Below are 143,501 nucleotides of genomic sequence, written 5' to 3'. Positions count from 1 at the left end.
CAGGGTAGATGCACCCTAGCATTTGATAACCTCGGATTGAGCCAGGTCTTCGCGTTTATTAAAATACAACCTTCCCGAATGCAGCGGTTTCCCAAAAGTTGTAGCTTCAGGTCATTCATTTCTTGGGCGTCAGTGAAATGCAGGCTTGGCAGGGGTAGTTTGTGAATGTTGTCACGTAGCCTATCCATGGCAGAGCTGGACCTGCAGCACAGCCATTACCTCTCCTGACACCGTCTGTCGCTTCCCAAACAAGATAAAAATCCACGGAGCACCCGCTGGTGATCACCATTTCTTTGAAATCTTCTGACTTTCCTTTCTTAGTCTAATTTAATTAATTTTCTGTCTAAAAGCTAGCTGTCGCCATGCTTCGCAGTTTGTTTTGGTGGCCACATTGACTTGTGCTCACACCCTGCCGTTTGACTGACGCCATACATCAGCCTATCAGAGTTGCGCACACAGGCATTCACGCCCACCCAACACACACAAACAACCTGACCCCGTTGATAGCATTTACTGTCTGCTGTCTGCAGCAAAACACAATACCCTGATATCAATGACAATAAAGACAATTCAATATCCACAAAGCAGTGAAGCAGCGATAACCATAGCGCGAAGTAGCGAGGGATTACTTTACATTTTTTGCTTATAAGCAACAAGAGGAAAGTGTTCAAATTTTCAAATATTGGTATAACCGCACTGTTGTTTTCACGCTAATATTGTGTGTGCTTGTTTTATGTATGCTCGACATGGCAAATTTTCGTGTACTTTTTCCTCAACAGGGCGGTGTTGCTCATTGTTTTTGGTCTAAGACACTTTGTTAATTATTCTTTTCTGCAGATGCCCAACTAAGCACGGAAAAATATAGCAGCGCTACCCAAAACGAACACACTAGCTCCTCTGGCTCACAACCCATCTCCTCGTTTGCTCAGAGTCCTGCTGCCATGCCAGCCACGACCTCCTTGGAACAGGTAAAGAGCTCTGCCCTATGGCAGTCATTGTTGATTGCACAACTGCTTTCCCAATGTGGCCTGAATTCTGGAAACTGATGCTCGGTCACTCTTTGCAGCTGGAGGAGGAAGAAGACCACGATACGTTTGACGTGGATGTTGCAGTCACCAATCCTGAGAAAGTTGGTTAGTTTCTTTCGTTTTTTCACTGCGAAAAAATATATATCACCCCTTTGCCGAAATGATTGCCTATCGTAAATGTACAGTAATCTTTTGTTTTTCGGTGTTTGCGTTCCAAAAAGGACCTGTGATAGTCAAAACCTGCGAAGTAAAAATATCCATCCATCCATTTTCTGCACCGCTTATCCTCAGTAGGGTCGCGGGAGTGCTGGAGCCCATCGACGGGCAGGGGACACCCTGAACTGGTTGCCAGCCAGTCGCAGGGCACATAGAGACGACAAATCACTCGCTCATTCACACCTAGGGACAATTTAGACCGGCCAATCAACCTGACATGCATGTTTTTGGAATTTGGGAGGAAACCGGAGTGCTCAGAGGAAACCCACACAAGCACGGGGAGAGCATGCAAACTCCACACAGGAGGTTCAATCTCATTCAAAACTGCCGCACACGCGCTAACCACTGTCCCGCCGTGATGTCCAGTAGAAACATTTATTGTTCAATTTATTAAATACTCCTGCTATATTGCGCTTCTGAGTCCGGAAAGGAGTGAAAAAAAATTTGGGGCACTACTTTTTACTTCAGATTATATTTTGTCACCATCATTTGGACGTTATTGGGAAAACGAAAATGTGTCGTAAAGATAAACCTGTTTTACATATGTTAATAACTTGGGACCACAGCGTCATTGACGCACAGGCAGACTCAGGCAGAAAATGGGTGGTGCTACTGTTTAGCCCATTAGAATGCGGAACACAATGCATGATGAAAATCTCTAAAGTACAGGATAGGCTCCAAAATATTTGTACAGACACACAATTTTCACAAATTAGCTCTACATGAGTCAAATGTCCAATTACTTTTAGTCCCTTGAACAGGGGGTATAAAGAGTGTAGAGGGCTATAAATCCTGAACCCTTATTCCGATTTGGATATGGAGAATCTCAGATTGCATTTTAGATTGTACACTTTAATCCCATACTAATTATATTATCGTTATTTCGGAATCTGTTTTTCTGAACAGCTAAAATAGCAAAACTTTTATGACTGTGCAAATATTTTCTGGTGTATTTTCCTAGTTTTAAGACTTTTTGCTTGTTAATATTGTGAAATAAAGTAATTTACGGTATATTTTAAATGATCTATCTGTTGGTAGATCATTTTGCTGATTTTGAGTATCCAATCAGCAAAATAATCTATCACGTTGCCTTTTAAGGATGATTATTCTTATTCTAGAAACAAGATAACACGTCTGAAAATAAGAAATGATATCTTTAAATTGAATTAAAAACTCATTGCAATGTTTAATTGATGAATGATGTAAATCTCCACCCAATATTCTCTTCTAAATCTTTGTTTATTTCCTGTCGTCCCAGGTGATGGCATGAATGCATATGTGGCCTACAAAGTCTCCACCAGGGTTTGTAACCGTATCCTCACTCAGTCGATTCCCGATTGAAGGTCTGTGTTTATTATTTTGATTGAAGTTTGCTCATGTGGCCTCCCGCCAGACCTCCATGCCCATGTTTCGAAATAAAACCTTCTCGGTGAGGAGGCGCTTCAGTGACTTCCTGGGACTCTATGAGAGGCTTTCCGTCAAACAGTCACTCAACGGATGTATCATCCCGCTACCGCCAGAGAAGAGTGTTGTAGGTGGGTCTTGTCAATATTATTATTATTGACGCTGTGAGGAATTATGTTGAAATCCAGCGAGATCAGTAATGTAACTGTTTTTAACTTGCGCCTTTTTAACCCAAGAATCTTTTACAGTGGTAATAGGATTTAGTAAACCTCCAATTTGGAAATGACAATAGAGGCCTTTAATCATCAGGTGCCCCAGATCAAGGGAGATTATGAGTCGGGAGTAATACGGGTGCTTGAAATCTTTGAAAATGCTTGAATTTTGATGTTGTGTTTTCAAGGTTTGAAAGGTGATTGGATTTTGGGTGAAGGGCTTGTATATCATCATCATCATCATGTTTATTTGTATAGCCCTTGGTGTGCGGTCCCTTCTCATGGGTTCTTCATTTTTCTCATGTGGAGGTTTTTGAGTTATTCCTTGCCCACATTTAGGTTTTAGATCAAGGGATGGTGTAATAATAGGCTGTGGTTTGCCAATATCTGTGGTCTGATAAGCTGCAAAATATGCAGGTATTGCGTAATCAATCCAGTAAGTTCTCGCAAATTTAATTTTAAGTCAAAATTCCCAACATGTATTTGTATAATGTGCGTTTTGTCGGCACATACGTTGTATAGTTGTGTGAATTTGTGTCTCTGGTTTTCATTAGTGGCTAAGGGTAAACCTTTGAGCTTGATGCAGCCAGGAGTCAGTGCGGGAATCACCTGCCTGCTTGTCCTCTGTCTTTCTCAGCTAACACAGCGAGCACAGTTTATTATTGATTATTTGACAAAACACAAGTTCAAACCTTTTGAACCTTTTATAGCAGCAATCTTGGTCGAATGAATATACATTTGTTGTGCAATAATGATACAAGGGAATGCATTGATGGATTGGATGACAGCTAGCCTAGCAATTTTATGTCCTTCGCCCCTCTGAGAACTGCTTTTGATTGGAGACTATTTGGACAAATCATTTAAAAGGAGTATATCGAAATATAAGACTAAAATGTCTGCCTCACGCTTATGCCTGAAAACATTGCCATGTCTCAATGTCTGATTATAAATGACGCCAACACTCCGCTCTGGTGGCTTCGCTTTGCCATTGCAATTCTTTTTCCCTCGTGATTACCTGCAGCTGGCATTAGTTTGTACGGCATTGCCCTATGAAGCATCATCGCCCCCTACGGGCCACGCTCAATAGGACAGGTGCATGCTACACTTAAACAGGGTGAAATGTGTGTTGGTGCGAGGATTACACATCAATTATAAACATTTTTAATGGGCCATGCAAAAAATTAAGGTCGCGTTTTCCAGTGGTAAATTCTAATGGGAAACATTTCCTGCTACTGAAAAAATGTAAGCTACATATTATTGTCATTTTACCTAATACCTTTATGGGGAGAGATTTGTCTCGAAAACCAAAATATTCACCATTTACTCAAAAATATAAAAATCACGTGTCTTGATAAATGCACACATATAATTAATAATCTCATATGTAAATTGCAGATATATTTGTGGCTCTGCAAAATGCAAGAATCACACCTTCTTCTCATGGTACTGGAAAATTGGGGAAAATTGGCTTGAGAAGTCCTTAAGAAGTGCTTGAATTTGGCCATAGAAAAAGATTTATGATGAGTGGTCTTGTATCTCATCCATTTTCTAAGAATTGCTCAGATGATTTCTAAACACCGGATTCAGCTTCCCTGTCCAATGCAAGTCTACATTTTATGTAGTGAGCTATGAGTTTTGGTGAGGTTGTGGACAGTTATGTTGTATACTGCTAATGAGTTCCAAAAGATGTCATTAAAATAGTAAAAAAATGGAGAACGGAGGAGCTTCTTAAAAAAAGTAACAGCTCTCTGAAAGCAGAAATCTTTTTTTTTTTATACAGTCGTATGAAGAAAGTTTGCCCATTTTCAAGATTTTCCTTGATAAATCATTAGTGGTTTTATCTATCATACAACATACCAATAGTAATATTTGAGTACCAAAATGGAATTTAGAGGATTTTCGGAAAGTGTGCAATAATCACCAAAACAAAAGTAGGCAAGTGCATTAATATTTAGTAGATCCTCCATTTGCAGAAATCACAGCCTCCAAACTATAGCTTTAAATGAGGGTCTGTATTCTGGTTGTGGTTATTTTTAAAAATGTCTCAGTTTCTGTCAGGTTTGATGGTGTGAGATCATGGGCAGCCTGCTCTAAATAACTACACCGATTTTCAACGATATTCAGGTCTTAGGACTGTTGTACTTGTTGCTCTGCATGAATACCTTAGTAGAATTTGAGCAATGCTTAGCTTCTTTGTCTTGTTGAAGTATGCAGCCTCGGCACAACTTGAACATTGTTCATAAGTATTTGCTGATACTGAATGGAATCCATGAAACCTTCAACATTAGCACGATTGCCAGTACCTGCACTGGCCACACAACCCCTTAGCATGATAGTTTTCCAGCTGGTAGGAAGTGTTTGTCTCTGAATGTGTTCTTCTCCCACCATGCATACAGGCCCCTTTTATGTCCAAATATCATTATTTTAGTTTAATCAGGCCACACCACCCTATTCGAAAATGAAGCTGGTTTGTCCAAATGTGCTTCAGGTCACCTCAAGTGACAAAGTTTGTGGCATTTGCTCAGAGAAGGCTTCAGTCGCAAACAGAGACCCCTACTCTGCGCTTCAGTTATTGATGGTTTACTTCTTCGCAGGGAAAAAAAATAATTAAAATAACAGACCGGGGGTGGTGGCGGAGGCAGTCGAGATTCACACAGATAGGCCTGCACCTTTTGACTTGAGATATCCGATGCCGACTGGCCAATTCATATCATATAGGGTCTTTCATACTGTATTGTGACTGGACACCTGCTGTGCGTTGGGCTGCATCTCACTGAGAATAGTTTGTGTCCTGTTCCTTCGTCATTCCGAAACCTTTATTCGCTCTTTCGCCCTCTTAGTCGGCATGGCTTTTATCGAAGCGCTTTGACTTGTTGATTTCCACCCCTTTTATACCCCATGTTACCAAAAATAGAAAATGTACTTTTTTTATATTTACACTAATAAGTGATTTGCTTTTTAACAACCGATTTTAGCTTTGTGAAAATTCCTGGTGTAACTAGTGACTACTTTTCGGTTCCATTCGATGAATTAAATGAAAATTCCATTAATAGGGATGACCAAAGTGAAAGTGGGGATGGACGATCCTTCATCGGTGGAATTTGTGGAAAGAAGAAGAGCCGCTCTGGAAAGGCAAGTCAAGGCCATACGTTTATGTTGTATCTAGCAGGCTTTATTCATTGTGTGTGCTCTCAAGATCATAGTTTTCACACACCCGTGTGTGCTATTTTTGCAGGTATCTGCAGAGAGTTGTGTCTCACCCTATGCTGATACAAGATCCAGATGTACGAGAATTCTTAGAAAAAGAAGATGTGAGAACTCTTTAACAGTACTTTTTTTTCTTCTGATATAATGGACTTTGAATCACAATGGTGAATCCACATGCCCTTCCTTTCAGTTACCTCGAGCGTCAAACACGCAAGCGCTGAGTGGAGCCGGCTTCCTTAAAATGATCAATAAAGCATCGGAAGCTGTCAACAAGATGACCATCAAGATGAATGAATCCGACACTGTAAGCAGATTTTGGCTTCTAGATCTGAAAAGCTTTATTTAGAAGGGGAGTTGAACACTACTTGATATGCAAACTTGGAGCAGGTTTGAGTCCAAAAGTAAGGCATTGCCAAAATGAATATACAGTAATCCCTCGGTTATCACGTTTAATGGGGAATCAAAAACACAAGATTCACAAATACATTTGCGATTTAATCAGAATCTAAAAATTTTGTCTTGATAGATGCTTAAACAAGATTAAAAATGGCATATGTAAATCACAGATCTATCTGTGGACCTGAAAAACCTGTAAAGATTGGGGACATATTTGAGGACTCGAAAAACAAATGTAAATATTTTTTTGTCAAATTTCTCCCTATTGTGCCTACACATGCACACACTGCACCAAATGACTATACACAGGCAGCGCCTCAGTGACCTCAAACAACAGGGCTATGGATTGCCTCACACCTGATTTCTTCTTTTAATTGTACTGGAGAAATTGTAATATTAGCTTTTTTTTAGTCTTTAAAAGGTGCTTGAATTTGGCCATGAGAAAGGTGTACTAACCCTTTGGTATCAATACTTGTTGGTATCATGCAATAGGGTGCAATGTCCTTCACTTGTCTGGAGTCAACCAAGCCTGGGGTTTTGCAGAAGCACGAATTTAAGTGAAGTTTATGTTCTCTTCTAGTGGTTTGAGGATAAGCTGCAGGAGGTGGAGAATGAGGAGCAGCAGCTAAGGAAACTACATGCTGTTGTAGACTCGTTGGTCAATCACAGGAAGGGTGAGACACACTTTTTTTATGGGGACTTGATCAAAAGTGTCAGCAGATTTGAGCGGTAGAAGTGTGCAAATGTCGCACGAGTCTTGTGAAAATGACACAATGTCGTTACTCGCCAAAACCAGAGCTATGTGGGAACACGGCTGTCTTTGCCAAAAGTATGGCCATGCTGGGGAACTCTGAAGACAACACTGCTCTTTCCCGGGCCCTCTCGCAGCTGGCGGAGGTGGAGGACAAGATGGAGCAGCTGCATCAGGAACAAGCTTCCAGTGACTTTTTTATTTTGGCTGAGGTGCTTGCAGACTACATCCGCTTGCTGGGTGCTGTGCGGGTAAGGCCATTGTGCAGTCTTCGAGGCTTTAGGTGATACAGTGCGTTTTTTTTCCCTCAATCACGTGCGCGGGATTTCTGCAGGGATGCTTTGCCCAGCGCATGAGGGCGTGGCAGCGATGGCAGGAGGCGTCGAGCGCGCTCCAGAAGAAGAGAGAGCTGGAGGCCAAGCTGCTGTGGGCCAACAAGCCGGACAAACTGCAGCAGGCCAAGGAGGAGATTACTGAGGTACCTGAAGTACAGTGATACCTCTTTATACGAGATGTATTTCGGGCAAGATATTTGACATACGAGGGATAATCCAAGTTACAGGTAAAATCGGGCCTAAAAAGATCCAGCCAGACCTGACCCGAGGATTTAGAGGCTGAACTAGCCCTAAGCCGACTGATTTACTTGATTTGAGGGACTGGGCCCACAGTAAACGCGAAGCTGCACTTCTGCGCCGTTTGTACTTAGCTGCTTAAGTGTGCATTTCGGCTGAAGTACAGGTTTACCTCGGGCTTGGTCCCCCAAATCAAGTGTGCACTTCGGCGCCAAAGTACGTGCTAGCGCCCATGCGCAGACTTGGGGCCCGAAGCCCACACCTCGGCCTTGAAGCGCACGCTTTGGCGCCAAAGTTCACACAGCGCCGAGGTGTTTTACTCAAGTAAATTACTGTTACTTGAGAACAATATCACTCAAGTAGAAGTAAAAAGTAGTCAGCCTAATAATCACTTGAGTAAAAGTAAGTGCATGGAGTGCAGATCCTCCACAAAGAAAAAAAAACGGCGAGAGAAAAGCTCGGCCTGACTTAAAAATGACATTTTATGCCTAAATTATTCCCAAAATTCTGGCTTTGCCCGAGCCAAAGATCTTACCTCTAATCCAAGTTGCGAGTATTTACAGACGTTACCACACTAGTGAACGCTTTCCGCCAGTACCAGCGAATCCCAAATAACAAACCTCCTTGGAAAGGTTTTTTTTTCAAAGGTATTCCCAAATTCTGAATTGTGCAAAATGTGAGTAAATAAAGAGATCCCTCGGTTTTCGAGCTTAACGGGGACCAGATCTACCAGCGAAAAGTGAAAATCCTCGAAATTGTGTCTCACTTTAAATTTATTTGTTGTTGTTTTGTATTTTTTGGGTTTTTTGGCCGCCTTCGTTAGAGTAGATTTGACTACTTATCGAAACTAAAAGCGAGCGATAAAAGGAGTAAAGGAGAGAAAGAGAGCAAGTAGAAAATATTTTATGCTCTACACAATTTTGATAGATTTTATGAAGAATGCTTAAGCATTGTGTCGCATGCAGTTGCAGCTAAAAAGGGCTAACTGGCAAAAAGCACGCAACTCTGACAAAACAGTCACAAGGTCGTAAGCAAGTTCACATTTTTACAAGCAGAAATGAGCTGTATGCTATCGCTGTTCACTCCAATCCACGTCTGTTTAGAAACGGCTTCACATGTTGTGTTAACGGGATTCGGCATATTGAAAATGTTGTGTTCCTTCAATGACGTCACAGCTCTAGAGGAAGACGAGCCAGATTGGTCAACTTTGACACTACATTTCTCGAGTCCCCTGGTGTGTGGAATATTTTGCAACAGTGTGGAGGGGACCTTTTAAAGACCTTCAGAAATTGAAATTTTTGCGAATGCTCACCTAAAAGGGCAAAAGAAAGTAACACTAGAAACACTACAAAGACAATTTAAAAATTGCGCTGAAAGATCATTTGAAGTCCCAGTAACTCTAGTTTTAAGTGTATCAATACTCTGGTACTTCATTACTTCTCGTGCACCACATATGCACCTCCATCACGTTAGCAATTGCTGACTTCTTCCATCTTGAAATTTTGTTTTGTTTGCGTAATCCTATTGATCTTATGACTGTACTTATATGTTCAAGCTGTGTTTTACAGATATTTATGGGTAACTTAGATGCTCTTATAAAGCTGGGAACCGATGTATTGATTTTCAATAATTCCTTTGGGAAAAATTCACTCGAGATACGAGAAATTTTAGATATGAACCTATTTTGGGAATGAATAAATCTCATGTAGAGGTATTGTACGTGCAAAGAGGACATTTTCTCCTCCGTGCATATCATGCTTGATTATTGTCGTCATATTCAGTAAGTTCATGCTTGGCTGTTGTGTCTGCAGTGGGAGGCTAAAGTTACTCAGTACGAGAGAGATTTTGATAGAATTGGCATGACTGTGCGCAAGGAGGTTCTCAGGTTTGAGGTAAGTGTCCGTTTCTTTGAGCTTGTTATATTGTGTGGTAAATGCTCCAAATCAAATTGAATATGCTTTGGATTTTAGAAAGAAAAGGCCAAGGACTTGAAGACCCAAATTTACAAATATTTGGAAGCAATGCTTCAGTCCCAGCAAAGGGTAATACGCCAGTTATTGTTGTAGACCAGGGGTCGGGAACCTTGTTGACTCGAAGAGCCATAAAAGCGAAAAAATGATAAGTATTTGAACACCCTTCTATTTTGCTATTTTTCCCACTTGGAAATCATGGAGGGGTCTGAAATTTGAATCGTAGGTGCATGTCCACTGAGAGAGGGATAAACTAAAAAGAAAAATCTAGAAATTTTGAATGGCTCGCAAGCCATAGGTTCCTGACCTCTGTTGTAGACATTAGATGACTACATTTCGCTTTCGGTTAGCCAATTGTGCTTACAGTGCCTTGAAAAAGGATTAGACACCCAAGGACTTTTTTGGCATAATGCCATATTTCAGGCTTCAAACTTATTGTTAAAAAACTAAATATTTTCCAAGAATCGACAACTTGTGAGACACAATCATGAAAAAAAATCACATTTATTCAACATTTTATATTGTGTAAACAAATAAAAACATTAAAAAGTAGACATTCCAAAAAGAATAGGCTCCCTTTGAATTAGTATGTTCTACAATCTCACAGCCACAATTCTGTTGGAGTATGACAATGATCGTTTGTGCACGGCATATTTCATATCAGATCAGATTGAGGTCTGGACTTTAGCTTGGTCATTCTAACACCTTCACACTGTTTGTTTTAAACCATTCCATTTTAGATTTTAATTTATATTTAGGGTTGATGTCCTGTTGAAAGGTGAACCTGTGCCCTATTTTCTGGTCCCCTGCATACATTTCTACCAATATCACCCGTATTTGGCTCCATCCATCTTCCCATCAACTGTAACAATCTTCCCAGTCTGTCTTAAGAAAAGCAACTTCAGAGCAGGATGCTGCCACGACCATGTTTGACAATGGGAATGGTGTTTTAGGGTGATGTGCACTTCTACTCTTAGGCCAAACGTAACACTTTGCATACAACCCGAAAAGTTTGATTCTGGTCTCATTTGACCAGAGCAACTTGTTCCACATGTTATTTGTGTCTTTATCCCAGACCTGCCTGCTGTGTTATTTGGTCCCCATAATGCTGTCTGTTCTCAAGTGTCTCCTTTCACAGACCTCTGAGCCCATCACAAAGCAGATGCATTTAAACTGAGAATCAATGACTCAAATGTGCACTCTTATCATTTGAAGTCATTAGGGTTGACATTGGATCATTCATGATCAGGGAAATTCTGGAGTCAGTTGGCAGAACTGTGAGAAAGGGGGCCATTATTTATGCAGCATCTGCTATTCATTTTTTTTCCATTGTAACTTTAATATGAAATAATTGGGTAATTGTATATCACATGTTGATTCTTAGAAAATATTTTCTTGTTCTTAGAAATTTAAAGCCTGAAAGCTTTCGGGGATGGGCTCAAAATACTTTCGCTAGGCACTGTATATGTATTGCGTATCATCTTATCCTGTTTCTCTTCCTAATTATTTTGCAGCTTATCAAGTTTTGGGAGGCTTTCCTTCCAGAAGCCAAGGCAATAGCTTAACAAAAGAGGATGGACGCTTTTTACAACCCATCTGCCTTCTTTGGACACTTTACCTCGACCATAAACTGAGAGGACCATTTCGAACCACAAAAAAAAAAATACTTCCATCCATTTTCTCTTCTATATTCTCAAATCTTGTACAGGTATTTGATAATATTGTGCTGCTTCAGTCGTTCTTTGTATTCACTAATTTAAAATGCAATGGATGACATTTCAGGAAAGGTTAGCCAGGCCAAATTATTAAAAGAAAGAAAAAACGTACTTCACAAAGGAGAGGAATTTACAAGGTATGGTATTTGTTGATTTCAATGTTTACACTGAGGTATCAACCTAGGGTAACACTGTCCATAGTGTGCATTTAAGGTCAGACATTCCAGCATCTTCATGGGCAAATGTTGAGGGCTTTTTTGTTATTCAATAATTGCATTGCATTGTTTAAATTACTATGCCACTTTTATTGACGGGGATCATGGAAAAGACATCAGTACAAACTAAATCCGTATTACATTTGAAGACTATTAAATGTTACAATAACTGAGTGACTAGCTTGTTACACTAACGTTGAGAGTATTTGCAAATTTCTGAATTGCACAACTATGTTGGGATTCATGAGAAATCCCGAGTCAGGATCTTGAGATTTAACCTCACTTTAGCAACATGTGCAATCTATACCATGAATCAGCCAAACACCGTTGATGAGTTTTAGTCGAAATACATTAATCGGACTAAATGTAGTATCATGGCACTGAAGTTAGGGCTCGTTCTGCAATTTTCAGTTTTCTCTGTCATATTCGCAAAAGAATGTGCTTGACTTTTATAACCACTTTGCATTTGATCTTGAAAATGTTCTAAATGTGGTTGTTGAAAAATAAATATTTGGTTACACTTTGTACGTTCTTGGAATTTCCCTAGTTTCTAACATCCATTCTCTGCACCGCTTATCCACAGTAGGGTTGTGGGCAATGTTTCCTCTAAGCTGCGCGCGTGCGCAATCGCGCACTGCCTGCACATTCTCAGCGCCCAAGAAAATCTATCCAGCGCAATGTTCCCTCTAAGCTGCGTGTGTGCGCAATTGCGCACTACCCAGACCTTTTCCGCGCACAAGAAAATCTAGCCAGCTCACAAAAATCAGGGCTCGAAATTGCAAATTAGGAAGCGAATTAAGTCAAAGTTACAGTGCATGAAGGTAAAAATACAAGGGTTCCCCTGATGTTGTGTTCTAAATGCGGTATTTTGAAGTCAAGGTTGAAGTAGAATGAAGTTGAGTGAAGTCAGTAGAGTTTTTCAAAAACCGGCTTCTTTGGCTCGGCTCACTAAAAGGAACTAGCTCTTTCGGGTCCTAAACGGCTCTTCAGGTTGTTTTTGCGTCTTTAATCCCTACACGACCAAATATTATGTAAAATTGTGCACAAAATGACTTAAAGGAAGGGGGAATAGAACAAAAAAAGACCAAAAATAAAAAAGTAGTGAAAAGCTGAGAAAAAAAAGAAAACAAAAGGAAGAGAAAAAAGATTCAGAAAAGAAGAAAATAAAGAAACAAATGAAAAAAGTAAATACAGAACAAAAAGAAAAAAGTAACAGCTAGGAAAAAATAAACACAATGAGATTTTTTAAAGGCATTAAAAAAAATAGAAAAAAAATGGGGAAAAAGAAGAAAAAGTTTGTCTCATCTCATTAGCTGCACCGCTTATCCTCAGTAGGGTCGCGGGGGTGCTGGAGCCCACCCCAGCCGTCTTCGTGCAGTGGGCAGGGGACACCCTGAACTGGTTGCCAGCCAGTCGCAGCGCACACAGTGACAGACAACTCACTCACTCATTCACACCTAGGGACAATTTGGACCGGCCAATTCACCTGAAATGCATGTTTTTGGAATGTGGGAGGAAAGCATGGGGAGAACATGTAAACTCCACACAGGAAGGTTCGATCTCATGACCTCAAAACTGTGTTGTATACCCGCTAACCACTGCGCTGCCGTGTTGCCCAGTTTCTAACCATTGATTTTGAATTGGGCAGCTCAATTGCTGGTTTGAGTTTCTGCATATTTAGGTTTTTAGCATGGAGTTTGCATGTTTTCCCCCAGAGCTTTTAAGCATTTGCTGGCTTTCAATTTTAAGAACCATACGTAGGCTGAATTGCTGTAAATTTTATCAAGCAATCGTGATGAACTCTGCAGAAAAACCTCACTGCCCACCCAAACGATGAGTGGAGCACGGATGTTTAAATGTAGGGTAAAGTTAAATCAGGAATGAAAATCTCATTACTAGGAGAAATTCACCATTTTGTTATAAAAAGGGTGACTTGCGTGATCCGAGGAAAAACATTTTATAAGGGGGTTTGTGGGATTTCTCTGGGTGAATGTGGTATTGGAGGTGGCGCATTTGAATTCATATCAGTGTCATTAGCACGGGCAGGAGTACTGTGTGTAACGGGCATTCGATTTGATCTCAGTATCACAATTTGCTTATTCACAGTACCAGAGAGAAATGTTTGAGGATAGAGAAAACAAAGTCGTCCTGAAAAATCACAAGGGCAACAACTCTTTGGTGTATGTGATAACTAATCTGACTTTGTAGGACATAACATAAATAAATACATTTTGATTGTTTTCTTATCTAGTCATACAACGGGCTAGCTAATCAACTAGTTTAACCATCTGTGTCATTTCAAGACCCACAAAATATTTGCTGAATAGGAAAGCAATGTAGAAAATCAATTATATCCCCCTACTGTAAAGCCTCAGTGTGTAATATTTGACTACAAGATGGCACTGTTTTCTAATATGAACGAAAACCAGTGCCACAGAGCACAGCGTAGCCAGACAAACATGGCGGCGACCAGTAGGTCAGGATTCCACGATGTAAAAGAAATGCAAATTTCGAAACCCGAAACTTAGGATTTTTGTGTAAAAATGAACGTTGGTATGATAGTTCATGAATTTTTTACTTGTATTTAAATCAATGTTTTTTTACGGTCTTAAACTTTTTGGGGTTCCACAAAGGGGCAGCAAAAAAATCACACTACCCCTTTAAGTTATTGTATATAATGATTATTTTTAACAATCCCTTCTAGGTATTCATTATATTTTACGAACATCAACAAATAATGGAACGATTTTCAAAAAGCCTAGAAACACAAAAAAATAAGACCAAATAATTTTTAAAAATGTGCTGTAAATAGCAGAACAATAGCAACTATATTAGGGTTCGTACAGGTGCTTGACATCCTTGAAAATGCTTGAATTTAAATGTTGTTTTCAGGGATTGAAAAGTGTTTAGATTTTGGGTGAAGTGCTTGCAAATACTTGAAATTGTTTCCTATGTTCCTCAAGTCTGCCTAAAAACGAGGCCCACACTGCTCTTAGGTGGCTTTGCTTTGCTATTGCATTACTTTTTCCCTTGTATTAACTGCAGCTGGCATAAGTTTGTACTGTATTGTTTTATATATTACAAGCCGAGCACTGTGAATTGTGTATTAATGCAAGGATTATGGTATCATTTATGGAAATATCTTACGAGCCATGCAAAAAAATTGTGTTTCCTAGTAGTAAATTTTAATGGGAAGAACTTACTGCAACTGAAATCGTAATTATACCCAACACCTATATGGGGAGAGATTGGTCCAGAAAACAAATGTATTTATTATTTACTCAAGATCTAAAAAAAAAATATGTCTTAATGCAGCATTTTTCAACCTTTTTAGAGCCGAGGCACACTTTTTTTAGTCGAAAAAAGTCTTGAGGCTCACTCTGTCAAAAATGTTAAGGTATTAATTAATTTTTTTCTAAGTTTAAAGCTAAATGATAATTTTGCCTAAATTGTCAGTGTAACATTTTTATCATTGTTTCTGGTCACTGTGGATCTTAATGTAATACAGGTAATTTTTCGGGTTCATAATTTTACAGTAATTTGGGATTTTACTATATCACTTTTATAAGTTTTACTACATATTTATTTTCTTTTTCTAAAAAATACTTAAAATGAGCAAAAATATCTGCCAGCACGACTTTTAATTTTACTACATTATCTTTTTCTGTTTGTTTTTTTTCTTAAACAAGAAATTATCAATCCAAATGAGCACAATTAAAAGCAATCATTTTACAATGATTAATTTTATTATTTCTATTGGAATACAATGTTGAAGAGTTTCATCAAACAAAATAATTTATTAATAATATTTCCCTGTCTACCTCATAATTAATATACAAAGGGTAAAAGAATAGGGAACTGCAGCTGGGTAGATGAATGTTAAATGTTTTTGGCCAACCACTGAAATCAAATGAAATATACTCAACAATGGCATGCTTTATTTATGGAACGATAATATCAGGAAATTTCCTGCGGCACACTAGACAAGGTCTCCCGGCACACTAGTTTGCCCCGGCGCACTGGTTGCAAAACACTGCCTCAATGATACACTTGCATAATTCTAAATCACATATGTAAATTGCAGCTATATAATACAGTATTCACACCAATTTTTTTGTCCTTTGATGGAAATGGAGAAATTGGAAAATTGGCTATGAAAGTCCTTGAAAAGTGCTTAAATTTGGCCGTGAAAAAGGTAAACAAAGTACGAACAGGGTTGGGTAGGGTTACTTTAACTGGATTACTTTCAATTACTTTTGGATGACTAAAATACCAAATATGCTCATAAAAGACAAAAGAAACTAAATCTGAATAAAATGATGACTCACAATACGTGGTAAGCTTTCTCTCCTGGCTTTGATTTCCGGCAAAACTAACATCAAATGCCACAGAAACAAAATGAAAATAAATCCATACAGCTTGCCAACATCATTTTTGCCGTTCCATGTATTCTGTTACTCCCCAAGCCTGCACAAAATTTAGTCATTTTATTCATATTTAGTTTATTTTGTCTTTTATTAGCATATTTGGTATTGGAGTAATCCAAAAGTCATTGAAAGTAATCCAGTTAAAGTAACCCTACCCAACCCTGATTTTATGTTAGTTTTGCCGGAGATCAAAGCTGGGAGAGAAAGCTTACCACGTGTTGTGAGTCATCATTTTATTCCTATTTAGTTTCTTTTGTCTTTTATTAGCGTATTTGGTATTGGAGTAATCCAAAAGTAATTGAAAGTAATCAAGTTAAAGTAACCCTACCCAACCCCGATGATATAGCCTGAAAACAAACCAGATTAGTGAATGGGTCTTTGAATGCTTCGTGACAACCTTTAGTAAATAGTGTCTGTTTACACAGTACAGTACAGTGCAGTACTGTTTAAGGCTGACCTGTATGTTTCTGGGATTTGAGATACAAACATGAGCAACAACACAAGTCACATAATCTACATTGAAGGTCTCGTGCAAAAATGTGTAGCTTCAAAGTTTTATTTTTAGTCTGATAATAATCCTTGCATTTTATCATTGGGACGACAGAACATGTCATGCCTCTGTTTTGCATTTCGAAAACTAAACATCTTCTCATCAACTTGTTTTCAATTCTGTTAAACCTTTTAATATTTATTTTTTAAACGACACTGCAAATCCTGATTTGCTTGTGTTTGTGTGTTCGTATGTGGCTTATAGGTTCTGTAACGGCTGAACAGATTTTCCTAAAAATGTACACAGTTGTAGTTTAGGCCTTCATGTGTGTCTTTAGCTAGGTTTTGTGTCAAGGCACCCTCAATAAATACCAACAGAATCCATAAAGCATACGACCAGCCTGCAATAGGGGTGGGCAGATCGATCCAAATATCAATAATATCCATTCTAAGCAAGTATATGTATCGGATCGATACTATTGTTCTCAAAGTGCTGCTTCTCTATGTAGATAGCCCAGACCTTCTCTCTCTCGCTCTCTCTCTGTCTCTGTGTCTCTGTCTCTCTGTGTCTGTCTCTCTGTGTCTGTCTCTCTGTGTCTGTCTCTGTCTCTCTGTGTCTGTCTCTCTGTGTCTGTCTCTCTGTGTCTGTCTCTCTGTGTCTGTGTCTCTGTGTCTGTGTCTCTGTCTCTCTCTCTGCGGGTCAGACATATCAACATTTCGTTCTGTATATATGTGTACAAGAAAGATCTACTTTATCAATCTGTCTATCTATATCTAGGATAGATAGCCCGCGCTCTCTCTTTTTCTGTGTGTGTGTGTGTGTGTGTCAGCCTGATCTATCTAGACATCTATCCATCTATCGAGACATCTATTGTACATCTATCTTTCTAGACATCTATATCTAGAAATCTATAACTAGGATATATAGCCAACTATCTATCCATCTATAATATGGATGGATAGACAGTTGGCTATATATGGCGCTAGATAGATACTATATAAACATCTTGACATTTTCTTTGTCTAGATAGACATTTATCTATCTAGACATCTATCTATCTATTGTTAGAACATTGAAATAGGTCACTGAGTATGTTGAGTTTTCCAGCGATATTAAGTGTATTATTTAATCATCACAGTATTCCTTTGACAATGACACAACTCATTTAGTTGTTATAAATGCACTTATGTTCAGCCACATATTTGAATGAGGTGTTTAATTGCTGTAAGGTCTTGATGTGTCAGCTGTGTGCAGTTTTAATAAAAGTATCGTTTATTGAGATTGTTTTTTTATCTTGTAATATGAGTTCCCATAAGAGCGTGTTAGAGGTTCGTGTTTACGTTTGGTATAATTCACGCCTTTCTCCTATAAGAGAGGGGATAGAAACATTATTGTTGTCCCTTTTTGGTAGATTGATTGGTTTGGAGTGCACTCTGATTTTGTCTTTATTTGACATTTTGACAAAACGTTCTATTGACGCCCGTGTTTATTAGTATCGCTAATATCGATATTTGAATCGATCCGCCCATCCTTATACCCCGCATCCGTATGACCCGGAAGTATGCTTGTGGAAGCGGGCGGTGCCGTTTTTCTACTTCCGGTGTGCTCGGGAACCTCTCAGCAGCCAAGCGGAGCGAAGAATAATGGACAAGGCTGCCTGCCACTAGCTCGCCAACATGAAACATCAGTACCAACAAGTCACACCGAGTCCAGACTGGCGCTAACACCGCGAACGGAGCGAGTGTCCTTTTCCTCGGGAGAATAGCGTCACCAAGGTGAGCCTGTTGTGTGTATCCGCGCTGGAGCGAAGCCTTAATATACAAGGAGGAGGGGGGGGGGTTCATTTTGTGTATCTTTCTGCTCCTTGGCGAAGATTTCCATCGCTAACGGCGGCTTCCTTGTTTCGCACGGTCCCGCTGTCACCTGCGTGTTAGCGAAGGCGTTTACCGCAAGCGGCGACCGAGGTGGATTCGATTACTCGTCCGCGACAACGAGACTCATTCGGAGCTTGCCAAAATAAAATGTCTACTTTGCGAAAGGGGTCCAGACGGTGTGGCTGGCTAACGTGGCTAACGCTAGCCTGGGTGGTAGGTCCGTCGGCTGGCGGGCTAACTTGGCTAGCGATGTGAAGACCGTCGCCGGAGGTTGCAGCCCGATGGCGACTGGCTTTGTCTCTTGAACGTTGCCCTGTTGCCTTGTTTTTGTGGTCGACTCTTTAGCGTCTTCAATTTACATCGGGGGGAGCAAAGTCGTTTGAGCTGGGGGCCACAGTCTACACATAAACATATTACGGGGAGCGGACTAAGAACAAAGGGAGAAAGAAACAAGAAATTGGAGGAAAGAGTTAAAAAGAGAGCGGGGAGACGGTGAGAGAGAGAAAGAAACAGCACAATACATGGAGAAAAAGGCGAAAGAAAGATAAGAGTGAGCGTGAGAGAGGAAGACAAAGAGAAAAATGAGAGATTTGGACAGAGAAACAGCTCATTACAGGGAGAAAGAAAAAAAGAGTGAGCACGAGAGAAGGACAAAGAGAAATGGAGAGATCAGGAGAAAAGAGTGAAACAGAGAGAGCAGGGGAGACGGCGAGAGAGAAAAGAAACAGCACAATACAGGGAGAAAAAGGCGAAAGAAACATAAAAGAGTGAGCGCAAGAGAGAAAGACAAAGAAAAAAAAATGAGAGATTGGGAGAAAAGAGTGAAGGAGAGAGAAACAAAGCACAATACAGGGAGAAAGAAAAAAGAGTAGGTGCGAAAGAGAAGGACAAAGTGAAATAGAGATACCGGTAGAAAATAGAGACGTAAAGAGTGAGACAAATCAGGGGAGACAGAGAGAGAAAGAAATTGAGAGAGCACTATACAGGGAGAAAAAGGACGAGAGAAAGATAAAGAGTGAGTATGAGAGAAATATGGAGAACAGGAGAGAGAGGGAGAAACAGAGAGCTCATTACAGAAAGAAAGAAAAAAGAGTGAGCGTGAGAGAAGGACAAAGAGAAATAGAGAGTTCAGGAGAAAAGAGTGAAAGAGAGAGAGCAGGGGAGACGGCGAGAGAGAGAAAGAAACCGCACAACACAGGGAGAAAAAGGCGAAAGAAAGATAAAAGTGAGCGTGAGAGAGAAAGACAAAGAGAAAAAAATGAGAGATTTGGAGAAAAGAGTGAAGGGGAGAGAAACAGCACAATACGGGAGAAAGAAAAAAGAGTAGGTGCGAAAGAGAAGGACAAAGAGAAATCGAGAGACTGGTAGAAAAGAGAGCGAATACAGGGGAGACAGAGAGAGAAAGAAATGGAAAGAGCACAATACAGCGAGAAATAAGGCAAGAAAAAGCTAAAGAGTGAGTGTAAGAGAGAAGGACAAAGAGAAGAAAAGAGAAATAGAGAGAACAAGAGGGAGAGAGAGAAACGGACAACTCATTACAGGGAGAAAGATAAGAGTTAGCGCAAGAGAAGGACAAAGAAAAATAGAGAGATCTTAAGAAAAGAGTGAAGGAAAGAGAGAGAGAAACTGAGAGAGTGCAATGCAGGGAGAAAGAAAAATGACTGGATGCGAGAGAGGACACAGAGAAATAGAGAGATTTGGAGAAAACCGAAGGAGAACAAGGGAGACTTAGAAAGGGAAGGAAAGAAAGAGAAAAAGGGTGATAGAGAGCATGCAAAAGAAGGGGAGAAGACGGGAGAGAGAGAAAATGAATAAGAGGAGAGGGGCAAAAAAAGAGATATTGAGCGTGAGAAAAAAATAAGGGAGCGAGTGATAAAGAGAGATTTTGAGTAAGAAAAGAGATGGCGAGAACAATAAAAAAATGGAAAAAGAAGGTAAGAGGGATGAAAAGGGAAACAGAAAACAGTGGAAAAAGGAAGAAGTGTATTCATGGTTGAATTGCACAAGAGTGCAATAAAGAAAACCAGGTTAACTTAGTTAGCTTAAAATAGTCTGGCTGGCACATTTTCTTCTGGTTTTATTCTATGGATCCTCATAAAGAACACATTCACTGAGGATGGAACGGAGAATGGGAAGTTGACCTCTATATTAGGGTTGCACGATTAACCGAAACCTAATCGATAGCGCGATGTGACCTAATGCGATTCTGTAATCATATGACACTGCAGTTTTTTCAAGGATTTATAATTTGTATATTGATTGAAAGTAGTGATTGGCCAACTAGAACGGCGCAAACCTTGATTGGTGTTCTCGCTTGCTGGCTTGTTTTTTTGTTCCCGTCTTTTCACTCGCTGTTTGGATTCATTGGTTTATTGGTTAATTAATATGATTTTGATTTTGCCGTGCTGGCTCATGTGTTCACTAGGTGGGGGGATTTGTAGTGCTAGAGTTGGATCATGAATGTTCGCTGCTTTTTGGCCTTTATGGTTTCTTGGTTGATCGGGTGATAAACATGGTTTTGTCTCGCTGTTGCGCTCCTACGTTCCCCATTTTTAAGACTTTCTTTTCCTTAATAAAGGGCAGGATAGGCTCAAATATGCACTCTTTGCACTACTGTAAAATACTATACATATCCATAATTATTTAGTATATTATTAGTACTCAATACTCCAACTCAATACAACATTTTATTTATATTTATATCTGTACATTCAAGGAAACTGCGGGTCAGATGTATCGACATTTCGTTCTGTATACACGTGTACTAGAATGACAATAAAGTAGATCTGAATCCCTATGCCCTATGCCCGACCCATTTTCATACCTGCATCCTGAACACTGGAAGTTTTCTACCTTTTGACCAAGACCATTTTCACGTGCTATGGTTCATAGGTTATCCTAGTTTCCCCGCAGTTAAAACGCAACTCTGACCCAATTCTCAAGGAACCACCCCAGTGTGTCATATTTGTCTGAATGGTATTAACATTTTGCAGAGCCCAAACATGCCTCAACATGTTTGAACGTAGCTGTTGGGCAATGTGGATGGTAACACCAAATGGTTTTTTTCCCCTTTTGAATCCATTAAATACAGAACAGACAGTCCCTACTATGTTTTACATAAATACAACTAGATTGGGCTGCAGTATTTCTTTTTACACTCATTGCAATTTAACACTTATTCAAAGGCCATCGATTTCAAATTCAATTGCCTGTTTTTTATTAAAGGGAGTCAAATCCCATTTTTTTCGTATAACCCAGAGGTGTCACTCATTTAAACTAAGGGGCCACACGATAGAACAAACATTCTGTCGGGGGCCGGACTAGTAGATTAAAGAGAAAGAAAAAGAGATAAAGAAATAAGAGGGAGGGGAAAGGAGAGAGGGCGGGACAGAGAGAGGGAGAGATCGTGAGAAACAAAATAGATAAAAAGTCGTGAGAGAGGGGGGAAAAGAAAGGGAGAGGAAGAAATAAATCCAAAGAGAACTAGAAAGACAGAAGGAGAGAAAAGAGAGTGCAAAGGGTAGGAAGAGAAAAGAGTAAAGGACAAAAGGAAGTTAGAGCAAAAGAAGTTAAAAAGACACAGAGAGAGAAAGAGACAAAGAGCAACAAAAGAAGAGAAAGAGAAACACAGAGAGTGAAAGAGACAGTGGGAGAAAAGGGGTGGAAAAGCAAGAGAGAGAAAGAAATACAAGTACAATGTCTTTGTGCGAAGCACCTGGCTTTGGCAACATCAAATTGACATATTTCAACCTGCAGCTTGTTTTTCTCTTGCGCTTCTCTGAGTATTGTCTCGTGGGCCGGATTCAATCCCTTAGCGGGCCTGATCTGGCCCGCGGGCCGCCTATTTGACACCTGTGGTATAGCCCTTAACCGCAAAATGTCTCAAAGGACTGCGCAGATTACAATGACACATCCCCTGATCTGAAACCAACATGTTGGCAAGGAAAAACTCAAAAACCTCAGCGTGAGGAAAATAAGAAACCTTGGGAAGGGCTCTCACAAATTGTAATCCCCCTTCCAGGGTACAATAGATTTAGCATTGGGTAATTGTACTCAAAACTTGGTGAACATCAATAAAAAACCCAGTTAATATGTAGATTTTTTTTTTCTCCAGAAAGTCCCCTGAGAGCAAAGATGCCTCTGGCCTGTAAAATTGTCCAAAACGGACCTATCATACAAAAGTAATTGTGTTCTTGCAAGGATATTTAACTTTTAGATCCGCCCTTGACACCTCTGGATGGCCTTTCATCAATCTTTTTTGGCTTTTATCCCAATTAGGATTACGGGCGGGAATCTTTGGAATTTAACAAATTAAAAATCCATTACTGAAGCATTTTTTTCAACATTCCATCCCTTCACTATGACTTAAACACTTTTCTAAATTGATCTATCTAAACTACAGTAATCCCTTGTTTTGAGTTTTTTCTTTCGAAACTGTGAAAATATAAAAATTGGGATTTATTTCGGTCTCTTTGGTGCTGCCAAATGTTATTGCGCTTATTTTCATTGAACCATTGTTATGATGCGCTATTTTCTATTGGATTATTACAATGTTGCCCAGTTCCTAACACTATGTTGTAAATATTTCTTTTCTATTCATCCTGACAGTCTATCTTTTTTAATGTTTAAAGTCTTTATTGCATGTTTACCCTGGAGTGCCATGTCTAATCTCCTTGCATAAAATGTTTCATAATGTTGATATCAACGACAATTCAAAATAAAAAGTCCCGCCCGCGATAGTCAAAATTCGCAAATTAGAAACATTTATTCATTGGATATCTGGAGTATATATACGACTGTAACAAAAAACAAACTACACATCTACAAATGAATACACAAAACAGAGAGTTCCAGTTGAATTAATTGTATTTTATTGCCATTATACAATAGCACAACAAAATTAGAGGGCTTCTCATTTCAGTGTAAAAAAGCAATGTAGAGAGTGGCTGGCTAGCTGCACGCTTGCATTGGAGATCCCGGGAATGAGCCAGGTCTCTGTGATGATTACAAGAGATACAAGCAGCACGAATGTAGCGGTTTCCCACGAGTTGTAGCTCCAGGTTATCCGTGTTATGGGTAATGGATCTGCCGTTAGTGAGATACAGGATCGGCAGGGATTTTGTCATAGATAGCATGGCTTGTTACATAGCCGGAGCAGTGGCCCCCACTATTGCTTTCTCTCTCGACACAACCTCAGTCTCATTCCGGAGCTGATAACAATCCTCGGAGCACCTGGTGGGGATCAGCAAGTCTTTGCGGTCTTCTGACTTTCCTCAGAGTACCCCCCCAATTTTTTTTTTTTTATGTAACGAGCTGCTAAAATTCTAGCTGTTGCCGTGCTGCATGGTGTGATTGTGTGTGTGTGGATGGGTAAATGTGAAGCACATTGTAAAGCCCTTTGGGAGGTCTGCATTGACTTGAAAAGCGCTATATAAATGCAGACCATTTACCATTTGACTGACAGCATACACCAGCCTATCACAGTCACGCCCACCCAATCGGCGACCTGCCCCCGTGATACCATTTGCTGTGTGTTGTCTGTTGCAGAACACAATGCACGATGAAAATCCACTAAGTTTCAAAACCGCAAAAAGTGAACCGTAATGCATCTAAGGGTTATTCTTATAAATGCCACTGCAAGCATTCAGTTTTCAATGACCAGTGATGAAACTCACAATTTTGATGACAAATGATTTTGTTAATAGAGGCATCCATTACTCCTATTTCACGTAACTTCTGGTAGTTTGTCCCAGCCGCATGCGGACGCCTCTGTGGGGTTTATATTTTAGCGCTATAAAGCTAGCATATAATGTAGCTTTTTATCTAGTTGTGTTCTTCAGTCAACATTGCAAAAGGTAAAATGCTTTGAAATATTTGCTTTTAACGAAAAGCTGTGTGTTTGCATTAGCCTGCCCAAGTCTGCCTGGTTAAAGTGTATGAGCAGAAACAGACACTTGCTTTTTAGGCCCTCTCAATATTTAATGTTATTTTAAATATTGCAGTCATCGAAATGTGGCTTTTTTTGAATCGGCTCTGATGACTCATATTATTGTGGTGTTGTACTACAACGTAAATAGGTATTTTCAATTATCATATAACTGCTTATTATTTTTATGATTATTGTGTGTTATTATTACCTGTTATTCAGTCAATTTACATGACAATTTAGTCACACCAGCCTAAAGTGTTAACCTTTTTTCCGAACACTAGCTTGTTAATAACTTTCTTTACTTCATTTTTTTAAAGGATTTCATCAGATTTGGACGAATAAACTAAAGGTTTCAAAATGAGGAAAAAAGACTTGTGACAGGTTGATTTCTTCATGTATGTGTTTAAATGCACTGCAGGAAAGAGGTCTAAATATAATGGAAGCTAGAGCTCTTGTTGGTGATAGAAAGGAGTGGAGAGGTGTTGTGAAAGGATAGTGGGATTGTGGACGCGTTCTTAAGGATGGGCTGGGCACCCGTATGATGCGGCAGGGGTAAACCAGTGAAATCTGTCGGGCCCTGCTGTTGAACAAAAGAGTGTGTTGTGTCACCCTGACCCGAGTGACATTGCCGCTTTCTGGTGTCCCATTTCATCTGGAGGGACGAAAGCATGACCAACTTGGGTGCCGAGGTGCCTAACTTGTTTGGGTGTTTGGGCAATTGGGTTGGCCATGGTCCAAAAATTCTTGTGTGTTTTTTTTTTTTTTTTTGCTATTTTTTCCCTTTTATTTTCTTTGTTACTGTATGTTTGTGTCTTGCTGTCGGTCACCCCTCTTGAGGGATATGACCAAGGTAGATAGATAGAAAGATAGATAGATAGATGTGTTTAAATTAACAGATTTGACTAACTAAAGGGACAGTTGGTTACTTGACCTCTAGATATCCCTTAATGGTTTAGTGCTACTCAAAACGATTGCTAAAAAAAAGCACAACAAGGAATACACACTACAGAGATTCATTGACCAAAACACACCAATTTATTTTTATTTTTTTTAAATTCACCCTCCGCCAAAGGATTGCATTGCATGGTGATCGTCTTTGCAACCTCAGAGCTCCCCTTTGTAGCATTTTCATTTGACTTGCAGGGTCTCTTGAAAAAGTGCTGCTGTGATGTTAAAACGGCTTCCTGTTGCTTTGCAGTTATGATTCTTAGGTTAGCATGATTCGACTGGCAGTGCCTCTTGAGATTATAATCTTTGAAAACAGCCACAGTCTCTTGGTAAATTAAGCAGACACAGTTGTTTTGGTTTAAAAAAAATCCTCCAATTTCCATTTGCCCTGGACGCAGCGGCTCTCACGATCACCTTTCCTTTTTTTATTTACAGTCGCCATGTTGGAAATGGGGTGGGCTAAACTTCTCCCAGAAAGCTACGGGCAAGGTGGCCAAAGGGCTCCTGCCATCATCTGGTGAAATGGAAAAAAAATATTTGGTACAAATTTATTTTAATAATTTGGTCAAAATTACAGGCATTCCACATATTATTAATTTTATGACCGCAGACGCAGGCCAGTAAAAATTTGATCAGAGGCCGTATCTGGCCCCCAGGCCAGACTTTGGACATGCAAGTTGGATTATCTTAATCTCAAATGGGTTCTCGGTGCATTTTTTTCAGATTTTATTTTTGGGATGTTTTTTAGATCATCATGGTGCCTCTGCAATCTCGGTGTACCCTAATTCCATGTATACCAAGACAGTAGAGTCCATTTTTAAACAAAGGGTTTGTACGGGTGCTTGAAATCTTTCAAAATACTTGCATTTTAATGTTGTTTTCAAGGTTTAAAAGTGCTTGAATTTTGGGTGAAGTGCTTGTAAATGATTGAAATGTTTGCCATTTTTCTCAACAAGTCTGCTTAAAAATAAGGCTGACACCGCTCTCTGTCGGCTTTGCTTTGCCTTTGCATTTCTTCTTGCCTCGTGATTTACGGCAGCTGTTATTAGTTTGTATGCCATTGTCGTATGAAGCGTCATTGCCCCGTGCGGGTCGCGCCCAATAGGACGGATGAATGCTGCATCTAAACAAGGCACTATGAAACTGGTATTAATGCAAGGAATATACGCAAATTATGGACCTTTATTGTGGGTCATGAAAAAAATGAATGTAGCGGTTCCCAGTGGTAAATTGTAATTGATAGAACTTCCTGCAAGTGAGCTAAATAAATTTTTACCCCACACCTACTGTATATGGGGAGAGATATATCTCAAACATATTTACACAGATCCAGTGTCTGAAACTCGTGACAAAAAGTTACCGGACACCAGGGCATTTGCCTGCCCAACCATAGAGTTGCCTGCCCCATTTTTCACAACTTGAAACACAATAAGACGACTCATCGCAAAAAAAAAAAACATGGTTGCAAAGTATTAAGGATTGATAATCAGAATATATAACAGAATAACACTTTAAAATTACGTTTATAAAAAATCTTCTTATAACATTCATTGCATGTATATGACATCGTTGTTTTCCATCTGCCATCAGTATGTACCTGTATTTACTCATCTTCATTCAATGTTTGTGTTGCGTCGTCAGCTACAAGCGACATGAACTCCTCTTTCCATGATTCTTTTTAATATACGTTTTTGTAGCGTCATATATTTTGTTCGCTTCTTTTGAATCTTCAGGGACCGAGGTTTTTGCTTGATTCCTAACCACTTACCATTTTTTTCTTGCTTTCTCTGTGCGTCTACTTTGGAAAATGATAAGCAAATGCACGACTTTATAGGGCTAGGGAAAGTCCGGAAGCAGGAAGTTATTCGATGCAGGCTTCTGATTGGCTGCCGAGTATGCAAATTGCTAAACAAACCGAAATTTCCAAACCGAACGAAGACTTCAAAATCAGAATAAAGCAAACGTTTGATATGAAAAAAATCTTATGCTTTTTTTTTTTCTTGAAAAAGTTGTACGCCCGACGTAAAAGATGCATGCCCCAGGCGTCCGGGCAGACGTTATTTTAGACACTAACAGATCCCTGAAAAATATTAGTGATTCAACTAAGATCCCAAAAACATGACTTGATAAATGCACAGGCAAGAGTAAAAAATTGCATATGTTAATTGCGGATTTATTTGTGTCTCTGCAAAAAACATGATTCACAACAGGATTTCTTCTTTTAATGGTACTGGAAAATTGGAGAATTGTCTGTGAAAGTCCTTAGAAAGTGCTTGAATTTGGCTATGAAAAGGTGCACCAACCCTGCAAACAAAATCGCTGCATACAGTATTCAGACATGGCAATTCAGTAATCTGTGATGAATCCGACTTTGTACTGCATTGTAACAATACATTGTACTAAGACTGTCTATGTGTGGGTTGGCCATTGTTGCCAGTCCAGCTGCAATCCTCTTTTTGGATTAAGGTATTTAGTAATGCTTGTTTACACAACAAGAAGAGTCCCGTCTTGCCAAAGGTCTTTACTGTAAACCCGTTTCAGAGCCACGCAGTTGGCTTCCTGGTTTTTATGTAATAGTAATAGTCCATTGGATGCCCTTGAGAGATACTGAGCTGTATTTGATGCTGAGAACTGTGCAGGCAATACTAAGCGTGAGTCATCCGGAAGCCCACACACATACACGCGTGCACACAAACGCGTGGTACTTATCTGCAGCGGCCGCTCTGTGGCAAACACAGGAATTGCAACACCGTTATCAACCTTTTAGTGTGATTGAACGTTGGCTGGTTTTGGTAGAACAATTAATCCATACTATAACTGATAAACAAGTAAAAAATACAACATGCTGTGCTGCAAGCAAACTCATGAGGTTTTCTGAATTGCATGCAGGTGACACTATGTTTTAACGATTGCTTGCTCTTTATTTGATGACGAAACGGCATTATTTATTAATGCGCATGTGTTCTGTTCACAGCGCTTATCCGCGCACTTGATAGAAACACTCCAGCCTCCATCAATGTCTCTTGGCGTCGACAGCTTTTATGTAATTGTTTACATAATATTCCCCACAAACATGGCCCTTTTGACCAAGGTTGTGGGTGGGAGATAATCTTGATAGTCACAGTTGGCTAGGATTCTCGCACTCCTATCGCATCAGTTCCCTGTCTGTGAACTGCGCTGTCTTTATCAGGCGTTGGACTCCATCGATTATTGCGAATAATGACAATTTCTAAAGTTTTTAGACACAATGTGAGCCAAACCAGTACCTAAATTATCATGCATTTTTTTAATCTTCAATGGTATTTTGAATTATTTTTCTGTTTTAGAACACCTGGATCAAAACAGTTATTCAATTTACAGATTGATCACTTGATTAATAGATCATTTTTGGTTAATTCAATTGTCTGTTAAAAAAACATTTTTGCCCAATATTCCCATTACTTTATATTGATACATTTAGCGGTAATCTGGGGCAACGGGGGCCCAAACTCCAGACTATCTCATAGGTAATAGCGATAAATTTTGAACTTCTCCCAACATACATGCAGTCTCCTACACTCATAATAATGGGCAATTCTCCTCATAGAGTGGAAAAAAACAGGGTTGAACATTGAAGTACAAGATGCAAACCTTTAATTTCAGGACTGTGAGGCAGACATGACAAGCACTTCCAGACACACAATTTAGCAATGAAAACTCTTATGCAGCTCTAGTTTAGAGCAGCAATGGAGGGACTGTTTAATGCCTGTATAAAAACATGTTGGGCCAAGCTGGTTGCTCCTGTTGTCTCATTCTGGCAACTAAAACACATTAATCACGAAATGACAGACGTGACAAGTCATGCTTGTTATACAAACTCCTATGCAGGTAAGTAGAATTGCTGTATTTTTAGCATTTGCTTTGCAATCTGGATATAATGTTGCATACCAGTGTTGGGATTTAACTATTATAATGTACCATTTACCAAATTGTTTGAATTAGTTATCTGACTCCATTAACCAAACACGACCTACAATCATCCAACAATTATGCGTGCTCGAGAGAAATGACCAGGAAGGACCACACAGGGGCAGATTTTTATCATTCCCAACGGCAGATCTAAGTGTAAACAGGAGATGGCCCCCGTTCAAGCTGCCTGGGATCATTTTTACATTTTAACAAACAAAGCAAAGACATCCTACCATTATCCTATTGGCTATGTGTCATCTGCATCTAACTTTAGCTTTCTCTTATTGGCTATCTTCTCCCCGCATGATAGCGTGTCGGCTCCTCCCATGGGCGTGCCATGGTAGTTGTTTTGTGCCCAACAATCTCTGGTCGTCCTGCGTCAGCACACCCAGGCGTCCTGTTATCAGAAATGTCATAGACAAAACATCTTCCACACGCCCTGCCCTGACCTTTTATTGTACATTGAACTAAAGCACAGTCGGTGAATATCTTTATTGCATTAAACTGAATACATTTAACCTGTAGTGAATCGTATAAAATCCTTTACCAGGTCCAACTGAACATTTAAAAAATAACTGTTTGGAAAATCTTTTTCATAAATATGTTTTTATCACTTTGAATGGGGTGTGAGAATATCTCACCTGCAACAATTTTAGGTTGCAAGAGGAGGTACCACTAAAATATGCAATAAAAGGCATTGAAAAACATTAAATATTAAATCTTTTCCTTTTCATTTTCCATTTCAGAGTTCGGACATTCTTCCGTGTGGTGACCGATGTGGAGACCAGAGTGAGGACAGAAGCACGTGTGCCATCGAGGCACTGCCGGTGACCCGGGCTGTGGCTGCAGTCGGCCCGGCCCAGGGGGCCATTGTGCAAGTCACCCCGGGCCCTCGTTGAAGCGTGCTGCTCACACCATGGATCCGCAGAGGGACAAATATGGCGAGCGGCCTGTCAGGAGCACCAAAGTTTCCCAAGGAAGTCGCAGTGCCCACTCGTCGCGGCCTTCGGGCTCCTCCAGCTCCTCTGGGGTTCTTATGGTGGGCCCAAATTTTCGTGTTGGCAAGAAGATAGGCTGTGGAAACTTTGGGGAGTTGAAGCTTGGTAAGTTGTTACATGCATAAAAACATAAATGCCTTTTCAAAATAAGGGTTACCCTTAAATGCAAATGTGACTTAATGTAAAGCGGATCCATTGTTCTCTTCTCAGGTAAAAATCTCTACACCAATGAGTATGTAGCTATTAAACTGGTACGTTGATTTTTCTTCTTTTTTGCTTGGTTTTATCAAAATGCAACCCATTGTTGTTGTCTTTCAAACTTAAGCTATTTTATGAGTAACAAAAGTACTGCGCGAGGTCATTTCAGCCGACAAAGCTAAGTGCGATCATTCCTTACGCTCCACCTTTTTCGCTTGATCACTGAAATAGTGCTGCTAATATTAGCCCCTGCCATTGTTGTAAGACAGGAAACATGCAACATCATTGGACAAAGGGATAGGTTAATGTATACACAGATGTTGGCAGACTACATGTTGAGTCACCATCTTGATACTCGACTAATGCAGTTGCCCTGGTTCAGAGTCTGCATCAAATTTTCCGCATAAAAAGAAAGTACTGAAAAGTAAAAGAGCGGGTAATCCAAATGACTCAATGTTGTTTTAAACCCTGTGCTCAACAACATACAATAGATGTTTGTTTTACCTGAAGTTGGCTTTTTGTTTTGTTTTGAAACAAATATACTGGATCTTGGTGGCAAAATATGTTTTCCACTAGGTAATAAATAAATAAATAAATAAACAAAAGAGAAAGCCACCACTCGCTTCAAACAGAAGACTGGACATCAACACGAGTACAAAAATAAAACTTCACGGGTCAAAAATTGCCCCTAGTTTGTGAATTAAAGTTCCTTGCTGTGACATAGAGGTGGGATTGTAGGAATCTTTCACAAAGCCTCTGTGCTAGCTTTGTGACTCACGTCTATGGTCTTCCACATTGGCGAAAGAAACAAAAATCGGCTCATATTTAGCAGTGTGTTTGATAGTTTGTCTAATTTAGGGACACAAAAGCTGCCACTTTCCTCTTAATTATCACCGAAATATTTTTTTCAAATAAAACGTTTGCTCTATTCCGATTTCTAAATCTTTGTTCGGTTTGAAAATTTCAGAATTTCGGTTCGTTTGGCAATTTACATACTTGGCAGCCGATCAGAAGCCTGCATCGAATAACTTTGTGCTTCTGGACTTTCCGGAGTGTTATAAGGTCGCTCATTTGCATATCATTTCGACGCCAGAGAACACGAGAAAAATGGATAAGTGGTTAGGAAACAGGCCAAAACCTCAGCCCCAGGAGAAATATTCAAAAGAAGCTAACAAATTTATGACGCTACAAAAGGCAAACGTACATTAAAAGCATCGTGGAAAGAGGAGTTCACGTGACTTGTAGCAGACGACGCAACGCAAACATTGCACGAATGAAGATGAGTAAATACAGGTACATACTGATGGCAGATGAAAAACAGCGATGTCATCTACATGCAATGAATGTTAGAAGTAGATTTATAATAAACTTAATTTTAAAGTGTTGTTCTGCTATATATTCTGATCATCTATCCTTAATACTTTGCAACACTGGGGCTTTTTTGCGATGAGTCGTCTCATTGTGTTTCAAGTTGTGAAAAATGGGGCAGGCAACTTTATGGCTGGGCAGGCAACTTTTCAGAGTTGTCTGCCCTGGTGTCCGCTAACTTTTTGTCACGAGTTTCAGACACTGTTATAATGGGAACAAATACATTTGCCTCACAGTGTTAATGCAATGATTTGCATTATTTTATAAACTAATTTCGTGCCATATCATTTTGTAGATGTCAGAGCATATCTGCATTGGGCTGGTTTTCTTTGAAGTCACCTTGTCAATTCAAATGTTTATGTTTTATTTTTATACTTCAAAATATACTTATCGAAGCAATTCTGCCCTCGGGCTGAGTCAATTTAAGCAAAATCCTGACGTTGTGTCTGACTTTTTTGCCCTTCTGTTTTTGCACAGGAACCAGTAAAGTCAAGGGCACCGCAGTTGCATTTAGAATACCGGTTTTACAAAACACTGGGAACAACAGGTGGGTGACGGTGACACGCTTGGCTGGTGTTTTGGTGTCACTGCTTTATTTGTTGTCATTTGTTGAGCTATTTGTATCTTGAACCAGGTGATTCCGCACAACTCTGCTGGGATACATTAAACATGTTTAGCAACCCTTATCTTTAGGAAAATGTTCATATGTTTGTGGGCCTGAATAATCACCTCGGAGGGCAAGATAGGATGAGGGAGCCCCAAAAGAAGAGAAAAAGGGGCAAAACCCACAGAACACCGAATTGCGTTTGAATGGTCTTTGTTGTCATTATTCATAAGTGCAACAAATTCGAAAGGACTTCTCCTTTTAATGTGAGAAAACGATTTAGAGAGTGTCTGGCTAGCATCAGGTATCCCCGGATTGCGCCAGGTCTCCGTGGTGATTAAAATACAACGATCCCAAACGTAGCGGTTTCCCACAAGTTGTAGCTCCAGGTCATACGTTTCTGGCGTTGGTAAAAATCGTAATTATGAGCAAGGTAAATGATTCACTAAATATTTTATAGCCATATGAATCAAGAGATGATGACGAAATACATCGGCAATATTTAAAAGGGGTATAATATCCTGTATTAAAAGTCAAAATATTGTTAGCTATTTAATAGATCTCATTGAGGGGAAACATGCTTACTTGCATGCCAATAATGACAATGACAAGGGGCAGAACGGATCAGAAAACTTACGGTTGGGATTGGATATGCAGATAAGTCAAGGATCGTATCATTTTCCGATAAGCTAAAATATAAATAAAAGACAGGAAATGTCAACATTACTCTTCTGTTTATTATGTAAAACACGTTTTCAATGTAAACATATAAAATCAATCTTAACTGGGAACATGTGAAATAAGACCAGTTTCATGTTTGCTAATAATGGTGACATAGGTAGACCAGTAAACGCATATTGACCGTTCCTAATCACGTGACTACATCCGGCGAACCCAAGTAGTGGCAACCATAGTGGTTGGGTGTCGACGGGTATGTTTACTTCAATATTATTGTGATTGACATCCGAGATATGACGATCAAGGCTCTAGTTTGGCTGTCGTCAAACTTTACGGGCTAAGTTAGGGCTACAAATGCTTACTGATGTACAAACAAGATCCATGCGCATTAGAAAAGGGCGGGGTGTAGGGGATATAGTACAAGAAATGCAATCTTTGGGACTCGTTTCATCTGCAGGGTGTTATAGATAGATAGATAGATACTTTATTCATCCCCGTAGGGTAATTCACACTTCCAGCAGTATCTTTTGTTGTTTATTAACAGATTACAGGATGCCCTCGGGGTGCTTTGTTGTAGTTTTAGTGTAGCCCATCCCAGCCATCTCTGGGCCGTGGGCAGGGGACACTCTGAACTGGTTGCCAGCCAATCGCCGGGCACACGGGGACAGACAACTTACTCGCTCAGTCATACCTAGGGACAATTTGGACCGGCCAATTCACCTGAAATGCATGTCTTTGGAATGTGGGAGGAAACCGGAGTGAAACCCACGCAAGCACGGGGAGAACATACAAACTCCGCACAGTAAGGCCGGTAGCTGGATTTGAACCCACGCAGGAGGTTCCCACGACCTCAGAACTGTGCCGCACACGCGCTAACCACTGCGCCGCCGTGCTTGGGAATAAACTATTGTCACAAAAAAAACAACACCTTGAACATTCTTCTTTCATTTGGACATCAAAACGAGTCTGTGGGACCCATCCAGTAGAGCCGACTGTGTACTTCCAGGTATATTATTACAGACTATTATGACATCATCCCCTTATCTAAAACCTACATGAGGGCAAATAATACACATATTATCAACATAAAATATAGGTTATTCATATGCTATAGAGTAGAAGTGTGTTTTAAGCTTAGATTTAAACATTTCCACTGAGGATGCAGATCGAATCTCGGGGGGGAAGAGCATTCCACAGCACCGGGGCCCAAATGGAGAACGCTCTCGAACCTGAGGATTTCTTCTTGGCTCTTGGGATCACTAGTAGACCAGCATTTTCAGAGCGAAGGCTCTTGACCGGAACATAGGGTGAAATTAAATCTGAAATATATGAGGGAGCAAGTCCATGCATGATTTTGTGTAGTACCAACAGAACCTTAAATTCCCATCTTGGGCTAACAGGGAGCCAATGCAGGTTAGCTAAAATCGGGGTAATGTGATCAAACTTTCTTGTCTTAGTTAAAAGCCTCACTGCAGCATTTTGTACCAGCTGAAGGCTCTTCATTTTGGACTTTGGGTGACCGGGGAGTAGTGCATTACAGTAATCTAGACGGGAAGTAACAAACGCGTGAATTATAATCTCAGCATCTGACAGCATAGGACGAATTTTAGCAATGTTGCGAAGACGGAAGAAAGCTGTGGAGTAAGCACGCCGTAGAAAAGCATTCTGACCACAGTCGGCACCTCGTCAGCACAGTATTTTTCTGTTTGCTACCACAAGCGAGAAAAAGCCAGGTGGCTCGCTTCCGCGCCTTGGGTGCACCCTCGAGAATGACGTCTTGTGAAACTTGCTGTGGTTGATAGACTAATTCTGGCCCCGCCAAAAAACCCTCTGGAGTGTCCAAGTCAAAGTTTGGATTTAAATCCAATTGAGATGCCGTGGTGTGACCCTAAAACGGGTAGTTCATACTAGAAAACCCCCCAACATGTCAGATTTGAAACAATTTTGCTAAGAAGAGTGGGACAAAATGTCTCCGCAACGTTGTGAAAGACGCATTACCAATTATCGTAAATGTTTCATTTCTGTCTTTGCTGCCAAAGGTGGCCCAACTTGATATTACGTTCAGGGGGCGGCTAGCTTTTCATTTTATCGTGCCTTAATAAATGGAATCAACATTTCAATACTGCCTTTTGTATTTCTTTGGGTTGTCTCTGTGTGATATTAAAACTGCTTTGAGGATCTGAGTGATAAATGTGCAAAAAACACAGAAATCAGGAAAGGGGCAAATACGTTTTCGCTATACTTGTACTCTGTGTTTTATGTGAGGCAGGTTCTTAATATTTCGAAGCGCTTACATTCTCATTGTTTTGCAATGACGATGGATAGAAAAGGGCAACAGTGGAAGTTCATTAAATATTTAGCGAGTGGGTCTGCCATTCTTTGTACTAATCTCGCATCTCTCCTCTAGATGGGATAATGTGACATCATTGCAGCTCCTCATTCCACACAGCCAATACTGTTTACATAGTTGCCCGTGCATCTTCTAGAATGAAAGTGCATTGACTCGTGTCCAGTCAGATTTTTGTGGTGATCCTGACCAACTGTCACAGGATTCTAATTAGGATTTTTATCATTTGTGAGGTTTTTACATTCTCATTTTGTAGATATTTTGAAAAACAGTAATGTTGCAACCACGTCTCGACAAAACTAAAAGTTTGTGTTGAAGGTTTTGCTGAGGTCAACACGAAAAGATATTGTTAGGCATGAAACATTATATCATCTAATTTTATACTGCAAGCACACTTGAAAACATTCCTGCACTTTCAGTTCATATTGATCACGTTAAATGTAATACTTAAAGGGACAGTGTATTAATTAGCGCCTCCTAGTGGTAAAATAAATTATACATTAAAAAACAAAGAATATTTGTTTGAAAAATTTGCAAAATTTACATGAACTATCATATAAACTTGCTTTTAAAATAAATTCAGGTTTAAAAATGTGAATTTGTCCCCGAGTGCCAAAACGTAAAAACGTGTTCTTTGTTTTTTTGTTTCATTTTAAACTATAATAAAGGGTTTGTTGGCCGGTCCAAATTGTCCCTAGGTATGAATGAGCGAGCGAGTTTTCTGTCCCTGTGTGCCCTGCGATTGCCTGGCAACCAGTTCAGGGTGTCTCCTGCCGGATAATTGCTGGGATGGGCTCCAGCACCCCCGCGACCCTACTTGAGGATAAGCGGTGCAGCTAATGAGATGAGATGAGATTAAGGGTTTTCCGCAGCTCATCCATAGGTATCAAGCCTCTGGGAATGACTTCAGTACGATGAATCACCGTTAGATGGCAGGAGTGGCTTTGATCAGATCTTTGTCCACACATCAGGAAAGCCTAACCTCCTAGTGTTGCTTCTGTGTCCAACGATTGAGAGTGCGTCTGCGGCCTACATGCAGAGAAGGCGTAGTGAGTCAGTGTGTGGGATCGCAAAGATATGGATACGTAGCTAACACTACAACACAGCTTTCAGTATTCCTAAAAAAAGATGTCCACTTTGTCATCATCAGTGCAGTGAGGGATGTTGTTTCGTGCACGTTTGCAGGAATCCAATTGCCATAGTGACCGAAATTGTGTGATCACGTCACCGAAAATAGGGAGCTGAAAGGTTTTTGCCAAGTTCATACATCGATTCAGTATTGTTGCAATTAAACTTTATTTTGCAAACAAACTGCCTATGTTTTCATGAAAAATATTGTTTATATATTTCACGTATCACAAAAAAAAGCACCGAAGCGAGAGTTCTGCTTGAAATGCATCCTTTGACGAAAAGTTTATCCTCTCAGTTTTCTTGGAAACGCGTAATTTCACAAAACTTAGCAATGCTCTACTGTTGTTTTCCAAAAAATGGTAAAGGCTACAAGCTTTCAAGCTTTCTTTTGATATGTCTTATGCCTATATAGCTATATAACTACCTTTAGGCCTTTAAAAACGGGTCAAAAAGTCCAATGTTTTCTATTTAACAATTGTCCACCTATTTTACACCATTTCCAAAAGGACACATTTCGGACCTCATATAATCACAAGTAACCTGTAGCAGCCCAATGAACTGGATATTAATGCCCAGAAACACAGGATGCAGCCTGACATGACTCTTACTTGTCTATCTGCTACCATAAGCACATACCAATGTAGCGGGAATTCATTTTTATCAATCAATGCTATTGGCCAAAGACCCTTTTTTTTCTTCATGTGATCAATTATCTATCTGTTTATTTGAATACATTGAAAGAGAACATAAATCAATAATTTGTTGCGTTTGGACTCATCCAGTTTGTTTTAATGTGTTTTAGCTGAAGGTGTGCCCCAAGTGTTTTACTTTGGACCCTGTGGGAAATACAATGCCATGGTTCTGGAGCTCTTGGGCCCAAGTCTGGAGGACTTATTTGACCTCTGTGATCGGACCTTTTCGTTGAAGACGGTTCTTATGATTGCAATCCAGTTGGTGAGTTGTTTGGAGTTCTGCGACCTCATTGGCCTGTCGAGTTGGACAGTATTAGATTTTTTTCACTGTTTTGCTGCCCATTGCTTTACAGTGATCAGCATAATGCCATGACTAAATTCACAATAATTTTGTATTTCGTGTCCAAAAGATAGTTTAAATTAAAAGTTGCTCTGTCTGAGGTATGGTCGTTTTCAAAATATATATAATTGGTATTTTTAAATAATTAACAGGGTTTTTACAGTTGCTTGAAATCCTTGAAAATGCTAGAATTTTAATGTTGTATTTTCAAGGATTGAAATGTGCCTGAATTTTGGGCGAAGTGCTTTTAAATTCTTGACATTGTTGCCATCTTTCTCAATAAGTCTGGCTAATAATTAGTCATTAGACATTAGTTTGTACGCCATTGTCCTATGAAGCATCAGAGCCCCCTATGCGCCCAAGAGGGCAGGTACATGATGCACCTAAACAGATCACTATGAAACGTATAGTAGTGCAATTATGGACATTTATTATGGTCCATGCCAAAAAAGAAGGTAGCGTTTCCCAGAGGTAAATTGGAATGAGAAGAACGTCTAGCAACTGAATATGTAAGCTACATATTACTGTCCTTTTTACCCAACCCCTATATAGAGAGAGATTTGCAATTTGCTCAAGATCTAAAAATCCTGTATCATGACACATGTAAGATTAAAAATTGCATATATAAATTGTAGATGTATTTGATGCTCTGCAAAATACACGATTGCAGCTTGGATTTGAAAGTCCTTAAAGAGTGCTTAAATTTGGCCATGAAAACCGTATACGAACCCTGAATTGATATACTGTGAGATATTCTATATTTTGAATTATAGGACTTTTGGCACATTCTGGCTTTTCTAAATCATTGACCCTGATTCACTTTATTTCTCCTCTCTCAACAGATATCGCGAATGGAGTATGTGCATTCCAAAAACCTCATTTATAGAGATGTAAAACCTGAAAATTTCCTTATTGGACGGCAAGGGAATAAAAAAGAGCACATCATCCACATTATTGACTTCGGCTTGGCCAAAGAATACATCGACCCAGAGACCAAAAAACACATTCCATACCGAGAGCATAAGAGCTTGACTGGCACTGCCCGCTACATGTCCATCAACACGCATTTAGGCAAAGGTATGGAAAACTTACGGGTTTACTCTGATGTTCTGTAGAGCGGTGTTTCTCAACCTGTTAGAAACTGGGGCACAGTCTTTTTGCTGAACAGCAAGGGAAATATTTAATATTCCCTGGTCCATTTCTTTTTTTTTTTCAAGTTTCTTTTGTCAAGATAGTTTGTAATGTATATCATTAGAAATACTTGGACAGAAGTCGGCAACGTATTGCTTTTTTCATGTATACATTCGTCTTAGAGATAAAGTTAGGGCCAATGTAATCTTCTCTGAATGTCCTACTTTAGTGGATACAAAGCTGAAGCAACACAGTAGACTTGTTGTTCAGTCCAAAATGTATAGGGCAAAGCGATGTTTCCTTAGTGGTCTTCAATTTAACATTTAAATGAAATCACTTTTTGTGACATACTGTTATTACGAATGATAATTATCCAAATTCTTTGAAGTATTATCCAGCACAAAGAACAAGTAGATGGCTATCATATACAACTAATCTTAACCCTTTATTCTTACGAGGAGCAAATTATTCTAGTAGGGGAGAAATGCATGTAAATTGAGACTCTCCCGGAAAAAAATTGTTGCAAATCTCACAAATATAGTTCTACTTGTACTTCCATTTTTTAAGATGTCTAGTAGTTTGAAAATGTTGTTTGACATAATTATTATGCATTTAAAAAAAAAACATAATTGTGTCCCCTATATCTTTTTGCTCCCTACCAACTAGTTGATAGTTTTAGTTATTCTAGTTCAGGGGTCTCCAAACCTTTTTGAAGCTCAGAGGTACTTTTTGTCACTGTTTTGTGTAAAACGGAATTTTAAAATACCTTTGTATGGTATTACTATGTTGTTAATTTGTTATTACCAGGTTGTAAAATAGACTCCAGTTAGAGTTCAAATTTTCCTAGAAAAACACAATGACTGATCACTGGTTAGCTATTTTCAGAACCAGTCCACGGGCTGCTCAGGAGGTTTTAGACCTGCTCTGGTCAGTGGCATTTCATTAACAGTAAAACCGATTGCATGTTTTGATGCAGAGCAAAGTCGACGAGATGACCTTGAAGCCTTAGGACACATGTTCATGTATTTCCTTCGTGGGAGTTTGCCATGGCAAGGGCTCAAGGTAACGTATAATATCAGTTCCATTTTCTTGTCATGTTTTGTTGAATGGAATTTGTTTACATTTAAAAATTTACTTTGCAGCAATTTTCTGAGAGTGTTCATGGCTAGTCACTAACACGGCATTGGTCATTTAAAACATTTTCATGTCATGCTGTATGTTTCTTGAACCTCCTGCAGGCGGACACCCTGAAAGAACGATACCAAAAGATTGGGGACACGAAACGAAACACTCCCGTTGAGGCCCTGTGTGAGAACTTTCCAGGTATTTCACTCATGCCTCCGCACATCAGTGGCTTTTTTACTAAAGTGATTTAAACACATCATATACAAATGCCTAGCCTTTGTCATATTGCCACATTTCAGGCCACAAACTGAAACTATTTTCCTGGAATCAACAACATGTGAGACACAATCATGAAGTGGAACGTAATCATGTCAACTTGTTATGTTATACTCTATATACAACTAAGAAACTGAAAAGTAGATGTTCCAAAAATATTGCCCCCCCTGTTCTCCCAGTTCAGACAACTGACTTCAGAAGTTTCCTAATGAATTCTGAATGATAGAATAGAATATACCTTTATTGTCATTGTTACAAAATGGGTTGAACATATTGTGACAACGAAATTGGACGTGGCACTCCAGTTCACATTTTACAGTGAGGATAGAAGAGAATTAAGAAGATAAAGGAACAAAGAAGATGTTTCTATTGTCCTTGTTGCAGGCTTTGTTTTCTCCGGAGGGGGGTGTATGAGAGCGTGAGGGACAGACAGAGATGGTCGGATCCACCTAGGTGGGGGGAGGGATCCAATGCCAACCTAAATGACTAACAATAACAAATAGAGAGCACCTGTTTCGTCATTAGGTCTTAAGATCGAAACGGAGAGAGCATAAAACCATTGCAAACCTACAAAGACCCTGCTGTCCCCTTTAAACTTTTGGCCCAGTACAAGGAGAAAACTGATCAGAGATGCAAAGAGGCATATGCAAGAGGCATATGATCACATTGGATGACCTACAGGTATAAACAACTGAGGTGGCACATTCTGTGCATAAGACACTCTGCATACATCTGCACTTTATAATACCACAAAAAGGCCTGTTTGGCAATTGCAAGAAGCCTGAATGGGAGACACAAATCACAGGTGGAACAACATGCTTTGGTCAGATGAGACCAAAATTGAACTTTTTGGGCACAATGCACATCACCCTGAAAACGCCATCCTGACGGTCAAACATGGTGGTGGCAGCATCATGCTCTGACGTTGCTTTTCTTCAGCAGGGACTGGGAAGCTCGTTAGTGTATGGGAAGATGGATGGTTCCCAGGCGATTCTGGCAGAAGTCTGCAAGGGACCTGAGAATAGGGCGCAAGTTTACCTTCAAATAGGACAACGACCCTAAACATACATTAAAATCTACTATGCAATGATTTAAAACTAACAATACAAAGATGTTAGAATGGCCAAGCCAAAGTCCAGACCTTAATCCTATAGCACATTTTTGGAAAGATCCGTAAAATTGCTGTTCACAAACCATTACCATCAAACTTTAAGGAACTTGAGCTGTTTTGTAAGGAAGAATGGGCAAATATTTCTATTTCAAGATATGCAAAACCTGTTTAGACATACCTTAAAATACTTGTGGCTGTGATCGCAGAGAAAGTATTAACTCAAAGCGGCAGTGTAACCTTAAGGTTACCACACGCACTGCTGCAAGTTCTGCCGCTTAAACCCTCAACCTGTGATCTTGTTTTCTTTATCAGAGGAGATGGCTACTTACCTGCGATATGTACGACGCCTCGACTTCTTCGAGAAGCCGGACTATGAATATTTGAGGACTTTATTCACCGAGTTGTTCGAGCGCAAAGGATACACGTTTGACTACACGTACGACTGGGTTGGCAGGCAGATAGTAAGTAAATGCCAACGAAGAAGTGTTAAGTGTGACAGGTGTTGATGAGCTGTGGCTCTCTCCAGCCCACGCCGGTGGGATCGGTCCATATAGACTCCGGGGCTTCTGCAGTCACGAGAGAGAGCCATCCTCACAGAGACCGGAGCTCAGCACACCCGCCAATACGGAATCAGGTAGGAATCATTCTCCATCCGACAGGCAAGTGTACTGGAATATCAGTCCAAATATTATTGTGCATCCCTTCTGCAGTGGAACAGTTGCACTGAATGGCTGAATCTGCTCAATTTTATCTTGTCAAGTTGTTACATATTATAAAAATCATATGGATCATCAAAACAGATTTTAAAAAATATATTTCTAAAATCTTCAAGGGACATTGTATAATTTAGCGCATCTTAATGTAGACAAAATAATTTAAAAACAATATTGGTTTGAATAATATGCAAAAAAAAATGGCGCATGGATATCAAACTCAGTTTGGCTCTAGGGCTGGATCAGTGAAAGAATGTCTTGGTACTGGACTGCATTTTATAACACTTTTCAAGTCGCTGAAGACCTTCTTAAGCGCTTTATCATTAGCAACCTACCCTACATGTTCTAGTCATAGATGACAAGGGAAACAACACATTTATTCCCTGATATCAGGAAAATAGATTTTTATGTTTGGCATTTACTGTGTTAACTGGTTCCTTTTAACAGTTGAGTGAATTCAGTTTTACACCCAAACCAACTCACTATGCTATGCAAATTGGGAGAGAGCATTTGGTTTCCATTTAGTCTAAAAATCACAACTTAAAATTGAAATGACTTTAGAGACTCGCTTCTTTTTTTAACTTACTCAGAAAGTTATGGTGGGCCAGATTAAATTAACCAATGGCCAGATCCGGCCCAGGGGCCGCACATTTGACGTGCCTTATGATTTTTAAGATGTTGGTTGAGAAACTTTTATTTTACATGTCATGAGGCTCCTCACCTAGAGGGAGTTGACATGAATGTCTGCCATCTTGCTGCTAAGGTTGCCCACCAAAATCAAATTCCATGTGATACCAGGCAAAAAATGACAAGAGAAATGGGGCAATCTGAGTCTCCGTAGTATTCTTCTTTACGCTTTTTAGCACTCAGTTTCGGTTGCACTACACAATACAGTGACGTATAGTGGTCAAATTTTACACAGTGTCCCTTTTAAAATGTATATAAAACCTGCATCTAAATAATGCTAAGCAGCCATTTAACAAAATTTAACTTGGCTTATTCAATACCCATGTTGTTTTATTACATTGTTGAGATTTCAATTTTTTTATTTACATCCTCTCCAAGCGTTTGGAGATACTTCTTTTGATCCCAGTACATTTGTTTTGGTTCAGCAGGCCTTGCTCGGTTGATTTGACGGTTATTTAGTCCGGCTCCCGTTCTCTGGTTTTCGTGGTGCTTTGCATGAACCTGGCCTGGCCCACTCAAATCGCCATCTTTCCTAATGCAACTATTCCATCACCCCCACCCCTTTCCTCTCTCATGGCACTCCCAAACCCACTTTTCCTTCCGTCACTTGGCGTCCCCGACTCCCGAGTAGACGGCAGTCTCTGATCGACGAGGAGCGTGGGAGGTGCAGCCTACTCGCCAAGCCAACAGCTCCTACTTGACTTCCCACCTCGCAGCGGACAGGCATGGGGGCTCAGTGCAGGTATGCACCCCTTACCTGATCAGCCATCCAAATCTCGAGCCTCACATCTGTCTCTTAGTACCTTGGTGGCATTTTGTTAAGCGCATGTTTCCTTGGTGCATATGTCATTCATTGTGATGATTAACTAAATTTCAATGAGGCGTATGAGACAGATTTATGATCTTGTTTTTTTCTCCCAAACATTGATTTTTTTCCTCTCCAACACCACCATTTGCATGTCTTCATGGTGCCCCAGCTTAAAAACACGGTGATGATGCTATGTAGCAGCAGTTTTGATCACAGGTTTTACTATTGGAGGTGTTTGTGAGTCCCACATTAAACTTCTTGCATGGCAAGGGGACTTTATTTGCATGCGCTTAGTGTGCATTCAGAACGGTCTTGGAAGAGCACTATACTGGCCCCATTCAAATCTGGTTAGAGTCTATTCCGAGAAGCTGGTAGACTTCTGCCTTGCGCATGTTTCAAAGCAATTTTGTAATCAAATTGTGGAAAATGTCTCCAGGGTTAAGCAGTTGTTTTTCTTTTTATCCTAAACCACTAAAAATGCAGTTATATTAAAACCATATGTGCTTTCAAGTGCAAAAATCTGCAAAAAATTACTTTTATAGTGATGTTCAAGTAAACCTACCGTATTTATCCGAGTAGAGCGCACACACGGGTATAACACGCACTCCTATTTACTGATTAACTTCTTCTCTGCTCAAATGTTGAGATGAGTGTTAAGAGTGTGAAACCCCCTTTTTTGTGCAATGGTATTGCCCAAGCAGCAGTGTTGGGGTCTGTGACGTACACACACAAACATCAAGGTGGCCAGGGCGCTGTGGCCGTGAAAGTGAGGTGGCAGGGGCATGCGCTTCAGTGCTGTCCAACCGTCGAGTCCTTCTCCGCCATCCCGGATAGTTTCTTTCCCTGTGTTTCTGGTCTTGGCCGCTCATACCTCACCCAGAGCATAAAACTATTGTGGGTTCTGGAAACCTCCCAACTGGAGCTCTCCTACTCCATATGCAGCAGAATTATGGACTCTCTCTGCAACCACCCCAGGCTGTGAAACTTGGCCACCACATCTCTTCCACCCTGACACTGAGCACCGGATAACCCTAGGGATGTGTGCTGAGCCCTCTCCTGTTTCTCACCAACGCATTCCACATACGGGATTGTGAAGTACCTGACGACACCAGCTTGGTTGGATTTTTCTCTGACGAGACTGCATACAGAAGGAGATGGCTGACATGGTGTTCAAAAAATAAACTTAATACTCAACACCACCAAATCCAAGGAAGTCATATTTGACTTCAAGACGGCAAGCACACAGACCTAGCTCCACTCATTATCAATTGGGACTGTATGAAGAGAGTCCACTCCTTGAAACTCCTGGGCTAGCACATCTCGACAACCTCTTCTAGTCCGTCAACACCAGAGCTGGGGTGGAGGAGGCCCAGCGGCAACTCCACCTCCTGAGGGTTCTCATGACAAAAACCTGGAACAGGAGCTGCTGGTGTCCTTCTACAAAGCCACAATGGAAAGCATTCTGGCAAACGGCATCACCGTGTGGTATGCTAGAAGCTCGGAAGCGGACACAATCAATCTGAAACAATAACAATCCCAATAACAATCAATGGAGCACCCGCTAGTGATCATTTCTTTGCGCTCTTCTGAGTTTCTTCGGAGTCTGATTTAATTGTTGAATTTCTTTTTTATGCGCTTCTGAAATACAGCTGTAGCGGTGTTCCGCAGTTTGTTTTTTGAGTGAGGGTGCACTCAATGACTTGTGCATCCGCCCACCTCGGCTGTTTAACTAAGAGCATGCATCAGCCTATCAAAGTCGCGTGCACACTCACGCCCGTTCCACACTCAAAGCCCTCTCTAACCTGCCCCTATGATGGCATTTGCTGTGTGCTGTCTGCTCAGAACACAATTCATATGTCGATATGAATAACAATGACGATTCAATTCAAAATCAGCAAAGCAGTGAACCATCGATGACCGAAGCACAAAGTAGTAAGGGGTCTCTAGTGTTGTCATACATTTGTTAGATTTCTTCACTGTTCTGTTCAAATTGATGCTAGCAAATGTGTTAAGTTGTCAATTTGCTGAGACATGATGGTGTAAATGTGTGTGTGTGCCACAGGTGGTGAGCTCAACTAATGGGGAGCTGAACGCTGACGATCCTCTAGCAGCTCATTCCAATGCGCCAATCACCGCCCAGGCAGAGGTGGAAGTGGTGGACGAGGCTAAGTAAATGTCACGCAGCCGCAATCCCCTTTTCTTTCCCACTCCCTCGTGCTCCCATCTTTATTTGCTCCCTTTCCTCTCCACCTTTTTCTGCTGTGCTTTTGCTTCCTTATGACATGCTGTGGAAGTGTGAAGCCTCTAATTTGGATTTTACTGAGCATTTCTCATTTAACTTTGATTGGCATACAGATTCCAAACTTAGCCAATCTTTTGTTTAAACACCAGACGTCAATGAATCATTTTAAGCATTTAACACTCCACCCTGTGTTTAGTGAAGGGGTCAGCAAACTAGACCCTCCTAAGACCCGTTAGGCGTTTTAATCCTTCCTTTCAAATTAAAATGTTAAATGATGGTTATATCTATAAACTAGTAAAGGGGTCGGGAATTGTTTTGACTCGGAGCCTTAAGGCAAAATATAATGATTTTTTTGGGGGAGGGAGGAAAGCGCCAAACCATGTTTTAAGAAAAATTTCAACAAAACCGCTAAACCCGCTTGATGATTTGATAAAATCTATGAAATAAGAATAATGCCAGAGCCTGTGTCCTAAATATCAACAAATATACAACTCTAAACTTGTCTCCCTTCCACAATTACTTAAAGATCGTTGAGGCTCATTTTGACCTTCATTTTGTTTTTACAAATACTGGTTTCGATATTCGTGCAATTATTTTTGTAAAAATGTCACAAAATTCTGCAAACGAGAATCCTGACGTATTTACTCTCAGCCCAGACGTCACAGGGAGAGACGGAGTGCTTGCTTTACATAACTCCACCCGTCCCTACCGCTCACCCAATCAAATTGCTCTTGGTGCTCTTCTGGCGTTTTGTCGAATTTACATCATAAGGTGTCCCAACAGTGAACACAGATTATTTAATGAAATTCCTTGTAAATGATTGCTTAGTGATGTACAGGTGAAACAAGTTTTTTGGTGTGACACCTTGACTGTAAACTGTAGTTAGAAATAAGCCTTATATATACTGACAGGGTTGGGTAGGGTTACTTTAACTGGATTACTTTCAATTACTTTTGGATGACTCCAATACCAAATATACGAATAAAAGACAAAAGAAACTAAGTATGAATAAAATGATGACTCACAACACGTGGTAAGGTTTCTCTCCTGGCTTTGATCTCTTTGATCTCCGGCAAAACGAACATAAAATGCGACAGAAACAAAATGAAAATAAATCCAAACAGCTTGCCAACATCATTTTTGCCGTTCCATGTATTCCGTTACTCCCCAGGCCTGCACAAAATTTAGTAAATTTATTCATATTGAGTTTCTTTTGTCTTTTATTAGCATATTTGGTATTGGAGTAATCCAAAAGTAATTGAAAGTAATCCAGTTAAAGTAACCCTACCCAACCCTGTATACAGAACAGTACCGCCAGGGATTTCGGTTTGTCTTTGCGTGCACTGTTATAGGCCCGCTTAGTCACATCAGGAATGGGCAAAACTTGCACGGTTAAAACTTGTGGTCAAGTCCCATTTATTTGCATAGCCCTTAATCACAAAATGTCTCAAAAGACTGCACACGTTACAATTACACCATCCCCTGATCTTATGCTACAGTATCTTAAATGGATGTAAATCGGGACTTTGACATAGGTTGAAATCTAAATGTGAAAACTTCTAGAATTAAAGGATGAAGAGAATTTCAAGCAAGTTAAAATACAGTTGGCTTAATAGGTCCCATCAACATACTTGAAGGTACAGTATTCTCTTGGTTATGGAGGTAAATGGCACCTGAACCCCATGCAATAAGTGAAAATCCGGAAGGTAGTGTCAGACCTTGGTAAAAGCCCCGACGTGTCAACTTACCTCGAGATGATGTTCCTACCGACTGAGAGTATGACTGTAGCAAAATAACATCTATAGCTCTAGGAATAAAAACACCAAACACAGAATTGCAGTTCACTGAGTGGTTAGCGTGTCCGCGGCACAGTTCTCGGGTCATGGGTTCAAACCCAGCTACCTGTCTCCCTATGCGGTGTTTGCATGTTCTCCCCGGGTTTCTATGGGTTTCCTCACACATTCCCTAAACAAGCGTGGCAGGTGAACTGGTGACTCCAAATTCTCCCTTGGTACTGTATGCCCTGCCACTGGCTGGCAGTACAGGGTTTACAGTAACCACTGCCAGAGGATAGCAGTGATGGGCTCCAGCACCCCTGTGAGAACAAGCAGTGCAAAAAATGGATAGATAGATGAATGATCTTTGTTGCCAAAAATACATTGAAGTTAGAGGGATTCTACTGTCTGAGTAAGAAAGTGATATAAAGAGCAGCTGGCTAGCTGCACTCTAGCATCGGGTATCCTCGAGTTAAGCCAGGTCTCCATGGTTGATTAAATTATAGCCGTCCCGTATGTAGAGGTTTCCCACAAAATGTAGCTCCATGTCATCCCTTTCATTAGTAATGAATCTGGTGCTGGTAAGATACAGGCTCAGCAGGCTTAAAAGAGTTGTTAGCCTAGCTGGCGCAGTAGGTCAAACTTGCAGCTTTGCTATTAGCTTTTCCCCCGATGCCACCTCAGTCGCTTCCCAAACACGATAATAATCCACTGAGCACCTCCTGGTGATTACCATTTCTTTGCACTCTTCTAACTTTCCTCAGAGTCTGATTTAATTGATGGATTTTTTAAAAATGTAACGAGAAGCTCAAAAGCTTTGCAGTTTGTTTTGGCGGGCACTTGTCGATGCGCCCTGCTGTTCGACTGACGACATACACCAGCCTATCACAGTCGCGAGCACAGGCGGTCACGGCCACCCGACACACATAGCCCTCCCTAACCTGCCCCCGTGATAGCATTTGTTGTCTGCTGTTTGCTCAGAATACAATGTTGATATAATTGACAATATGGACAATTCAATTCAAAATCTGCAAAGCAGTGAACCAGCAATAACTCAAGTGCAAAGTAGTGTGGGGTCTTTGTATTTACCCCCTAGGCTCCCCAGTAGAATATTTTCGTACGGTGTGAAGGTCGCAAATGCTGCTTTTAATGGATGTTTGTTTACCTCTCAGTTCACTTGTAGATGCACCTTCTTCGTCTTTTACTTATAATTCTTTTTGACATTCCATGTACCTTAATATGTGATCATTTTTAAGGTGCTGGTACAAATTACTTGTGTTCCCTCTGGAACTAGCAACTACGTAAAAGCAAATTCTGCAACGGGCGTTTTTCTTCTATTCCACGTCCGCTTGGTCAAAACCAAAATAGGTCCAAACAAGTGATGTACCTCCCTTCTTCGATGCAAGCTTCATTTCCTTCTCGTTTGTTGACTCTGGGACTATGTTTACAGAGTCCGTTATGACACTCAATGAGCTCACACGGTGGGTGTGGCATAGTGTGGCGCTTGCAAACTTTGAATTGCGCTTATTGGCTTGTGCTATTATTATAACTTGCCTCTGATTGGTCGGCGCTTTTTAAACCCGAACAATAACATTTGTGGTTGGCCAAAACTCCATCACTCACTACAAAACCTTGAAAAAAAACGCACTACGTTACATCGCGATGTCGATTCGATTTCGGTTAACCGTGCAGCCCTAAAGTGTTGTGTACGAATCAGCAAACAAACGTTCAAACTTTTGATTTCGGACTGCCGCCCCCCTACCGCACCATTCGTCTTTTTAACCCTCACCATGTGTGCTATTCTGTCAACATGTCTGTATGTGTGTGTTTGTTGCGCATGTTCTGTCATCTTGTTCTTGCTGTATTAATCTTTTTTTGTCTTTCCACTCTTTGTGTTCTTTCTTCTGTAGCTGCGTGAAAATGCTCAACCTGTGGTGAGTCCTTCTCTAATCGTCCACTTCAGACTCATGGGACAGGGACAGGATCAGCCCTAAGCTGGCCGCGACCCACTTGTTGGGTTCAAAAGTCATACAGTGACCACTGACACTGGGGCTGCAACAACCAATTCATGAAATTGATTTAAATGGATTATTGGCAACTACATGATTTATGAGCCGTTAAGTCTGTTAAATCACTGCAAAGAAGAGTGCACACTGAGAGTTGTGGTCGCATTTTAAGCCGGCAGACGGCGCCAAGACCCTTTTTATAAAAATGTTGTCTTACAATTTTTTTTTTAAGTCTTTCTTTTTTTTACTGAACATTGCACCATTACAAACAAAATCGGCATGAAAGTTTCAACTTTTGACCAAATTTAAAAGGGAACAGAGTGTGCTGCAGAAGTACAGAGGGGGGAAAAAAATCACATTAAGTAAATAAAAATGGTAATAATGACATGTTTAACTCACAAGAGGCAGGTTCCTAAGCACATTACATATCTTTCTCATATTGGGAATGTTTATCATGTTTAAAGATTTTGCTATAAAACTCAATTTCTGGTAACATTTTGAAAAGTGGGTTAATACTTTTAATATATTTTTTGTGTATACATTTTTTTTTCTAATGTGTTGCTCTTCTTCGAAATATGATATGATATTTGGATCAGGTGCAAGGAAAAGCGCATCTTACATAGTTGCCAAATACATACAAATATATGCTATCCACCTGCAAACATTTGGATTTTTTGTTTTTTATTGTAGAATATCCTGGTTTTTTGTGCACTATTTTCTATCGGTCTAAAACTTCAATAGGAGGAAATAAAAAATCTATCCATCTATCTACCTCCCCTGGTCATATCCCTCGAGAGGGGTGACCGACAGCAAGACAAACACATACAAAAACAAAGAAAATGAAAAAGGGAAAAAGGTAGCAAAAAACCCCAAAATTTGTGGACCATGGTCAACCCAAATGCCCAAACAAGTTAAGCACCTTGGCACCAAAGTCGGTCATGCTTTCGTCCCTCCAGATGAAACGGGACGCAAGAAAGCGGCCATGTCACTCAGGGTGACACAACACACTCTTTTGTTCAACAGCAGGGCCAGACAGATTTCACTGGTTTACCCCTGCCGTATCGTGCAGGTGCCCTGCCCATCCCTTAGAACGCGTCTTAACATCCCACTCTCCTTTTATAACACCTCTCCACTCATTCCTATTACCAACAAGCCCTCTAGCTTCCACTATATCTAGACCTCTTTCCTGCAGTGTACTCATAACACCATCCATCCATGTCAATCCCGGCCTTCCTCTTGGTCTCCTTCCATTTACTTCTGCTCTAGATCCTCAACATTTACCCCTCATCCATCCTCTCCATGTGTCCAAACCAACCGAGTACTCTCTTATCCACACGCTTGCTCAGTTCCACTACTACTCCAGTTCTGTCTCTCACAATTTCATTTCTCGATCTATCCAATGTTGTCACTCCTAACATACTTGTCAAACACTTCATCTCAAAAACATTGAATTTCCTTCTTAAATCTGCGTTCAGGCTGCAAGTCTCTGCACCATACAACACAGTCAGCACAATCCCACAATACACTCCCCTCTTAACATCCATACTCATACTCTTGCTGCTCATCACTCTCCTCAGAGCACCCAAAAACAATAGTGTTTAAAAACAAATCAGATTAATTGATCAAACGAAAAAATATTCAAGAGATTCATCTTATGTATAAAATCGGTAGTTGCAGCCCTAATGTACACGAGACCTTTGTGGCATCAAAGCAAAGAATGACAACTATGAAAGCATCATAAGACCTGTTGATATTTGTGCGGGGAAAAATGCTGTGTCGTAATCTTCAGCCTTGTTGTCTTTTTGTGTATTTACTGAAACACTGGCTCATTTTGTCTTTGCTCTCTGTGTGCACTCCTCCACATCCTTTTCCTTATACAATTTGTTTTTTTTGTACCTTCTTGTTTAATATTGTTTTTACGTGAATTTAATGAAGCAGCATGGATGGAAGCGTTGGTGTGTTAAACCGAAACGATGGCTCCTTTCATTTTGGGAGTTCTTGTAATTTGTCTCAAGCGTGGTCCGGTGCCACCACATTTTTCAGTTGGTCACACTATCAAGTGTGACAAACTGCAGAGGAAACTAAATACACTACTGTTGTGTGACCTGATAGTCAAGTCATGTTTATTTGTATAGCCCTTAATCACAAAAAAAAGTCTGAAAGGGCTGCACAGACTACCAATGTTATATTTTAAGGTCTTGAATGGGAATCAAGTAAAAGCACAAGGCAGTCAGCTACCTGCTGCCGCTTATGGTATGGAAGAGTAATACATGATTACCGTATTTTCCGCACTATAGGGCGCACCGGGTTATAGGGCGCACCCCGAAAAAATAATTTTTGGTCCTATTTTTGCCATACATAAGACGCACCGGATTATAAGGCGCTACAATGGGAACGTCGACAAAACAGTCAGATGATTCAGCCAAACTGATTACCCCCTTAACATTCCCAAAGCTTGCAAAGAAGCAAATACGTGTCAAAGACACGTGCGGATGCGGTGTCCGTACGATGTCACTTAAATGCGTCATTTCAAATATCATTCGGAAGGTTAAAGTCTTGGGATTCAAGAAATGCCAACCATTCCTTAGTTTCTATTTTCTTTTTCGCTCGCAACTTTACTGTGCATATGACAATAAACACTTGGAATTGAGTTGAATTCACTCAACTCATCACAGCAACATCAAGATCGTTCTAAAACAAGATACCGGGAAAATATAAAGCCGCATAACTCACCTAAGTTCTCACGTTCAATAATGATACGCAATCATGGTCTTCTTACAACCGTGAGTGTAGTAAATCCAGGAGAGTAAATAGTTTACAAATACAGACTAATGAAACATGTTTCTTTATGGCGTACTTTAGCAAGCTTGCTTTTCAGTCATCTTTTTCGGCCAATTGCAGGGTTTGTTTTGGCCCTCTAGCGTATCCAAGGCTCCGAATAACTTCAGCCAATAGCGATCGATTTAACGGATGATTGACACATCTTTTTCGGCCAATTGCAGGGTTTGTTTTGGCCCTCTAGCCAATCCGAGGCTCCGAATAGCTATTGCCAATAGCGATCGATTAAAATAATGATTGACACATTGGTTAGCCAATGAAACGCCGGTATATAAAACCCAGCATACACCGCGGACTACTCCACGTTCAGGGGAAATTCGAGTCGGCGGCTGTTGCGTAAGTTGCAAGACCTTGCGAATTTAATATTGAGCCATATATAAGGCGCACTGTATTATAAGGCGCATGGTCAGCTTTTGAAAAAAATTAAGACTTTTAGGTGCGCCTTATAGTGCGGAAAATACGGTACTCTACCAGGCGCTAGACCACACAGGCAAACAAGCTGGATTATTTCCCACGGCACAACCAACAATATTGGTGTGCCGTGGCACAGTAATTGAAAAACACTGGGTTGGAGCTCATTGTAGTGCGGTGAAAATAACGCAAATTCCAATCACTGATAAGTTGCTCATTACAATAACATACCTGTCAAATTATTCATTTTCCAAGTATTTAGTGTGTTTTTTGATAATTTCAAAGTATGCATGCCAAATACAATTTTTATTGGAATGGCCCTTTACCAGCTCAGTAGCCTAGATGGTAGTGTTGCTTTGAGACTGGGAGGTCGCTGGTTCGCGCCTCGGCCGAGTCATACCTAATTGGTAAAATGGCGGCGCCCTCTGTTGGCTGCGGCTGCATCGACTCGCTACAACGGGTCAGGTGTATCGACATTTCGTTCTGTGTACATTGTTACAAAGAATGACAATACAAAGGAAATTATTATTATTATTATTATTAAAATGTTATAATGCACTGTAATGACAGTGTTATTACAATGTCATTACTATATCTGTGATTTTTAAGACTTTCCCTCAGGCATCTCCTTAATGCTATCCACGTGCTAACGACTACAAGCTAACACCTTTATATCAAAGTTAATTTTTTTACATATATAAAAAAAATCTTGTGGCAAGAAAATTTGCATTTCTTTTACATAGTGGAATTCCACCTAGTGGTCACCGCCATGTTGTATTATGCGGCACAGGCAACAGTGACATCTAGTGGTCAAATATTACACACTAGGGCCTTCAGAAAAATGATAAAAATAAAATATTAGGCTAAATAGGAATTAAAAAAAGAATAATGAAAATCTGAAAGTATAATAAATGATTTAAAAAAAAAAAAATCTAATCTATTCTTATGTGTTTCCACCCATTTACTTTGCATATATTTTTTAACCTGACTGCACTTCATTTTACCCATGACTGTTCATATTAATCAGCTGTCGGTGATGGTTTTCACAACAAATTCACACTTAATGGACTTTGCCATGAGCAGTTCTTGTTGGTACATGCAACCAATGTTCCCTCTAAGCTGCGTGTGCGCGCAATTGCGCACCGCCCAGAGCTTTTCCGCGCACAAGAAAATCTTGCTAGCTCACAAAAATGAGGGCCCGAAATTGCAAATTAAAAAGCGAATCAAGTCAAAGTTACAGTGCATGAAGGTAAAAATACACGGGTTCCCCTGACGCTGTGTTCTCAATGCGGTATTTTGAAGCCTATGTCGAAGTAGAACGAAGTTGAGTAAAGTCAGAGTTTTCCGAGAACCGGCTTCTTCGGCTCGGCTCACTGAAAAGGTTGTTTTTGCTTCTTTAATCCCTACACGACCAAATATTATGTAAAATTGTGCACAAAATGACTTGAATGAAGGGGGAGAAATAGAACAAAAAAGAAAAAAAATACCAAAATGAAAAAGTAGTGAAAAGCTGAGAAAACAAAACGAAACAAAAGGAAGAGAAAAAAGAAGGAAAAATTCAGAAAAAAGCCAGAATAAAAGAAAAAAGCAAATAAAGGGAAAAAAGGTAATAGAGAACATAAAAGCAAGAAAAAAGTAACAACTCTGAAAAAATAAACACAATGAGATATTTTTAAAAAAGGAGGAAAAAACAGGGTAAAGGAGGAAAAAGTTTGTGTTGCATTCAAATAATTTCCAATTATATCAAGTTAATCTCGTTGCCAATATTGTACTTCCACTGAAAAATGTGATTAAGTACAGTTCTGTATCTTACAACCGACTAAAGAAGCCCCCCAAAATGTTAGTATTATGCGACAAAAGATACCAGGAAAAAAAAATGGAAATCTTGTGAAAGAATTGTAAAACCCAATGACGTTTGTAGGCCGTACAACCTTTGCAATCGTACATGGGTCAATTCATTCAAAAATGAAAAATAATTTTGCATTGCTGGAAACTCAGCAAAATGTAACGTGATGTCAAGTTTCGGACATGTTTGAGAATGACTTAGTTGCCACACTTGGGATTGCTGTTGCTCACTGTTGTTTCAAGCGTTGCTCACCGACTTTGTGTGAACGCTCAGACCCGTGGGAAATTACATGGAACATTGCATGCAACATTTTGACACAGATTGGATCAGAAAAGATCCCAAAAATCTGATTCCTTTGACTAAAATTTTGGTTATCTTTCTTCTGATACATTTCCAACACCACTCTCGTCTCTGTCCACAGGTGCTGCTGCTTTTTCAAGCGAAAACGGAAGAAGAACACACCGCGACACAAATGATGGCCCCCCCGAGAACCCCTGAGGTTCTGGCTCTCTTGATTGTGCTGAAGCGACTCGGCGAGGTCCGGAAGACCAGCACCGGGAAAGATGAGCTCTGGGTGGAAGCGTTTTCCGCAAGGACGAGTCGATCCTTTTTTCTCCGAAGCTTTGGTTGTCCGCCGGAACGTTTTTTTTTTCCCCCGCCCCAATCGACCAGTACGAGCTGGCTCTTTTTGTTGCAAAATTTCTCAAAATTTTCGACGTCTTTTTCGTTCCTGTTGTTACAAGATTGTCAGGCTAAATGGTATTTCCTATTGGCGGACATTTTGGAAGACTCCATTTGTTTGGGCCGTCGGTGACGCGGGACTGAATGTAAAGCATGACACAACCTAGGGCTTGCCATCAGCTCCTGCACTTTCCACCACCAATGAGGGACCGGAGAGCACAGGAGATACACACCTCCTCTACTGCAGGAGAGGATCTGTGCTGAAAGTCAAATCCTCTTTGACACACAACACCCCTCCAGACTTTTGTCCTGTTTTGTGACACTTTGGAATCAAGCTGGAAGATGAGACTATTTATGATATTTATCCGTCTCGGTCGGCACCGGTTTTCTTACTAATCCCCTGCCTCTCACACACACATGCGCTCTGAATGTATGAACCCAAATGACTTTGGAGCATTTATAACGTCTGTTCTGTGCATGGGACGAATCATGATGACACCCGAAACGAGTTTTTGGGAGTCGGTAAGAAAAACGCTAGTTCTCTCTGCCTTAACCCCGAACGAACGGCGTCACGGAGTCGTCCTGGGTTGGTAGAGGTTCCAGGTCTTAAAGGAAAACGCTGCAGACCGGGAGGCACCAGGGGATTCTAGCCTGACGCCACCGGCACTGGAACATAGATTGTATCTGCGTCATCCAGGCTGCCTTCAGACAAAATCCTCAGCACGTCAGTCTATCCTCTCGTAACAGTTTTTATTATTTTAAATCCGAACGCAATCGGTCGGATATGAACGGCGAGCCGGGAAAGGGAAGTGAAAAGTGCGACGCGGCGACCGCACGGCTTCGGTTGATCCCGCTTTCCTCGTCCGTCTCCACCTAGCCGGACTCCGCTTTCACCGGAGTCATGCTATCCCAACCCTGCCTGCGTCCATTCAAAGTAGATGTCGCCATTAGGCTCACTGAATCCACACACGTTTCGACACTGTAATCGCTTTCCGTTTGTTTTTCTTGGCGCTCCCGTCTTGTTATCGAAAGTACTTGAATATGAGCATATACAGGACCTTTTGCGATCGAAGCGGTCAGTCCCGGCAGTAAGGTGGATTCAATTGCCTACCGTGTTATGGTTGTTGTTTTTGATTTTCCAAGAATTTGGATTCCCCTTTGTGCCATTCCTAAGAGTACTACTACTCCATGCCTACGCCCTGTGCCAGTTTTTGTTGATGTCTTATTTCAGCATTCCAATTCATGTCTTGGACATGATAATGTAACCGCGGTAGCTGAATCAAATGACCACAGGCCGTGGAAAAGTGTCGCATTTTTGCTTTACGGCCTCTTATACCCTTCCCTACGGCGCTCACCTCGTGCATGTCTTACCCGGCGAGCGCTCCCATGTAACGGATCTGATTTTGTTGAGCATGGGGATAGGAAGATCATAGGGCTTGCCACAGGTTTTCTCGCATTGTTTGAAATCCAGAGCCGCGGTGTCACAGCAAACTATGTGGTAGTAAAGCTATGGGGGGGTTGAAGCTGGTAAGAATGGCATTTTACTTTTCGGCTTTGTCGGCACTTTTTCTCGATGTACTGTAGAATCGTCTGGGATTTACTGTAATTTCTTCGAAGGGGGGTTCATTTACTGCAATGTCGTGACGCTTATTTGAGAATTTTGTAAATTGTACAGTTCACAATTGTAGTCTTGGTTGGGATTCATCTAAAAGCTGTATATCACTATTCCCTCGCTCGCTTCGCCTTTCCAATGGTGGAAATTCTAGTTGTACAGCTTCGAGAGTTTATTTTCCCCTCGACACAATTTTTTTCTCCTCCAGAGGAATCTTAAAATTGTAAATAGGTATTATTGTGTTGAAATATGAATGTCACTTCAGAAATGTACTTTTGGTTAGTCAAGGGCTGTAAGGAGCCGTATTTCCTAATTTTGTTTTCTGGTTTTTAATTTACTGAAAACGCTTAAAATCCCTATATATTTTTTAAAGAGTTTCTTGTTCTGTCTCTCCTTGGTTCAATGTTCTAATTTGTGTGAAGAAAAATCTCGTTTTATTCCCTCCTCGCCTAAAGGGAATTCCAGTTTGCACCCTTTTTTATGTAAAATAAAATATTTCTCCACCTTTAGTTGTTTTGTGGTTTATATTGGACGTATAATTGATTTTCTGGTTTCCTGACTTACTGTTTTTGGTTAAGGATATGTAACATGTTTAGATTTCTTTTGTTTAAGCTCTCTGCAAGATGGGCTTTTTTCATTTGTTTATGTAAATATGTTGTGTTGCCACAGTAGCAGACACCTTTAGCACATAAATTACATCCGGTGGTTTCCTTTTCTGTAGTTTAAGGGGAAAAAAAGTAAAAAGCAGGTCCACACCATGCTGTGCTTACCATTTTCTTTCACCATTTCTAGCTTTTGGAAGGGGCGGGCATAAAGATTTGGCCCTCCTGGCTGGCAGGCAGGTTGCAGCCGCATGACAGGTAGAGACGTGCTAAAAGTCACCCACTCGGGCATAGACTAAAATGAGTGGTTTGAAGCCCGCATGGAGGGTTTACCTTGTGACTGATTCAGGAAATGAAAACGTTAGGTTTAAGTGTAATTTGAAGTAAAAGCGATAAAGAAAGGCAAAGTTGAGGGGGATCCATAGCATGAGTAAAAAAAACGTCTGATATTTAATAAAAATAAATGAACATTTTTCACTTGTTGCACAGATTCAAATATTGACAAAGTAACACATGGTAATTCATGTTAAAACAAACAACAAAAATATATATATTAATATATATTTTCACACACATATATAATTTGTATTTAAAGCAAGCACCAGCGATGTTATATATTTCTCTGTCCACATGATGGCGTAGTCGAGGAAATGATTCATCCTGAAGCCCCTATGTGTGTGAACTGTCTGCAGGGCTTCATTTTGCTATCACTACTTATTACCTTTCTGTTGTCTTGCTTTTTCTTTGTTTTTTTCTCTCCAGTTGTTTCTCCCCCCCCCCCTTTAGTTTTTACTTCTTTTCTTGCTTGTTTTCTTCTCCTTGTCCTTTATTTCCTTTTATATGTTTCTTTTGTCTTTTCCTTTTCCTAATGTTTTTTTCTTTATATTTCCCTTTTTTGTTTTTCCTTTTCCTTGTTTTTTTCTTTTTGTCTTTATACCTTTCATCCCCACAGCTTTCTCTTTTTCTTGTTTTTTTCATCTTTTTGGTTTCTTTTCAACAGCTTTTTCCTTGTTTCTTTCCTTGCCTTTTCTTCTTTTCCTTCTTTTGTTTCTCTTGTCCCTTTTGTCTTGTTTCCTGCTTTAGACATTGATTGCATAATGTTGCATAATAATTGGTAGTATGCCGAATAAACTTCAAAAACAATCTTCGGTATCTGAAAGAGTGTGCCCTTTTTAATGAGCCGATCCAAAAGCCTATCAATAAAGAGACGGAATTCCTTCAGTCGTGGATGCGTTTGCGCCCAGTATATTTCTAACCACGAGGGGGCAGTCTTTTTCTCTCAGTGCCATTTTGCGCAAAAAAACTTCCGGTTGAAGGTTGTGGACCCCTTTCTTTTTCCGGCCTGAATCAACATGGTGGGTATTTTGTTTACCGGGACTATACTATCCGTTCCAATCCTTTCCAATCCTTCTCTTCTGGTAGCGCTTTCGCTGCTTTTTAGTGCTAATTGTTGCGAAACGGATCAATAAATTTCCCGCACACGATATTATGGTAGGACATTAAGTATTTTAACCCACCCCCCTGTTCTCATTTTTCGTATACAACCAGTTTTCTCAGGGTTTGAATGACCCGTCGTCACTAAACCCCTTAAGTAACCAGATTGGTTACATTTTAAACACTAAATTACATATTACCTGAAAAAAACACCTTGTCTTTCACAATAATATGTGTTTTATAGTGTTGCCTTCTTCGCCGTTATTTCTATCGCTAAATGAAAAAATGGGGGCAGTGCGAATAGGACCCTGGGATGCATATTTCTTAATTAATTCCAATATGTCTGTCTGTAATAATACGAAATACTATTGTAATACTACAAAAATAATATGGAAATACTTCTCCATAAAGACTACAATATAATTATCCATCCTTTATCTGCACTGCTTATCATCAGTAAGGTCGCGGGGGTGCTGGAGCCCATCCAAGCTATCTTGTAGGCAGGGGGACACCCTGAACTGGTTGCCAGCCAGTCGCAGGGCAAGGAGACAAAACCATTCACTTGCTCGTTCACACTGATGGACAATTTGCACAGTGGGAGGAAAACGGAATGCCCGGAGGAAATCCATGCAAGCACAGGGATAACATGCAAACTCCACACAGGAGGTTTGATCTCATGACCTCAGAACTGTGCCACACGCACGCTAACCACTGTGCTGCCGTGCTGCCCACAATACAATTATTCTATAATATTAAAATACTACTATAGAAACATCTCAACAAAAATTCAACTGCAGTAATATTACAAAAATACTCCAGATAAATACTAGCAGTGTGACAAGTCATTTTCACGGAGAGTATAGCTACATTTTCTGTACCACAGCTTCGTTAGTTGGCAATACTTTCACAGCCTGACTCAAGGGCATTATTAAATGTGTATGTACTTTTTTTGGAATAATTATAACAATGACAACATAATAGTCAAAGCAATCTGACCACTAGTTATTTATTTAAAAAAGTAATTATGTCACAACTGGATTACTGACCCAAAAGTAGCCCGTTACTCTGAAAGTAACTAGTTACAAATTCCCGTCAATCCTCACATTAAAGCCAACCCTCTCGGACTGCATATAAGTGCCACAAAATAATAGAAATGGAAAATAATCCCTATGGAAGCAGTGAACCCTTCATATTTCGAACACAGCCGAGACACCCCATATCCATTTTGTATTCAAACTTGGATAATGTCCTCAACATTGTTTTTTTCTCCAGGCAAGGTGTATTGCAATCATTATTTACAAGAAGACCAAAATTTTGAACTATTTTACCATTGATTTGTGATCACATTTGCCGCATCTTTCTTGTTAGTTTGTGACCCCTGTATAAGTTTATTATGGCATTGCATAAAGATGGTGGTTTTTGTGGCTGTTTTGATTCCGTTTCCGCTGCGTTCAGGGACGAGTCAGGACGAAGACGGTCAAGAAGGCCGCCAGGGTCATCATCGAGAAATACTACACCCGCCTGGGCAATGATTTCCACACCAACAAGAGAATGTGTGAGGAGATCGCCATAATCCCCAGCAAACCTCTCCGCAACAAAATCGCTGGGTGAGTTTGGAGTCTGCTTTTTTACCTGTCAACCTCACCCAATTGCTCCCTTTAACGATCACAATTCCCATTATCAATAGATAATAAACCTTACTAACACAACACGGAACCTATTTACTCCACGGCAAGACAGACTGTAGATCTGAGGTCGGGAACTTCTTGCTCGCGAGCCACATATGGCTATTTTCATGAGTACATTTGGCTGGGAGATAAAATGGAGTTGTCCCGTTATTTATTATATTGTTACATGCAAAGCCGAAGGGAGCACATGCAAAGCCGGGACAATACTGAATTATCTAAAAATTTGGTCTGATATATTTAGGGCACAGTCTCAACTACAGTTAACAGTCGATGTGTCGCACCAATAGACTGTTTGCTGTACATCGCTAAAGAATCATTTATATAGAAGCTCTTTAAAGCATGCATGTTCCCTGTCGAGACACTTGCTGCTGAAAACCCACAGAACAAACTGTAAACTCCCCAAAGCTCTAGCAAAGCACTCAGAGCAACTTGATTGGGTGAGCGATAGGAATGGCCATGGCTGTAGGCAGGATGCGCTTCATTCTTTGTGTTCCTTGCCAAGTGCCGTCCTCACAGAAGGTAATAAGTTTGTATCCTCGTTGGCTGTATTTTGTGACATTTTTCCCCCGCCCATAAACGTATGATTGGCTGTTAGCCTCTGAACTTTTGATCGACACCATTTTCGGCTAATTGCGGGTTTAGTTTCACGGTCCACAGGCTGCATTAATGAGCCTGTATTGCCAAAAAAAAAGGCCCCGCCTCCTTTACCTCCTAAAATTTAAGCCAATAGTGACGGATTCAAATGGTGATAGTCACATTGGTTAGCCAATTAAATTCCGAGAAGAATGATGTGCAGATATTCCCTATGTATTCAAATTAGACCCTGAAGTAGTGTGTAACGCCACTAAAGTAAGTAAACACACAATGTAAATATCTTCCGCTTTTACATCCCCACACTTTCTTGTGTAAATATTTTGTGTTCATATCTATCCAAATTCTTTTTTTTTTTTTAATCTTTTATCTTTACAGTCAAAATGTGTAACAGGAGTGCCACGTCCAATTTCGTTATCACAATATGTTCAACCCATTTTGTAACAATGATCATGAAGGTATATCCTATTCTATTTCTATTCTAAAGAATTCTTTTTAAACACAAGTGTGCACAATAGGGAAAGAGAATTCAAACATTTACAACTCTTTCACAATGTCTAAAAAAAATTGACCAAAGTAAAATACGGAGTTGCAGACTTTTTATAGCTGTAAACTTGTCTCCAAATGGCCACTCTCGGAAATGCCTCGACCTACCATGAGACAAATGTGCAAAAGAAAATGTTTAGTTTTTCAGATAACGATCAAATTTGAGAAGATACCAGGTAAGGTTTCAAGCTATTGTCTCACCTGTTTTCCAATTAAGATGCCCATGCAGGCATTTAATTGCATAAATAAAATTTAGATGAGGATAAAAACCACTATACCAGCTTGGTGGCCTTGGGGGTATGGCGCCCGCCCCGAGACTGGGAGATTGTGGTTCAAGCCTCGGCCCAGTCATACCTAAGACTTAAACATTGGTACCTGTTGCCTCCCTGCTTGGCGTTCAGCATTAGGGGTTGGAATTGGGGGGTTTGGTCACCTAATGACTCCCAACACTTCAGTTGGGTTGAGCGAGGGGGCTGGGAATCCCCTCCTCTGAATCAATCTCCCAAAAAGAGTCAGAAATGACTCTAGCCACCTCCCACTAGGGGGATATGGCTGTGATATATTTCTGTATGTTCCAATTTAGATAACTCGATGTTAGTAGCACTTTCAGTGATAATTTCAGTTGGGGATAAAACTTTTCAAAAGCGATAAAAAACGTCCATATTATGCAATCAGTTCAAGAACAGCATATCGATTTACTTTGGTACGTCTTGAATTGAGATTTTAGGTAAAGTTTACAGAAACGTTATGGTCTTAAGTAACTGTGGGAGGGAGTCATGTTTTAAGTGGTTTATTGATATTGATATGGGACACACAGGCAAGGGGGGATTATCATTGTTTCATAGATTTGATCTAATCATCAAAACTCACACAGTGAAATGAAATGCGCTAAGAATTGAAATGATCTGCATTTATATAGCGTTTTTCAAGTCAATGACTTCCCAAAGCGCTTTACAATGTGCTCCACATTTCCCAATAGCGGCCTTGTATTGTAGCCATGTAAGACGCTAACCTGCTTATTGGGTGTATTAGGGTTTCAGTGTCTTACCCAAGGACACTTCGACATCTAATACGGACGAGCCGGGATTCGAACTGGGATCCCTTGATCCCAAGACGAGCGCTCTACCTCCTGAGCTACTGCTGCCCTTTTTTGGCTCTCTCAAACTCAAGAAATCAAATACTAGTGCTTTTACGTCTCTCTCTGGATCAAAAGTGTTTTCCGGCCCCTGGTTTAGGCTATCCGATGATGATAGGAAGCCTTTTTTCGTTTTGCAGTTACGTGACACACTTGATGAAGCGCATCCAGCGTGGCCCAGTCAGGGGCATCTCCATCAAGCTGCAGGAGGAGGAGAGGGAAAGGCGGGACAACTACGTGCCGGAGGTCTGGTTTTGAAATCCGACTCCATCTCGTGTTGAATAGGGTAAATTGTGACGCCAGTGTGTTCCTTCAGATCTCGGCTCTGGACCAAGAGATCATCGAGGTGGACCCGGAGACTAAAGACATGCTCAAGCTGCTGGTATGTCAAGTCATGTTTATTTGTATAGCTCTTGAGCACAAGGAGTTGCACAGACCACAGATTATTGCGAACCACAGACTATTATGACACCATCCCCTGATCTAAAACCTACATGAGGGCAAATAATACACATATTATCAACATAAAATATAGGTTACTTATATGCCATAGAATAGAAGTGTGTTTTAAGCTTAGATTTAAACAGTTCCACTGAGGTTGCAGATTGAATCTCGGGGGGCAGAGTATTTCACAGCACCGGGGCCCGAATGGAGAACGCTTTAGAACCAGCTCATTTCTTCTTGGCTCTTGGGATCACTAATAGACCAGCATTTTCAGAGTGAAGGCTACGAACCGGAACATAGGGGGAAATTAAATCTAAAAGGTATGAGGGAGCAAGTCCATGGATGATTTTGTATACGACCAACAGAACCTTAAAATCACATCTTAAGCTAACAGGGAGTCAATGCAGGTTAGCTAAAATTAAGGTCATGTGATCGAGTCCGCGCAAAGTTATTGTGTATTCAACCGGAAATGACTGTTTTTCCATGTTCTTCCTCGTAGGACTTTGGGAACATTTCCAAGCTTCAGGTGACTCAGCCCGTTGTCGGCATGAACTTCAAAAGCCCACGAGGACTCTAGAAGCAGGTTGCTCCTTCTGTTAATAAAGACATTGTTCCAGGTTCATAAAGCTCTGTGATTCTTTCAAACTTGTTTACATGTTTCTCATCTATCGGTATCAGTCTTTGTAACCAATCATTTATTTATCAGCATTTCTTGATAAAGTGTTTGGTTGATGTTGCACAGCAACATTTTCGGATTTGTAAGAATTTGAAAGAATCCATCACTTATGAAGGCCGCAGATTGGTGCTACAGCACTGGTTCTCGACCGGTGGGTCGCAAGGCTTTTCCTTGCCACAATATTGCCATGGTTCCCACGGTTCTTTGAAAAGTCTTAATAGGCGTTGAATTAATTATTCTGAAAATAAGGCCTTTATTGGCATTAAAAGGTTTCCAATCTCATTTCTGAAAGTCTTAAGAATGTAAACACAAAGATTAATTGTTTTTTTTTCAAACAAGCATTTTATTGATGCTACACTCAAAATTGGATTCAAATCACATTTATAAAATAAGAAAAATATACATGTACTACAATGTAAAAGTTCATCTCTTGAAATATTCATAGGTTGAGGTACTGCATTTATTTCATGTAACACCTAGTTGACATAATTGGCCACCATCTAAAAAAAAAAAAAAAAAAAAAAAAACTTGCAAAAAGCAAGGTCGAGAAAAAGAACAGCAGGTGGTGCTCCGTTTTGCAGTTCATTCATATGGATAATGTTTGATCAGTCCACAAGAAAAATATAATAGACTAAATGCACGTGGTTTGATCCTAACTACGTTTTATCCACACAGCAAGGAAAATGGAATCAAATGAAAGGATAAAGAACATTGTTGACACAAGTACTTGCGGTGTTAGAAAATAGAAGGAAGGGGAAGAAATTCAGTACTGATCAATAAACTTGTTTTTAAAACGATCAGGAATTATTTCGTAGCGCATTCTAATGAAATATTTCACCAGACAGGTTGTTGCTTTATTGTATTTGACGTACCTCAGTGAACAAAGGGGGGCCCCTCAAAAGAGGGGTGTGTGTTTGGCAGCACATTGCCCCACAGGAAGTTGAAGAAAACTAGAAGACAGGGGCGGAGAGAACTAAAGGAGATCCAAGCCTTGTGGCTCTGGGGTAGAAAGGCCTGCCTCGAGTCCTGGCTTTCTTTGTCTGCACGGTCCCACAGGGGCAAAGGCCAAGTTGAATCCCATTTGTCAGTCAACAGTCAGGAACAGGGATGGTAATTCATTGAAGGTGCCAACTGTTCCTAAACTTGGTCAGTGACACCGTTCCGTTTTTATTATTTATTTACACAAGCAAACACATCCATCAATGTTTCAATACATCATATCATGAAAAAGAATCAAATCTTACAGACTATAAGGTGCACCCTCAGAATACTCCTTTGTTCCACATATACTGGACTGTCTCAGAAAATTAGAATATTGTGATAAAGTTCTTTATTTTCTGTAATGCAATTAAAAAAACAAAAATGTCATACATTCTGGATTCATTACACATCAACTGAACTATTTCAAGCCTTTTATTATTTTAATATTGCTGAATTTGGCTTACAGCTTAAGAAAACTCAAAAATCCTATCTCAAAATATTAGAATATCATGAAAAAGTATACAAGTAGGCTATTCAACTAATCACCTGAATCATCTAATTAACTCGAAACACCTTGCGAGGTTTCCTGAGCCTTAAAAACACTCAGCTTGGTTCAGTAAACTAAATCACTGCTGATCTGACTGCTGTCCAGAGGACCATCATTGATACCCTCCATCAGGAGGGTAAGACACAAAAAGAAATTTCTCAAAGAGCAGGCTGTTCACAGAGTGCAGTTTCAAAGCATATCCACAAAAAGTCTGTTGGAAGGGAAAAATGTGGCCGGAAACGCTGCACAACCAAGAGAGATGACCGCAGCCTTAACAAAATTGTGAAGAAGAGCCGCTTCCAGAATTTGGGGGAGCTTCAAAGACAGTGGGCTGAAGCTGGAGTCCAGGTATCAAAAGCCACAGTTCACAGACGTGTCCGGGAAATGGGCTACAAAAGCCGTATTCCCACGGTCAAGCAACTTCTGAACTCAAGACAACGGAAGAAGCGTCTGACTTGGGCTATGGAGAAGAAGCACTGGACAGTTGCAGAGTGGTCCAAAGTCCTCTTTTCAGACGAAAGCAAGTTTTGCATTTCATTTGGAAGTCAAGGCGCCAGAGTCTGGAGAAAGGCTGGAGAGGAGCAAAATCCAAGTTGCTTGAAATCCAGTGTGAAGTTCCCACAGTCAGCAATGGTTTGGGGAGCCATGTCAGCTGCTGGTGTTGGTCCACTGTGTTTCATCAAGTCCAGAGTAAATGCAACTGTGTACCAAGAGATTTTAGAGCACTACATGCTTCCATCTGCTGAAAAGCTCTATGGAGATGAGGATTTCATTTTCCAGCATGATCTGGCACCTGCCCACAGTGCCAAAACCACCAGTAACTGGTGCACTGACCATGGCATCACAGTCCTTGATTGGCCTGCTAATTCCCCTGACCTGAACCCCATCGAGAATTTGTGGGGTATAGTTAAGAAGAAGATGAAAGACACCAGACCTGCAAATGCAAATGAGCTGAAGGACGCTATCGAAGCATCCTGGGCATCAATAACACCTCAGCAATGCCACAGGCTGATTGCCTCCATGCCACGCCGGATTGATGCAGTAATCCGTGCAAAAGGATTCCCAACCAAGTACTGAGTGCATCGATGGACATTTTCAAATGTTTGATTTAGTTTTGCTGTTATAAAATTATTTTTTTTACTTGGTCTGAGGAAGTATTCTAATATTTTGAGATAGGGTTTTTGAGTTTTTTTCAGCTGTAAGCCTAAATCAGCAATATTCAAATAATAAAAGGCTTGAAATAGTTCAGTTGATGTGTAATGAATCCAGAATGTATGACATTTTTGTTTTTTTAATTGCATTACAGAAAATAAAGAACGTTACCACAATATTCTAATTTTCTGAGACAGTCCAGTAAGGTGCGTGAAACTAAAGTGACACAGAGCAAGGATCGCTTAAAAGGAAAAAAAATCTCTGAAAATAGAATAACAGGAAATATGGTATGACTAACATGATTCATTTATAAATGGTAATCATACTTAAAAGCATTTCTTTGTAATTTTGGTTCTAAATGATTGTATTTGGTCTATAAGGCGCATTGGATTATAAGACGCACTTTTAGATTTCTGGCAAATTTTGGGTCTCCAGGTGCACTTTATAATACGGAAAATACCTTGCTCTGTTTTGGTGAATCCCTGAGAAACTGGACCCATTTTTTCATTTTTGAGATATTTTCATCAGCCTGTTAATCTCAATTCATCATTGAAGTCAAATGTATCCATAGATCAGGTTTCATACACCCTTTTCATGGCCAAATTTAAGCACTTTTCAAGCACTTCCAAGGCCAATTTTTCCAGTACCTTTGCAGGAAGAAATTAAATTCAATATGTTGCTTCTTTTTTTGTAATATTTGAATTTATATTGGAGTGTTTTTGCACTGAAGAGTTCATATTTCTCATTCAGGGACTTGGTGTTGTCGCTCGAATTTAAATCCATTTAGTGTGTAAAAAGACAAAATTGTTTTTGGAAGACTTGTGAATATTTTAATTCATATTTGTCTTTTTCAGATATCCCTTTCAAAACATGAAATTAATCATTGAATAATTTGGTGTATCAAGATTTATTACTATTGATTATATGTACATATGTATATACTATCTAATATCCAGGGTTGGGTAGGGTTACTTTAACGTGATTACTTTCAATGACTTTTGGATGACTCCAATACCAAATATGCTAATAAAAGACAAAGGAAACTAAATATGAATAATATGATGACTCACAACACGTGGTAAGCTTTCTCTCCTGGCTTTGATCTCTTCGATCTCCGGCAAAACTAACATCAAATGCGACAGAAAGAAAATGAAAATCAATCCAAACAGCTTGCCAACATCATTTTTGCCGTTCCATGTATTCCGTTACTTCCCAAGCCTGCACAAAATTGAGTCACTTTATTCATATTTAGTTTCTTTTGTCTTTTATTAGCATATTTGGTATTGGAGTAATTCAAAAGTAATTGAAAGTAATCCAGTTAAAGTAACCCTACCCAACCTTGCTAATACCTGTTACATGTAGTAACACGGTTGTTTTCTTTCTATTACAAAACTATTGTCTTCTATATACGAGTTGCCTGAGAACTGTAAAACGTGTTTCGCACATGCTGGGAATATCAGTTCAACAAAAGTGGCAGGAACATGAAAAAACGGGTGCCTTCTCATGAGTTTTCTTCGTCCTACTCCCTTTCAGGCATTCTGTTTGATTTACATGTGCACACAAAGATTTATAGCTGCCTGAATTTAATCAATAATTGAAATGAAATAATATATAACTTTTTTTTTTAAAATAGCTGAGAAGCAGTTTGTGACTAGATAGAGACGGCTCTTCCCTGGGAATGGGGCCAAAAGAGCCGGTTTTCTAAATAGAGCTGTCTATTTGGGTGTGACCAGCAGGGGGCAGTGACGCTTCACACGACAATGCCGTAATGACGACCTACCTGAGGAGGCGTATCAGCGTCTTTTCCAGGAACTTTGAAAAAAAAATCTTGATTAATTGCGTTAGACTGACAAGAAACATGACAACGGCAACAATTTCATGGAACTTTCAAGCCCTTTACCAAGAATTCAAGCCTTTTCCTGACCTTGAAAACCTTACAATTCAAGCATTTTCAAGGATTTCAGGTACCCGCAGTCAGCTGTACGGTCCATCCTATTCCTCCAGCTTGGACACGGATCCGTCTCCAGGCAAGCCTTCTGATTGGCCGAGTCTCCGGATGCAAATCACAAGTCGACGCTTCCGCCGACTTTGAACTTCTTTGCCGAGCGTTCGCTGGCTCGGAGCTCCAACTTGTTCCCGTAGATGTGAGAGACGAAGCCGTTGATCTCCACTTCGAAGACGCTGTTCTTCTTCGGGACCACTGCGGATAAAAAGAACGGTCGGCGCAAAAGGTGAACTGCTGCGTAGTCAGGAACGAGGCAATTAGGACATTCTAACCAAAAACAAACCCCCCCCCCCCCTTTTGAAGGTTCAGTGGAGCAGTGGTTAGCACGTTTGCATAGCACGCGAAAGGTCCCAGGTTTGAGGCCGGGTGGAAAAATATGTTGGCCTGGTGAGGGATGGGCGCCAGACTGTACTTGCTTAAGAAAGACCACAGGAAATGGGACACCGACTACAGTAGTGCTGAATTGGTCCATACCATTATTTTGGCCTAGAGACGGATGGGCACCACCAAGCTGTACTTGCCCAAGACACACCACAGGAAATGGTGCCCATAAGACCTGTGTGGTTAACGAATCCATAACAATATTTTGGCCTGGAAAGGGATGGGTGCCTCCAGGCTGTACTTGTCTAAGGGAGACCACAGGAAATGGTGTCCCTACAAAACTAGTGCTGAATTGGTCCATACTATTATTTTGGCCTGGAGAAGGATGGGTGCCACCAGGCTGTACTTGCCTATGACACTAGCGCTTAATTGGTTAATTTCCCCTATGACCCCTGGTGGTTAAGGAATCCATACCATTATTTTGGCCTGGAAATGGATGGGCGCCACCAGGCTTTACTTGCTCAAGACACACCACAGGAAATGGTGCCCCTAGTGGTTAAGGTATCTAACAAACACCTATTTCTATGGTCAAACTTTTTAAGACTTTCACAACCATTTTCTTCAGTACCATTAAAAACAAAACAGGTGAGTCATGTATTTGGCAAAGTCACAAATATATATGCAATTTCTAATCAAAGACTTGTTGAGAAACATGGCAACAATTCCAAGCCTTTACAAGCACTTTGCCCAAAACTCACACTTTTCAATCCTTGAAAACACAAACTTAAAATTTCAGGATTTTCAAGGATTTCAAGCACTCAGATCATACCCTGGGCCAACTCACCGATTGGTCACTGTTCTATCGCCGGCAAGTCGGTACCACGAAATGAAAAAAAAACAAAAACACAAACTCGCTAAATGAATTGCTAACGTGCGCTAGCGCTTGGACGTACGACACCGATTGGAATTCTAACGCACCGCCTCAAGCACCCAATTCACTCTACCAGTAAGAGCTAGCATATATCCATATTGCGATATGCACTGGGGAAAGATCCCCAGGCCCCTTAAAACTATTTTCTCTTAGGATATACACGATTCACACAGGTCACCTCATTTGATTTGAAACGACAAATTTCGCCAAACGCATTTTCCAGCCTGCAAACGACTCAATTGTGCTTCCGGATTCCTCAGGTAACGGGACGTCGGGTCATTATTCCGATTCAACCGGAATCTTTCGTACAAAATAATACACGACGAATGAAAACATACATGTGCAGTACTCTAAAGAGGAATGAGATGAACAAAGTTTATTTTTCCCTTACCTTTGATCTTGTCCTCTTTTGTAATCAATTTGAAAACTTGTTTGAACTCCTGGACCACGATTCCCGTAATGCCCACATAGGATGGACATTTGGAACGGGCCACTGCGCAAAGACAAAAGTCGAATAGATAAAGGGTCACACACAATGATTGAACATCCACGTGAAAAGTTGGTTCTTTTGTTGTCTTTGGTGGTGCCAAGGTTCAATTCCCTTACCCCACCCACCATTTTTTGCCTTATGCCTTAGTAGGAAGTCTAGTTGGGACCACCCTTGCTTCTCTGTAGGGATAATGGATGGATCTCATGCATCCATTCAATACGGTTGGTGTAAAGTGTAAAGAAGAGGCGAGCGGTTTCTTTTAAAACGAAAGTGAAATAAGAAAGCTTGATGCGGTCGAGAAACTGGGCAGAACACTTTTTTTTGGCCACTTTTTACCACAGAAGAGGAAGTTGCCTAACTCTTGAAGCTCATCTTCCAAAAGTAAGTTAAACTTATTTTTATTTATCTTTATAGAGCAAATTATTTTAGAAAATGTTAATTTTTTAGAACAAACAATACAGATTACTAATACAAGCCTTAAACATTCTTATATAAAGCTTAAACATACAAATCATAGCACTGATCAATTTACGAACCAATTCAACTTCTCGTTCAAAAGGCGGGTGGTGTCTGTACCATAATTCATTGATGCAGTAACAAAGTTAAATAGCCTTTTGTAGTCTTTCTGGACTATTAACATCAAAAATCTGAAGCTCGCCCCAACCCCCACCCCTCTTTATATTCTATATATTGTATTAGATATATATATATATATTATATCACATATACATTTTATATATATTTTTACATATTAAACATTTGTTTATAGGTTTGTTTCATTACAATTAGATTTATCGAAGAGGTTTTTTTTCAATCAGTTTTAAAATTCATCCACATTATTCATGGCCAAATTCGAGCACTTTTTAAGGACTTTCAAAATCATATTTTCAATTTCTGTACTATTACAAGAAAAAAAAATCGGGTCAGATTCATGTACTTGGCAGATCCACTTGATATATCCACGAATTCAATATACTATTTTTAATAGGTTGCAAATATATTTGAGGAACTGAGGAAAACAAGTGTAAATATTTTGGAGAGAAAATATTTAAATTTCAAACGTTTTTGAGGATTTCAAGCACACATTTATCAAACAGCGGCATCAAAATTGGTTACCTGTCATAATTGCACCGTGGAAGTCTGCTTTCAGAAGTTTTTGCTGCACCAACTCTGGATTACTGCAAAAACAACACACCAGGTAACATTCAATGATCATTTTGGGTTACTTGAAATCAATTGCTCAATCATGAGCCAATCAACTCTGAGGTTGTTTATCCAAATCATTCATAAGGCGAGGCAATGAATGAATGAATCTTATTTCAAAACAAAAATAAAACAAAGCAACAAGTCAAAAAGAAACAATGTGAAACCTCAGTATCAAGTATAAAACAATAATTCCCATTGGTGATCATAGTGACAACCGACTGCTATGTTTTCCGTCACACGAGTATCTTTGGACCTGCTACCTTAGGGGGTCCTCCCCCCAGGCAGCAGGACCACCATTCTTGAGTGTCCTGATCTTTGCATTAAAAAGACAAGGTACGGGAGCTTGAGCCAGATACCTCCAGCATCATAACTCCCACTTGTCTGCCCTAACTAAGGAACGTGCAGACCGTCAGTTTTGTATTCTGATTAAAACTGATCACTATGTGATTGTATCTCCATTTATTTTGTTTAGTTTTCTCCATCATATGTATTCACTTATTAGTTTGTTTATAAATATAGATTTAGAGTTTAATGAATTTGTATAATTTAATGGTGACAGCAATATAATAACAATGACTATAAGAAAAGTCATATAGTGGATGACAATAATAACAGCAATGACAACAAAAATAATAGTCTTAATTATTAGCTTGCCACATCTATTGACTGTATAAGGCTTTTGCTCACTAAACATTATTTAGATACCAAAAATACTACTACTAATAATAATGTCCACAATAATAGTCACATAAGTTATAATAATAATCATCACCATAGTTATAATGATAACAGATTAAATATTAGTTGTACCTATCTATTAACTCTTCAAGGCAGCTTATCACTAAATTCCATTTAGACACCAGTAATAACAATAGCAATAAAAACTGTTATGATCACAATAATTATAATATTATTAATAACAATGACAACAAGTTTGATTTATGGCTTAAACCACCCATTTGCTATATAATAGTTGTAATCCTTAACTTTCATTCAGACCAAATTTTCTTCCTCTCTCTACTTTAACAATATTGATTCTTTCTAACTGGATTTGAACAAGTGAATATTTGGACATTGTTTTAGCTCATCCAATAAATAAAATCATTTGATTCGTATTGAAAGGAATACAATCTTGAAATCTAGTTTAAGAGTATAGGAGTAGGATTTGCATTCCACAAAGCTGGTGCTGATAGTTAAACAACTGTTCCAAACTCATTAATGGGGGTATTTGTTAGTCAGGGGCTATACGTGTTACACTCGCAAAAAAAGGAGTTAAAATAAGATTCCTGTCTTGAAATTTTGAACAGGATTTATTTTAATGAACTCACTGTGGACCATATCTTACTAGAACAGTTGGAAAAACGGATTGGTCTCTCAGGAACCGTCCTCTTATGGTTCAGATCCTACCTCTCAGATAGGACGCACTGTGTTAAATATGGTAAAATGACATCTGAGCCCTTTAGTGTTACCTGTGGTGTCCCACAGGGTTCAATACTTGGCCCCCTTCTTTTCAGCATTCACACGCTTCCATTAGGTGATATTATTCGCAAGTATATCAGTTTCCGTTGCTACGCAGATGACACTCAACTATATCGTCCGATGGAGGAATTTACCATGTTGATTTCAATCCGTTGCATAGATCCAAAATGTATTGCTTCCAGAGCTCATGGAGGGGTAAAAAGAGCTGATACCTGCAAAGAGAGTGACTCCATTATCAAGAGCTTTTTAAATGGACTACACGACGTCATGTGGCTAACCATGGCTAACCTCTGGTGTTCACTTTTTAAATGGAAGAGCTGCATTTTCCTTTTCTGTTGAGCGTTCAAGCCTTTGGCTCCTTTTTGGTCGCATTTCTTCTTCTTTGGCCTGGAGTATTCCAAGATGATTGCCTTGCGACTCAACACTTCTTTATCGTCACGTCCTGATATATGTGGAGAGTGTTTCTTCAAGAACGCCCAGGTAAATTCCAGAGCTTTATTCTCACTTCCAGACTAATAAAATAATAAAGCACCACAAAGAAGGTAAGATGACACGTAAAGGTAATAGAAATCATTCACATATACATTACCGTTCAAAAGTTTTGTGTTTTCCTTGAAAAGGGCACATTTTATTTACTAAATGGTTTGTCTAATGTGTTCTTTTGCCCATATTAAGCTCTTCATTATGTCGACCAGTCAATTGTCCAGTTTACAGCCCTAAAAAACTTTGCAACCGTGTAATTTACTTGGATTTTTAGACACTGTGAAAGAAATGTAAATGTTTGACTCCTCTTCACAGAAGTCAAACACTGATTGTACTTTACTTGCGCATAATAGTCGCGCGTTCCGTTATATTCAGATCTGATTCGATTACACATTGTAAATATGAATTGGGAAATTCGCTGGCTAACCAATATGTCAATCATCATTTGAATCAGTCACTTTTGGTGGAAGATTTTTAAAGCAAGAGTTGCTCATGCTTGTTTTCGCAATACAGGCATTTATAGGCTACGGCAGCCAATAAAAAAGTCAGAGGCTAACGGCGATTTTGGACATCAGCTCACAAGTTTGTTTATACCAATTACGAACAGATTACGACAAAGGGTTGTCAAACGATGCAGGAATGCATTTAGGCGGATTTTTTTTACTTTGTCGACATTATCATGTCCTTTAGGGTAAATACTTTACACAGTTGGATTCTAGGGATTGTCCTGAGTGTCACAAGACCAATGTATGCGGAGAATCGTTTTCTCAGCTGACTATCAGAGCACGTTATTAGTGCTTTATAGTTTTTGGGTACCTTGTTTTGGACTGATCGTGAGGTTTCTGCGATAAGTACATTCTGAAATCATACCAAGAGTTTAAGCTTTCCAATGATATGTGGCATGACAAGTTTCAGTGACAGGTGACATTGTACGGACACAACTTTGTTTATCAACAGGCTGATGGCCCGGACAAAAGTTAAGGGGTTAACCATGCTGCTACGTAGGGAGTCTATTTCTCAAACTAGAGACTCGGATGTTCTTGTCCTCGTTCTCGGTTGTGCATCCCACTTCTCTTTCTACTCGGGTTGGAGCCTGTATGTACTGTACTGTTTTTCGAAGGGAGTAGTACACACGGTTGAAGGAGATCTTCAATTTCTTGGCAATTTCTCGCATGGAAGAGCCTTCATTTCTTCTAACATTATCGCACAAGGGTTTTTTAACCATGCGTTAGTCTTCAAGAGCTCTGAGCCTTTCAGTTTGACATTCCGGATTTAGACGCTGATGGTTCTCTCAAAAGATTTGCTATAATCCAAGTGCCTGGCATAAAGACTATGTTTCTGTTTACAAAGCGTGTTTTTCAATGACAAAAAAACGATTTTCTTTCAAAGCAATTTCAAAGAAATCGACTCACCTCGAGGCCAAGAACTTCAACAAGGTCACGGGGAATAGTGGTGTTTACAGCTGCTTCTAATGAGAAAACAAGTAGTGTAAAGAGGAAATGAATTTATTCATATCTTCTAATTTCCGATTATCTAACTCATTTAATTGCAATCAACTTGGTCCTTTCAATGCTGACATACATCACAGAAAAACCTGGTCTGGAGCAGGCTAGCTGGAGAGACCAAATCCCCATAGTAACTGAATCAAGCTAAATTTAGCCTGCTTTCGTACAACGGATGTGGGTCTGAATTCATCCCCAAAAACATAACACCTGACATATGTTTTCCCTATATTTTACACATTTTTTTGATCATTTCAAATTGGGTATACCATATTATTTTGATACAGGAATTAACTGAGCCGGGATGAATTTAACCTCCTTTCATGTAACCGAATTGAGGCTAATTTTAGCCAAGATAATAAACCGATCCTGGCTTAATCTTTCTTTTGGTTTTAATGACAATTCGACAAGCATTCTTAAATCACATAGCAATTAATACACCACACGAATGACTCGAAAACTGACTGTTGCAATTATACAGTCAATGGACGCTGTTTTCGTAATAAAGCATATCAATATGATTAATCCTCGTATTAATTTTAAGGACCATTCTTTTTATACGGCTGACATGGAAATGTGAAAAAAACAATGTATCAAGGGGATTTATTTCTGGGTTTTCAAACAATTGTAATAATTTAGCCAAACGAGTCATTCAATTTCACAAAAGTGAACGATTACTAAGTGATTAACACTTCTGACCCACTACAAAACGCATACAGGCTCGCCATACGGCTAAATTGGCCAATGCTTGCGTTGTGGTACCAAACGTAATGCTAACCATGCTATTATATCAGTATCCTTACATACTACGTACCGTCCATTATATATTACGCGTCTTTTTGTGCTAGTTGGTAAAAATCCAGTTTGATATTCTTGTGTTATGTGGTCAGGCACGCCACGACGTGTTCCGGCATAATAGACCAAACTTCCGGTATGAGGAAACAACTTCCGGTTAATGCCATGACCCCCGACTTTTACGTCACGCGCTATAGTAGTTCGCTAACGAGCGTGCCGACGTAGAGGCCATATTGGTCGGGTCAATGTCCCAGTTAAGGTTATGCATGTACATTGAAAAAAAAAACGTAACTTGTTTATTTTACAAAAGATTTTTAAGCAGGGAAGTTTATTTGTCACCGTTAACACGTGCTGCTATTACGGAAAATCAATGTAAACATATTAAAAAAGGGGAAAAAAAGGCTTTTTTGATTTTTTTTTAATTAAACAGTAGGCCTATATGAAAAAAGGCATACAGGTTACAAACAACTGCATTGACATTTTAACACTTATATTGTATAAAACTTATTGAAAAAACTAGTTACAATTCAAAAACACCGATAAGAGGATTAATATAAGACTTAGAACAACTTTTTAAAACAATGTTTTATTTTCATTTTGTAAATCAAGGTAAATAAATAACCTTATACAGGTTGTCTTCTAGGCACTTAACCACTAGGGTCGTAGGGGCACCATTTCCTGCGGTATGTCTTGGGAAAATACAGCCTGGTGGCGCCCATCCCTCTCCAGGTCAAAATAATTGTATCGAACCCTTTACCACTACGGTCGTAGGGGCACCATTTCCTGTGGTGAGTCTTGGGCAAGTACAGCCGGGTGGCACCCATACCTCCCAGGCCAAATAATGGTATAGAACCCTTACCCACACGGGTTGTACATGCACCATTGTTATGTCCTGTGTCTTGGGCAAGTACAGCCTGGTGGCGCCCATCCTTCTCCAGGCCAACATATGTTTCCATCTGGTCTCAAACTGGGTACCTATCGCATGTTAGGCAGATGTGCTAACCACTGCACTACGGAAACACTGTGTACATAACCGTATATAGTTACTTTCGCTTTGACCAGCATATTTGGTATTAGTTATCGAATCACATTACTGCAATATTATTATTTTTGGATTACGTTACTGATTACATTTTAACAGGTGATTTGGATTGGATTACATTTTAAAGTAACCCTGATTACTAATTTGTATGTGACATTATGCACAAAAATGACCAGAAAAAGACTGAAATGAAAAATAGTTAAAAAGAGGGAAAATAGAAGAAAGAATAGAAATTAAAAAACGCAAGAAAAAAGAATAAAGGAACTAGTGGAAAAATAAGATAAGGAGAAAAAAAATACACCGTAACTCTCGTTTTTTCGCAGGGGGTTGCATTACAAAAATGTCCAGCAACGTAGAAACATTTAATTCTGTATTTATTTTTCAAGAACAACCCAAATTTCCAGACTCAATTATGTGTCTTAAAAATAAAAGAACTATACTTCATAAACTTTTTATAACCAATAACTTCTGTCCTGCAAAGTTATAATTCTGAAAATAATCTTGCCGTTATATTGCACAGCTATATGGATTAAGGACACATTCCGCTTTACATGAAACTTTGCCGCCATCATGTGGACGTTATGGAAAGTTACATTTACCTTACGGTTTTGCCTTACAGAAACCACATATTTTTCTATCATCGAACATTTTTGAAAACTAGAGAGCACCTAAGACCCACATGTGGCTCCCGAGCAAGTTTAGCGGGTGGAGAGGTCCAAGTATGTTGGCAATGGAAAGCATCTTCCTCTGTTTAGCCAATCAGAATACAGAACAAATGCACGATTAAATATCGCTAAATTGCGAAAAAGTGATAAATAAAGCGCAATACATATATTTAAAATTTGATTTGAATGTAAAAAGAAAAACATAACCTTTGATAGAAATGAGTCAAATTTATCACCCAACAGTCCAGATCCAGCTGTATATTCGACATGGCTTCATCTGAATCGTCTCTCACTTGTTTATTTAAAATAATTTTAAAGAGTTTTTTTTTTTTTAATCCACCAATAATAAAAGTATCATTGCTTGCGATCGTTTAAAATAATATTTCTTCAAAATACATTTTTGGGGGGAATGGTAAAACTTTTTCCTCTGCTGAGGAAAACACACTTAGCAAAAAATGTAGTTTTTTTCATGTTACAACAATATATAAATACATGTTTCTCTTTTAAAGGTTGAAAAACTTAAGCCAGCATGACTTTAAGCCAGGAGATGGCAGCAGAGTAAGACATGTTTTGCCTTTATTGCTTAGACACACTCAACAAACTCTTCTTTTGTCATCTTTCTGGGGGTTTGTTCCTCCTCAAACAGGCTTGATAAAAGTAAAAGCAGATAGGTGCAAATAAGGCATAAGGACCAGCTTGGTGGCATCAGGGTTGAGCAGCCGCCCTGGGACTGCGAGGTCACAGGTTCAAGCCTTAGTTCGAGTCAGACCTAAGGCTTACAGCACTGGTAGGGTTGGAATTGGGGGGCTTAGTCACCTAATGCAGTGTTTTCCAACCAGTGTGCCGTGAGACCTTGTCTAGTGTGCCGCTGGAATTTGCCCAATTTTATCTTTCCAAAAAAATCAGGCCATTATTCAGTATTTTTCAGACAGGGAACTGTAATAACCATCCATATCAGTAGGTGGCAGTAGATTTTTATATACTCTTTATATACTAATATGAGGTAGCGCAGTACATTTAATAACTGAATTTGTTTAACAAAGCGGTTTATGATTGCACTGTAAAAAATAAAAATATTAATAAAGCACATCATTCTTTTTATTTTTAGCATTATTTTCTCCCTTTTATATACTAATTATCTGCTTATGAGGTAGTACAGTGAAATATTTGACATAACTTCATTTTCAAACATTTTCGACGGACGGTGTGCCTCGGAATTTTTTTTTATAAATAAAAGTTTACTTTGGTTCAAAAAGGGTAGAAAAACCCTGACCTAATGAATAAAAATCGGGAAAAAAATCCCCAAATGAAAAAAAAAAAAACATAGGGGGTTCTTTGAACTCAATTGGGCATTGATAATACAGTGGAACCTCGGTTTTCGAACGCCTCTCATTTCGAACAAATCGGAGTCCGACCAAAAATTTCAAGAAATTCTTGCTTCGCTGTTGGGTCAAAAAAATCGGAGTTTGAACGCCAGTAATGCCTGAGTGCGTACGCTAGAGTGCGATGCTGAGCGGCGTACGGGTGTCAGTGCAAGCAGCAAAGTTGCTACAGGTGAAAAAAGAAAAGTAGTGCGTACAACTATTGCATTTAAGAAAGAAATAATAGCAAAATATGAAGGAGGTGTGCGAGTGTCTGATGTTGCTAGGGAACACAGCATGGCTAAATCTACGATCAGTACGATACTAAAGAATAAGGTGGCTGTGAAATCTAGTGATGTGGCTAAGGGAGTGAGTGCTATAAGCAAGCAACGGCCGGAAGTTTTGGAAGAGGTGGAAAACTTTTGATGATTTTCCTCTCCCCACCGTCCACCTGCGCCTTCTGCTGACCACCACAAAGGTAAGAAATCCTATTCATAATTCTTTTATTTAACCTTTTTTTATTTTTACACGTTCATGTTAGCGTAATCTTTCGTACGGAAGATTACGATAACGCGAACGTACGATTAGCCTGGGTTAGCTTTACGTTAAACATTCATGGTAAACATTCAGGGTGTTGGAACGGATTAAAACGATTTACATTATTTTTAATGGGAAAAATGATTTCGGTGATGGAAAAAAATCGGTTTTCCAACAGGGTTCTGGAACGGATTATGGTCGAGAAACGAGATTACACTGTACATACTTAAGAAAAAAAATATTTAACTTTCAAGTATTTGTGGACCCCCTAAATCTACACACCTCACCTTTAAAGAATTGACCAGCCGATAGTAATACTAGTGTCAAAAACTGCATTTGAATCAAAACTTGGAAGGTTACTCAAATTCTGCATTCGTAATTAATTATCTCATCTCATCTCATTAGCTGCACCGCTTATCCTCAGTAGGGTCGCAGGTGCTGGAGCCCATCCCAGCAATCATCGGGCAGTGGGCAGGGGACACCCTCAACTGGTTGCCAACCAATCGCAGGGCACACAGGGACAGACAACTCATTCGCTCATTCACACCTAGGGACAATTTGGACCGGCCAATTCACCTGAAATGCATGTTTTTTTTGGAACGTGGGAGGAAACCGGAGTGCCCGGAGGAAACCCACGCAAGCACGGGGAGAACATACAAACTCCGCACAGGAAGTCTGGAGCTGGATTTGAACCCACGCAGGAGGTTCCCATGACATGAACTGTGCCGCACAAGCGCTAACCACTGCGCCGCCTTGCTGCCCGAAATACTAAATAATATACTAAATAATTATAGCTATGAGTACTATACAGTAGTGCAAAGAGAATTGAAGACGTGTAATTAATTATATCACACAGAAAACAGTCTCTTTGTGCCCTGCAAACCGCAAAAAAAGGCAATTCAGAGTAAACTATTGGTGAAAGTTACATACGTTTTATTAAACAAGGTGAGTAAAAAATATAATAGACCCTGAAATCTCAATTTCCCTTTATACCAGATCGAAAACACGCTACTGCACAACGGCCATTCACCCAAACTGTGCAAACTACATTAACTATGGTGTAAACATGCCACCGAATACATTCCAGTCCATTTAAGGGTTAATGTAGCTCGATAGCAATATATCCCCCATTAAGTCACTTAAAGTCAGAATAAACCGAATCGAATGGGAAAACATAGTATGACGTTTAACGCCTATTTGGGGATTGTCAGTTACCAGAAAAATACTGTAACATTTGTTTATGCGTGATTTAAATCATGACATCAATCGTCATGATTGTCATATCACAAAACATCTTCCAGCAAGTTTGGAGCACAACGTCTGCACAACAGAAGTCACAATTCTGCCTGCAACTAAGATTTAATAATGATTTGTAAAACCAAACAATTTTCTATGTTTCTGTTTGAATCCTTCTGTAAAGACACAAGTAGATTTCCCTTTTCAGTGTTAAAAATCACAAAAATATATCACTGATCCACAATTCTGCACACCAAACTTCCCTGCAAAATATTTGGGGAATTGTGCTTCGTGGGTTATTTCAGTCTTATTTAATATATCTGAAATTTAGCAGGAAAACAAAGCATTTATACTTTAGATGGATCGAGGTACGAGTGTCTTCCCCTCAAAAATACGAGGATTATATAAGAAGAAGATTGCTGTATAATCATTATATAAAAACCAAGGATACCATACGGAGCCTTTTGTGTACTTTTCCCTGCAGGTACTATTTGTCAGGTGTGTCCCCAGTGCAAGTGTAAGTGATGGTGTTGCTGCAGCTGACAAAGCAATTCTTCTTCTGTTGGCTCTTTGACTTGTTCTCTACGAGAAAAGACAAGCAGACAATTTGGGGCCAGTGACCAAAATAAATGATTTGAATTCAATAGAACAGAACAGCAACATACTTGAAGATGAGTTGAACAGATGTTTCATATCTGATCCTCTCCACATCTGAAACGGAGCAGCTGTGACTGCGATCCCACTTGTAGGTAAAGTTCTGAAAAAGGACATTTAGCAAAAACGCGCCTTATAGTGCTGCTGTTGTCAGGCAGGCGTGGTAGAGGACACCATGAGGATTTTAAATATGGAAGTGCGGGCGTTGATTGTGTACGAAAGAACAGGTTTGTTCGGTCTGCAGAATATTGATGCTGTTAAAATGTGACTGCCTGCCCATTTTGAGCCCCGTGCACACCTGATGCCATGCGTGAAAGAGGTCGATAGGGCCTAAAAAAGCCGGGCCCGCGGGTATTAAAGCCCAACCAATTCACTTGATTTTCACGACCCGAAATGTAATATTTTATTTGTGAGGACCCGGGAGGAAGAGGGGTGACCGCCACATGCCTGCTTCTCTGGATCCAATGAGTGCAGTGCACGTGGGAAGCCACAAACGCTAGAGATAAGATAAATAATCCAGCCCGAGCCGACCCGGCCCACAGGTTTAAAAACCCGAACCACCCCGATTAACTTGATTTGAGGTACCAGGCCCGAAGTAAACCCGAAGCTGCATTTCGGCGCCATGCATACTTTGGCACCAAAGTGCCTTCTTCGGCAGAAGTACGCGCAGCGCCGAGGTTCAGGTTCAAATTTACTTCAGGCTCTGTCCCGCAAATCAAGTGTGCACTTCGGCGCCGCAAGCACACACATCAACTGCTAAGCGCTGAAGCGTAGTGGCAAAGCGCGCACTCCTCCCACCACAGAGGCGCGCACCCCCACCAATTAAGTGCGCACCCCCCTGCCACTTAAGCGCGCACTCCCGCCACGAGGCGGCCATTCCCGCCGCCTAAGCGCGCACTCCCGCCGCCGAGGCGCCCACTCCCGCCCAGTGGCGCGCACTTCCATCACCGAGGCGCAAACTCCCGCAACCGAAGCGCGCACTGCTGCAACCGAAGTGCGCACTCCCGCCACCTAACCGCGCACTCCTGCCACCGAGGCGCGCACTCCTGCCACCAAGGCGCGCACTCCCGTCACCTAAGCGCACACTCCCACCACCAAGGCGCAAATTCCCGCAACCGAAGCACGCACTGCCGCAACCGAAGTTTGCAATCCCGCCACTGAGGCGCACTCCTGCCACCGAAGCGCGCACTCCTGCCACCGAGGCCCGCACTCCCGTCACCTAAGCGCACACTCCCACCACCGAGGCGCAAATTCCCGCAACTGAAGCACGCACTGCCGCAACCGAAGTTTGCAATCCCGCCATTGAGGCGCACTCCTGCCACCTAACTGCGCAATCTCGCCACCAAGGCGCACACTCCCACAACCGAAGCGTGCACTCCCGCCACCGAGGCGCGCACTTCCACCCCCGAGGCGCGCACTCCCGTCACCTAAGCGCGCACTCCCACCACCAAGGCGCAAATTCCCGCAACCGAAGCACGCACTGCCGCAACCGAAGTTTGCAATCCCGCCACTGAGGCGCACTCCTGCCACCGAAGCGCGCACTCCTGCCACCGAGGCCCGCACTCCCGTCACCTAAGCGCACACTCCCACCACCGAGGCGCAAATTCCCGCAACTGAAGCACGCACTGCCGCAACCGAAGTTTGCAATCCCGCCATTGAGGCGCACTCCTGCCACCTAACTGCGCAATCTCGCCACCAAGGCGCACACTCCCACAACCGAAGCGTGCACTCCCGCCACCGAGGCGCGCACTTCCACCCCCGAGGCGCGCACTCCCGTCACCTAAGCGCGCACTCCCACCACCAAGGCGCAAACTCCCGCAACCTAAGCACGCACTCCCGCCACCGAAGCGCGCACTCCCGCCACCGAAGCGCGCACTCCCGCCAACGAGGCGCGCACTACCGCCCAGAGGCGCGGACTCCTGCCACCAAGGCGCGGACTCCCGCCACCAAGCCGCGGACTCTCGCCCCGAGGCTTCCGTAAAAAGGATTCTAGAGCACGTACAGCCAAAACAGGGTCTGTTGGTGTGACACCCTACTGTAAATTTAAGTTCAGATTGTACCCTCTATACACTGCAATGGACCATTGGCAAACTTAGCTCAGCTTTAGCTCTGTAAGCCCTAAAATCAGTTTCTCACATTCATTGTAAGGACACATGCGTGAGCCAGAGGTTCTCATGAAAACAGCCATATCTGTCTCGTGAGCCGTAGGTTCCCAACCCCTGGGCTAACTGATGTTCGAGCTTTTGACTAGCGGTGAGGGGTTGTTGGTGTCATCTATTTATTATTTATTTATTTGAAATCACTGAGGTGGTTGGGTATCAATGTTCCACAACTAATTCAAATGAATGATCTATGTCCAAAAACCTTAAATGCATATTTCTAAAATAAATCCCCAAAGGATTCCAACAAGATAGGTGCATTTGCCTCCCCCACCACATCCAACTTTGACAATTTTTTTCTTGATGTAATTGATTCATGTTGAAGGATTTTATACATTTGACTATGAAGGATTTTATATGATGGAATACAAGTTACATTTATTGAGTTTAATGCTGCAGTTATTTACTGACTGTGCCTTTATTCAATGAGCAGTGAAAGTTCAGGGCAGGCATGAGTGGTAGAAGATGTTGTTAACAGAACGGGACGTACTGCTGATAAGATAATCAGAACATCAAGACGGAGGACGACAAGCGTTGTTTTGAGAACAAGGCCCTGATGACGTAGAAACGCTTGGTGTTGTTTTGAGTATTCCAGACATCGCGACGTTCTTCGAGATGGTGAAGCCCAGGGGGTTTTATTGGCGCGCCCATGGGAGGAGTCGGCACGCCATTGTGCGGGGAGAAGATGGCCAATGAGAGGAGAGAGCTAAAGGAGTTCAGAAGAGGGCTTCCCAGAGACTCCAACGACACTAATTCTGCCGTTTTCGATGGAGTCCACTTAGTTAAATTGTTAATGAAACTAAATCTGCCCCCGTGTGGAAATGTCGGCTTTCCTGTTCATCTTTTCCGTCAAGGAACGAGCGCGCATAATGAATGAAGGTTGTGTTTGGTTAATGGAGTCAGATAACCAATTCGAACAATTTGGTAAACCGTACATCTTGATATTCCATTTCCAACAATGTACATTTTTGTGTGCGCATTCGATATACTTACCTCTAAAATGAGTGCCACAAACAAGTTAACCCACATGACTGAGGAGGTGAACCACCAACACACAAAGTAGATTTTGGACCACCTGAGAAATAGAGAACATATTTAAATTAGCCTCTGCATCATTGTCAAATGGCCGCTTTATTTTCTACATATCAGGGGTCACCAAGCTTATTAAGGCTGAGAGCTAATTTTTGTGACCTACTGAGGATGATATTCATTTCTAAAACACGTTATCATGTTGCTATGTTACTATCAGGGGTGGGCCGTCAGGGCCATCAAGGGCTTCTCTGTTGGCCTGACATAACAAGACATAACCATAACCAGAGATCAAAGCGGCTGCGGCCAGCAGCTCCGTGTTATTTCGCACTTATTGTTTTAAGTGTCTGCTTCTATCTTTTTTGTCCCGTTTGACAACTACACTTTGGATTACTTTCTATCCTATGGTTATGGGTTTTAACGCACAAAAATGCGTTTATCCGAGGAATAAACTCCTTGCCTTGAAGAATTCTCGTGCCAGCGTGATGAGGGGGCCCTATTGTGGATGCAGAGCCGGAGGTAGCTAAGCGGCTAGCGGCGTTATAAGTCTTCAGTACCGTCCGTAATCATAGTAAATATGAACTCTCTACAAATAAGACCGACGAACTGGCTGTGCTGATGAAAGCGCTGTTAGACAGAGACACGAAAGCCTGCGGGAAGCGGAGAGCAGGTGGACTCGCTATCTACGTGAACACGAGGTGGTGTAACCCTGGGCACAAAGATCTCCTCTGCTGCAGGGACGTCGAACTTTTGGCCTAGCGTGACGTCATCCACTCCGCTAAACTACAACACAGCACCCTGAGGCCATCCTGTTAATCTGTTAATAAACACCAAAGGATGCTGCTGGAAGTGTGAATTTCCCTACGGGGATGAATAAAGTATCTATCTATCTATCTATCTATCTATCATTATTATAATTACAACAAAAGTCAATTTAATTTTAAATATTTTCTCAAAAGTGTACATAAGTTGACCTGGGAAGGGATGGGCACCACCAGGCTGTACTTGCCCAAGACACACCATAGTAAATGGTGCCCCTATGGCCATAGTGGTTAAGGGATCCAACCAACCAACCAACAAACCATACATGTTTAAAATTGAATTGCATATTATGTACTTTGCATGATAAATTTGATCTATTAAGTTGCACTCATTCCAGTAGTTCTAGTTTAGAGTTTTTATCCAATCAGAATTCAGCTAGCCTGTGTTGTCAGCATTGTTGGGAATAACAGTTAATTTTTCAGTAACAGGATAATCGGACTCATATTTCTTCTTAATCTATTCTATATTTTCATTATTTTTTTCCCCCCCTTACAACGCTGTTAGCGTTACTGAGGGTCAAAAGTATTGCGTTATTTTGGCTGCAGAATGCTAATGGCGGCGAGTATCATGTCGCCATCAAAAATAGAGACTACCTTATAGTTAAATAGCCATTACAAATACACTTTTTACTATGCGCCGAAAGAAAAGGCAAATGAGGGCCGAGTCGCGAAATTGAGAGCCCTATATTTAACACTACCAGTGCTGTTGTCATTGCTGCAGCAACCGACTCGTGTCATTCACAAACGAAACGTCTCTATGAGCCGGCTCTTCGAAGTGAATAAAGGAAGCCAGCTCTCCGCCAATCAACAGCTGGTTCACTCAGAGACGGCATTTTTCTCATTGGTCAATATGTATTTTGGGGGATTTCTTATAGATGACTTTAAATTCGGTGAGCATAAAAATGGTTAAAATTGTTTTGTATTTTCTCCTTTTTTTGTATATTTTGAAATATTTTAATTTTATTTCCTGTCTTTTTCAGTGTATTTTTATATAAAATTTAGGGCACAAAAAGAAAAATCAAACCATATCTGGCCCTATGGGAAAAAGTAATTGCCCCCTGAAGCTAATAGCGAGTTGGGCCACTTTTGGCAGCGATAACAGAAATGAAACGTTTACAATAATTGTTAATGACTCTTTCACAACCCTTTGGGGGAATTTTGGCCCACTCTTCTTTGCATAATGGTCTCAAATCTGCCATATTGGAGGGTTTTCTGAACTGCTTGTTTAAGGTCACACCAGAGCATCACAATTGGATTTAAATCCTGGCTTTGACTTCACCACTTCAGAACCTTCATTTTGTTTTGTTTTTAAGCCATTCCGAGGTGGAATTGCTGGTGTGTTTCGAATCGTTGTCCTGCTGCATGATCCAAAAGCACACGAGTTTGAGGGCACAAACTGATTGATGGACGTTCTCCTGCAGGATCTTCTGGTAAACACCAGAATTTTTTAATCTGTCCTAGGCATGAGCCAGCAGATCAAACCAGTTAAGGTCAGTATTTATGACTCCACTGTAATAAAGACACTAGCCAAAAATGGCATGCATGGGAGAGCATCTTGATTATCCTCAAGAATTTTTGGAGAAACATTCTATGAACTTTTTAGAAGGCATAATAATGGCACAGAATTTGATAAACATGATGCCGACAGTAAAGCATGGTGGTGGCAGTGTGATGGCCTAGGGCTGCTTTGCTGCCTCAGGACCAGAACAACTTGCTGTAGTTGACAGAAGAATGAATTCTGGTGTTTACCAGAAGGACCTGAAGGAGAACGTCTGGCAATCAGTTCTTCCCCTCAAACTCAAGCAGAAGAGCAGCTTCAGCGACAGACTGCTGTCAGTTTTGTTCCACGGACAGACTGAGGAGATCATTTCTACCTCATGCCATGAGGCTCTTTAACTCCACCCGGGGAAGTAAAAGCCCACATTAGACCCCAGCCCCAAATTTGCAAATTACCCTATTTTTATTACAGTATGTATTTTTCGTAACACTATTTAAATGCTCTTTATGAACACGTTACATTGGGTATTTTTGTATTCTAGATCTTTTATTTTATTTTTTAACACAAGGATACTGCTGGAGGTGTGAATTTCCCTACAAGGATAAACAAAGTATCTAGCTATCTATCTCAAGCAGTCTTTGATTATACAGCAGGACAAAAATCCGAAACACACCAGGAAGTCCACCTCTGAATGGCTCATAAAAATGAAATGAAATGATCGGGGCGGCAGTAGCTCAGGAGGTAGAGCGCTCGTCTTGGGATCAAGGGATCCCAGTTCGAATCCCGGCTTGTCCGTGTTACATGTCGAAGTGTCCTTGGGTAGGACACTGAACCCCTAATAATCCCAATAAGCAGGTTAGCGTCTTACATTGCTGCAATACAAGGCCGCTATTGGGAAATGTGAAGCACACTGTAAAGCGCTTTGGGAAGTCATTGAATTGAAAAACACTATATAAATGCAGATCAATTCATTTCTCATAAAAACAAAATGAATGTCCTGGAGTGGGCAAGTCAAAGATTTAAATCCAATTCAGATGCTGTGGTAAGCTCTTAAACGGGCAGTTCATAACCCTCTAATTTGGCAGATTTGAATCAAATTTGCAAAGAAGAGTGGGCCAAAATTCTGCCATAGCGTTGTAAAAGACTCATTACGAATGACTGTAAACGTTTGCTTTCTTTCCAACTAGGTTCGAAGGGCAGTCACTTTTCGACACTTTTTGATTTTTGTGTGTGTGCATTCTTAATAGAATCAACAATTCAAAAGTGCATTTTGGTTTGACGATTTGAAAATTTTGTGAGTGATTAATATGCAAAAAACACATGAAAGAGGCTAATACTTTTTAACCACGCTGTATAAAAGCATCTAAATTCCCTAAAAAAATCACAATGGTGAGTTATTTTCAGAACCGGTCTGTGGGCTACTTAGGTGGTCTTTGGGGACTACCTGGTGCCCGCGGGCACCACGTTGGTGACCCCTGCTTCGTCTCCCCCCCCCTCACTCAGTGGTGTGTCTGCTATATGCATCCATGAAGGCTTGCCAGTTGTTGATTATCATGACATCGTACAGCAAAATGATGGCCGCCTGAAAACACAGAAAGCAATAAAAAATGAAATACATTTCTATTTTAGGGACCTCATCGGGGAATATAGTTACTGTTTCATGCACTTAACAAAGCATAATAGCAATCTTAAAAGCACAATAACCTTAACTCGTAGGGGTAATCAGAGCTGAAAACAATTCCCGACTATAAAGACCATTTCAAAATCCGAAAACCTGAAAAAGGATTTCTACATAGCTGCAAACGTATTTCACACTTACAGCAAAGTCATCAAAATTGTTTGCCCAGTAGCCTAGCTGTTCATAGGTACCACACTCAGTACTGAAGTTAGTGGTGGTGTTTTCCGTGCTTGCGTTATAGAACACACTGAAAACACATACAAGTAAAAGTCCATTACAATATAACAGAATACCAAGTCACTTAAAGGTGCATTGCAGATTTTTAACTTTGAACATGTTTTAAAGCAGGGTAGGGAACTTATGGCTCGGGAGCCATACATGGCTCTTTTCATGAGTACGCATGGCTCCGAAATGAAATGTAACTATTGCACATCTCTTTGTGGCGTTCCAAAGTCAAGTGATTTCATCCCGATTTTGGTCCATATAAAGTCGAAGCAACGTAATGCAGAAGTTTGATTAGAAACCATTTAAACTGATAAATAAAAACGCTGGCAAACGACTTTGATTGGGTGAGCAGTACAGGTGGGCGGATCCCTGCACACAGCGCAAGGCACTTCCTTCTCTCTCTCTCGCTCAGTGCAATATGACGATATGCTAATCGTTTGCAGTCATTTGTGACATTTTTACAAAAGACCTTTGCATGCACATTGTTTTAAAACAAATTTCGTGGAAAAAAAATGCCTCAACACTCTTAACTGAAGGTGGAAATAGCATATTTACATTAATTTGGGACACAGGATTTGGCATTATTATCATTTCATACACTTGATGAAATCATCAAATGACGCACAGCGAAATCAAATGTGCTGAAGAATTAGCTTTTGTCTAGAGAGCGTGTTTGGCAGTTTTTTCAATTTTGTCTGAAAATATATCATGTGGCTCTCTCAAATTCTTTTTAAAACATTTTTTGCTTTTATGGCTCTTTGGGTCAAAAAGGTTCCTGACCCCCGTTTTAAAGGTTCTGCATAATTCACCAATGTACAAGTTAAAACACCGCTGAGGTGGCAATCAGAAGTCAGAAACGTGGCAATGCACCTTTAAGAAAAATGAAACAAACTTTAAGATGACATTCTTTTCAATCACAGTTCTTAACAGTTGTGACTAAAATCTTTTTATGTTTGGTTTTAGTACCTCATATGTGCTGGTGGTTTAATAGCCCCCTCAAACAGCCAGATGCCAAACACAGCAAACACATAGTACACAACCTGCAGGGAAAGCAATGTTGGTTACTATTTTATATTCCATCGATTAGATTTCATCAGGGCGATGGGGAAATGACCAAAATACAAATCCAAGACCCAATTACTTCATGTACCGTATTTTCCGCACTACAAGGCGCACCTAAAAGCCTTTATTATTTTCAAAAGCTGACCATGCACCTTATAATACAATGCGCCTTATATAAAAAACTGAAAACTCCCACTACCTCATACGAACGTAAAATGGTACTTACGCCTATGTTTCTTGCACAGTGTTGACTGCACCGTTTACTGCTCACCTTGCACAATGTTGACTATTTTTTGCACCAAATGCATATTGCACAACCCTTACGATACCACACTGTATTACGATACCAAACTGTATGTAACATCCTACATGTCGACATTTCTTTGTGTAAATTATAACTATGATCTTATCCTCCTTGTTTTATAACCTTATCTTCTCTGTTCCTTTATCTTCTTGGTTTCTCTTTTCCTCACTGTGAATATGTGAGACTGGAGTGCCATGCCCAATTTCGTTGTCACAATATGTTAACCCATTTTGTAACAATGACAATAAAGGTATATTCTATTCTTTTCTATTCTAATATTGAGTCGCAACTACTGGAAGCAGCCGCCGACTGGATTTCCCCACCTGTAGAAGTAGTGCACGTTGCATACTGGGATATATTTTTGGGCGTTTTATTTCCTAACTAATGTGTCAATCATCATTTGAATCGGTCACTGTTGGATACAGTTATTTGGAACTTAAGGAAGAAGGTCCTTTTTAAAATTCACTGTCTGGTATAGGCTAAAGCGGGGTAAACAAAGCCCTCAATCGGCCCAAAAAGATGGGAATCACAAGTTAGGACGGTCTACAGGTAGGGAAATTAATTTGATGGGGTTAATCAGACAGCTAGCGACAAGCAACATTGATCGATGCAGAGATGCTTTTAGGCAGATTTATTTATTTTTATGTCTGTGTTATCATCGAAGGTGATGGCTGCAAGACGACATCTTTGGTGAGCTACCCCGGCTTAAATGTTTTGGGTATCTTGTTTCAGACAGATCGTGATGTTTCTATGATGAGTGTATTTTGAAATGGTCATCATATCTTGAATCCCACAAGTTTAAGCTTTCCAATGATATGTGGTATGACGTATGGAATATGAGGTATTTCAGTGACTGGTGCCATTGTACGGACACGTATTTGTTTATCAAAAGTCCCATAAGGGGTTAAGTTACTGTATATTATTTAGACTCTGTGTACCCCCTTTCTTTGTAAATAGCTTATGTTTCAATGTGGGCACATGCGGCTTATGAGTCTACAAAATGTTTTTTCCTTTTAAATGTACTGGGTGCGGCTTATAATTAGGTGTGCCTTATAGTCCGAATTTTAGGGTATTTTAATCATCAGAGAGCACGGCTCAACCCAAGGATGCCCGATGGTAGCCGGCTGCTCTCTAAATAGCCTTCTTAAGCTGAAAGAAGCCATCCAATTTGATTGTACTATTGTATAATGACAAAGATCATTCAGACAAAAGTTTGTGTTCTGTGTTTTAATTTTAAGATATATAGTTGTTATTTTCTTACAGTTGTAAATATCATATGTTACTGATATCTAATAAATAAATGTGGGTGCAAATATAACATTATAGTTTTCACATTATTTATTAAAAACAAAGGATCCATTTTTATGTTTTGTAACCAGAAGATAATTAGAAAGAGCCAAATTTCTGAAACATTTAATCCATTTATCACCGTGTACAAATCCAAATATTCAATTTTCATGTTTTGGCATTAAATAAGTTCACTTACCAATAGAATCCCAGCAAAAGCTCTTAGGTTTTTCACCAAGTCCAACAAGGTACTTGCAACCAAAGCCATGATCTGCACAATAAAGAGTGTGTCAGTGCATTGAAGAGAAATATACACCGTTGATTGATTCTTGCTTAACAAGGTCCCAGCAACCAGTATCGTGTTTTGTTGCTAGACCACAACATCCGATATCAAAACCAACTTTTTAAATTATTTTTACTCATGATGAGAAAAAAAAAACGACAATACAATGTGTAAACGGATGAAAAATATATGTGCAATAAATCAATAAAATGCGAGGTAAAGTGGCATTTTCATATGAAGTGAGAGATGATATCGAATCCACGGGAGTACAATTATGAATTTTGTATTAATAAATTGCATGTATTTTCAAAATAATATCATAAAGAAACAAATCATGACCAAAAATATAACATCTTACATATTCAACAAGACAACAAGGCCTTCTAGAAGGCTATTCGATTTAGGGATTAAATTAATCACAAGAAGTCTCAAAGGGCTTCACGGACCACCGAATGTCCACGCCTAATGTGTAGCTTTGTTTTTCAGTACTATGCTTTATCATTCATCCCATCTTGTAACGTTATAGAGCATTTTATTTTATCAAACCTTTATTTTTCGGTTTAAAAACAATACAGGTTACTTATATAAACCTTGAACTAACAAAATATAGCACTGAAGCAAATCACGAACATATTCAACATACAAAGGATTGTCCGGAACCTCGTTCTAAGTAGGACAGCGTCTATAATTGTAAAAATAATCGACAGATTCGTTGATTATGAAAATAACCGGTAATTTCAGCCCTACTTTTTAATGATGCTCTTGCATATGTGTCACAGCTGTAGTTGTAGTAAATGCTTAACAGCCATAAAATATCTATTAAGGGGTTCGATTCAGACGTTGCAGTACTGAAGAATTAGGTGTGAAATACACAGCTGTAGTTAAAGTATTTAATCTGCACTGCTCCTTTTTAGTATGATCCAAGAGTAACCGATAACCACTTTCTACAGCAATACCAGAAAAGGAAAACATATTTTCCCGGAAAAACTTACCTTGATATCTGGTATGATGCGCAAGAAGCGGAAGACAATCAGCATGTTGACAAAACGAACCATTTCCCACAGAGAAAATGTTCGCTGGGAGGTCGGGCTGCCATGGACACAAATTGGGAGAATCAGGCTCAGTTTAAGCCTTGCTGTCTTCTGACGACCATGAAAAATATTTTTTTCTATTTTCACTGTACATTTTCCCTGCGGCAGAATTTTCAGAGAAGTAATTATTGGCAGACGAGCCCTGCTAAGCAAACAAACCAAGACCAACTGCAAATAACAGTAGTCCATCCATCCATTATCTTATCCCAGACCTCCCTATCCCCAGCCACTTCTTCCAGCTCATCCAACAGGATCCCGAGGTGTTCCCAGGGCAGCCTAGAGACACAGTCCCTCCAGCGTGTCCTGGGTCATCCCTGGGGCCTCCTGCTGGTGGGACATGCCCGGAACACCTCCGAAAGGAGGCGTCCAGGAGTATCAAATTAGAGGTAAGATCGGGCCAAAAAAAAGCAGCCGAGCCCTACGCAGGCCCAAGGGGTATTAAACCCGACCCAGACCGAGCCCGACTAATTAACTGGATTTGCTGGCCCGAGCCCGAAATTACATATTTTATTTATAAGGAGGGGTGATTTATGAGAACAAATTAAACTCTGCCTTTTGTTACAACATCTAGGCCTAAGTTAAATAAAACTGTAGAAACATTTACATCTTTTATATTTCTGTGTCTGCACTGCAGATGTTACATTAAGCGACAATCTGTCATTGACGGGTTTTTTTAGAGGCAGCGTAAACATTTAGGGGCGTCCGTCATTTTGACGACTTGATCATTGGGCCATAATCCACAGCAGCAGTACGTCCTTAAGATTCTAGCGTTGGCTTCGCTGAGTGTCAAACTGACACTCAGCGAAGCCAACGCAAGTCTCTGTATCATTTTCGACTATCAATTTGAAAGTGCTCCACACTTCACTCTTACCAGAGTGTGTTTTCCTTGTCAGTTCTCCTCTCTTTAGTTTATCCTTCACTTCTTGTTGGTCCATATCGGGGATACCAGGCCAAAATCATGCGAATTTGCGGAGGGGAAGATTATTAAGAGGACAGCATTCACGTGCACAGAGCATGCTCTGGCTCCGTTAAATAGCAATTACAGCTCCTTCTCCGTTTTATCCAAATTATTTATTTTATAACAAGTATTCCTTGGTCTAGTATCCATACATAGTTTAAGTATATATTTTTAATGAACATATATTTATAATTATTGATTAATTAAAAAAAAACAACAAAAAAAAACAGGATAGAGCAGGACCGGACCCAACCCAACCCGACCGTAATGACTGACATTTCAGGCCCGACCCGGCCCGAAATTGCCTCGGGTTCGGGTTAGGGCTTGGGCTCGGGCCATAAATCTTAGGTCTATATCAAATGCCCAAGCCACCTCAACTGGCTCCTCTCAGTACGGAGGAACCGTGGCTCTACATAGAGTTCCTCTCGGATGACTCAGCTTCTCACTTCATCTCTAAGGGGGCGTCTTGTTCTTTTGGTCATGACCAAGAGTTCATGACCATAGGTGAGGGTAGGAACGTAGATCAACCGGTAGATCGAGAGCTTTGTCTTTCGGCACAGCTCCCTCTTCACCATGACTGACCCGTCTGTCGATCTCTCGTTCCATCCTACGCTCACTTGTGAACAAGACCCGAAGGTACTTGAACTCCTCCACTTGAGGCAAACCTGGAGGGAACAGTACCATGGTCTCGGACTTAGAGGTGCTGATCCTCATCCCGGCCGCTTCACACTCGTCTGCGAATCGCTCTAGTGAGAGCTGAAGATCTCACTACCAACAGTACTACATCATCTGCAAATAGCAGAGATGCAATGCAGAGGCCCCCAAACCGGACTCCTTCCCCACCAAGGCTGCAGCTAGAAATTCTGTCTATTAAAGTTATGAACAGAATCAGTGACAAAGGGCAGCCCTGGCGGAGTCCAACTCCCATTGAATACGAATCAGACTTATTATATGTATACCATAGCCATATCCCCCTAGTGGGAGGTGGCTAGAGTCATTTCTGACTGTTTTTGGGAGATTCATTTAGAGGAGGGGATTCCCAGCCCCCTCGCTCAACCCAACTGAGGTGTTGGGAGTCATTAGGTGACCAAACCCCCTAATGCTGAATGCCAAGCAGGGAGGCATCGGGTACCAATGTTTAAGTCTTAGGTATGACTCAGCCGAGGCTTGAACCACAACCTCCCAGTCTCGGGGCGGCCGCCATACCCCCAAGGCCACCGAGCTGGTTATTGAATCAGACTTACTGCCTGCAATACGGACCAGACTCTGGCACCGGGGATACAGGGACCGTACAACCCGGATAAGACTGTGCGGTACCTCATACACCCAAAGCCCTCCCAACAAGGCTTCCAGAGGAACAGTAGTATGTAAAAAATGGATGTCTCTTTTAGGAGGTAAAAGAGAATAACACTTAAAAAAAATACCAGATAGGAAAAGGCACAAAGCAGCCTGCTGAAAGCTACAACATTAAATTCACATTTTTCTATATAACAGACTACCTTACACAACATAACTGAAAGGTAAAATCTCATGCATTACTTTTGATTTTAAAACCGGTTGTGCTTTGGGATTTTATCAATTCCTTGAATTTGTGGAAAAAATATATTCATTATAGCAGTTTCCACTTGAGGTATATTAATACGATATTTCAAGGAAATGAAACTTACACATGCAAAAGGTGAAGGTGGTATGTGACATAAATACTGATTTGCAGAACCTAGTGGCAGAAAAAAAAGTTTAGTGACGAATATAGCAAAATAAAAGCAAGACATTGTAGACACATTGGGCCTTATATACAGAGCCTAGCAAAAGTATCCCCCAAAGAACTTTTTGTCATTTCAACACATTTGAGACCTCACTCTTGAAGCTAAAAAGGAATAAAGAATCAACAACATGTGAAACACAACCGTGAACCAAATGATTTGAACCTTTTATATTTTATCTACAACAACAAAAAATGAAAAGGAAATGTTGCAAAAATATTGCCCCCCTGTTCTCTCAGCTCAGCTGACTGGATCCAGAAGTTCCCTGATGACTTCTGAATGATCCAATTTGGACCTAAATGACCAACAATGACAGAGTGCATTGACTCCTTAATATTGGTGCAAAATTGCCTTCAATCCCAATCCAAGATGTATGCAAAGTAAATTGAATGCTGGAGAATAAGGATGATTTTGGTCTCTTTTGAAAGGTAACAAACAGGTTTTGTCCCAGACTGATATAATCACTGCAAGTGACACTACATTGAGTAATCTGAATTGGAACACACAAAAACTGAAGGGTTTTATTCTAGCCTGAATTTTTTTTAGCAATCAAATGCCTGCAGATGAGTGCAGAACGGGCATCGTAGGCAAAAAACAGGAGAGACAATAGCTTGAAGCCTTACCTGGTACAATGTCAAATTTGATCAAAATCTGAAAATCTAAATATTGTACTTTACACATTTTTCCGAGGGTAGGTTTAGGCGTTTTCAAAAGTGGCCAATTGGAGACGACCAGTTTACAGGAATAAAACCTTTGCAACTGTGTATTTTGCTTTGGCAATTTTTTTTAGAAATTTGGAAAGAGTTGTAAATGTGTGACTTCTCTACAGAAGTCCATCAATGATTGCGCACACTTGCACGTAATAATGGTACATAAAAATGAATTGCGAGTGGCACTGCGCACATTTATTTTGGGGTCTAATTTGAATATACTACATACATCTAGATGCCTTATTGTTCTTTACAGAATTTCATTGGCTGACCAATGTGTCAATCGTAATTTGAATAGGTCATGACTGGCTTAAGTTATTCAAAGCTAAGGAGGCGATCTCCGTTTTATCAATACAGGCTCTTATAGGCTAATGCTGGCAGTGGACCTTGGAATAAAAGCCTGTAATTGACCAAGAACGGTGTCAATCAAAAGTCAGATGATATTTTTAAATGGGAGCATTGAAGCGAAACGAACAGATTACAACAAGGATCGTCAAACGATGCAGGAATGCTTTTTTTGGTGCTTGCATAGCCGAAGCAAGGTTGATAATGTAATTGGTTTAGTCTAGTATATAACGGGCAGTCTCAACTACAGCTTACAGTCAAGGTGTGACTCCAACAGACCACGTTTTGGCTGTACGTTGCTAAGGAACTATGAAAGCTCATCAAACAATCTATTCTGTCTGTTAAGACACTTTATGATAAAAACCCACACAACAAACTGCAATTACCCACAAACGCTAGCCAAGCACAAAGAACAGTTTGATTGGGCGAGCGGTAGGGGTGGGCGGAGATATGCTACACCCCATGCTCCCTTCTGTCTCACAACCGCCCACCGCGCTGAAGGGAAATATATCTATAAACTTTTCATTTGCAGTTTTTTTTACATATTTACTAAAGAACTCGGAACATTTCTAACTTCAGTAAAAAACTGCATCTCAATCATTTGCATGTATAGCCACTTCTCTGCACATCTGTTCTCTTCTACACTACCGTACTCCATTGTTATTGTTATTGTATAATGACTTGTTTACCGACTGCCCATTTTGCACATCTGTCCAGCTGCTCCTCTTGCACTCTTTGCACTACTGTGTACTATAATTATTTAGTATACTAATTAATATTTCGGGCAGCACGGCGGCGCAGTGGTTACCGCTTGTGCGGCACAGTTCATGTCATGGGAACCTCCTGCGTGGGTTCAAATCCAGCTCCAGACCCCCTGTGCGGAGTTTGTATGTTCTCCCCGTGCTTGCGTGGGTTTCCACCGGGCACTTCGGTTTCCTCCCACATTCCAAAAACATGCATTTCAGGTGAATTGGACGGTCCAAATTGTCCCTAGGTGTGAGCGAGTGAGTTGTCTGTCCCCGTGTGCCCTGCGATTGGCTGGCAACCAGTTCAGGGTGTCCCCTGCCCACTGCCCGGAGATGGCTGGGATGGGCTCCAGCACCCCCGCAACCCTAATGAAGATAAGCGGTACGGCTAATGAGATGAGATGAGATTCAAGGTAAACATTCAGGGTGTTGGAACGGATTAAAACGATTTACATTATTTTTTTTAAATTCAAGGAAATTGTGCGGGTCCAGATGTATCGACATTTCGTTCTGTATACATGTGTACAAGAATGACAATAAAGTATATCTGAATTTGAATCTGAATGTATAACGTTCTTATACAACAGTTAACAGAACGACAGACTGAAATACTGTGAAAAATGATTTTACCAACAACATGGCGGTGAGGCATCCATCAAAGATATTGTTCCTGTATGAAAGGTACCCTTTCCAGCCCAGGGCAAATATCTTCACAAACATTTCAAACAAGTAGTAGATGATAAAACACATGTTGATATCCTAAAAGAGAATGGCATGAGAAAACAGTACTGTCAAAATATCACACAGTATTATACTCGGCTGGTTGAAACTAATGAGGAGAAATGGTATGGTTGACCTCACCTCCAAGCAATGCTCATCTCTCTCTGCTGTGGACTTGTCCGCGTTCAATACCAAAACAGTCTAAACAAAAAATATTGACATGTAATAGCAATCAGGGATCCTTAATCAAGTTTTTAAGAGCTAGCAATTTCAGTCGTTGACTTTTTAACATATTTACTTTAAACCCTGTATTAGAAATATTTAATCAGAACTTCATGTCTGTATGTATTCCATTTGAAATGACTCTGAGGCCAGAAAAAAAAATCGGGACATCGTTATTTCAAGTAATGTTAAGAGTTTTTATGTATTCAAAGGACGTACTACAGTATTATAATACATCCTTTTTAATACACCTTTTTTCTATATTATCTATATACCTTGGTCAGATCCCTCAAGAGGGGTGACCGACAGCAAGACAAACACATAAAAGAACAAAGATAATAAAAAAAGGGAAGAAAATAGCAAAAAACACACACAAACATTTTTAGACCATGGCCAGCCCAAATGCCCAAACACCCAAACAAGTTAAGCACCTCGGCACCTAAGTTGGTCATGCTTTCGTGAACAGTCTTCTGTTCAACAGCAGGGCCCAAAAGCTTTCACTGGTTTACCCCTGCCGCATCATAGAGGTGCCCTGCCCATCCCTTAGAACGAGTCTAACAATCCCACTATCCTTTTACAGCACCTCTCCACTCATTCCTATCACCAACAAGAGCTCTAGCTTCCACTACAAATATATATATGTATGTTTCTATATTACATCACAATATATCAAAGGTTTTGATCAAAACGACAGAAGTGAATGTTTTACTTACACATATACACACCACATGGGCCAACGCCACCGCATTGCCAAAAATGGTAAAACGGTAGTGTTTGAAGATCACCTGCAGCTTCTGCAATACTACAGAAGAATACTGTGGTAAAGAGGGATGCTGTGATGAAATAAAGAAATGGATCAGAAATCTTCCAACAATCGACTTCAAATTTCTATGCGGGATTTAGCATCGCAAACCTCTTTTATCCGGTCTTTATCCAACTCATCGAATATCTGTTTGAACTGCTGTCTATTCATGAAGCCCTGATCTTCATACTGACGTGTCTCCTGAAACGATCAGAAAGTGAAAAGTCGACCAAAGTCATACCTGTCAACCTGTACGTTTTTGCCGTACAAAGTAAGTTTTTTATGCATATTAAGACGAGTACGACGTACAAGGAAATCTGTACGGAAAAACGCAAATTTGTCAATGATGGGTAGCATCCGGTATACATTGACTATCACGAAACGGCAAATCAATCCAATCAAACGAGTTTACCGCGGTAGCCTCTATCTCGGTATCGTTTTTTTTGTTGCAAACGAAGCGAGCGGTTTGATGCTACTGTGCGCATGCATCTGCCGCCAGGGGATTTCCCATCATGCATCATTCCGGGAAAAAAAAATATGGTGTACGATTATTTTGTATTTTGTACGTGAAAATACGACAGTTTGTACGAGCATGGAGCCCTGGAGGTTGACAGGTATGCAAAGTAGACAAATTAATAACGTACTCTATTTGTGACCCGCTCTGCTGAAAAGAACCGCAAGTTTCTATTTTTAGAAGAAAAAAAAAGAGGAAAATCATTGGAATTTTGGAAAAAAAAAATACATTTTCCGCTAAATTGAAAGATATGACATTCGAAAACATTTTCCCCTTTATTTTATAATCCATCCATGGTCAATCCAACATATAGTTAACCTAAATCTTAACGGCTGCTAATCTGACTTTTTGCACTACTGGCAGTTCTTTATAGCTTGCCACTCCTTGCACATTTGCTCTCTGCACTATTGTACTTACAGCGTTATTGTTACAGTGTTAATGTTACTGTTTACCTGACTTGTTAACCTGAATGCCCATTTTGCACATCTGGTTAGCTACTCCTCTTGCACTATCGGCACAATGGTATGGTAAAATACTATACGTAGCCATAATACAATACAACTTTTACTTATATCTGTACATTCGAGGAAACTGTGCGGGTCAGATGTATCGACATTTCGTTCTGTACTCAGTAGCCTAGATGGTAAGGCGCCCGCTTTGAGACTGGGAAGTTCGGGTTCGCGCCCCGGCCGAGTCATTCCTAAGACTTAAAAAGTGGTCGGCGGCGCCCTCTGTTGGCTGCGGCTGCATCGGCTCGCTACAACGGGTCAGGTGCAGTGTACATTGTTACACAGAATGACAATACAAGGAAATTATTATTATTATTATTATTATACACGTGTACTAGAATGACAATAAAGTAGATCTGAATCTGAATCTGAATCTAAATAGGAAAATGACAAAAACAGCGATTAAAGTTTAATATTTCCGTAAAAAAAAAAAATTAAAGTTATTTTTGGTTTAGTTCAGTATGTAAAGGGCTCAGTCTCAACTACAATTTTCAGTCAAGGTGTCACTCCAACAGACCACGTTTTGGCTGTCAAACAATCATCAAACAATCTATATTGTCTGTTAAGACACTTTAGAATAAAAACCCACACAACAAACTGTAATTACCCACAAACACTAGCCAAGCACGAAAAACAGTTCAATTGGGCGAGCGGTAAAAATGCCTTGGTTAAAATTAAACTTTAAATCAGACTATCCCTTTAACTGGAAAAACATGTGAAGGACATCACACTAAAGAAGCAAAGAAAACGGGATTTTCTGGGGTTTTTGATCAGAAAAAGGCTCAATTCAAATGGCCATATTTTCAAAACAGTTCATCAAAAAGCTTTGACTATGGTATGGTCCATTGATACAGAAAAAAAACAAAATTTGATATTTGCCTCACTCATTTCAGTAGATCAGGTCACATTTGGTTGAGTGACTCACTTCAGCTCTAGAGTCTTTGAATAAAGTGTGCTTTGTAGTCTGAAACCCATTTCAGTTTGTTTTCTATTAAATAAACATTATAAGCAATGTATGTATGGACGAGCAGGGTTGGGTAGGGTTACTATAACTTGATTACTTTTAATTACTTTTGGATTACTCCAATACCAAATATGCTAATAAAAGACAAAAGAAAATAAATATGAATAAAATGATGACTCACAACACGTGGTAAGCTTTCTCTCCTGGCTTTGATCTCTTTGATCTCCGGCAAAACGAACATAAAATGCGACAGAAACAAAATGAAAATAAATCCAAACAGCTTGCCAACATCATTTTTGCCGTTCCATGTATTCCGTTACTTCCCAAGCCTGCACAAAATTGAGTCATTTTATTCATATTTAGTTTCTTTTGTCTTTTATTAGCATATTTGGTATTGGAGTAATCCAAAAGTAATTGAAAGTAATCCAGTTAAAGTAACCCTACCCAACCCTGTGGACGAGGCAGATAAGTACTGCACAGCAGGGGTGGGCAGATGGATCCAACTATTGATATTATCAATATTATGCTAGTATTTGGATCCGGTCGACACTATTGGCCTGGGATCGATATGTCAACCCTCCACCAATTTCTTCAAAGTGCCGCTTCTATATGGAGATAGTGCAGTCCTTTCCTCTCTCTTACCCAGCGTCCACGGCTGTTCTCTAAGTGTATGCTTGTTTGTGTGACTGACATGTTTTTAGCACCCATCCCTGCCTGGCCTGCTGCTGCATCCTTCCTGCCAGGCAAAAGAGAGGGCCAAACCTTTTTCAGAAGCTAAATATGACTGAAGCAAACGGTTGGTACATAGCTGCATTTTTTTGGTTTGACTCTTGACTTTTGCTCCGTAAGAGTTTTTGTAGTACAGTAGAAGTATTTTCTTTTGCATACTGATAAAGGTTTTTAGATGGTATTGTTCACACTACTGTAAATCATGCCACTGTCCATCATACAGACAAGACAGATTTGGTGACTGTAACCCTGGAAAACCCAAGAACCCTTTTCTCCTTTGAAAAATCATGACCCGTGGGTTCTTCTGTGTTTTAAACAACGCAGTTCAAGTGTTGATGCATGTAATCACACTGACAGAAGTGATAGCTTCTTTGTAGTATCTTTTCATCTGGATCCTGGAAATCACTTGTAGCACTGCATCAACTGGCACACGCTCCCTAAAATCAAATCATGACCAATGAGGTTTTGCAGTCAAGTATTATTCGATTTAAACAAACTTAATTCTTATCTGCAGGGTTTGTAAAAAAAATCATGATCAATTTTGAGCACTTTTGAAGAACTTTCCATGACAATTTTACAGTTTTTCAAATATCATTCGAATGAAAAATCCAGTGTGAATCGTGTATTTTGCAAACCCATAAATATATCTGCGATTTACATAAACAATTTTTGTCGGTGATAGGAATGAGTGGAGAAGTGTTGTAAAAAGATAGTAGGATGTTTGGACGTGTTCTAAGGGATGGGCAGGGCACCCCTATGATGCAGAAGGGGTAAACCAGTGAAAGTTGTCGGGGCCTGTTGAACAGAAGAGTGTGTTGTGTAACCCTGACCCGACTGACATGGCCGCTTTTTTATGTCCCGATTCATCCGGAGGGACAAAAGCATGACCGACTTAGGTGCAGAGGTGCCTAACTTGTTTGGGAGTTTAGGCATTTGGATTGGCCATGGTCCAAAAATCTTTGTGTGTGTTTTTTGCTACTTTTTCCCTTTTTAATTTTCTTTGTTATTGTATGTGTTTGTCTTGCTGTCGGTCACCCCTCTCGTGGAATATGACCAAGGTAGATAGATAAACATAAGCGATTTTTAATCTTTTGTGTGCATTTATCGAGATGATGATTTTTAGATCTTGAGTAAATTGTGAATGTTTTTGTGTTTCAGACAAATCTGACCCCATTTAAGTGTTGGGTACAACTGACATTAATTTGTAGCTTACATTTTCAGTTGTAGGAAGTTATTCCCGCAACAATTTTACCACTTGAAAACGCTACTTTATTTTTTTTTATGGCCTATAGTAAATAAATCATAGCACTAACACACATTTCATAATGGCCTGCTTTGGATGTAGCATGCACCTGCTCTCCTAAGCACAACCTGTAATGGGCGATGATTCTTCATAGGGCACTACCGTACAAACTAATGCCAGCTACAATTAATCATAAAGGAAGAAGAAATGCAATGGCAAAGCGAAGCCACTAAAGAGTATTGTTGGCATCATTTTTAAGCAGACTTGTTGAAAAAAATGGCAACAATTTCAAGCATTTAACAACGCATTTTACCCCAAAATAAAGCACTTTTCTAGGGTTTCTAGCGCGTAGGCCAAGTTCAATACAAGACTTTTAAAGACATTTTAATGTCTTTGAAATCAAAATCAAGTCGAATAAAAACACATTTGAAACAAGCAATATATATATATATATATATATATATATATATATATATATATATATATTCCTTTTACATGATACATCGTGCCTCGTACACATTACCTGGCACAGATTTTAGCCATGGCGAAAAACGTTTGTTGTTGGACATAATAATATAATAAATAAATGTACACTTTCCCATGGTCCAAAGTAAAACGTCTGTCAACTGTTTTGCAATTCAATTTTTGTTGGTGATAGGAATGAGTGGAGAGGTGTTGTGAAAGGATAATGGGATGTTTGAACGCGTTCTAAGGGATGGGCAAGGCACCTGTATGATGCGGCAGGGGTAAACCAGCGAAAGCTGTCGGGCCCTGCTGTTGAACAGAAGAGTGTGTTTTGTCAACCTGACCCGTGTAACATGGCCGCTTTCTTGTCTCCCGTTTCATCTGGAGGGACGAAAGCATGACCAACTTAGGTGCCGAGGTGCTTAACTTGTTTGGGTGTTTGGGCATTTGGGTTGGCCATGGTCAAATTTTTGTGTTTTGCTACTTTTTCCCTTTTTTCTTTCTTTTTTCTTTATGTGTTTGTCTTGCTGTCGGTCACCCCTCTCGAGGGATATGACCAGGGTAGATAGATGGATAGATAAGAATTTCATTCTGGAGTTCTGCGAGTGTAGATGTGTGTGTTGAGGGATTCATTTACCTTGCAGTATTCTCGGCATCGAGACAGCTAAGGACTTGGAAGGCTGCTCGGATTCCGAGACGCCTTCTAATGATGGATGTTTGGACAGACATCTGGACAATAAACACTAAAAGTTAGCTGATCAGATATATGTCACTTATCAAAATAAGGAAAGGAAAACCATCTATTCTCAAATGTTTCACATATCGAGTTATCATCCGCGAGGGTGGTGATGTTATCGTATGTATATCAGTTTGTCGGTTTGTTTCGTTTTCGTGTCTGTCCAACCAAGAAAAGAGGGAAGGAGTTTAGATATTACCACCATCTTTTATAGGCAGTTGGGTAGGATACCCAAGATGTGAAAAGTTCCAAACAAAGCTGACTCAGAACTTTTGGTTTCGTTGACTCTGAATTTTTTTCCCCAGAAAGACATTCCACTCTCCCAGGCCAGAATGACAATGAATATAAACAGCATCCTTTACAGGCAGTCAGGTAAGTTACCCTATTGTATATGTAAGAAATGCCAAATATAGCAAGCGCTGCTGCTTTCCCATAAAGACAAAGACGCTGAACTTGTATTTCTCTCTCTGACTCTCCCTCGCTCTCGCTTTCCCCTTCTCTCTTTCTCTCTCTCTTTAGTTTTCTCTCTCTCTCTCTCTCACTTTTTTCTCGTTCTCTCACTCTCGCTATTCCCTCTCTCTTGCTTTTTCCCTGTCTCGCACTCTCTCTCTATCTCTTTCTCTCTTTAACCTTCTCTCATTCTTTCTCTCTCTCACGCTTTCCCCTTTTCTCTTTCTCTCTTGCCCTCTCTTGCTTTTCATTTTCTCTCTCTCTCCCTTGCTTTTTGCTTTCTCTCCCTCTCTTGCTCTCACTTTTTTCTCTCTCTCGTTCTCGCTTTTCTCCCTCTCCCGCTCTTGCTTTTCTCCCTCTACCACTCTTGCTTTTCTCCCTCTCTCGCTTTTTGCTCTCTCTCTGTCTCTTTTTCTCTCTCACTCTTGCTTTTCTCTCCCTCTCTTGTTTTCCCTATCTCTCTCTCTCTCTCTCTCTCTCTCTCTCTCGGCTTCGCTTTACCGTTCTCTCTTTCTCTTTAATCTACCAGTCCGGACCCCGAGTTAAAATGAGTTTGACACCCCTGGTTTAAAGGCTTTGTAAGGTGGACAGCCATGATATCAATAAAGTGGCATTCTATAGTGTTGTGTTTTCTGTGCCCTTTCGCCAGTAGAGACTTACTAGCAGATATCCTCTGAACTGGTTGTAGATTATGGCTGTCATTAGGTTCATCAGGCAATAGGTTCCTGAAACGAAACAGACATAGGACAAGCTGTTTTTATTTGGATTGTTTGTAAATAGTAGACTCAAAGACTATGAAAAAACATCTTACCTATGACACTGAAGGCCACGAAGAAAATAGCAGAGGCTCTGTTGAGGGAGTAGGCAGGTATCATCACTGCAGAGAATAGCAGTATTTGTGAAATAAATAAGCATCAACGGTGAAAAGAGTGTAGTATCATCGTCATTGAAGACAATACCATCAGGATTGTTCGCTGTAGTGAGCAGCACCAGCAGGGAAGTAAGTGATGTAGGCAGGTTTCGAAAATACAATTTCCATTCTTCGTTCATAAGTGGATCCTAAAATGAACAAGAGCGAGTGATACAAGAGAGAGGGACTGGGGTAAGTCACGCTGTGTGACTTGAATACATGAGAAAAGTCAATATTCACAAGTCATAAAAGTGTGCAACGGCGGTTTACTTAATAGGATAGAATTTTTATTAGCATCCTCACCATTGTTCCAGTTTTTGGATGTGTTTACATGGCCTTACAAAACCTAAACATCTGTGAATTTCTCATTCTAAAAACAAATGTTTCCTTTGTGTAAATGTCTCTATTCACCCCTACAGGAGCGTAGTTCACTGGTTCACAACATTGGTTGGATCGAAACCTAGGGGGTTCAGTGAGCAGTGTTAATTTTAGCTGTGAGAAGTGATGGGTCCCGGGGACTCGCATGCTCAAAAAGCTATGGGTCCCAACAGAGATCTATGGGTCCCCAAAATTTAGTGTTATCGAGGTTGAAATCGATCGGTGGCAAATATATAATAAAAGTCTATATATTCATTCAGTTTTAATCATCAAATTATTAATTCCTTTACTGCATCAAATTATTGTTGGTAATATACCGATTAAAGGGATAACCACAAACCTGTCTTTTTTCATTTTCTCCTTTAAACACTTCGTTTTTCTTAACTTCTTTATTCAACATAATAATTCGTAATATAATGCATCAAAGCAAGTGAGCCGTTTGAGAGCCGGCTCTCTTAAATGAGTTGAGCCGAAAAAGCCGGTTCTCTAAAAAGAGACGGACTTTTCACCACGCAACACGAGATCGGCGTGCAGACGAAAACTCGAACCGCGAGAGCGAAACAACATCTGCCGGATCTGCCTGACGAAAAGTTTGGAGTGTGGTAAATCTTGTTTAAAAAAATGTAATCGGGTAATAATGACAATTTTGTGTCAAAAAAGTTGCGTCCCGGGGACGCAGGTTGATTTGAGACTATGCGTCCCCAGCAAAAATGATGCGTCTAGGACGCGGGGACGCGGGCAAACGAGAACACTGAGTGAGTCAGTCTTATGGGTTCAGTGGAGCCTCTGCCATAGAGGTCCAGACTCATTATGTCCATATGCAATGACATGCCCCGCTTTCAATAGATACTTCATACCTGTCAACCTGTACGTTTTTGCCGTACAAAGTACGTTTATTATGCATTTTAAGACGTGTACAACGTATGAGAAAATCTGTAAGGAAAAACGCAAATTTGTCAATTATGTGTACCATCCTGCCTGGGGATATCCCATCATTCATCATTCTGATTTTTTTTTTTAATTAAATTAATAATTTAAATTTAAATTAAATTATTATTATTATTATTATTTTGTATTTTGTAAGGGAAAATACGACAGTTTGTACGGGCATGGAGCCCTGGAGCTTGACAGGTATGGATACTTGGATACTACCATGTACCAGACTTCTATCCAGTTCTTCATATTTGATTTTGAGTCAGCAGATGCCAATGAATACCTTGAAAAAAATCAATGAAACCTAGCAGAACCAGGGTCAACAGCAACTCTTCTGGCTGACAATGCTCTAGTCTCGGAGTCGGGAACCCTTTTGACCCAAAACGCCAAAATAGAAAAATCTTTTGATTTTTTTGAGGGAGGGAGAGAGCTATAAACATATATTATAGGACAAAATTCAACAAAAACTACCAAACCCGCACTCCAGACGAATTCTAATTTTTGAACACATTATATTTCACTCTGTGACATTAGATGGTTTTTAACAATTTATGAAACAATAATAATACCATAGCTTGCCTCCCATATAAAAAAAAACAGTATACGATATTAAACTTGTTTCTCTCTCGCAGTCTCCTTTTTCCATTCTGACCTTTTTTTCATAAATGTTGGTGTCAAGACAAGGTGCAAGCAGACTTCTTTCAAGAAAATGTCACAAAATAGTGCAAACAAGGATACTGATGTATTTACATTTGGTGCAGAAGGCGCTGTGCGGAGAAAAGTGAGTATGCTGTGTGCATAGCTCTGCACATCCCTACCGGTCACCCGATCGAATTGTGCTGTGTTTGGCTGGCATTTTTGGGTGTTCACAGTTTGTTCTCTGGGTTTTCGTCATAAAATGTCCCAACAGTGAACATACATTGTTTAATGGGCTTCCATATAAAGGATTCTTTAGTGATGTACAATCAAAACAGGGTCTGTTGGTGTGACACCTTGACTGTATACTGGAAACGTTTACAATACTGGCATTATGTTTGTTGTACACGGACCAAACCAAACTCTGAACTAGTAGTATAAGTAGTATATGTACTCTTGAAAGGAGCCATAAGTTCTCAACGACTGTTCTAGTCGAAACTTTTTGATGTCAACAAATAGAAAAGTATCCGTTTAGTGCCAAGAAAGCCTAGAGTTTTTTATAGCATTTGTTACTACATATCTTTTCTAACACTCCTTTCCGAAGATGCCAGACATAAGAACAAAAGAAAAAGACTTGCCGTGAAAAATACATGAGAGTAGCACTTGTCAAGGTGAAGCCACAGAAATTGGAACTGGTCTTTAAAAGGCAACAGTTGAGGTCACACTTATTTTAAGTCCTGTAATTTGTAAGTACAGACGCTCCCCTACTTACGACCATTCGACTTACGTAAAACGGTAAATACGAATATTTTTTTCGGGATGTCGAAAAATATCCGGACATATGTTAGATATTTCTATTGTGTGCACCCTTTCCCGAGTACTGTAGTGCTTCTTTCCGCCGCGTGGCGCTGTGAGAGCTCACCCAGCATCCACCCCGAAAAGGAAATCCGGCTTCCTCTTCCTAGATCGCGTGTAAACATTTTATACTGTATCTCCAGTGCGCTAACAACTGACATTTTTATTGTTGAATATCTCGTGCATCCATTCAATATGGTTGGTATAAAGTGTAAGGAAGAGGCGAGCTGTTTCTTTTGAAATTAAAGTGGAATAAGAAAGCTTGATGCGGTTGAGAAAAGGGTCGGAACTCTTTTTTTCGCCCACATTTTACCACGGAGGAGGAAGTCGCCTAACTCGTGAGGCCCACCTTCCAAAGGTAAGTTAAACTTAACTTTATTTAGCTTTATAGAGCATAGTATTTTATGAAATGTTTGTTTTTTAGTAAAGAACAATACAGGTTACTTATATAACCCTTTAACATACAAAATCGAACACTGAAGCAACTTACGAACAAATTCAACTTACGAACGGTCTCGTTGGTAAGTAGGGCAGCATCTGTAAATGTTTATTTTTTTTTACAAGGTTCATTTTGTGCATTAGTAAAAAAACTATATTTCTTGAATCCAAAGAAAAAAAAAAATATTTGAATATGACATTAGTGGGGTTCTGTTGCTCCAACCAGGTTAAGAACCACTGGCCTAGTTATAGAAAAAAGGTGAAAACATCCAAAAGAACTTATCATAGTTATATTAAATAACTCACCTCAGTTTTAGGGAACAACAACATGCCAATCATTGTAAACAGACAGAGGTGAAGCGCTAGCAGCAAAATGACACTGGAACAACACAAAAGGACATGTTATGGCCATTAAAGCCTGGCAGACAAAATATCTTAAGGGTGGGGTGCTCAGTTTGATGTGTCCTTAATAGAAAAAAATATTCCATTATACATGGATCCTTCGTTTTTTGCGGTTAACAGGGACCATAACCACTAATGGAAAGTAAAAATCTGCCAAGTAGTGTCGCTGTGGGATTTTGGTGGCCTTCTTTATATCTATCTCTTTGGATAGATGATAGATAATAGATAAATGAGAGATAGATAGATACATGTCTAGAAAGATGTCTCGATAGATAGATGTCTAGAAAGAGAGAGAGAGAGAGAGAGAGAGAGAGAGAGAGAGAGAGAGAGAGAGAGAGAGAGAGAGAGAGAGAGCAAGCAAGAGAGAAAACACCCAATATTATCTTATATTACCGCAAATTCCGGACTATAGAGCGCACCTGATTATAAGCCACACCCACCACTTTTTGGGTGATTTGCCAATTTTGTACTTACACAAGCCGCACCCATGTATAAGCCGCGTGCGCCCGCATTAATACTTGCGACACAGGCCAGGCTATAAGTCCCAGTACACAATTCTAGAACTACAGTTGGCATCATAAATGGAAAATGATACCCGTAATTAACGTATAATGCAGACTTGTAAAGTCCAGGTCCCGTTGAAAGTAATCCAAGGAAACAAAATATATATTTCCAAAGTTAAGGGTGGGAAAAATATATATCCACTATTGTCCGCTGCGACAACAGACAGATCTACCGGTAACTCAGCTTTACCCCAATTCCCATCAACCCGCGTTTGCTCCGCCCCTTCTTTTTGATTCGTCCGTAGAACACACAACAGAATAAATCTCTAAAATAAATACATTACAAAAATATACAGTTGCAAATACATATTATACATGGTTACACATATTTATGAAGAAAGACGGTACACCGAGAGTTTTCAAAGCTTTAATAATAATAATATAACTTTCATCCCAAACCGTGCCTTTGAAACGTACCAACACGCTAGTTAGGATCACGCTCGCAATGTATCAAACGTGCCTGCTGAAAAAATGCATCCGGTTATTGTGAAATTCGCGGAAGATCGTCCTCAACTTCCTCCTCATGACCGTTGCCATCAAGGGCGTCTTCCTCATTATCGGAACGTACCTTAACTTTACAGACAATGTATGCTTAAAGTTAGGGGTTGCAGTCTTTCTTGGCGCACATATTCTACTGGTCTTAATCTTACCTTTTATACCCCAGCGCCGCTGGTGGCCGTTAGAAAAATTACATAAATTGGCCGCTTCGCTGAATAAGCCGCAGGGCTGAACATTAGTCCAGAATTTACGGTAGTTGATGTTTTTTTAAGTGGGGCAAGATTTTTTCAATTGAAAATACAACCAGCTTGAATCTTGGCAACAAAACGTTCCTCAATGGTGTTTTTTATGATCCAATCTTTTATTTTCAATTAAAAAAAAAAAATCCGCGCAAAGGGGTAAACCAGCGATAACTGAAGAGCCAAGGGGTCTCTGTATACAATAATGGGGATGTTTTCCTAAATAACGATGAATTTGGGACCAAAGTTTTTGAAGCAGCTTTTCACTTAAATTTGACTTGAGTTGGAAAGTTGAGTTTAATTTTTTTAAAAATCATAAACAAATATTTTAAAATCTCAGCAGTTTAAAACAAATAATGAAACCCCTTTGTACCCTTTTGTCTTGAGCATTACCCTCTAAAAACTAATATATTTGTTACCTTCTTTGGGATTACTGTACTTGCAGAACACCGTTTGGTGCTCAGAGTGTTCTTTTGAAAGAAGTCTGTGTGCGCAACAAATAATTAAAAACTGCAATGTGTTGACATTTTGCAAAGGCATAGTTGCCTAATGCAAACTCCAAAGTTTAGCTTAAGTTAGCCTATTAACAGTGTCTGAAACTCATGACAAAAAGTTACCGGACACCAGGGCAGACAAAAAGTTAGCGGACACCAGGGCAGACAACTCTGGAAAGTTGCCTGCCCCATTTTTCACAACTTAAAAGGCAATAAGGTCGACTCATCGCAAAAAAAAAACATTGTTGCAAAGTATTAAGGATTGATAATCAGAATTTATCACAGAATAACAATTTAAAATTACGTTTATTATGAATCTACTTATCACATTCATTGCATGTATTTGACATCGCTGTTTTCCATCTGCCATCAGTATGTACCTGTATTTACTCATCTTCATTCATGCAATGTTTGTGTTGCGTCGTCTGCTACAAGCCACGTGAACTCCTCTTTCCACGATGCTTTTAATGTACGTTTAAGTTTTGTAGCGTCATCCATTTTGTTAGCTTCTTTTGAATATTTCTTCTGGGGCTAAGGTTTTGGCTTGATTCCTAACCACTTATTCATTTTTCTTGTGTTCTCAGTGCGTCTACTTTGGAAAATGATATGCAAATGCGCGACCTTATAACGCTCGGGAAAGTCCGGAAGCACAAAGTTATTCGATGTAGCCTTCTGATTGGCTGCAGAGTATGCAAATTGCCAAACAAACGGAAATTCCGAAATTTCCAAACCGAACGGAGATTTCGAAATCGGATTAAGGCAAACGTTTGATTTGAAAAAAATAAAAGAATAAAAACGAAAGATTTTTTTTTCTCGAACAAGTTGTCGGCCACCCGGGCAGAGACGTTGTGTAAGTTGTATGCCCGACGTAAAAGATGGACGCCTGGGCAGACGTTATTTCAGACACTGCTATTAAGTAAGAAATGATTGCTCCATTGTTGTATGACTTTTCAGGACTGGTCAAATTAAAGTTTTCAATAAACAAATGGCATTCTTTTCAGAGTTGCCGTTTTGATATTTCACGTTTCGATTTTGGGTTTTTAGACCCAGCCCAAAACTAAATACCATACATGGCAATCTCAGACCATACCTGGCAATCTCTGGCAGTGTCCTCTTGATGCATTTTAGTGTCTTTTTCATCAGTGAAGAGTTTTGCAGAAGGAAAAATGGTCGAATAATTCGTCGTACTCTCAGTGTCTGACCAATTTGAGAAAGGGAGAAAATGTTAGAATATGTAATTTCAAAAATTTCGTTAACTTTTATCCATTAATGAAGCTTTCAACCCATTTTTTACATTTTAGGGCCGGTTAGGGCAGTCTAAGAAAACACTTATAGATCAAGGATGTGTTCACAAAATAGAGATATTGGTAAAAGCCAACTATAATGGAATTAAATATTTTTCATTTACCCATAACCACTATTAACCGTGTTAATAACGCTTTGTTTGGTCTGTTGAGATGTTAGATGGTGGACAAGAATATCCTCACCAAACTCCTACTCTGCCTGAATCTCAGCCCCGCTGACCACCGAAGCCACATTCAACTAGGCCAGTCGATAACTGCCAACTGCTTCCTCAGTCCCACAGGGATACTAGGCCAGACGCTCTCCCTTACAGGTGGTGTCCACCAATAGGTTGCCCTCACAAAAGACACCGATTGTCTCAAAGCCAGTTCTTTTGTCTGCATCGAAAACGGAGGAACGAACCATGGTCCACTCAGACTCAATGTCCCCTACCTTCCATCAGGGCATGGGAGAATTCGGCCACAGTAAATAAATAAAACATTTTCTGAGGAGGGAAAATGAGAGAGTCCGCAAGAGAGCTCTCCACAGCACACACTTTAAGGATTTCTATAAGGGTTGGGATTTTGAACTTCTGTTTGGTGTATAGGAACAAACAACAGTCAGGACCAATCCCCACTCCCGAAGGCGGAGAAACGCTATCCTCTCGTTTACCAGGGTAAACCCCAAGGTAAAGGTGGAGGGGCAACTACTATGCTTGCACGGTTTCGCACCTCTCACCACAAGAAACTCCAAAGTGGAGGAAAGTCCAACCCCCTCTAGAGTGGTCTAGTACCAGAGCTCAGCCTTTGTGATCCATCTAGTGGGTATCTCTCAAGCCCACATACCAGCTCATGCTCATTCCCCATATTTCCCCATCAGAAATGATATTCCATGACCCAAGAACCGGCTTTTGTAGGGATCAGTTTGTCAGGCTCTCTGTGCACCCCAACCCTTTTCGCCTCAATCACAGGTGGTCAGTCTATGGGAAGGATAATCCCAGGGGCTTGAGGCCCCAGGGATCATTGGTAGAGGCTAACCCCATCATTGGGACATACAAACCCCAACACCACTGGAAGGGATTTTAATTATTCTTGATTATAATTCATGCGTTTGTTACTTCTCGGCTCGATTACTGTCATGTATTGTTCTCTGGTCTCCCGATGTCTAGCATCAAAAATTGCAGATGGTTCAAAATGCGGCAGAAAGACCTCTGACTAGGACAAGAAAGTTTGATCACATCACCCCAATTGTAGCTAACTTGCACTGGCTTCCTATCTGTTTAAGATGTAACTTCAAAGTTCTGTTACCAAAATGCAAAATTTTGCATGGACTCGCCCCCTCTTATTCTTCTGATTTAGTTAGTATGTTCCTGCTCGGTGCCTATGCTCAGAATTGCTGGTCTGCTTGTAACTCCAAGAGCCAAGACGAAATCTGCAGTCTCAAGACCGTTCTCTATTCCTGCCTGTGTGCTGTGCAATGTTCTGCCCCCTGAGTAGAACCTGCACCCCCAGTGGAAGTGTTGAAAGCTAGACATAAGATACACTTATATTCCATAATTTATCATTGAAACCGACCTCATACTTTTCTTTTCCTGTCATTTTTGTGTGCTGGCAGTGGCAGTGAAAAATAAGGGTGATCCTGTATGAGTCGGCGGAACAGGACCAAGACCTGAAGCATATATTTTCTGTATTGACCAGCTGGCTGGGATGTGAAGCTGCATTGTTGCCGTCTTGGACTTCTTGAACGATTTTACCTATTACCTATGTTTATAGTTGATGTTTGATATATTTTGAGTATTGTTACCAAATGCAACATCTATTGCAGCTTGGTCATCCTGGAAGGGGGATTACTGCTTATGTGGTCCCTTCTCAGGGGATTCTTATTATACTCATGCTAATATTTTTGAGTTTTTTCTTGGATGCAAGCAGGTTTCAGATCAGGGTATGGTGTAACTGTGGCCTTTGAGACTTTGTGATTAAGGGCTACACAAATAAATGTGACTTGACATTAGCTAAACTATTCCATTACAGTAATTGATTCCGTTTTCAAAAAGGTGGACAGACACAACGCCAGACACAAAGATTTAAAGATTCCTGTACTTCTCACCTCATCGCAGACCATACTGATGGACAACACCCAGTCAATAATAGATATTGAAATAACAATGGTGTAGCCTATTAGCCATTTGTTCTTTCTGAATTCTTCCCAGCCAATCAGGTAGCTCTGCGAATAAACGAGAAAAAATAAGCACCGTAACACTTCTTTTTACATGCTTATCTGTGAACAATTTTTGAATGACTTTACCTTAGCAGCAAGATCGATAGCAAAGATGATAATACAGACTATCTCAATGCTCTCGGTGAAGCCACAAGGAGGCTCCCAGTTTGGGGAGCGATAGCGAGCATCAGAGGTTAGAGAAAGGGAAGACGGACGCTCCACAAATGCCAGCAACAGCACCACCGCAATACTTAGTCCTAATCCCCTGCACGATGATAGAATAATTAATTATAGAGTCGAAGTAATGTTGGAATGGTACAAATGTGAATATCCCATAATATTTCTTATGTCTTTTACTAGTTTAAATAATTTAAACTACACTGGTATTACTAGATCTGCCATTTTAAGGACTTTCAAAGCCAATTTTGCAATTTCTCCAGTACTGTTGAAAGAAGAATTCTAATGGGATTAAAACTATAGCCCTGATGTTTGATGTCACTGAGTGCTGCCTGTAGGAAAAGAACCAGAAAATTTGAGGAATCAGAAACCAAATATTAAACCAGCAGCTGAAAAGGGCGCATAAAAATGAAACTGGGTTTCTGTGCCCCTCTTTATTAGTTGCCGTCTGTGTTTGGTCAACATTGTTTCTAATTTTCTTGTTTTTTTCTTACTCACAGCACTCGATGATGTCAAGCGGTATAGAAAGGAAAGTGAATTTTTCTAAAGTTAAACTTAGGTGTAAACAAAGGCGTGTCGGGGTCATTTTTAAGCAGACTTGTTTTATCTTTCTTCATTTAATGCGTTGGTCTATCGAGTCAGACTGCCAAGAAACATGGCAACAAGTTAACCTGAAATTCAAGCACTTTTCAAACCTTGAAAACACAACATAAAGATTCAAGCATTTTCAAGCATTTCAAGCACCTGTATGAACCCTAAACAATCAAGTGTGCCAAGAGCTCTTCTCTAGTGTGCTGCAGAAAATCCTTCCATTGCTCTGTATCTTTTGCTTTTGCAACTAACATTCATCCATCCCATTAGGTGGCAGCAGATTACTGTTTTCATTCTTTTTAAATACAAATTTTCAGATCATGATGTAGTGCATGTATAAAGAATGTGTGGTACTACAAATGGAGCTCAGCTGAGTCAGGTATATACATTTGCAGAAAACTGCAAATCTCCATGGGTTAGGTAAAGCATATAAAACACAAGAGTATCCACATCCATATCGTCATAAATAAAGAATGTAGAACGATTAGAACTGACCACTGGCATTTCCGTGAGTAGTACAAACGATACAGACGAAGTGATCTTGCGTCCACTCTGTGATTAATTGATCGATACTGAAAGAAAGCAAAGAAAAACAACCATGCTGTCATGAGTCAATAGTATGTTTTCACATCTTAATTAATAGGACACACAGGGGGAAAAGGGGGAAAACGGTCAAGTCAATTAAAATAGGTAAATGGTTAAATGTGGAGACCTCACGTATTGGCTCAGGGACGTTGCTCGTTTCTATCCGCTTCTAATTGGCTGGACTTTGTCATTAGCCATTTACAGCAATCCCTTGTTTTTCACGGGTGTTGCCCTCAAAAATCAATCTCGCTGTAATCAAAATCCTCAAAGTTGAAACCAAAAACAAACCCAATTTGCAGGCTCAAGTATTTGTTTTAAAAATAAAAGTATTGCATGTGATTACAAAAAACAGGTTTAATAGATAACGTCTGCACTGTCAAAATATAATTTTGGAAATAATCCAGTTGTTTCTGTAGTGCATTGGTTAGCACATTTGCCTAATATGCAAAAGGTCCCTGGTTCGAAACCTGGTGGAAACATATGTTGGCCTGGAGAGGGATGGGCGCCACCAGGCTGTACTTGCCACAGGAGATGGTGCCCCTTTCCATTTGTGTGGTTAAGGGACCCAACCAACCATTTTACATGATACTTTGTCACCATCCCGTGGACGTTATGGAAAACTGCATTTACTTTCAGGTTAGCAACCCCCAAAAATCCATATTGGACCAAAATAAAAATTAAAATATGTAAAAAATTGAAAGCCTTATACAAGCGTTAAAGCATGGGTCTCAAATCTGTGATAGTTTGAAACCGCCACCTTAATATGAAAGTTGAAAAGGACAGTGGTATATTTAGCGGTAGAAAAAAAATATACACATATACTTGTTGGTTCAGAAATTTGAATTTGATTTTTTTTTACACATCATGTGCTAATTGTGGGCCATCTTGCTGCTTCGAGTACCCAAAAACCTCAAAAAGGCTGGGCAAGAGAAATGAAGGTAAAATTGTGCATTTTGAGTCGACATAGTTTGCATTCTTCCTTGCACTCATTTTAGGTTGCAATACACAATACAGCAGCATCTAGTCATTAATACTTTTTCACTTAATTTCATTTATACTTTCAAATTAATTGTTTTTTAGGCCTCAATTTGTGTAGCAAGTATTTATAATCAGAGTGTTTCGCGTTTAAACCCAATTTGGCCCGGAGATACCCAAAACTTAGCTCCTGGGGCCCCCAAGTAAAATGAGTTGGACACCCCTGCCTAAAAGGTAAGGAAAGACATACGGTCTATCTTTCTATATTCATTCGAAAACATTAATAATCTGTCATTTTTTGTTCCAGAGAAACCATCCATTTTTCCATTATCAAACATTTTGGAAAAAGTGCCAGGGAAAAAACTATGGAGCGCCAAACACCGAAAGTGGCTCCAGAGCAAGTATAGTGAGTCGAGAAGTCCAACTTTGTGTGTAAAAGAAAGCATCTTTCTCTGCCTTTTTGGCCAGGCTGCTGGTTCTTTTGACGGTCCAGAGCGTTTTTTTTGCCATGTTGGTTTTTGAAGAAACTTAAATATAAAAAAGAATTGTGCATACATGATGTAGGTTTTTCCATGTGTTTATCGAATGTGTACAACTCAGAGACGGACGGGGCAACTGTTTAGCATAATGCAGAACACAATGCACGGAGTCGATTTAACCTTAGTTTCAATAATGAACCTGGTAATAACATAGTATCAACCTGGTAATAGTTAATAACTTGTTATTTTAGAAATGCGTATCAAACTGTGAGCCCTTTGCACTAATGAGTAACCCAAAGTAGCTCTCAGCTAGAAACATGTTGGATAAGGACTAGAATGATAAAAAAGGAAAAAAAAACTTTAAAATGTGAAACGTATATCATGACCATGACCATGTGATCATTTGAAAATTTACAAAAGAAACTACTGATTTAATAACGAGGAATAAATACAAAAACATAAAAACAAAGTACAGTTTAAAAAAGGAGGGGTATGTGAGGTAGTTTATAATGGACAGGCAAGTCTGAATAGGTGGGTTTTGAGTCTGGATTGGAAAATAAGACATGGTGGCAGAATTCCGAAAGTAGGTGGTAGGGAGTTCCAAAGCTGGGGAGCAGAGTGGCTGAAAGCACTGCTCCCCATGGAGCTTAAACAGGCAGCGGGTTTTGTAAGATGGAGCGAGGAGGAAGATCTGAGGGTGGGGGGCCAAGGCCAAGGATGGCCTTGGAGGTGTGACTCTTTGGTTGATCGGGAGCCAGTGGATGCTTTTAAAGGACAGGGGTTATGTGGGGGCGAGAGGTGGTTTTGGTAATAAGCGGGCAGCTGAAGTTTATGGAGGGAATTTAAAAGGTAAGTCGTAGAGGATAGAATTACAGTAGTCCAGGCGGGAAGTGACAAGGCTAGGGACAAGGATGCCAATCGTTAGGGAGGTCGGAAGACAGTCGATGGTTTGAAGGTGAAAGTAAGCAAACGTGGTGATGTTGTCTGTATGAGAGTAAATGCAGAATATACTGACCTGAGAGGAGGAAAGCTCTAAGGAACTGTTGAAGGTGAAAAAGAAGGTGTCAACTTTAGAGAGTGTGGAATAGGTGCAGATAAAACAGAGTTTTATTTCTGTTTGACTTAAAAAATTGAAGGTGAACCATGATTTTATTTCAGATAGGCAGGAGGTTAGGGAGGTTGTTGGGAGTGTGGAGTTTGGTCTGCAGGACAGGTCGAGTTGAGTGTCATCGGTGAAGCAGTGGAAAGAAATGTTGAATTTACAGAAGACATAGCCTTAGAGGAGGAGGTAGGTTATCCAGAGGAGGGTGCCCAAGACAGAGCCCTGGGGCACACCTGGGTTTACTGGAAAAGGGTCAGAGAAGAAGGACTCGAGTTGTACGAATTGATTGGATCTGTGAGGTGGGAATGAGACCTTTGGAGGGGGGTGTGGATGATGCCAATTGAAGAGAGTCCGCAGAGGAGAATGGGGTGAGAAATACTATCGAAAGGCACTCTGGTCGAAGAGGATGAGAATGGAAAGTAATCGGAGTCCACTGAGGTGAGGAGGTTGTTGGTGATATGGATTAATGCAGTTTTTGTGCTGTGACGTGGGCGAAAACCTGACTAAAGAAGCATCCAAAGTTATTTAAGAGACAGGTCTTCTACAAAACTTTTGGCTTCAACCAGTTATCCCTTTTTTGGTGATTTTGAAATTTTTGGGTGTATTTGAAATTAAACGCAAGCAGTCAGAAGGACAAATGTCAGTTGTTATAACGTTAAAAATGACAAGCGTCAATTGTGAAAACTGTTAAGAATCTTTAAGTGCTTTTGTTACAGACATTGCGGTTGACCACTGAATGTAATTCACACAATAGACATCATATTTGTTTTAGCTTCTGTTCAACTTTTGCTAATGTGCCTCTTCTTGGTTTAAAAAGATACAAAAATGTCTACTTTACTCTAATTTATGATTTAAAAATCATAAAATATAGAGAGAAGTCGATTTATGAACTGATGTTTCTACCGACCGAGCACAGCGCCTAATTGTTAAGAGATAGTATTTTTAATTACACTTGTACAAATCCGGAGCATGTTCAATAAAAGATCTATTTTTAATTGTATCCACTTTCTTTGTGCTTATTATCATTTGCCGCATAATTCGACCCACTTCATGCTAAATTTAAGAAATAAATAATGATTACTCGAATTTTTTGACTTATTGTTTCAATAGTAGTTGACTCAGTCGACTATTAAAATGGTTGCAGCCCAAAAAAATACGAACTTAGCAGTACAAATAAATCGTTGCTTGATGTTAATAAAAGTTACAAGGTTAAATAATGCAACCAAAGATTGCTTTGTAACAGACAAAACAGTGAATAATAGCATAGTTTTCCAGGTTTAAAATCCAACGGATCGTAGGAACTAGGGTTTGTCTTGTTGAGTAAAAGTGCTCACATACAAGTGTACATATACCTGAATGGCGTCTTCTATGAGAACAACAGCTTGTTGGATGTAGAGCTCTTCATCTATTGGAAGAGAGACTGGTGAGACAAGCAAGACCATCTTTGACTCAGAGAGAAATACCAACATATTCCAAAAGTAATGGCATGGCAAAATGGCTCTTCTAAAGTAACTCGTCTGCTCTGCAACTTGCTGACTAACTGAATGTAGAGACGACTTACTTAGAAAGATAAATAGAAATGTTGTCCGAGGAACAGGTCTGACTACTTTAATTCCTAATCAAATAAGAAAACTTTTCGCATGCAGCCTCTATTAAGTAAAAACAAAGTTGTGGCTTTTTAAGCTGGCCCACCCAAACAAAATATTATACCTGTAAACATAATTAGGGAATGCTAGGTATCAGTGCCAAAACCAGGTATTTTAAACGGTATCGATACCATGGTAGTCAATACCAGTCTTGGTGACTGTTAACAATCCATTTAACAATCCATCCATCCATTATCTTCCGCTTATCCGGGGTCGGGGGCAGCAGCCTTAAAAGGGAAGCTCAGACGTCCCAATCCCCAGCCACATCCTCCAGCTCATCCGACGGGATCCCGAGGCATTCCCAAGCCAGCCGAGAGACATAGTCTCTCCAGCGTGTCTGGGTCGCCCCCGGGGCCTCCTGCCGGTGGGACATGCCCGGAACACCTCCCGAGGGACGCGTCCAGGAGGCATCCTTATCAGATGCCCGAGCCACCTCAACTGACTCCTCTTAATGCGGAGGAGCAGTGGCTCTACACAGAGTCCCTCCCGGATGACTGAGCTTCTCACCTTATCTCTACGGGAAAACCCAGACACCCTGCGGAGGAAACTCATTTCGGCCACTTGTATCCAGGATCGTGTTCTTTCGGTCATAACCCAAAGTTAATGACCATAGGTGAGGGTAGCAACGTAGATCGACCGGTAGATCGAGAGCTTTGCCTTTCGGCTCAGCTCCCTCTTCACCACGATGGACCGGTACAGGGTCCGCATGACGGCAGACACTGCAGCGACCCGTCTGTCGATTTCCCGTTCCATCCTACCCTCACTCGTGAACAAGACCCCAAGATACTTGAACTCCTCCACTTGGGGCAAGATCTCATCCATTTAACAATCACCAACTTGAAATTAGAAGAACAAAAAGTGACATACATATAATGTAAATATCAGGCAGCAGAACCCCAATAAAAGTCTGGAGGAAGAAGACCAGACATCCTGGAAGGACAAGCCCCTACATGGAATGTACCACCATCAGATAGAGGAGGTGGCGGACATCAAGAAACCTTACCAGTGGCTGGAACATGCAAGACTGACATACAGAACAAAAACTCTGATCATGACAGCACAAGAACAGGCCATAAATAAAAGAGGCTGGCACCAGGATTTATCAGAATAGATGAGACCCAAGATGCATACTATGCAAAGATGCCCCTCAAACAGTCCAGCACTCGATTACTGTAATGCACTACTCTCCGGTTGCCCGAAGTCCAAAATCAAGAGCCTGCAGCTGGTAAGAAATGCTGAAGCGAGGCTTTTAACTAAGACAAGAGAGTTTAATCACATGATCCCGATATTAGCTAACCTGCATTGGCTCCCTGTTAGCTTAAGATTTGATTTTAAGGTTCTGTTGGTATTATACAAAATCATGCATGGACTTGCTCCCTCATATTTTTCAGATTTAATTACCCCCTATGTTCCAATCTGGAGCCTTCACTCTGAAAATGCTGGTCTACTAGTGATCCCAAGAGCCAAGAAGTGTTCCGCAGGTTCGAGAGCGTTATACATTCGGGCCCCGGTGCTGTGGAATGCTCTTCCCCCTGAGACTTGATCTGCAACCTCAGTGGAACTGTTTAAATCTAAGCTTAAAACACACTTCTATTCTATAGCTTATGAATGACCTACATTTCACTTTGACAATATCTGTTTATTATTTGTTATTGCAACATCTGTTGCAGCCTGGTCATCCTGGCAGTGCAGTCCCTTCTCAAGATTTCTTCATTTTCCTCATGTTGAGGTTTTTTAGTTTTTCCTTGCCCTCGTGTAGGTTTTAGATCAGGGGAAGGAGTAATAGTAGTCTGTAGTTTGCAATAGTCTGTGCAGCCCTTTGAGACTCCCTGTGATTAAGGGCTATACAAATAAACATGACTTGACACTTTGTGGCAGTGTGTGTAAGATGCTAATTGGATCAGCGTACATGTTGAGGCGCAACCAATTAGCTGAAATAGTATACAAGAACATCTGCAACCAGTAGGGCACAGAAGCACCCAAATCTCAGTGGGCTATAGCCCAAAAGGTCACTAAGAACAACTGGGCCATCCTGTGGGACTTCAGCTTGCAGACTGACAAGCAGCTGCTGGCTAACTAACTGAACATAGTGGTGGTGGACAAAGAGCAGAATAGGATGGTGATAATAGATGTGGCGATTCCAGCTGATTCAAACATCAGGATAAAGGAACATGAGAAACTGGCCAAGTACCAAGGGTTGAAAGAGCGTCTGGAAAAGATGCGGGAGATCAGGGCCAGCTGTGGTAGCGGACACTCGGGGCAGTAACCCCTAAACTGGAACAGTGACTGCAACGAGTCCTAGGAACAACACCTGAAGCCTCAGTCCAGAAGAGCAGCCCAAGGAACAGCTGTACAAAACCCTCCAGGCCTCTGGTAGAGGACCCGAGTCTATGGACAACACAGACACCACCCCACCAGGATGAAAAAGTACCCCTGGTCTAAATATGGTGGAGTATTTGCGCTGCTGCTGGACAGCATTTACAAAAACTGATTTTTGCGTTAAGTTTTTTGCACAATTTCCACTTTGGCTTCTCTACCATGATATTGTTTTCTAAATACTCATGTCAAATTATGTAGCTAGCTAGCTTCCTAAATGTTTTTTTTTAAATACAACAGATGTACTTTGTATTCTGTGTTCCTTGTATTTCATCATTTCGGTGAACTATCATCCCTCTCAAAGTCCGCATGAAAGAGCCAAAGGTTCTCGACCCTCTCTGTGTTGAAAGATCTGAAAAATGCTGTGGACAAACGATCACCATCAAACCTTAACTGTAGTAACGGTAATTTGGAAATATTCTAATTGCTGACGCCATCTTCTGGCTGAAAAGATTATTGCATCCTCTGTCAAGCTGCTTTGTGTTCCCCGTGGAAGACTTTCCTAAAAGCGCTCGAATAAACTTCTGTTTTCAGGTTTTTTGGGGGTCCGGGCTAGCATTTGGACTGTAATATGTGGAAAAGTTCTTGGGACAAGGGGGCAATACTTTTGCAAGGGACTGTATATCGCAAAGTGCAAAGTAATCACATAAAACAAAAAGAATGCAAATGGTACTTTGACACAGTAGTCCCTGAGACAACATTTAAGCTTATAACGCTCAACTTTGGGGTAGCCATGCTCACCAAAACTTCACTGAAACAAAAAGAACGAATTCAAAACACAGAAGAGTGACATCAATTTTCCTGTACAGAAGTAAAAAGTACAAACGACGAGTCACTACTGCTCATACAGGATGCACGCTAAAAAGTGGGATCATTCTGGCAGAAACCGACTCATATATTCATTCCATTGCGAAGTGCGAGCAGTATCACATAGACAGTACTACGCGTAATGGGAAAAAAAAGTTTTTATAAATGATATTTGAAATGTGAATTTTTTTTCAAGAGGCAATGTGCAATCTGAATCAGTTCTAGAAATAAAAAAAATGTCACTTTCCTCAATTTAAACAAACATAATTGGTCATCTGGGCAGCACGGCGGCGCAGCGGTTAGCGCGTGTGGGGCACAGTTCTGAGGTCATGAGATCGAACCTCCTGTGTGGAGTTTGCATGTTCACTCCGTGCTTGCGTGGGTTTCCTCTGGGCTCTCCGGTTTCCTCCGACATTCCATAAATATGTATGTCAGGTAGTTCGGACAGTCCAAATTGTCCCTAGGTGTGAATGAGTGAATTGTCTGTCCCTGTATGCCCTGCAACTGGCTGGCAACCAGTTCAGGGTGTCCCCTGCCCACTGCCCGAAGATAGCTAAGATGGGCTCCAGCACTCCCGCGACACTACTGAGGATAAGCAGTGCAGATAATGGATGGATGGATATATTTTAAAAAAGTACTTATTTTGAAATGCACTGTTTGTTAATGCAACTTCCATTGCAGCCTGGTCCTCCTGTAAGGGGGATTTACTCATGTGCGGTCCCTTCTCAAGGTTTCTTCATTTTCCTAATGCTGAGGTTTTTAGTTTTCCCTTGCTGAATGTTGTTTTAAAATATATGGTATGGCTGCCTCCCAAAATAACCCGAAAAATCCTATATAATTTGCTATTATGGCTCTTTGGGTCAAAAAGGTTCCCAATCCTGGACTATACTATAAGAAAACCAAAGTCACCAAAAACAAAAAATAAAGACGGGAATTGAAAATGGAAGATATTACCCAAGGACAGCAACGTTTTCACCTGTAGTTTGTTTGAAGTTGAAAAAAAAAAACATTAAAAAGCATGTTTAAAGAGATAATAGTCACCTGTTTGTGACCATAAAGTTGGGTCCGGGGGGTTTCCTCTCCCTGCGCGGCACCCGTAGTCTCTTAGAGTAGCATCGGCGCTTTCGGACAGCAAATGTTTTGATTCCATTCGAAAAAGCCGCGCGTTGTACTTTTCCACTTTCGAGTTTCTCGACTATGAAAATAAATATTTTGACATTTGGTGTGAAAGAAACTGTTTGGAGTCCACTACTTACCCAATTTTAGGGAACACTCGAGTTGCTTGGACTCTGTTGTGGCATGAGGAAGTTACTACAGTGCGTGGACCGATACAAATATCTATATTATCGATACCCAGTGAGTACGTGATACGGATCGATATTGTTTTAAAATGGACACTGTCTTCCCGTTCTAACCAACACTAAAATAACGTGAGTCGTGGGGTTATCCATACATTCTAATTTTCTAATTTCTGGTCACACTTAATTTGCATGACAGACTTTTATTTATTTATTTTAATTGTGCAATTAAAGAAACTGTGTATAAGACGCAGCATGGGTGGAACCAGCTTGTTTTGGGGTTTTTTCCAAGTACTGTCAAATTCAACCCAAGCACCTCTGAAAATGATAGCATTTTTAAAAGGATTTCCTTTTTATTTTTTGAACACACGTTAAGAATATTACTAGAACAACTTTTTAGCATCTTCGCAATATTGCTAAAATTCGCCCCATGCTGCCCCAGGCGGAAGCGGGATTAGAATTCACGCGTTTGTTACCTCCCGTCTCGATTACTGAAATGCCCTACTCTCCGGTCCCCCGAAAGTCCAAAATCAAGAGCCTTCAAGCTTTTAACTAAGTTTGATCACACGACCCCGATTTTAGCTAACCTGCATTGGCTCCCTGTTAGCTTAAGATGTGATTTTAAGGTTCTGTTGGTAGTATACCAAATCATGCATGGACTTGCTCCCTCATATCTTTCAGATTTAATTTGTATTTCTGTAGTATGTTTGTAGTACAGTGTTACTGTAGTATAATTTTTGTAGTATTTTTTGTGATATTTCCATCCGAGATTTTCTTGTAGTATCGCTATCGGTGTAATTTGCAGTATTTCTATTGTAAACCTCTTTTAGTGGTATTTTTGTAGTAATATTTCTCTAGTAGTTTTTTTTATATTATAGTATTATCTATTGGTATTTTTTTAGTTTTTCAGTAGAAGTATAATTGATGTATTTCCAAAGCAGTATTTTAGTAGTATTTTTGTAGATTTTTGTAGTATTTCCATCGTAGTAATTTTGTCATATTTCTTTAGTAATTTTGTAAAATTACTGTAGTTGTGTTTTTGTAGTATTTTTGCAGTAAATAATTATGTAGTAGTATTTTGTGTCATGAACCGGAACAGGATCAGGACCCAAACGCTTGACGTTTCTCACACAAGCTTTTATTTTACGGGAAATGGGGAGTCATACACGTTAGGCAGCAGTCTGGCGTGGAATGATAGGACCCCGGAGACCGACGAGATCGATACCAAAGGGGTTGATAATGAAACAGGATATCAAAATTAAACAGGACAAACTAGACGGGAAGGAAAACTGGAGAGAATAATAAACAGGACAAAAATAGACAGGAAGGAAACTGGAAATCGATATTAAACAGGACAAAAATAAACGGTAACAATACCAGACTGGAAATACCAACAGGAAACAGAACTGCGTCTGAACCCACGTCTTGCGGGGCAGAGGTTCGTTGACGAGCTGACAAAGGAAGAGTGAGAGCGCTGAGCTTAAATAGATGGAAAGCCGATCTGTCAACGAGCTGCATATGGCGCCACACGGGCGGGGCCAATTGGGCGCCATGGCAACCGTGACACTTTTGTACTAAAGTATTACTGTACTAGCATTTCTTATCGTAATTCTATACTTTTTTTTATTTTCAGAATGAAAGCAAAATAATATATGAAGTCCTTGTTTTTAAGCACTATAATCGATAATTAGTTTTGTAGTTATTGTGTATTATTTCTGTTGTATTTCTGGAGAAGTATTTTTGAGTAGACACACGAATAAGGGGACCGAAAAAGTGAACCACTCTCGGGGGCCCCTAGTGGTTGCAGGGCCCTAAGCAGCCGCTTAGCTCGCTTATTCCTTGGTTTCTGGTGTTCGTGATGAATAAATTCTGAAACGATGTTTTGGCTTTTAGAATTTATGTCACTTTTTTGATTAAAAAATCTACTTATATTCCACTGTGTAAGTACAGTATATTGCCAGGACCGACTATTAGTATAAACAGGGTTGGGTAGGGTTACTTTAACTGGATTACTTTCAATTACTTTTGGATGACTCCAATACCAAATATGCTCATAAAAGACAAAAGAAAGTAAATATGAACAAAATGACTACATTTTGTGCAGGCTTGGGGAGTAACGGAACACATGGAACTGCAAAAATGATGTTGGGAAGCTGTTTGGATTGATTGTCATTTTGTTTCTGTCGCATTTTATGTTCGTTTTGCTGGAGATCAAAGAGATCAAAGCCAGGAGAGAAAGCTTACTACGTGTTGTGAGTCATCATTTTATTCATATTTAGTTCCTTTTGTCTTTTATTAGCATATTTGGTATTGGAGTCATCCAAAAGTCATTGAAAGTAATCCAGTGTGTATCCTGTATCCTGAGTATAAATATCCAATCCAACGTCTGATAAAAGTCTTAACAAACCTATAATCTGTAAATACAGCTAAGTAGTTATATAACTTGTATGTACAGTGTGTAGTATGAGTAATACAAGCACAAATAAGGTCACCTTGTGTAATCTAATTAAATGCTTAAACACATGCATAATAATAAAGGGTATTTGCAACTGCCTGGTAGTGTGTTTACAAATATAAACCATGTTCATTTTCTTGGACTTTTGGGATAGGTTTTGTTAAAATAGGGATGGTTTTGTTCATATTTTGCTCTCATCAATCCAAAAATGGAGCAGAATGTTTTTTTTTTTAGAAAAACAAGGCAAAGGCACAAAATAGGGCATAAGGAGAGCCAAGTTATCCATTTATTTTCTTTCAACAATCGCAAAAAGAAAATCTATTTTCATGGCCATTACTCCGGTAGAGATGTTCAATAATCAATGTAATTTCAGGTTGAATACACCTAAACCTCAGTGATTAGTCATACTGATACTGCCATGTTTTGCCAATTGCCCTCACCTGCGCTCACTTGTTCAACCCCAGCTGCCACTCGTTCCCTAATTAGTCATTCTCCTATTTAAGCACGTCATTCTCGTTTACTCCTGGTCAGTCTGTCAGCGAACCTCAGCGCATGCAAGGCAAGCACTTTTGACTCTGGCTCATGTTTTGATCCTGACCTGTTTACTGTATCGATCCCCGATCCAAGCTTTGTTCCCCTGTCCCGGCTAACCGTATCCTGCCCGATTCTGTTTCCTGTCTCGATCTGGATCCAAACTCCGTTCTCCTGTCCCGGCTACCCGTATCCTGCCTGATTCCGTTTCCTGTATTGATCACCGATCCAAGCTACGTTCTTAAAAATGAGAAGTACAACAACAGCATAGATAAAAACATAAACCACATGTTGCAATTCGAGTACACCCTGTCCCCAGACTGTCAAGATAATCCCTCCTGATAATATTCTCATCTGTATTAATAGCTTTGTGAGTGAGACCTATATAAGAAGCACTGACGCACAGAACAGAGGACCAAAAGAAAGCGAAACATCTCTCTTGTTTTGCTTTGGATCTTCAAGACTGCATCTTCCTCTGGATTTAGGATCACCCCAAGCTAACATACAGGTTGGATAAATGATGCTAACACACGCTAGTTTTAGAATTGTGCTGAACCTTCAATGGTGTTTAAATCCGATCACAGATTTATGTTGAAAGAGCAAGGACCAGGGGTGTCTGAACTTTTCAGAAAGCGCTAAAACAGCTACCAGTTGCTTCACCTTTCCACAGTGTTCGTTCCCAGTTCGCTTTTTGTAGCATGTTTTGTCTGGCAGTGCCTCTTAAAATTATATTCTCTGAAAACAGCCACAGTCTCTTGGTGAATTCGGCAGACGCAGTCGTTTTGGATTTCGGTGGCCCTCATAATCACCTTGCCTTTTTTTATTTAGGGTCGCCATGTCGGAAATGTTGTGGACTAAAATTCTCACAGAAATACAATAGCAAAATGGCAACTGCCATTGTGTGGTCTTATGACGGTTTTATTCAATTTATTTTTATGTTTTTGTACAAAACGGCGGGATTATTAAATAATGATTATAAAGTACAGTGCTTTTATTTGGTAAACAAATATTTGATCATGTAAATTGGGTTTGTTCTTGAGTAATAAATGAAATAATAAACAAATAAAGGTTGTGATTTTGTGGATTTTGACAAATGGGGGAATTTTTGGAACGAGACCCCTGTGAAAAACGAGGGATTACTGTAATATGCTGAAGTGATCTTCCGAATAAACACAACTGATGTTTTTATTGTTCTATTTCCGTGTGGTAGACTTGAATGCAGCAGTAATGGAACACGAAGGTGCCGCTGCCAACCCTCCCAAGTTAAACGAGAAGGAGAACAGAAGACTGTTCAAGAGCAAGCCTCCCAAATCTGGACAGAAAGAGTACGTCGACTGGCATAGTGCATTTACTAGAACAGCTTTCTTCCATATTCGCAACATTGATAAAATTCGCCCTTTGCTGTCTGTCGGATGCGGTGATTAGAATTAATGCGTTTGTTTGATTACTGTAATGCCCTACTCTCCGGCCCCTCGAAGTCAAAAATCAAGAGCCTCCAGCTAGTACAGAATGCTGCAGCCAGGCTTTTAACTAAGACGAGAAAGTTTGATCACATAACCCTGATTTTAGCTAACCTGCATTGGCTCCCTGTTAACTTAAGATGTCATTTTAAGGTTCTCTTGGTCGTATACAAAATCATGCATGGACTTGCTCCCTCATACCTTTCAGATTTAATTTCCCCCTATGTTCCGGTCCGGAGCCTTCACTCTGAAAACGCTGGTCTACTAGTGATCCCAAGAGCCAAGAAGAAATCTGGAGGTTGGAGAGCATTCTCCATTCGGGCCCTGGTGCTGTGGAATGCTCTTCCCCCTGAGATTCGATCCGCAACCTCAGTGGAAATGTTTAAATCTAAACTTAAAACACACTTCTATTCTATAGCATATGAATAACCTATATTTTATGTTGATAATAAGTGTATTATTTGCCCTCATGTAGGTTTTAGATCAGGGGATGGTGTGATAATAGTCTGTGGTTTGCAATAATCTGTGGTCTGTGCAGCCTTTTGAGACTCTTTGTGATTAAGGGCTATACAAATAAACATGACTTGACTTCTGAATGGTTTTTTTTTCAGATTTGATGACATTCCAGAGATAGACAGTATGGGAGGTAAGTCTCCGAAGGTAGTGAGATCCATCACTGTTGGAAAAATCCTTGATTTCTTTTGTTTTCTTGTAGATGCAGAAGTCATTTGCCCCTGGGAGGCTCTGAAGGACATGGAGCTGAGCGACTTGGCCCAATTTGGAATCGTCTAAAATGTGTGATTAATAAAGCGCAGTTCTTGTAGTTCATATTAGCATTCGTTGTGTCTGTTTTGAGGCCGTTTTACAGTTTAGCCCTGCTGCTTTCCCGGCTACTATGAGTCAACAATGAAGATATACTCTCCATGGCTTTCATCAGCCCCAGTGGCCTAATGGATAAGGCACTGGCCTCCTAAGCCAGAGATTGTGGGTTCGAGTCCCATCTGGGGTGGTACCTTTAGAGAAGACAGGAATTGATATAGGAAAAACAATTGTCTTCAAATTGAAAACTGGAATGGATGGAATAGTCAATATAGAATAGAATCTGAAGATGAACAGGGAAATAAAAAAAATCTAAATAGGCTGTATATTGAATAGAAGATATAATTTATAAATGCAAAAAGAAAGAACAAATACTTCTTAGATAAGTATATAACTGGCAATTATGTCAGAGTACACAACAGTGGGGGATAAATAAGGTAAATGGTACAATGAAAGAGTAAGTAAATAAATAAAAGGAAAATAGATATTCATGCAATAAAATGTAACAGGGGTACACTGGAAAAATGGGGGGAGAGAAAAAGAATAAAACATTAGAATAAGTAAAGGAATGGAATAAGAACTGAGGGTGAAAAATATGACAATAAAAATGAAAGAAAACAGACACAGGGAGGGAGAGGAAAAAGGGATAAATGACAGCAAAAAATAGAACAAGAAAAATAAAATAGTAAAGACAGAGGAGGAAAAACAGAACAATAAAAATGAAAAAAATAACAGAACAATGGAGGGAGAGGAAAAAGTTAAAAAAAATGAGGGGGAAAAAAAGAAGACAATAAAAATGAAAGAAAACAGGCATATGGAGGGAGAGGTAAAAAGGATAAATGACAGCAAAAAATAGAAAAAAGTAAAGACAGAGGGGGGGAGCAAAACAATAAACATGAGTGTAAACAGAAAAATGGAGGGAAAAAATACAGGAAAAAGTAAAAAAATGAGGGGGGAAAAAAAAAAGACACAAAAAATGAAAGTAAATTCTTCTAAAGGGCAGTATAGTAAAAACAGTTTAGTTTAGCCCATTACTTGCGAACATGTAAAACGCTGGTAACAGTCTCACAACTAAGAAAGAAATCTGTGTTAATAAATTGCATCTACAAAAAGTGATGGGAAACCGCACTGCTCTATTGTTTCTGTTTCTCTGTCATGTTTTCGGGTGGACCAAGTCAGTCAATGATTGTGCACACTTGCGCGTAAAAATGAATCACGAGTAGCGTCGTGCACTTTGATTTTGGGGTTTGATTTGATTCCACAATGAATATCTGCACATCATTCTGTTCAAAACTCCATCGGCTAACCAATGGGTTAATCATAAATTAAATCTGTTACTACTGGCCAAATATATCCAGAGCTAACAAAGGCCATCTCCATTTTAACAATACGGGCTCTACAGACTAATGCGGGTAGTGGACTGTAAAAAAAAAGCCTGCAATTGGCCGAGAGCGGTGTCAATCAAAAGGTCACAGGCTAACTGCTGTATTGAAAATAAATTTACAAGTCTATTTATTTGTAAACGGTAACTATGTGGAGAAACAGACACATTGCAGCAAGGGATGTCCAATGATGCAGAAATGCTTTTAGGCAGATTTTTTTATCTGTTGGTATTATTGTGTATTTTGGAGTAAATAATTGGGTTCACTGGACATTACTGGATGTAACGAGTACATGTTTGCATAGAATCATCTCATCAGCTGACTACCAGGGGATGTTATTGGTGAGCTATCTCGGCTTTACGGCTTTGGGTATCTTGTTCAAGACTGATCGCGATGTTCCTGTGATAAGTACATTTAAATCATTTCATGAACCGAGAGTTTAAGCAAAAATGAACATTGCTTGGGCCAGCTGGGTGGTCTCAGGGTTGGACATCCACCCCCTGAGACTGGGAGATAACAGATTCAAGCCTTGGCCAAGTCAAGGCTTACAACATTTTTGGGTAAGATTTCCAGCTAAATGCGACTTCGATGATCTCCATATCCAACACCACCATATTTATTTTAAACATTGTTTTTAATCAACATTCTTAATTGATTAGGATCAATCGATCGAGCACCTCGTGCACTTTTGCATTTTCATCTACGAAAATAACTAAACAGGGGAGACCATCCCTTAGGGAATATTCCCACCGTCGTTAAAAAAAATAAAAATCACAATATAGTTACCCACACCACCTCTCCCGCTTGTGCAGAAGTGGACCCGTGATGTCACACACAATGTATTGTTTGAGGAAGTACTCATGGATGCTAATGCCTTAGTGTAGCTAGCAATTTCATTTATTGTGGTACCAGTTTTGGAGGGAATGTCGTTGGGCATCGCCCCAAAATATATGCAGAGAGGAGAAATGGCAAAAAGGGAACACTCTTTATTGCATTCGGCACACGTTCCAAATTCCAGAAACTTTGGCCTTTAAACTGTCCTCAAAAAACTGATATGATATCTCATGAGAGTCGCCTGCCCCACTCAGCATAACAGCTTGTGACCTCCTGCAACAACATCGACCCACGACTTGAATGAATGAGAACTTTACTCGAACATTAAAATAAAAACAGAACAAAAACAATAACTCAACAACAAAATAATGTTATATAATATGTTCGAAAAGGGGTAGTAAGAAGCAAATGCTTATATTCCCTACCCCTTCATCGTCCCTATTAAATACACCAATGATATAACAACAATAGTGATAATATTAATAATAACAGTTATGATATAACAATAGCAAAAATATCACAAAGTTAATCATAGTTCTAGACGCAATATTCCCAATCTCTTGTATCACCCATTTCCTTCATCTCTGTATTCCACCAGGAATGTTTTTTTGTATTTATATTTGAACATGTGAATAGTTAGACATTGTTTGATCTCGTCTTGTAAATTGTTCCAAAGTTTGACTCCACACACAGACACACACATACTTTTCCTGGTGGTTCTCACCTTCCACCAGATATCCACACACCATAGGCTACCGTCAGCTCCAAGACTTGCCCGCCTCCAGTTTCCGGTTCAACTTTCCTTAACACTAGTTATCATCCACCTTCCACAACACCAGACACTGTAAAGAGTTGTCCCCCAAATATTAATAAATTTCAAAAGGTCACTTTCCCTCCATTGAATGCTTTCCGTGCTTTCTTCCACTACGGCGAAGAAACCGGAAACTCAGCTGCCGCGAAAGATTTGAAGATTAACGAATCGAAGGTTAGCAAGTGGAAGAAGCTGAATAAACAAACTTCGATACTTTTTTTCAGGATATTTTACTTTGAAAATCAACACTTAAGTAAACCACAACCAATCTCAGTTTTGCTACTGTAATAGAAGGGTGGGCAGCACGGCGGCGCAGTAGTTAGCGCGTGTGGGGCACAGTTCTGAGGTCATGAGATCGAACCCCCTGTGTGGAGTTTGCATGTTCTCCCTGTGCTTGTGTGGGTTTCCTCAGGGCACTCTGGTTTCCTCCTACATTCCAAAAACATGCATGTCAGGTTAATTGGCCGGTTCAAATTGTCCCTGGGTGTGAATGAGCGAGTGAGTTGTCTGTCTCTGTGTGCCCTGCGATTGGCTGGCAACCGGTTAAGGGTGTCCCCCGCCCACTGCCAGAAGATAGCTACGATGGGCTCCAGCACCCCCGCGACCCTACTGAGGATAAGCGGTGCAGATAATGGATGGATGGTGAAGGATTTTATACATTTGACTATAAAAGATTTTGTACGATCAAATACAAATCACATTTAAATGCAAAAAATGTTCACTGGCTGAGCTGTGGGGCGAAGTCAATGCAACCTAGTAAAGAATGATGTTTACAGGAACAGCGGGGAACTGGGACGAAGGGCTGATAAGATAATCAGCGCTTCTCGACGCAGACGGCCCTGGTGACGTAGAAACGCTCGGGGATGTTTTGACCATTTCAGACATCGAGGCGAGGGGGCTTTCCTGGCACGCCCATGGGAGGAGCCGGCACACCAGCTTGCAGAAAAAAAACCTGGGCCGGGAGAAGGAAGCAAGAAGATAGAGAGAGAAGGCTTGACGGAGACTCGAGCGACACTAATTCGATGGAGTTAACTTAGTTAAATTATTTAAGAAATCAAATCTCCCCCCGTGTGGAGATGCCGGTCTCTTGTCCATATTTTCCCATCAAGAAACGAGCGCGCATTGTTAGGTGAATGCATGTTGTGTTTGGTTAATGGAGTCAGATAACTCATTCGAACAATTTGCTAAACGATATATTTTTAATATTAATTCCTAACAATGGTAATAGAAGAGTAAAACACAGAGCATTAGCATCTTGTATGCACGAGGGGAAACGTTTCATGCAAGCACAGGGCACCCGCACCCTTTCATGCAGGGTCGCCCTCTGTAATATTAAATACTGCGCCTTTTAGCACAATGCGCCCTATGGTTGCTAAAATACTTGAGAAGGTAAGTAGGACAAAAGTCACATTTAAGAAGTCTTGGGCTGAGGGTTCAATAGTTGCGTGGGCGCAATGTCCGTCTGGGGCAAGTTCGGGTTAGCGGGCGTCTGATTTGAGATTGGGTTGGTCAAACCGCCGGGTTGGAGAGCTGTGGCTTCTGTTGCCTTGAATTTCCCCCGTGGGACTTTCGAACAGGTGTGGAGGTGAGTCAGGAGGCCGCGGTACGATCGCAACTTGGTCCGGCAATTTTCACACCTACGAAAAAAGCAAAAATCCAAAACGTATGGAATTCTCCAGTTTAATGAAATGATCTGCATTTATATAGCGCTTTTCAAGTCAATGACTTTCCAAAGCGCTTTACAATGTGCTCTACATTTCCCAACAGCGGCCTTGTATTGCAGCCATGTAAGACGCTAACCTGCTTATCGGGGGTATCAGGGGTTCAGTGTCTTACCCAAGGACACTTCGACATGTAACATGGACGAGCCGGGATTCGAACTGGGATCTCTTGATCCCAAGACGAGCGCTCTACCTCCTGAGCTACTGCCGCCCCAATACAAGAAGGGAAGCTGAAGTTCTGTTTACACGTTCGTAAACAGGGTTACTACGACTTTAAGGCAAGTTGAATTCAAGACTCTTTAAGACTTTTTCAAGGTCTTTTAAAATCAAATTTAAGACCGAGTCGACAAATAAAACACGATTGAAACAAACAAGGGCAGCACGGCGGCGCAATGGTTAGCGCGTGTGCGGCACAATTCTGAGGTCATGAGATCGAACCTCCTTTGTGGAGTTTGCATGTTCTCCCCGTGCTTGCTTGGGTTTCCTCCAGGCACATTCCTCCCACATTCCAAAAATTGTCAGGTTAATTGGCCTAACCAAATTGTTCCTCAGTGTGAATGAGCGAGTGGTTTTATGTCTATGTCTCTGTGCCCTGAGACTGGCTGGCAACCGGTTAAGGGTGTCCCCTGCCCACCGCCCGAAGATAGCTGGGATGGGCTCCAGCACCCCCGCAACCCTACCGATGTTTAATTCTTATTATATTGTTTTACATTTTCAGGGATTTGCGTTGTTGTTCGACTTTAAATGTGTTTGGTGTGTAAAAAGCCCAAATTGTTTCGTAATTTACAATTTTTTGGGGGTAGATTTGTGAATATATTTTATTTTACATCATATGTGTATTTCAGGGATACCTTTCAAAACATGTGGGATTAATAATCATTAAATAATTTGGTGCATAATGTTTGATTATATTTCTGTGGTGCAGTGGTTAGCACCTTCGCCTTTCACGCGAAAGGTCTCTGGTTGGAAACATGTTGGCCTGGAGAGGGATGGGTGCCACTAGGCTGTACTTCCCCAGGACACACCACAGGAAATGGTGCCCCTACAACCCTAGTGATTAAGAGAACCAACCCACCAATGCATTATTATTATTATTGATACTATATCAGGGCAGCACGGCGGCGCAGTGGTTAGCGCGTGTGCGGCACAGTTCTGAGGTCATGGGATCGAACCTCCTGTGTGGAGTTTGCATGTTCTCCCCGTGCTTGTGTGGGTTTCCTCAGGGCACTCCGGTTTCCTCCCACATTCCAAAAACAAGCACATCAGGTTAATTGGCCGGTCCAAATTGTCACTAGGTGTGAATGAGTGAGTCAGTTGTCTGTCTCTGTGTGCCCAGCAACTGCCTGGCAACCGGTTCAGGGTGTCCACTGCTCCAGAAACCCCGCGACCCTACTGAGGATAAGCGGTTCAGATAATGGATGGATGGATGGATGGATACTATATCATTGAAAAAAGAATGGACGGTCCTGGGTGTAACGAGTACATGTTTGCATAGAATCATCTCATCAGCTGACTACCAGGGGACGTTATTGGTGAGCTATCTCGGCTTTGTGGCTTTGGGTAGCTTGTTTGAGGCTGAGCCAAAAAAGTTGGTTTTCTAAATAGAGCTGTCCTCTTTGGTGCGACCAGTAAGGGTTTGTTGGCACTTAACACGACAACGCCATAATGACTGATAGCCAGCGTGTTTAACGTAATTTTCACGTACTTAAAAAAAAAAAAAAAAAATCCCTTTTTATTGCATGCTCTGCAGAGTCAAGACTGACAAGAAACATGGCGACGGCAACAATTTCAAGCATTTTCAAACACTTGACCCAAAATTCCAACATTTTCCTGATCTAGAAAACACAACATTAACATTCAAGCATTGTCAAAGAATTCAAGCACCTGAGTGAACCCGGGGCAAGGAAATTAAAAACTTTTAGAGAGATACTTACAGGAAGTACATGTTGGGTTTGTGATGTCGTCTCATGTGTTCCATCAGTTTCTGCATATTTGGGAAAGAGCAGCTGCAGCCGACACTGGAGCAGTTAAACACTTTACCTGTAAAGAGGAAAAATACTAAGTACACCAAATATAATTCTCATACTCTCCATTACAATACGGTCTGTAACGGAGCAGATGATTAAAAAAACACAAAAACAAAAAAATGACAACTACCGGATTTCCTGCAATAAAATGAAAAATGGTTGTCCTCATATTCTTTACAATTATTTTACCTGAATTACTTGTTTGATTTGAAGATTTGTCCTAACATTGTATTATTTTGCACCTCCGTGTGGTTTAAAAAAAACAGATTGATCAAAATAATATGCAAAAATACAAAAAAAATACAAAATTATTTTAAAAAAAAAATACTTGTAGGTCAAGAATTGTATTTTACATAAAATGAGGGTCTTGTAGAGGAGAACTGGGAAAACTACAGCCCAAGGGCCACATGCGGCCCCCCAGGCTGTTTCACCCGGCCCACTAAACAACAATAACCAAAATAAAATGACAATATTATATAATATATATATATATATATATATATATGTATAGTGAAGAAAATAAGTAATTGGACACCCTGATATTTTGCTTTATCTCCCATGAGAGGTCTGAAATTTTCATCCTAGGTGCATGTCCACTGTGAGAGAGATAAACTAAAAAGAAAAATCCAGAATTCACAATGCATGATTATTTTAACAATTTATTTGTGTGATACAGCTGCAAACAAGTATCTGTGTGTCATCCAGTATTCTGACCCTGAAAGACCTGTTAGTCCGCCCATTAGAAGTCCACATGCACTTCATGTATCATTCTGAATCAGATGCACCTGTTTGCGGTGGTTAGCTGCATAAAGGCACCTGTCCACCCCATAGAATCAGCAAGACATTAATTTGTATTATGGCAGAGACCAAAGTGCTGTACAAAGACAGCAGAGACAAAATTGTCAACTCGACAAGGCTGGAAAGGGCTACGGAGCAATTGCCAAGCAGCTTGGTGAAAAAAGGTCCACTGTTGGAGCAGTCATTAGAAAATGGAAGAAGCTAAGCATGGCGGTCAATCTCAATCGTAGTGGAGCCCCGTGCATGATATCAACTTGCGGGTTCTAAATGATTCTAAGAAAGGTGAAGTGAGGAATCAGCCCGGAACTACACGACAGGAGTTGGTCAATGACCTGAAATGAGCTGGAACCACCGTTTCCAACGTTACTAAGACCTCATGGTTCGAAATCATACACAAAGATTCCCCTTCTTAAACCAGCACATGTCAAGGTCCGTCTTAGGTTTGCATATGACCATTTGGATGATACAGAGTCATGGGAGAAAGTTTTGTGGTCAGATGAGAACTTTTTGGTCATAATTCCACTAATCGTGTTTGGAGGAAGAAGAACCCTAGCGAGCCAGTCACCCTATTGGTTTGCATCTTAACTAGTTGAACTGTTTTGAGTGTTTTAAGCAGAGTTTTGGTAGTTTTCGTGGAAAATGCCTAGGCGCTGTGTCTTAGGTGGGTGCAGCAATGGTACCACAAACGCCTGAATAATGCAGCTGCCATACTGATATTTTGCCGCAGAGGTCAGGAAAGAAATGAACGAAACTCAGAGGAGTGAACAATTATGCGACACATGACACCCAAGGTTCAATTGCTTCATGAAGCTTCACTCTGCCCATCACTAGCTTTTATAGAAGATTTGAAATGTAACCCTAAAATCACTCACCGGGAAGGGATTGTGCCGGTATCGCATGGTCTCGAACGTGGCTAGCCAAAGCACTCACATCAGTGTACACGCGTTTGCAGTCGTGGAAAGGACACGGCGTCTTATTTCCTAGAAAAGAAACACGTACGTCGGGGAAGTAACGCAGAAATGAGAATACCAAAAACTGTAATTGTATCTTGTTACAGTTACAGAGAAATAAGGACGTGATCAAATGACAGGTACATTTAGTTGAAATAAGGACTATAATTTGACTTGTTCTGCCCACACAAAAAATATTTAATGTCTTGGTTGGAGTAGTCTGAAAAAAAGAAAAAGGAAATAAAAAGAGAATAAAAAGAAAGACAAACAGACAAAAGCAAAAATAAAAAAAACAAGAAAGCAAAGACAAAAAAATAAACGTTTGAAAAAAAAAGAAACAAAAGAAGATACAAAATTAAACAAAAGGAAAAATTGAGAAGAAAAAGAGGAAAAAAAAGCAAAAAAAGGAAGCTAGGGGAAAATGAGAAAAAAGAAGAAAAAAAGCAAAAATAAAAAAATAAGTTTAAGAGAAACAAAAAAACATGAGAAAAAAAAGAAACAAAAGAATAAAAAATTAAACAAAAGGAAAAAAGGGGAGAAGAAAAAAAACGCTAATTGAACACAAAAAAACTCTGGAAACAGAGCTGTGCAAAGAAATTTAGGGGGGATATTAGTTGCCTTGCTGTCGGTCACCCCTTTCGAGGGATATGACCTAGAAAAGGATGGATGGATGTCTAAATAGATAGTTAGATGTCTAGATGGATCAATGTCTAGACAGATGTCTAGATAGATGTATTGGTAGATAGATGTCTAGATACATAAATAGATGTCTAGAAAGATGTCAAGATGTCTAGATAGATAGACGTCTAGATAGATCGATGTCTAGATACATAGATAGATGTCTAGATACATAAATAGATGTCTAGAAAGATGTCAAGATGTCTAGATAGGTAGACGTCTAGATAGATCGATGTCTAGATACATATATAGATGTCTAGGTAGATAAGACATCTATCTACCTAGACATATATCTATGTAGACGTCTAGGTAGATAGATGTCTATCTACCTAGACATCTATCTACCTAGACATATATAATAATAATAATAATAATAATAATAATAATAATTTCCTTGTATTGTCATTCTGTGTAACAATGTACACAGAACGAAATGTCGATTGCACCTGACCCGTTGTAGCGAGCCGATGCAGCCGCAGCCAACAGAGGGCGCCGCCGACCACTTTTTAAGTCTTAGGAATGACTCGGCCGGGGCGCGAACCACCGACCTCCCAGTCTCAAAGCGGGCGCCTTACCATCTAGGCTACTATCTATGTAGACGTCTAGGTAGATAGATGTCTATCTAGCTAGACATCTCCCTATGTATCTAGACATCGATCTATCTAGACGACTATCTATCTAGACATCTTGACATCTATCTAGACATCTGTTTATGTATCTAGACATCTATCTATACATCTGTCTAGACTCTAGACATTGATCCATATATCTATAGATCGATGTCTAGATACATAGTTGGATGTCTAGGTAGATAGTTGTCTAGTTAGATGTCTAGATAGATAGAGATAGATGTCTAGATAGATCGAGAGATCGATAGATAGATGAACATTTGACATCCACCACTGAGACTCATGTCTGGTAACGGGCCCATATTAGCACAGTTGGAATTGGAGTTATCAAAAAGTAATGAAGTTACATTAGTTCAATTATATAGTACACATTGTTCAATAGGTAACTAGTAAATGTAACGGATTATGTTTTTAAAGTAACTCTCCCAAACCTGGGAACACATTGCTCCATATGTTGCTGTATGAGAGCAGTGACAAATTCTAAACATGACTGATTGCTAAGCTTCTTTAACAATAAGAAACAACACCTTCAGTTCCATTTCCATCAAACGTCGGCCGGACGCTGGTACTCGACGACATTGTTATAGTATTATACTCGAAGAGTTTGTATCTCCGTCTCGAAGGAAAACAATAAGCGACCGGAAAAGGTGGCGCAGTTTTTTGTCGTCATTTCCGGCAGGTGGTGTCGTCACTAAGAGTGGTCGGATTGATCCAAATATCAAAGTTATTGATAAATGGCAAATACACTTATCGGATCGAAACTGTTATCCTTATATCGAAAAAAAATGTCAGCGAGTCGTAAGATTATGGTTGGTTGGTTAATTCCTTTAACTACTAGGGTTGAAGGGGCACCATTTCCTGTAGTGTGTTTTGGGCAAATATAGCCTGGTGGCGTCCATCCCTCTCAAGGCCAAAATAATGGTATGGACCCCTTAACCACTAGGGCTATTGTGGCCCTGTTTCCTCTGGTGTGTCTTGGGCAAGTATATCCTGGTGGCACCCATTCCTCTTCAAGCCAAAATAATGATATGGATCTCTTAACCACAAGGGTTGTAGGTACACCATTTCCTGTGATGTGTCTTGGGCGAGTACAGCCAAGTGGCGCCCATACCTCTTAAGGCCAAAATTATGGTATGAACCCATTCACCACTAAGGTCTTAGGGGCACCATTTCATGTGGTGTATCTTGGGCAAGTACAGCCTGGCGGCACCCATTCCTCTTTAGGCCAAAATAATGGTATGGATCCCTTAACCACAAGCGTTGTAAGAGCAGCATGTCCTGTGTTGTTCCTTGGGTGAGTACAGCCTGGTGGCGCACATTCCTCTTCAGGCCAAATTAATGGTGTGGATCCGTTATCTACATGGGGCAGCATTTCTTGTGTTGTGTCCTGGGTGAGGAGAGCCTGGCGGCACCTATCCCTCCCCAGGCTTAAATAATGGCATGGACCTATCAACGACTACGCTCTTCTCTTAGGGGCACCATTTCCTGTGGTGTGTCTTGGGAAAGAATAGCCGGGCGATGCCCATTCCTCTCCAGGCCAAAATAATGATATGGATCCCTTAACCACAAGGGTTGTAGGAGCACCATATCCTGTGTTGTGTCTTTGGCGAGTACAGCCTGGTGGTGCCCATCCCTCTCAAGGCCAAAATAATGGTATGGACCAATGGAGCACTATTGTAGGTAGAGATCTACCCAATAAGAAGCCGTCCTCCGTGTGACGTCACTTTAACGCCTTAATTTATTGAACGTTGCCTCATTACAAACAAAACAAAGTTAACAATTTTTAAGGAAACGGAATGTGCAGAGGAAAAGAGAGACAAAAATAGAATCAAAGTAAAGCGAAAAAAAAACCTAATTATCTCAGAATCTCACGTGTATTATATATATATATATATATGTCTTTTGCAGAGCGGGAATGCTTATATTGTGAAAAAATTGCAAATTCGTTGACAATATTTTGAAAAATGGGTTGATATTTTCATATATTATCTTTGTGGATACATGTCTTTGCAATAAATAACATGACATTTATTGTTCTTTCATCTTTCTTGTTTCGTACGATAGGTCCATGTGTAATAAGATCTCCAGATAGGGTGGAAGGAAAAGTAGAGATGGCAGAATTTTTGTATATTTGGACATGATTTACAACATTTGGTCAGCGATTTTAACATAAATGTTGCAAAATGAGATACATTTTCAATTTGGCAACCTGATTTTAATCTTTCATCTGATGGACAAATATTTCTCATTTTAAATTGTGTCTCGGAACCTGGCACCTAAATTCCACCAGAGGGCGCCCACCGTATTTGGAGCAAGCTATACCTGAGCCCGGTCGTCAACACACTAGCCCCTAAATATTTAAAGATTTTGTATTGACTGCTCTGAGAGAATTGCATATCCATGAGTTTCAGGTTTAATTTTGTTTGGACAGGTTATTCGTTTTTTTGACCCCTTGTTTGTGACGTCAAAATGAAGCCCCATCAGGAAGCAAAGTCCTGCAGGGAGATGTTTCTCACACACACGTAGAGGCTTCATTTCCTCGGTTACGCCATCTTGTGGAGAGATTAATCCATAACAAGCCCGGTGCATGCAATTAAATAATGGGGTGTAAATCAGTCGATGAAAACCAAAAAAATGTAAGCGTTTTAACACGAATTGGTCTGTGTTTTTCCATGTTTGTGGCAATACAAGGGAAAATGTGAAATTTTATCTACAGTACCCTTTTCAATGTTGAACGTTTTCTTCGAAAGTTTTTGGGCTCAGGACAAATTAAAGGGGACCCACAACGTTACTCTCCTCTTATTTCAAACTATACTCGAACCAAACAAATCATTTTCTGAAATCGGTAACGCGGTAAACCCACTTGGCAGGGCTTCAAACATCACGGCTTAAGTCTTCAACACACACGATGACTTACCGTTCGTAAACCACTTGTCTAAAATACTCGGCCCAAGCTTCGGGGATTTGAACCAAGGAGCACATCACTACCTTGTTTGTTTGTTACTTTGTACCTTGCATTTTCCAATTCGTTTGGTCATTGTTTTTTGGGGACATTGTTAGGTTTGATTCTTTTTTTTTATATGTTATTTGTTTGTGACCCCTTGTTTGTTACTTTGTTCCTTGCATTTCCATATTTTCTGCCTCAGATACGGCTTTCTTTCACTTGGGTACACCCTTAAAACAGAACAAAATGACCTGACCATCAAAGGACCAAGAGGGTAGCTGGTTCCTTTGTCCTGAGCTGTCATATCAGAACCAGAAATCATAGACAGCATAACTCAAACCAATGCCACCCGTGCCAGACTTAAATCCATCTCAGGCGACCAGAACATGGATCAGTGGGCCTGGGGTACTTCTTTAAAAGTGTGTATTTCTAAACCAGATAGTTTCACGTTTCTGTTTCAAATATTGGTACCGCCTAAAGGGGCATTTCCTTCTATTTCTGTCTTTGTTCTACTTAAATAAAAACCGTTTGGTGGGAGTAGGGCCCCCAGAGTTAAGGAGCACGGCCAAGGGGACAGACATGATTAAGTTCCTCCTCTCCTGGCCCCTCCCCCTCTGCAACTGCAGTCAAATGCCTGTATTTTTTTAGCGATTAGCCAACTTGTAAATAGCTCTCCCACATGTAAGAAGTCAATTTAGACCATACAATCAGACTCACGATAAAGCTGGTTACTTCCATCTTCCTCTATGCTTGCGAGACATGGACTCTCACAGCAAAACTGGAAAAGAGAATCCAGGCCATGAAGATGTGATGCTACAAGAAAATTTCTAAGCATCAGCTACTTAG

At 40.3% G+C, this 143,501-nt stretch overlaps 7 protein-coding genes and 2 non-coding genes across 15 annotated transcripts in view; 6 read left to right on the top strand and 3 right to left on the bottom strand.

Annotated features, from left to right (window-relative positions):
- The window catches only part of LOC148366757 (sorting nexin-1-like), a 16,261-nt gene extending 4,048 nt beyond the window's left edge, over window positions 1-12,213 (top strand). The window contains exons 3-15 of the mRNA XM_088333552.1: window positions 838-968; window positions 1,067-1,133; window positions 2,503-2,546; window positions 2,638-2,779; window positions 5,914-5,992; window positions 6,096-6,171; window positions 6,258-6,371; window positions 7,044-7,137; window positions 7,260-7,465; window positions 7,549-7,692; window positions 9,598-9,678; window positions 9,757-9,828; window positions 11,271-12,213. Of these exons, the coding sequence (XP_088189678.1) occupies window positions 838-968; window positions 1,067-1,133; window positions 2,503-2,546; window positions 2,638-2,779; window positions 5,914-5,992; window positions 6,096-6,171; window positions 6,258-6,371; window positions 7,044-7,137; window positions 7,260-7,465; window positions 7,549-7,692; window positions 9,598-9,678; window positions 9,757-9,828; window positions 11,271-11,321 (1,301 nt within the window). The 3' untranslated portion in view covers window positions 11,322-12,213. The remainder of the gene's footprint in view (window positions 1-837; window positions 969-1,066; window positions 1,134-2,502; window positions 2,547-2,637; window positions 2,780-5,913; window positions 5,993-6,095; window positions 6,172-6,257; window positions 6,372-7,043; window positions 7,138-7,259; window positions 7,466-7,548; window positions 7,693-9,597; window positions 9,679-9,756; window positions 9,829-11,270) is intronic.
- A 5,959-nt stretch (window positions 12,214-18,172) lies between these two features.
- Window positions 18,173-55,319, top strand: csnk1g1 (casein kinase 1, gamma 1). 4 transcript variants are annotated; one of them, XM_088333548.1, is made up of 14 exons: window positions 18,173-18,378; window positions 30,049-30,405; window positions 30,511-30,551; window positions 32,344-32,413; window positions 37,429-37,580; window positions 38,501-38,735; window positions 39,766-39,851; window positions 40,028-40,112; window positions 41,614-41,762; window positions 41,828-41,935; window positions 43,333-43,443; window positions 45,572-45,678; window positions 49,437-49,460; window positions 55,049-55,319. In XM_088333548.1, exons 2-14 carry the CDS (start codon window positions 30,219-30,221, stop codon window positions 55,101-55,103), a joined length of 1,410 nt encoding a protein of 469 aa, XP_088189674.1. In that variant the 5' UTR covers window positions 18,173-18,378; window positions 30,049-30,218; the 3' UTR covers window positions 55,104-55,319. The 4 variants fall into 4 exon arrangements, with proteins under 4 accessions (XP_088189674.1, XP_088189676.1, XP_088189675.1 ...); XM_088333550.1 differs by lacking the exon at window positions 43,333-43,443 and having other exon boundaries at window positions 18,174-18,378; XM_088333549.1 differs by lacking the exon at window positions 49,437-49,460 and having other exon boundaries at window positions 18,174-18,378.
- Window positions 55,320-58,772: 3,453 nt separating this feature from the next.
- Window positions 58,773-63,986, top strand: rps17 (ribosomal protein S17). 2 transcript variants are annotated; one of them, XM_088333546.1, is made up of 5 exons: window positions 58,773-58,877; window positions 60,412-60,563; window positions 63,057-63,162; window positions 63,233-63,298; window positions 63,860-63,986. In XM_088333546.1, exons 1-5 carry the CDS (start codon window positions 58,875-58,877, stop codon window positions 63,935-63,937), a joined length of 405 nt encoding a protein of 134 aa, XP_088189672.1. In that variant the 5' UTR covers window positions 58,773-58,874; the 3' UTR covers window positions 63,938-63,986. The 2 variants fall into 2 exon arrangements, with proteins under 2 accessions (XP_088189672.1, XP_088189673.1); XM_088333547.1 differs by having other exon boundaries at window positions 58,864-59,013.
- Window positions 63,987-68,262: 4,276 nt separating this feature from the next.
- On the bottom strand, window positions 68,263-76,076 carry pop4 (POP4 homolog, ribonuclease P/MRP subunit). Of its 2 annotated transcripts, XR_015850240.1 has the most exons (8): window positions 75,948-76,076; window positions 75,044-75,099; window positions 73,437-73,660; window positions 73,283-73,360; window positions 71,580-71,641; window positions 70,365-70,466; window positions 68,617-68,916; window positions 68,263-68,528 (listed from the first exon to the last, which is right to left on the bottom strand). XR_015850240.1 is itself a non-coding variant. In XM_088333545.1 (7 exons), exons 1-7 carry the CDS (start codon window positions 75,952-75,954, stop codon window positions 68,780-68,782), a joined length of 666 nt encoding a protein of 221 aa, XP_088189671.1. In that variant the 5' UTR covers window positions 75,955-76,076; the 3' UTR covers window positions 68,591-68,779. The 2 variants fall into 2 exon arrangements, 1 of the variants encoding a protein (XP_088189671.1); XM_088333545.1 differs by lacking the exon at window positions 68,263-68,528 and having other exon boundaries at window positions 68,591-68,916.
- Window positions 76,077-80,449: 4,373 nt separating this feature from the next.
- tpcn2 (two pore segment channel 2) lies at window positions 80,450-124,649 on the bottom strand. Of its 2 annotated transcripts, none has more exons than XM_088333542.1 (26): window positions 124,575-124,649; window positions 124,360-124,513; window positions 119,842-119,909; window positions 115,844-115,920; window positions 114,668-114,845; window positions 114,470-114,586; window positions 112,173-112,279; window positions 109,193-109,265; window positions 105,696-105,795; window positions 105,548-105,613; window positions 105,397-105,461; window positions 104,188-104,279; window positions 102,198-102,279; window positions 99,238-99,327; window positions 99,038-99,157; window positions 98,244-98,303; window positions 98,013-98,141; window positions 95,486-95,535; window positions 92,762-92,858; window positions 91,686-91,757; window positions 89,800-89,873; window positions 88,750-88,855; window positions 88,430-88,512; window positions 84,576-84,657; window positions 81,435-81,526; window positions 80,450-81,351 (listed from the first exon to the last, which is right to left on the bottom strand). In XM_088333542.1, exons 2-26 carry the CDS (start codon window positions 124,466-124,468, stop codon window positions 81,264-81,266), a joined length of 2,277 nt encoding a protein of 758 aa, XP_088189668.1. In that variant the 5' UTR covers window positions 124,469-124,513; window positions 124,575-124,649; the 3' UTR covers window positions 80,450-81,263. The 2 variants fall into 2 exon arrangements, with proteins under 2 accessions (XP_088189668.1, XP_088189669.1); XM_088333543.1 differs by having other exon boundaries at window positions 119,842-119,894.
- Window positions 116,340-116,412, top strand: trnai-aau (transfer RNA isoleucine (anticodon AAU)). Its single transcript has one exon. It is a non-coding gene; the product is annotated as a tRNA-Ile (tRNA).
- Window positions 124,650-127,953: 3,304 nt separating the features above from the next.
- On the top strand, window positions 127,954-129,890 carry LOC148366751 (retinal cone rhodopsin-sensitive cGMP 3',5'-cyclic phosphodiesterase subunit gamma-like). The gene is made up of 4 exons (XM_088333544.1): window positions 127,954-128,110; window positions 128,813-128,927; window positions 129,674-129,708; window positions 129,778-129,890. Exons 2-4 carry the CDS (start codon window positions 128,830-128,832, stop codon window positions 129,852-129,854), a joined length of 210 nt encoding a protein of 69 aa, XP_088189670.1. The 5' UTR covers window positions 127,954-128,110; window positions 128,813-128,829; the 3' UTR covers window positions 129,855-129,890.
- Window positions 129,891-129,998: 108 nt separating this feature from the next.
- trnar-ccu (transfer RNA arginine (anticodon CCU)) lies at window positions 129,999-130,071 on the top strand. The gene has a single exon. It is a non-coding gene; the product is annotated as a tRNA-Arg (tRNA).
- Window positions 130,072-132,393: 2,322 nt separating this feature from the next.
- Window positions 132,394-140,391, bottom strand: znf414 (zinc finger protein 414). The gene is made up of 4 exons (XM_088333147.1): window positions 140,239-140,391; window positions 138,327-138,434; window positions 136,564-136,669; window positions 132,394-134,545 (listed from the first exon to the last, which is right to left on the bottom strand). Exons 1-4 carry the CDS (start codon window positions 140,288-140,290, stop codon window positions 134,320-134,322), a joined length of 492 nt encoding a protein of 163 aa, XP_088189273.1. The 5' UTR covers window positions 140,291-140,391; the 3' UTR covers window positions 132,394-134,319.
- Between the last annotated feature and the right edge of the window lie 3,110 nt (window positions 140,392-143,501).

This window comes from Urocampus carinirostris, chromosome 4 (assembly GCF_059441175.1).
Source record: "Urocampus carinirostris isolate Australia breed hairy pipefish chromosome 4, RoL_Ucar_1.0, whole genome shotgun sequence".
Taxonomy (NCBI): Eukaryota; Metazoa; Chordata; class Actinopteri; order Syngnathiformes; family Syngnathidae; genus Urocampus; species Urocampus carinirostris.
The sequence above is the reverse complement of the archived record's forward strand: the minus strand, read 5'-3'. Positions and strand labels throughout refer to the sequence as shown.

Bases quoted from the DNA above. Each gene is read 5' to 3' on its own strand.
- csnk1g1 (XM_088333548.1), top strand. From the start codon at position 30,219: ATGGATCCGCAGAGGGACAAATATGGCGAGCGGCCTGTCAGGAGCACC. The intron at 41,763-41,827 runs GTAAGTAAATGC...GGCTCTCTCCAG, and splicing joins ACTGGGTTGGCAGGCAGATA to CCCACGCCGGTGGGATCGGT. The intron at 43,444-45,571 runs GTATGCACCCCT...TGTGTGCCACAG, and splicing joins GGCATGGGGGCTCAGTGCAG to GTGGTGAGCTCAACTAATGG.
- rps17 (XM_088333546.1), top strand. The intron at 60,564-63,056 runs GTGAGTTTGGAG...TTCGTTTTGCAG, and splicing joins CTCCGCAACAAAATCGCTGG to TTACGTGACACACTTGATGA. The intron at 63,163-63,232 runs GTCTGGTTTTGA...GTGTTCCTTCAG, and splicing joins GGGACAACTACGTGCCGGAG to ATCTCGGCTCTGGACCAAGA.
- pop4 (XM_088333545.1), bottom strand. The intron at 73,361-73,436 runs GTTAGCCATGGT...CTCTCTTTGCAG, and splicing joins TTAAAAAGTGAACACCAGAG to GTATCAGCTCTTTTTACCCC. The intron at 70,467-71,579 runs GTAACCAATTTT...GTCTTTGCGCAG, and splicing joins CCACGGTGCAATTATGACAG to TGGCCCGTTCCAAATGTCCA.
- tpcn2 (XM_088333542.1), bottom strand. From the start codon at position 124,468: ATGGAATCAAAACATTTGCTGTCCGAAAGCGCCGATGCTACTCTAAGA. The intron at 105,796-109,192 runs GTGAGTTATTTA...TGTTCATTTTAG, and splicing joins TGTTGTTCCCTAAAACTGAG to GATCCACTTATGAACGAAGA. The intron at 95,536-98,012 runs GTAAAATCATTT...TTCTGCCACTAG, and splicing joins GCCTCACCGCCATGTTGTTG to GTTCTGCAAATCAGTATTTA.
- LOC148366751 (XM_088333544.1), top strand. From the start codon at position 128,830: ATGGAACACGAAGGTGCCGCTGCCAACCCTCCCAAGTTAAACGAGAAG. The intron at 128,928-129,673 runs GTACGTCGACTG...TTTTTTTTTCAG, and splicing joins CCCAAATCTGGACAGAAAGA to ATTTGATGACATTCCAGAGA. The intron at 129,709-129,777 runs GTAAGTCTCCGA...GTTTTCTTGTAG, and splicing joins AGAGATAGACAGTATGGGAG to ATGCAGAAGTCATTTGCCCC.
- znf414 (XM_088333147.1), bottom strand. From the start codon at position 140,290: ATGTCGTCGAGTACCAGCGTCCGGCCGACGTTTGATGGAAATGGAACT. The intron at 138,435-140,238 runs GTGTTGTTTCTT...TTTCTTTTCTAG, and splicing joins TGATGGAAATGGAACTGAAG to GAAATAAGACGCCGTGTCCT. The intron at 136,670-138,326 runs GTGAGTGATTTT...TCCTCTTTACAG, and splicing joins ACCGGCACAATCCCTTCCCG to GTAAAGTGTTTAACTGCTCC.